General features: G+C 39.4%; 1 protein-coding gene and 1 pseudogene across 2 annotated transcripts; both read left to right on the forward strand.

Moving 5' to 3' along the window:
- Positions 1–2,652: 2,652 nt before the first annotated feature.
- Positions 2,653–111,838, forward strand: CNBD1 (cyclic nucleotide binding domain containing 1; the record flags this gene model as incomplete). Its single annotated transcript, XM_081953225.1, has 10 exons — positions 2,653–2,663; positions 4,757–4,870; positions 14,198–14,356; positions 68,496–68,641; positions 74,695–74,855; positions 79,486–79,620; positions 81,856–81,988; positions 102,049–102,158; positions 103,952–104,102; positions 111,705–111,838. The coding sequence occupies 10 exons, from the start codon at positions 2,653–2,655 to the stop codon at positions 111,836–111,838; spliced, it is 1,254 nt and encodes a 417-aa protein (XP_081809351.1).
- Positions 111,839–113,180: 1,342 nt separating this feature from the next.
- LOC309391842 lies at positions 113,181–113,685 on the forward strand (annotated as a pseudogene). Its single transcript has one exon. The product of its transcript is annotated as an uncharacterized misc_RNA (transcript).
- The last annotated feature ends 30,494 nt before the right edge of the window (positions 113,686–144,179 follow it).

Genomic DNA, 144,179 nt, shown 5'->3' on the forward strand with positions numbered 1-144,179 from the left:
CTTATGCATAATTAAGGACAATTTTCTTCAAGATAGTACATAATTAAAGAAGAAATTTTAGTCAGGGTATACTTAGATGATGATGAAATTAGTTAAATGCATCTCAAACTGCACCTGCAGGTTTTCGATATGGAAGATACAGATTTACATTTCTCTCCAATCTGGGGGAGAAAAATCAAAAATTAAAATGCTCACTATGAGAACTATTACCATGCCAAATGAACCTTAGAGCAGCCAGATAAATGAACAGCTTAAAAGTCCTCAGTCTGATAAATCACCTCTGACATATTTCTGTAATTGGTTTCTTTCTGTTTTAAAGTTATTGAATCTAAAGCAGCGGTTCTCAACCTTTTCTTCACCATGGACCCCTTTTAAATACCTTTTGTGGCTATGGATCTTGGCCATGAACCTTAAAGACTTAACTCAATATTTAAATCATTTCTTCAAGCCTTTTCACCCCCCTCGGAAGACATTGCGCTCCCCCAGGCCTCCGCGGACCACAGGTTGAGAACAATTGACTTAAATATTAACATTTAGCCTTGCTCTCAGCTATCGTATGTATGTATGTATGTATGTATGTATGTATGTATGTATGTATGTATGTATGTATGTATGTATTGTCGATCAGAAAGGTTGGCAGTTCAGTGGTTTGAATGCCTAGTTCCACATAATGGAGTGAGCTCCCATTACTTCTCCCAGCTTCTGTCAACCTAGCAATTCGAAAGCATGTAAAAATACAAATAGAAAAATAGGAACCACCTTTGATGGGAAGGTAACAGCGTTCTGTGTGCCTTCGGCATTTAGTCATGCTGACCACATGACAACAGAGACGTCTTCGGACAGAGCTGGCTCTTCGGCTTTGAAACAGAGATGAGCACCACCTCCTAGATTCGGGAATAACTGGCACATATGTGCAAGGGGAAACTTTACCTTTACCTTATGTATGTATGCATGTATTCATTCATTTTCCTTTCTCTCTTTGCATTTTCTTTCCTGCTTAACAACACTCTTCCACATCTTTTTGGGTTTTTTTTCATGCTTTTTCCTAAGATGCTTTGTGCTTAAATTGGATTATATATAACTTTACTCCATCTAACTTAGTTACTAAAATGTATTTATAGATGCTACCAGTAGCTCTGAAATTCTGCTTTGAAATATAATGGTAAAGTAGAATAGTTTGTGTTTGTGTTCTTTAACCTCTCTGGCTCTGATGCTGAAAATATAGTTGAATTGTGTGTGTGTGTGTGTGTGTGTGTGTGTGTGTGTGTGTGTGTATGCTGGTCTTGTTGTATAAGACCAGGTCTTTTCCCTTGTAAGATTGAGTTTGTCTTGGCAACGTTTCAACGAGGTCTCACTCGCCATCTTCAGGCTGGGTTCTGGGCTTAAAGCTTGGTCGGAGCTGCCGTCTTTCTATAAATCTTGGTGGGGTGTGTCACTGCGTTTATTTGGTTTGCCAGCTGTTCCTATATTTTGTGCAGAATGAACTGTCTCTTATCAGCAATGATTTACTGTGCAGGTCATTACATCACATTCCTTCTTTCTTCCTTTGTCTGCATGCAGGCAGACAAAGGAGCTCTGCCAAATTGTGATTAATTTAGTGTTAATTAATTCAGGGTGTGTGTGGAGTGCTGGCATTGTTTCAGTAAGTGGAATGATTGGTTGTGAGGTTGTATCATGATTGGTAGATTGGTGCTGATTGGTACTGGCTGTGTGTCCATTGTTGTTTCATGTTGTAACGACGTGGGTGGTGGGTGGGGCTCATTTGTTGAGTAGGGATGGTTTCCAGATGTCTCGTAGGTGGGAGGTGTCATCATGTTTATTCATGTTGTGGGGGTGTTTCAAGAGAATAATTATGAAAGCTATCAAAATAAAGAAACACCCCCACAACATGAATAAATGTGACAATACCCTCTGCCTACCAGATATCTGGAAACCAGCCCTAGTCAACAAACAAGCCCCACCCACCACCCAGGTCATTACAACACAAAACAACAATGGACACACAGCCAGCACCAATCAATACCAATCTACTAATCATGATACAACCACACAACCAATCATTCCATTTACTGAAACAACGGCAGCACTCCACCCCCCCCCCAAGATTTATAGAAAGACAGCAGCTCCGACCATACATACATACATACATACATACATACATACATATAAATGCATATATACATACATATACATACACACACACACACACACACACACACACACACCATATATATATATATATATATATATATATATATATATATATATATATATATATATATATATGCTGAAGGGAACGGTCAGAGTTGACCAAATCTGGAGAGCAAGAGTGGGATGTTACAAACTGAAAACTTTGCTTGACCTTTCTAAAACAAATGATCTCTTACTGAAATTGCTATTATAATATACCTGAAGGAAGGACATATTTTGGGAAGGATGATTATGTGCCATCAAGTCATTTTTGACTTCTAATTACATAGATAAGATTCCCCCATGATGATCTGTCCATATTTGGTCTTTTAAATCATAAATGATGCACTCATCATCACTGCAACTGACTCCAATTACCTTGTTGATGGTCTTCTTTTTCTTCTCTTTCTTTCCACTTACTCCAGTATTAGAGCCTTCCCCAAAGAGCTAGGTCTTTGCATAATGTATCCAAAGTAAGATAATTTTAGCCTTGTCATTTATGCCTTAAGTGGTCTCAATTTGCTGATGTCTAAGAAGTTAGTTTTTAGTTGTTTCATTTCATATTTCATTGTGTTGCGTTTTTCTGTATTTACACTTCTTACATTACATTTTCCTATTATAATTCTATCTTTTCAGTACTGAGTTTTCTTTTCCTGTTTCAAGGTACTTTCAAAAGAAAACACAATCTATATAAATAAAAATGTAATGTTTGTTTGTTCAAAATCTCAAATCTCTGAAAGTTCTTCACCAATTGCTTTGAAATTTTGACACAACATTGCATTTGACTACGCACATGTTTCTATATATGTATATTATATAGATGTCACACCTGTGACAGGTAAAACATGTTTTTTTGTAAAAACATGCTTTTTTGAAAACCAGCGCCATTTGCTGGACGTAAAAGCAACACACGCTATACCATAGCGTTCATTTCTTAAGTATAGTATATTTGGAACAGTTCTGCCTCTCTCCAGCTTCGTCCCGATGGTTGTGTGGCTGGGCTGCGGCTGCACCCTTTCCCCTTTCCGCCTCTCCTCCGACGAGGTTCACCATTTCCACCAAGGGGAGCTGAAGCCTTTCGGCCTCCCCCTCCCCTCTCTCTCCTCCCCTCCCACCAGGCCTTTGCTGTCTGTGGTGGGCGGCGCCTGCCCCATCCCTCGGCCACCGCCTCCCACCCTTAAGCCGGCCTTCCCCTGCCCAGCCCAGTGGAGCTCCAGAGAAGGTGGAGGCGGAGTGTCTCCTCAGCCCGGCCGGCTGCGCGCCCTCTCCACCCCCCTCACAGGGAGCCAGCTATGGCCTCACCAAGGTGGCTCTGATGGGGTGGTGGCGGTGTCAGCCTGAGGTGCAGCGGGGCTGAGGTGGCCGCTGGTTGCCCCATGGGGCGGTGACTGAAGCGGCGATGGCATCTCTGGATGGGGCTGCGACCAGTGGGGGATGCCTCGTGTCCGTGTTGACAGGGCCGGCTCCTTCTTCCTCCTGCTCCTGCTCCTCAGGGACGCCGGACGCCTCTTCTCGCCACCAAAACTGAGGGAAGCCGGGTCGGGGGCAGTGGCTGCCTCCTCCTCCTCTCTTCCTCAGCTCGGCCAGGCCGGGGCCTGTGGGAGCGTCCTCCATGGCGGCTCTTGCAGGGGCCACCATGGCTCACTTCCATGCGGGGGCTGCCTCTGCCGGGGGACTTGTGCTTTCTCTTTTCTTTCTTTTCCATTTAACCAGACTAGGCCACAGCAACTAGGCCAGGTACAGCTAGTTCAAAATAAGAACATTCTACCTCAAAATGAATTCTATAAAATAATGTACACAAATAAGGAAATAATAATTTGTGTAAAATAATGTACACAAATAAGGAAAAAAACAAAATGAAATTGTGGATGATTTTAAACACACCTACCTATAATTCAGCTGGGATACGAAAGAAGGAAATAAAATTTAAAAAATCATGGAAGTTCTAAATTCATCACAATGGTTTCTCAGAATTTATAACTTCCTGGTCAGTCCTCTTATACCACTTTTGATTACTCTGCAAAGATTTTAAAATATTTCTTTTAGGTAAAACTAAAGGTTCGCACATATGTGCTAGTCATTCCCAACTCTAGCAGGTGGTGCTCATCTCCGTTTCAAAGCCAAAGAGCCAGCACTGTCCAAAGACATCTCCGTGGTCATGTGTCCGGCATGACTAAATGGCAAGGCACTCAGAACGCTGTTAGCTTCCCAGCAAAGGTGGTTCCTATTTTTCTACTTGCATTTTTACATGCTTTCGAACTGCTAGGTTGACAGAAGTTGGGACAAGTAACGGGAGCTCAGTCTGTTACACGGCACTAGGGATTCAAACCACTGAACTGCCAATCTTTCTGATCGATAAGCTCAGCATCTTAGCCACTGAGCCACTGTGTCCTAAGTGGTCAGAACTGGCTGAGAAATCTTAAAAATTGCCGGGTCACCTCATCCTAAATTTAACAGGTTGGAGAATCCTGTCCAACTGAAACAATTCTGCAATTAGCAATAACATTTCCTAGAATATATCTGAAACACAGTCTTATTGCTTTTTTCATATTTCTTTTTTTTAAAGAGAGAATTTATGCTCCACTGAAGAAGCTCATCAAAAATTTATGAAAATTTATCCCAAGATCTTCATTAAAAAAAAGTCCATATTGCCAGGTATTCCTGAAAAAAGAACAATAGGGTAATTCATTTTTAAAAATCTGTATTTAAAGTAAACAAGGAATCAGGCAATGACATTAGGTCAGTTGTCACCAACATGTGCCTCAAAGCAGCTGTCAAATATAAAGATTAGTAGCTAGTGGTAAATTTATTTTCTGCTTGAATAGAAACATCTCTTTGTTGTTTCAAAGTATATTTTGTCCTACCTCTGAGAAAAGCGTCTAATTCATAGTCCAATTTTGAGTCCAAGTTTTACATGGTCATGTTTTTCTCCTCAAATGGAATCCATTTACATTGGAGACCATTCATGGTGCACTATCATGGTGTATAAATTAATTATATGTCACCATATTTTTTTCTTTCACTGTAGTAAAGCATAGGAGAAGAAAATGATTGCCAAAACTCCCACAACAAAACAAAACCAAAACCAAAACAATGCAAAGAGGGGGGCAATCTATAGTTTACAAGGAATAAATGCTGCAGTCCTATACTGCTGAGCAAACTAATCCTAGAGGCTTTGTAAGGTTTAGAAAGTATAAAGTGATACAATTCTGCCTTACTTATCTGTCCAAAGCCCGTGTCTTTGTTTAAACTATGTTTCCTTTGTTACCTATAACTGCAGTGAAGGTTCACAGCAATGGTAGAATCTGAAAGCTGGAGAAACACAGAGCTGGGGCAAAGTACATTCTGGTGGCAGATTAGAGGTGGGTTCCTACTGGTTTGGACCAGTTTGACTGAACTGGTAGTGGTTTGACGGCCTGAGTTTCTGTAACCGGCAGCGACCCAGACCTGCCATGCCTCCGAGCCAGTTCAGCTACAGAGCTGCCATCTTGATTTCTGTTTCTGTGCATGCGCAGAACAATTGTAATTGCACAAATTTAATTTCCCCCCCTTTTTAATGTTTTGCGCATGCACAGACCTATTTTTGTGCAAATGGGCATGCACGCTAGCAAAGTGTGTGCACACAAAAATTTTGCATGCGCCGAACTGGCAGTAATGCCGGGAGCAACCCTCCCCTGTGGCAGATATAGCAATAGCAGCAGCATTTAGATTTATATAGTGCTTCATAGTGCTTTTACATCCCTCTCTAAGTGGTTTACAGAGTCAGAATATTCCCCCCAACAATCTGGGTCCTCTTTTTACTGACCTCAGAAGGATGGAAGGTTGAGTCAACCTTGAGCCTGGTGAGATTCGATCTGCCAAATGGTGAATCAAATGAGAATCAAACTGCTGGCAGTCAGCAGAATTAACTTGCAATACTGCATTCTAACCATTGTGCCACCATTATATTTCTGTGGGGGGAAATATGAGCAGGAGGAAGCTATGGAAGGTGAATATTAGTGAGAATGGTGCTCTTTCCAGATCCAAAATGATCACAAAGCCATCCTACGCAGAGTCAAATCTCAAGCCAATAGATAGTATTCTTTGTGTCTTTGCCTCTGATCGTATTTGTAAGTGATAAACATTCCCTTCCTAAGTCCTTTTTAGTTGAGTTCCATGACTGTGTGACATTTTGAAGCTCCAGAGGACTTATTTTCTTGACTTCAGTCCCACAGGTTGGACACCCCCTTTCACCTTGAATATATTATTCTTAGTGCTCACCCGTACTAATTTTCATATGCTTTATTCACAGTTGCCTGCCTTGGGATGAATTTTAACCTATTTAACTGTACCCATGCTGTAGCGCATCCCTAATGAATGTGGCAGAACAACAGTTAAAAAACTGGATTTCTTTTATATTCTCCCATTTTGCTCTAGGTTTTTGGATAAGTGGGAGTGAAATAGCAGTAAAACAATAAACCACTTCATTAATGCTTGTATGGTAAAACATTTTAAAGTTAACTATCTCTCTAGGACAGGGGTTCCCAATCTGTGGACCATGGCCCAATACGGGGCTGTGATTTATTTATACCTGGGATGTGACAGTGATGGGCTGGAGCACATGCACACAGTCCCACTTGTTCAAATGCTGGGCACCGACACTTGCAGCCACACTTGCTTTGTTTCCACTTAGACTTAAGCAGAGGGTTACCGTGTTTCCCCGAAAATAAGAAATGCCCTGCTAATAAGCCCAATCGGGCTTTTCAGAGCATGCGCCATAATAAGCCCTCCCCCAAAGATAAGCCCACCCCAACTATTTAAGTGCATGCGCAACCAGTGCCCACCATTACCACTGTACCACCTACCGGTACAGCTTGTGGGGCAAAAAGAGGGATTGCCGCAAAACCAGCGGCAGACGAAGCAAAGTGTTTCCACCCCCCGCCCTTCCCTCCCGTGCAAAATGAGCCCACCACAAAAACAGCGGCAGGCAAAGAAAAGTGCTTCCACACACACACCTCCCCCGCAAAAAGAGCAAAAGATTTCAAGAAGTTTGATTGAACTTGCGAGAAGTTTTTTTTTTTTTTACCAGCCTCTTCCCTGAGCACAATGGCAAAGAACTCGACGGAGCTCGAAAGGTAAAAAGCACGCCTTGCTTCTCACCTGCCCCAGAAAATAATAAGCCCTCCCCTATAATAAGCCCAGGGCCATATTTCGTGGGGCAAAAGAAAATAAGGGAGGTGGAACTAACTAGATGGTTCCGTCCCAGGAGCCTGATGGACCCTGAAAGGTTCCTGATGGAGCTTGGGACTTTTCCTGAATCCCTTGCTCACAACTCGACCGAAGCCCTAGTGGAAGTCTGGGATAGGGCGGCCACTGGGGCCTTGGATCACGTTGTGCCTTTGCGGCCTCTGACCCGGTGTCGATCCCGGGTGGCTCCCTGGTTTACCGAGGAGCTCCGGGAGATGAAACGCCAGAAAAGAAGCCTAGAGAGTGGTTGGAGGGCCAGCCGGTCCGAATCTGATCGAAAACTAGTAAGAATTCATATTAAATCCTACTTAGTGGCGATAAAAGCGGCAAAACGACAACATTTTTCCACTCTTATCGCGTCCGCAGATAACTGCCCAGCCGCCCTGTTTAGGGTGACCCATTCCTTACTGGGAAAGGCCCCTTGCAGGGTAGGGCTGAAGAATTTGTTCAGTATCTGCAGGATAAAATCGCTCTGATCTTGACAGGCTTGGACTCTGACTGGGTAGATTTCGGCGAGTTGACGGGGATGAAGCTTGTGGAGACAATCTGGGATGAGTTTGACCCTGTGACCCCCGAGGGCATGGACAGGATTATGGGGAGACTCAGTGCTGCCACTTGTGTGCTGGACCCGTGTCCCTCTTGGTTAGTTTCGGCTTCCCGGGAGGTGACACGAGGCTGGCTCCAGGCAATTACCAACACTTCATTGAGAAAGGGGTTCTTTCCCACCACCTTGAAGGAGGCGGTGGTGAGGCCCCTCCTCAAGAAGCCATCCCTGGACCCAGTTTCTTTAGCCAACTATTGTCCGGTCTCCAACCTTCGCTTTGTAGCAAAGGTTGTCGAGAATGTGGTAGCACGTCAGCTTTCCCAGTACCTGGATGAAGCTATCTACCTGGATCCATTTCAGTCGGGTTTCAGGCCTGGGCACAGCATGGAGATGGCATTGGTCACGTTGGTCAATGATCTCTGGTGGGCCTGGGACAGGGGCTGCTCTTCTGTCCTGGTCCTATTAGACCTCTTGGCGGCTTTCGATACCATCGACCATGGTATCCTACTGCGATGACTTGGGGGTAGGGAGTGGGGGGCACCGTTTTATGGTGGGTCTCCTCCTACCTGTCGGATCGGTTGCAGTTTGTGTTGACTGGAGGGCAGGGATCGACCCTGAGGTGCGTCACTTGTGGGGTACCCCAGGGGTCGGTTCTCTCACTCCTGCTGTTCAACATATATATGAAACCGCTGGGTGAGATCATCCGTGGTTTTGGGGTACAGTATCATCAATATGCTGATGATACCCAACGTTTCATCTCTACCGCAAACCACCCAAACGATGCCCTCGACGTGATGTCCTGATGCCTGGAGGCTGTGCGGATTTGGATGGGGAGGAACAGGCTCAAGCTCAATCCCTCCAAGACTGGGTGGCTGTGGTTCCCGTCATCCCGATTTGTGCATCTTGTTCCATCTTTGATGATAGGGGGAGAAATTTTAGCCCCCTCAGAGAGGGCCCGCAATCTGGGAGTCCTCCTGGACACACGGCTTAGTTTCGAAGATCACCTGACGGCTGTGACCAGGGGGGGGCTTTTACCAGGTTCACCTGGTATGTCAGTTGCGCCCCTTCCTGGATTGGGATGCTCTATGCACAGTCACTCATGCCCTCATCCTTTCTCACCTGGACTACTGCAACGCTCTCTACATGGGGCTGCCCTTGAAGAGCACCCGGAGGCTTCAGCTGGTCCAGAATGCAGCCGCACGGGTTATCATGGGGGTACCTAGGTGCTCCCATGTTGCACCCTTTTTAGGCGGCCTGCACTGGTTGCCGGTTGTTTTCTGGGTGCGATTCAAGGTACTAATTATGACCTTTAAAGTGCTCCATGGCTTAGGTGCAGGGTACCTGCGAGACCACCTACTGCCACCAGTAGCCTCCCACCGTCCAGTGCGATCCCACAGAGTTGGCCTTCTCAGGGTGCCGTCGGCCAAACAGCGTTGGCTAGCGACCCCCAGGGGGAGAGCCTTCTCTGTGGGAGCGCTTTCCCTCTGGAATGAGCTGCTCCCAGAGCTTCGCATAATTCCCGACCTCTGTTCATTCTGACGTGCCTTAAAAAGTTGGCTTTTCCAGCAAGCTGGCCTGACCTGTTAATTTTATCTAATTCTTTTAAATGTTCGTGTTATATTAATTGGGTTTGTTTTTTGGATTGTTTCCAATTTCCTTTTAACTTTTGTAATATGTGTTTTTTAATGCTGTACGCCGCCCTGAGTCATTTGGGAGAAGGGCGGCATATAAATCCAATAAAACAAACAAACAAACAAACAAACAAACAATAACACCCTGTCTTATTTTGGGGGAAATACGGTAATTATATGGGGTGACTGATTTTCTCCCTTAGGTTACTAGAATATTTTTGTTTCAGTCTCTTCAACTTCCTTTGTAAGCCATTTGAGCTGAAAAATCATGTCTCCTGTTTGCCCTTGTTCTATCTTCTTCAGTGAACCATCTCCAGATCTCACTTAGCTCCGTATCAGAACCCTTGCCTCATCCTTCCTCTGAGCCAACGAGTCTTTAGCAGATCAAAGCTGCCTTTGTGTATTTAAGTATCTCTTGGCCTTTGGAAGGCTGTAAAGATCTGGCTCCACCGAACAGCACAGGGCTTTCAGAATGGCATGCAAGCAACCCATGTTTAGGGCCTTGAAGTTGGTGGTTTCACTTTTTAACTCAATAACTTAAAACAAACTACCTTTGCTTTCTTTACTTCACTCCCATTTTACTAATGTATTGTATCTTTTATATGGTTTTTATGTTTTAGCTGTAAACTACTTTTTTTTCCTACTAGTTATTTTGAGAGTGAGCCAATTCAATAAAATAAAAATAAATGCATTATCTAATTCTGCAACCGACTCAACCGTAGAGGATTCTAATACAGAATCTAATATATTTCAGATATTAAAACAATAGTAATGTTTTACTATTTAATGTTGTATCATTAAATGAATAGCAAAAGGTAAGAAATACATGGCAAATATGTATTCGCTATTGTGGCACCACAGTCGGTCCCCAAAATAAATTTTAATATTACTAAGCATATTTCTTTTTCTCCTTAATGGAAGTGTCCTTTTAAAATTTCCAGTTTCCTTCTTCCCTTATTGGCACAACGGCAGACCCCTTTCCTGTGAAAAAGTGTCTCTGAAGATTAGAGGTTGATTGATTACGGTTCGGCCCATTTCGGCCAACCCAGTAGTGGTGATTTGGCCTGGGTTGCAGAACTGGAAGTGACCCAGGCTGGCCATGCCCCTGAACTATTTCCCTGGTGTCTTCTGCCATTGCTGGCATGTTTCTAATGCATGTGCAGACCAATTAACAGTCAACTGTGCAAAGCGTGCGCGAAGCGAACCAGTACTAACCGGTACAGGAACCCACCCTGGTGAAAATGTTTCTGTTTTTAAGAAATATGCATGATGTCTTCTATTTGAACCTTCTATCAACAACAACCACAAAAGAATATCATGTATATTTGGCAGCTGACTGAGCCATGACATCTTGTCACACGTGCATAATTGTAAAAATATTGAAATGCTCATTTTGTTTTTGGCTGGCTAAATTTCCCTAGTAGATTATTTTTATGTCCAAAGGTACATGCACTGGAAAATCTACTTTAAAAACTTCCTGAGAATTTAACGCATTATTTACTGTTACTGTCATTATTTATTTATACCTTTTTAATTCCATATTTCAGTGTCATACATAGCATAAACTGAAGAGTAGTCCTTGCATACTACTGCAACCTTCTCCTATTTGGAAGCACTCCACCCCCCATTATTTTTCCAGTTGCATAATTCTGAGATATAGACGTGTTATAGGCATTAAGCAGGCCAATGCATATTACAAGAAGAAATATCCTAATTAATTTAAATGCAGTACATTATTATACTCTGAAAAGGAGACATTTTGCTAAACCATACGTGGTATCACTCTGAACATTATTCTATTCATTTTGTTACTCTGTTTTTCCACACACCCTTTCTATTCACTCAATCTGTTGGGAATCCCTTATTTTTCACTGGTTAAGGAGCAATAGCAGTAGCATTTAGACTTATACACCGCTTCTCAGTGGTCTACAGCCCTCTCTAAGTGGTTTACAGAGTCAGTATATTGCCCCCAACAATCTAATGGAGACTTAAAGTCATGTCAATTCTTCTACAAAAGCAGTTTGGTGTTGAAATTGTATTCACGTAGGCATTTAAAAATATATATATTAGAAGTCTTGTGCAGCAAAATGAATTGGACAGGAGACAGTCACAACCAGCTCACATCTAATAGTGTTCATTTCTCAGAGAGATAATTTTGATAGATTTGACAGCATAATTGTAGACTATTTTTTACACTTTTAGATGTTTGAGAAAAGCAGAGGAAGTTTATACAATTACCCCAAAGTATGCCGCTTAATATTATTTAGCAAACCTGAGATCCCTTGGAAGGAGATTATTGTGTAACAATATAAAATTTCCTTCATGAGAATGTATCATTTAAACTTTGATCTAAGCCAATGTTTATAAAGAGAAACTGTCTAGAATATTGTACACAGAAAGCCAGCCTCTGCTTTAGAAAGGCATTGAATAAAACATGGCTTTTCAAATTCTACTTTTAAATAGAAAGTAAAGCTTTTTCAGAATAATTTTGCTTACTGTAAATTGAGCGTCAGTGCAAACAGCTAATGAGAATATACACACATTAATCGTAAGCAATATGATGTAAAAGAGCAAGGCAGATGTTTACAAGAATGAGTCAACTGATAAATTCAGTAATACATTTATAACATAGTGTGGTTGATTTATTTAATTGTTACTCCTTCCTTCCTTCCTTCCACCCACCCACCCACCCACCCAGCCTCCCTATAAAAGCCAGCTTAAAATAATACTGTTCTAATTCCAACAAAGTGAATTTTTAATTCAAATTTCAATGACGTGCTCATGAAATTTTATTTGCTTCCAGTTTTAAGATTTTTTTGTTTAAAAAAAGCTCTTAGTTTTCTCCTTATTTTTCTGGGATGGGGAATATGTGTACTTTGCTGCTTCTGATCAGGGGTTCTGATCACCTTCTAGTTTACCCCTTCTTGATAGCTATCACAAGGATGGAAACTGGCAAAGGTGCTGACTGGCGGATTTGAACTAGTTCATGGAACTTTTCCTAAGTTACATTCCATCTTTTGCTATTATGCACTAAATTGAATGAATCATACATGTGTTGAAAAGCATCAAATTGAAGATGGGAGGTAGGAAGTGGTTATGGTAGTAGGAAAATGCTGGGAAGATAGATGAAGGAAGTAGAAAAAATATAAGGAAGCTGGAAAAGAAATAAACAGGAGAGTAGACATAAGCCAGACATAGGAGAATCAGCTGGTAACTTATCGTATGAATAACACCTCTAAAACCTGGAAAGAAGCATTTCAAATTATTCAAAAACAAAAAAAACAAACCCTACCCCACAATTATCTCACAATAAATGTAAATGGAAAAATTCTCTTACGGTTTTCAGAAGTTTGTTATTGAAGCTACTTTACTAAAAATGCCTAGTTCTTGTTTCCTTGGTCTTCCCCAATTATATGGGGAACAATTGCCTGATTGAAAGAACAGCAATCCAAAATGAGAGATGGATGGAGATTTTAGGATATGAAGAAAAAGAAAAGGAAAACAAACCAGTGGCTGATCTTTATGTCAGTCTCACTTCGATTTTCTGTTGTAATGTTTGCTCTGTTTTTCTGCCTTCATAGCAGTTTTTTTAATTAAAAAAAACAAGGATCTTCCTTCTCATCTCACACAGATACACACAGCATTTCTAAACCCTTACTTGATATTATTTTTACCTTATATTATGCCGCCTAATCACCTTATAGGGAGAAGGGCGCCATAAAAATTTAATAAATAAAATACAATAAATACTAATTTTCTATTCTTGAGTCCTGTAAAAAAAAATTGTTACTACCATTTTTCTTTCTACCTTTGTGGAGCTGTTTTGCAAAAGCAAAAATAATTCCAGTAGAAAATACTTTTCTTTCTTCCACTAGCAAGTCTTGAAGAAGTATGGGCTGATGCTGAGTATCAAAGTATTTCAAGTATCAAAGGCAAATATCTAATGGATTAGAACAGGCCAAAGGCCTGCTGATTCAAAACCTTCTGTTTTTAAGAGAGATTAATCATGTAAACCTAGGAAGTTAGACGTATATTTGATGCTCTCTTCCATTTCAATTTTATTTAGCAAATTATGCTATACTTTTAAAAAACCTTATGGTAACAGTCAGTTATGAAAACCGGCAGCTACCGGTTATAATTTTGTTTTAAAATATGAATGAAGTTTCTTAGTAAGCCATAATTTGATATCAGAGTTTGTGGGTTGTTTGTTTGTTAGATGTACAATAGATAGCTGCTGCCCATCTCGCAGACGTGACTCTGGGTAGCATACAATAACAGCCACAATTAAACAATTAAAACAACAGTTAAAAACAATCGGACACAATTACAAATAAAATCAGAATAAAAATAAAAATGTGGGAGAGCAATCCATTGTCCTACAAACAATATAGCCATCTTACAGGTTTCTCATTTCTCTGTGATTCCCCCAAGCCTGATGAAAAAAATTCTAAGTTTTCTATATGCCAGTAGGGTCAGGGCTAATCTCATCTTGAGGGAAATGATGTCCCAAAGATGTTTATTTTTTTGTATTAAATTTTATTCCCTGGAAGCTCAAGGATAAGTATGCTTTAATAGTAGCATTCTCTTTCTTTCTTCTGCTCTGTAGGGTACATTCCTGTAATTTCTCCACCAATGCTATACCTTCTGAAGGTTTTCACAATATACAGTTCTATTTGAATAAGATGGCAAGTCCCGATAGGTTACAGCCCAGCTTTCCAAAATCCCGAGAAAGTATGCAAAATTTAATAAAAATACTCAAGAAAATGTAAGTATCAAATTTATTCAGAGCTTTCTATGACTTATTTCAGTGGATACATAGAAACAACTATTTTTTTTTCAAAATATATCCTTTAGTTAGTATATAAATTTGCTATATAAACTTTATGAAATTTTATTGTTATGGCTATATGCTAATATCATAATTTTAAATGGTTGTCCATAACATACCTAGATAATTTATCTTTAATTATACCTTGTATCTTTGCAGTAGAGATCTTGTGTTGGTGTTAATTAGCTCATATAAATAGTATATTAGTATATTAGCTATAGTATACTATACAAATAGTAAGATTTGTAGAATTTGTAGAATTTACAACATACCACTTCATTGCAATTGGATAATTCAAGGCCAGCTAATGCAAGCCATTATTGTAATGTTATATACTTTCTATAGTAAGATTGAATATTGTGATATTAGATGCTTAAAAGTAGTTAATCTATATACTGTACAAAGCATATAAAGCCAATGTCAATTTTTGACATGTTTTTAATATGTGCTTTATGATTAACTAGCTTAAGATATTTTACAAGGATGGCACAAAGATCTGTGGCCTTTTATTGTAGAGCTTTCAGTATTGTTAATAATCTTTTAATGTATTAAAAAACAATTTTTCTCTGAGATTAATAATATAACCCATCTGTGGACCACACAAATGAACATTCTGAAATGGGATATCAGAACAGTGGGGAAGGTGTCCTCTTTCCTCAGTGAACTCCCGCCCCTTCCACCTTCAAAGCAGAGGTAGTATTCTCCAGTTTGGGCGAACTGGTAGTGGCAGCTGCGGGAGGTTCCGCCCACCCGCCCCATGTACTGCCTTCTGTACATGCATGTACACTATGCATGTACAGAAGGCAGTGCGCATTGGCATGTGCTCACATTTGTGAACCGGTAGGGAAGGTAAGTGCATCCCAATGCTGCTTCAAAGTATATAGTTGAAATTCTTTTGTGAAAAGGAGACTTATAGAGTGCTCCTAGGGGCTTGGCGGGGGGGGGGGGCAAAAATGAGCAAACAATGGCCCATTTTTGCAAAAACAACCCCGTTTTTTGTAAAAAAAAAAAAGAGAGAGAGCATGGATAGCCTTTAGGAGGCTTATAGAGTGCTCCTGCGGACTGGGGGGGGGGGCAAAAATGAGCAAAAATGGGCTGTTTTTCACTCATTTCTGCCCTCCCCAGTCCCCAGGAACATGCTTGAAGCCTCCTAAAGGCTATGCATGGCCATTTTGGTGAAGAGGGCAGGTTTTTGGGAGGCCAACAATGCTGCGTATAAGATGTATCTAGATTTTCACCTTCTTTTTTGAGAAAAAAAGATGCGTCTTATACTCTAAAAAATACGGGTAGAAAGCTGGTGTATGATCAGTGAAGTCAAGGATAGAGAAAGCATGAACAGCATTCTTCAAAATGAAAAAGGTCTTCTTCAGTCACAACATAAGCTCTACGGAGTAGAGAGTTGGTCTCTGACAGAAAAATACTTGAAGAAACTAGAAGCATTTAAAATGTGGATTTACAGATGGCTGTTACGTATAAGCTGGGTTAACAAAATCACAAATGAGGAGGTGATAAGCCGCCTGGGAAAGCAAAGGAAAATCATCAAAGCCATTAAAAATCAAAAGTTAGAATATTTTGGACACGTGATGTGACACCCTGAAAATTACAGCATCCTTCACTTAATTCTCCAGGGAAAGATTGAAGGCAAATGAGATCCAGACAGAAGAAGAACATCATGGCTTCAAAATGTAAGGGACTGATTTGGACAAAACTCAGAAGCACTTTTTGATGCGGCTGTTGACAAAAATAGGATTGCCAAGATGATCGCCAACATCTGATGACGGATATGGCAGAAGAAGAAGAAGGAGGAGGAGGAGGAGGAGGAGGAGGAGGAGGAGGAGGAGGAAGAAGAAGAAGAAAAGAAGAAGAAGAAGAAGAAGAAGAAGAAGAAGAAGAAGAAGAAGAAAGGAGGAAATCAGATGATTCTAATTAATATAAATCACATGTCACAGCTGATTGTCACGCAACTGATGATCAACATTTTTTTACTACTGGTTCAGGCAAACCGGTCACTTCACCCCTGTGCCTACTGTATGTTCTCTCTCTTTTGGTATATTGTAGCTAGTCACCTTATGATTCCTTGGGTGGTTTCAATTTACCATGGGATTCATATTCACTGTAGCATTGCTGAATAGGATTAGACTGTAGCCATTTTGGCTCTTCTTTATCATGATCACAGTTGGAAGTTGGTCCAAACTAATTTGTTTCGTTAATTTGCTTTTCTTGCTGAACACTCTGAGGAGCTTCTGGAATAGAGGACACCTAACCAAGTCTATCTAATATAGTCAGTCTATTTGAGAAAGTACAGTAATTAAGCTTAAGTGGTGAGGTACGTTTTTAACCAATTGAATAAGCAAGACTAAAATGTTGTACTGTTTTTCAAGGCTACCTTGCTTATCATGAAGTTTAGGGCTTGGCAATGAAAGAATTAGAATAAACAAATATTGGATCTGGGATCAAAGGATAAACTAGGATTGCTCATAATGTGCTTAAATTGTGGTATTAATTGGCCACAAACGTGGTCTGATGGCTATTGCAGTTCCTTATTGCATCCACCACAATTTTTTATTAGTTTGTTTTTTCTCCTCTTCGTTTTTATAAACTAGTACTGCCTTTTAATCTTATAGCTGTTCAAAGGCTGATATGTTATCTTGTATCTCTTCTTTTTATTATTCTGCATTTTTATTATAGTATCACCACCCTAGAATAATTCAAAGCGACGGGCAGATTAAAATATTTTAAAGCAAGCAAGAATGATTTAGGAATAAGAATAAAGGATAAAGTGAATTAAACTTACAGTCTTTCAGTGAGTTTCTTAATGAGAAATAATAATTTGCAACCAAATAGTTGTGTTTAACAAAGGTAATCATAGGAATCGTTTCACCTAGTTTGTTATGTTTTTGGAACATTGTAGAGAAATATATAAACATCTTCAATTAATTTTGAAAACTGAAGCTATGGAGAAATAGTTTAACATTATTTAAAGGAGGGAGGTTTGGCTTTATGTCAGTTGCTTGAAATAAATCAAAGCTGTACTTTAAACTTTTTCCCTTTTCATGTAGAGGTGAACTCATAACTAGGTGTGAAAAAATAGTTTCAGCTTTCAGCACATCAGGAATTACAAACTCCTTCCTTATCCATCTGCTAGAGAATCTGGTCCCAGGAGGTTAAAATCTGGCACACAATATTTTTAACCCCAGTCCTACCAATTAACACATTTTTCTTTAGGGATTATGGTGAAATTAAACAGCAATATATTTTTGTAGAGTAAAGATACATTTTTTTTACTAAAATGAATTCAAAAGGTGTTTCCTCCAAATACTTCATTGTGAATGAGCAACATTTTTTAAAAAATGCAGTTAGCCCATCCGGTGGGGATACTTCTGATGACATCCACTTACCACTTTCCTTTCTGAGAAGAATAACACTCTAGAATTTCCTCCTCCTGCTCCTTTTGCTTCTCCTCCTGTAGTTCTGAGTTGAGGGGGTTCTGCTTGGACTTTGAAATATATGGAAAAGCAAAAGTGAACTAAATGAACAGTCACAACTAAATGAACAGGTGTGATGTGTAAATTTGTTAACTCATCATTGTAAGCCCTATGGTAGTTGAGATGAATCATGACCATTTAATGTTTGCTTCTGTGTCAACTGAAAATTAAACCCTGCTTCTTTCTTTCTTTCTTTCTTTCTTTCTTTCTTTCTTTCTTTCTTTCTTTCTTTCTTTCTTTCTTTCTTTTTTACATGTTTCCCATTTGAGTCATAAAGTATGACTTTGCAGGATAGTACATATCTATAAATCGAACTATCCTGGTTTCTTTATTATTTCAAGAAAGCAATTCTACAGAAAAACAGCAAGCCATATTGGTCTTAGCTGGATCCATGGAAGGATTTGAATTAAAAATCTAAGCACAAGTTCAATATTATAGCATAAGAATACTATAATATTAGTTTTGAGGTGGAGATAGCCATTTCTAAATCTGGCTTACCCTCGACCTATATTTTTATTTCTTTGCTTATTTGTGATTTTTGTTGCTTTGCTTTGTAACTAATCTAATGTGTTCTTGTAGTGACTTACAAAAATATTTGATTGTGAGAAACCATAGGATTAATCACAAAGTAAAACATTAAGCATTTTAAAAACCATGATATATATATATATATATATATATATATATATATATATATATATATATATATACATATATATATATATATATATATACATATATACATATATATATATATATATATATATATATATATATATATATATATATATATATATATATATATATATATATATATATATATATATATATATATAAATAAAACATTTCTGCTCTACACTCGAGATATATGACTGCAAATTTAACTTGATGATTATGTAATTATAAAAATCCTGTAGGTCTCTTCATCCTATCTTGCAACCACGATCCCCACTATTTATTGTACAGCACCCTAGGACAGATATGAAGGCGTTTTTTCATACCTGAATGAGACATCTAAATTGATACACAGAATAGAGAGAAATATAATGTTGGAGGGTAGTTTTTCACTTAGACTTCCACATACATGGATGTTTAGCCATGGCCTTCAGTTATTTTTGAAGGATGCTGTTCCTTTACCAGTCTTGAAATTAAATGTCAACAATTGAACAAAATGTTTTCAGCTATTGTCCACCTTCCACTGGATATTTTATCTTAGGGCAACTCATTTCAAAGAGAATTGGCAGTTTATGTGGCCCTGTGTGAAGAGCATAAACAAACATTTTCATTTCAGGAACATTCCAATGAGTTTTCTTTTAATTTGTGTGCATAAAATTGATTTCAAAGAGAGCCACAAGTATTGAATGACATACCTTTAATTTAGAAGATGGGGAAAAATGTTTGTTAGGTGAAACAGTTTAAACATTTATTTTGTAATCAAAACAAGAGAGGTTTAAACTTCAGAAAGAGCCTATTGCACTTTATTCCCACAACACTAATATTTTGTAATCCATAATTCTGTAATTATTATAAGACTCTTTTGAATTGTACCCTGTTTAATTGACTGAGCTGTGAATATCTTTCTATTTATAGTGTGGGACAAGTGAGAGTTGTAACTAATCACCAAAAGCCAGAAGCAAAGGAAGACTGGTACAATTGCAATAATCACTTCCTTAAATTTTAAAAACCTTGTGGGTCGTTTGTGTGTATGTACTCTAGATTTTTATTAATATTTGGCCACATTTCAACATACATCATGTCTCCCTTATTGCTGTTAATAATTATTGGATGAGACCAAAAGTCCATCGCATATGTCATCCTAAAGAATGGCCAGATAGATGTTTGAGGAGAAAGTTTAAGTAAGAACTAGGACAACTACAAGTAATTGTGCACTTGATTTTTATTGTTTTCTGAGTCTGTGAAGTTCTCCAAATATGTTGAACATGCTGCAATAGCTTAAAAGCAGAATGTGTAAATCATGGCAATGTGGCTGGCAGTCCCTACCTAGTCTTCTTTGGACTCAGAAACTAAGCAGGGTAAGTTCTGCATAATATTTGAAAGAGAGATCTTCAGGAATGCCAAGCTATTGGTCATAAAGAAGGGAATGGCAGAAAAACTACTTATTTCCATAAAGCCATCAACCATGATATCCACTGTTCATTGTACATTCTCATTAGCCAATGGTATAGGGGATATCAGGGACACTGTGGCTCAGTGACTAAGACACTGAGTTTGTTGATCAGAAGATCGGCAGTTCAGCACTTTGAATCCCTCGCACCACGTAACAGAGTGAGATCCCATTACTTGTCACAGCTTCTGCCAACCTAGCAGTTCGAAGCACGTAAAAATGAAAGTAGAGAAATAGGAGCCACCTTTGGTGGGAAGGCAACAGCACTCCATGTGCCTTTGGCATTTAGGCATGTTGGCCACATGACCACAGAGACATCTTCGGACAGCGCTAGCTCTTTGGCTTAGAAACAGAGATGAGCACCGCCCATAAAGCTGGGAATGACTAGCACACATGTGCGGGGGGAACCTTTACATTTACCTTTTATAAGGGATGTCTGACTGTTTATCAGATATCTGTATAAATGCATAGAGTTGAGAGAAATAAGTAAATGGAATTGGAAGTTGGAACAAGAAAACAATAAATGTGATCTTTAGATATATATGTAGTATAAATGTACCTTGGAGGGTATACTGAAATCTTCTCCTCCTTAAAACACTTCTACGTCCAAGACAATGAAGAAGTTTATCCACACTGTATTGCTTTCAATAAATAATCCTATGTACCAATTTGAGGTGGAATGGATTTCCAGAAGACAGGCTCTGCTTCCCAGAGGGCAAAGAATTTGGAAAGTTTCGTAGGTAGAAAGAGGGTTAAAATGACTTTTCCATAGCTATTCTCAGAGTATGTATGTAAAGCAAATAGTTGCTTTAGGCTGGCAAGATTCTGTCTATAGGTGAAGAACAATAAAGAAAACTACAATTAAGCAATTCCATATGTTGTTGTTCTTGGGGCCATATACAATGAATCCAATTGCAAATCAACAAACCTGGAATTGCCGAATAATATTTTTTTTAAAAAAAAATTCCACATGCTGATTGATAGAATTGCCACAGAAATAAGACCCTTCCCTGAAAAATGTCAAGTGTTTCTATGCAATGACTGTTGTGGAATTTATGGTACAGTGCAGCTTCATAATTGTGAAAGGTAAACTGCACAATAGGATGATATGGTGCCGTTGCTGATTTTATTTTCATGTGCTTTCCTTCAATCTGATCATTTTTTATATTTCAAAGAAAACGGGCAGATCCTTATTGATTTCACATGTTAGTGGCATCAAATGTACAGTTTTTCTTTGAGAGCATTGATTAAAATTCAGGCAGATGATGCAAACTGGCATGCAGCAGGTTTCCCTGAGCCATATTTAGCACATGCACGATAATGTGTTGACTGAACACATTGTTATGTCCATATTATATTTGAATGTGGTCTGGATTTTAATGGCATCTGTTGGATCCAGAGTCTCAGACTAGTTAATTTATAAAAGCGTGCAGATACGCATACACAATAACATGGAAATGATCATCATCAACATATTGAGAACCAGTTTGGTCTAATGATTAAGGCACTAGGCTAAAAACGTGGAGATTGTGAATTCTAGTATCCCCTTCGGTGTGAAAGCTGGCTGGGTGACTTTGGGCCAGTCATCCTGTCTCAGACCAACTCATCTCACAGGGTTGCTGTTGTGGGGAAAATAGGAGGAGGAAAAAGTATTATGTGTATTCAGCCACCTCGACTTATAAAAATAATAAAGGTGGGATATAAACAAATAACATAAACAAATATGCTGAGCCTAAGGAGGAGATAAAAAGAGCCTACTGAATTTCCCAGTTTCTCATTAATTTAAAAAAAAAATAGATGTAAAACATGGGTTAAAAGTCATTTAGAAAGGCAATTAAATTAAAGGAACATACCTGAATACTAATGGGAGGAGGCTGCCTTATGTAATTGCAGACCAATACTGAGTACGGTTTCAATGATATCAAATGGCTTGTGTCCATGTTGCTACAGGGTATTTCACATCAGACAATGAAACACACTTTTCTCTTTGTCTCTTTTTTTTACGTTAGGCAGCAACAATAATTTTGTCAATGTGCTTGGCTCCATTATAGCTGAGATAAAGTATTCTTCCCTTTATTTCCATGTGTTTGATGTTGAATCAACCCTGGTAATCAGTGCTTCTGAGCATCCATGTCAAATCATTGGACTTTTCTTGATCTGCCGATTGACTCCCATTGAACTACTACCTATCTTTCCCACGAGTTTTTCTCTACCTTCTCCAACTGTTATAGCTTGCAGCATACAGATAGGATTTTCTTTGGCTTTAACTGGTACAGCTTCCAGCTCTACATTAAAAGAAGGCCTTTATAGTTCTCTTGATTGAAAAAAGAAATCTCTCAGTCTAGCCAGCTTCAAACTGGAAGTGCAACTCTCCCACAGTCTCATGGCTATGCTTATATCATCCAAAGCTAGGCTGTAAATTCCTGTGTTCCACCACAAAGCAACATCAGCATAAGCAGGTGGAGTTTTGTCAAAACTAGAGGGAAGGGTGGGATTGTGAGGTGCTTCCTTCCATGCTGATGTAGACCCCTTCTTTCCTCAAGATGTACAGCTACAAATCCCAGTTTATTTCAGTCAATTTCTCTCTTAAATCCTACTACTAAAGGCTAGGATTAAAGAGGCTTTCTCCAGCCTGATTCTGCAGATGTAGGGGAATTATGTGAGTTAAAAAGCAGTGGGTTGAGGAACTTTGGATTACTGTGATCAATTAAGATAAGTTACTGAAAAAAAAATTGGTGGCTCCCTACCTCCTTACTGTTTTTTCTGATACGGGGTATTAAAGCAAAAAGTGTGATGGATATCTTCAATTTCTCTTTGTTTCTCCCCCCCTGGTTCTTTCATTGGAAGTTGCTTGCAGGTGGAAGGAAACTCAGAGCAGATAAAAATGTGCTATTCCAGTTTTAAATTTCCAGCTGTAGCCAGTTGTAACCTGAAAGCTAAAGTCTGATAGAATCCTTCATATACCCTGGTTTTTAAATGGAATATTATGAAGAATTGTTCACATTGTTTAGCCATCACATCAGTGTCACAAGTCATATACAATATGACGCAATAGTAAAGACATTAATTTTTTAAAAAATACTATGAAGTTATTCTTTAAAGCATTTCCATGGTTTCCATCTATTCCTTCCTACCTGGTTTTTAATACTAGAATATATAAGAGATATAATAGCACTGCTTTTCCACGTAAACATTGTCTATTGAGTTGGTTTAGCATACAGATTCTCTAATCATAACCTTGGCAGTTACATCCAGAATCCATTTCAGTAGATCAAAGTTCTCTCTACTTCTTTCAGTGGTACATGGAGACAATGGACTAGAGAAAGTAGCAAGGAGACATGGAGACAATGGATTAGAGAAGGTAGCAAGGAGCATAACAAATGCTTGAGAAATCCAACAAAGAATGTTGTTCATTTTTTCATAACTTATTTTCTTTGTAACATTTCCCATTTCCAAGGTTGGAAGTAATCAATCAAAAGTGTCAATTTATATAGAGACTTCAATGGGAACTGTTAAGTGATGACAATACTTATGTGAATATGTAAAATAGCTACACTGATGCTAACCTAACCTAACTCTAACCCTAACTGCCGAGACTGAAGTGTGCAGATCAGGGCGGACAAGACACCACCCCACATATTTACAACACTACGTATGATCCATCTGAGAAGGAAGGGGTGTTAAATATTCACAATAGTTGATGTTTTCCCTCAGGTCCACTGTTTAAGCAGGAAAGACAGTTCATTCTGATTGGCTACCCATCTGACAGCTCCCTTATAAAAGGAGCCGAGCTGTCATTGTTAGAACTAATAAACAAGTTGCTGAAGTTTACTCTGGCCTCGTCTCCATTCATTCGCCCAGAACATAACACAAACTTTATCAAGATTTAATACAATGGAAACAATTAAGGAAGAGAAAGAAACTGAAAACAAAGAGAAGAAAAGAGTACAATAAGTTTCAGTTATGTATAGTTAAGGTTAATTGCCAGGGACAGGAAGAAAAATGTTCTTAGTATATGATGAGTTCGAAGGAAAGACTTGATGGAAATCAGTACGGTAAAAGCTGGGTGGTATTTCCAAGTAGAAGGTACAATACAGGAAAATGTTTTTGAATAGTACAGCATTCTTAGGAAAGTGAAAGAGTGTAATTAACAAGTTTGGGGTTATTCAGAGTTGCCTCCTGATACTTTATTAGGAGCATCCATGAAAACTGAGCCGAATTCCTTGTCATGTGTAAAAGCTTGTCACTTCTCAAAAGCGACAATTGTATGGAAAATCCAGTAATCTCAACTGATATCTCCCGTCTTTTCTGCTTGGTAGTATTGAAAGATTATGTTTGTGCATTGCCTTCCACCCTAGTACAGGATACTTATGGGAAGAAGGTTACATTTCACAATGCCTTTTAGTCAATCAAGATTCTCAATAGAAAGGAAGGAACCAGCTTCGCTCAAAGCCACGCTCTGAATCCTGTAATGGAAGCTAACCCAAAAAATAGGCAGGTCAACAAATAATTATGTGCAATTAGGATTAAACTTAATTTTGATTTTATTTAAACCAATGTTTCCTTAATTTAATTAATTATAATTATTTAATAGAATAATAATTACAGCATGGCAACAATGTTTGAATTCTGTAGTGGCATCCAAGACGTTCTAGGACTGCATGGAAAAATCAGGCGTTTTCCCCACTCTGCCTTCTTACACATTTCCCAAATGTCATTCATTTGGATATGTATTCCACTTATATAATCCTGTTCCAATAGTTATAGACTCCAAAAAATTTGGATTATATATATACCTATGATACTTGAAGAGCTACCTATCTCTTATGTTAGATTGGGTATTGAGAAGGCAGAGACAGGCTTGTGGTAACAACAGCTCTTTATTTACAGAGAACAGTATGTACAATCCAGCAACTGCTTGGTCCGACAGCAGCCCTTTTATAGGGAGCTGTCAGACCTCTTAGCCAATAGGATTCAATCTCTGTTCCTGCCTGAACAGAGGACCTTGTTGAAACTATAGCAGACAGAGTTAATAACTAACACCCCTCCCCTCTTAGGATGTTTCTATTGGTCACGTAATCATGTAGGTAGGCGGGTTTTTTATTAGTCCTACCAGACCTGCGCAGTTCATTTGGAACCGGTTCTTTGGGCAGGTCGGATGGGCCTGTCTGCTCTCCAGCTTCACTCAGTGGAACCTCCTGGAACTTTTCCCAGGCCACGGCTGGAACTTCTACGAAATGCTCATTTGGAGCTTGCTGTGGGCCTGCAACAAATTCAGATAAGTCCCCTGGTACCTTCAGGTTTGAGCTGGCTGTAGAGGGAGTGAGCGCTTGCTCCTTTGGGGTAGGGCCTTGGCTGATTTGTTCAGGAGTTGCATCTGGTGTTCTGAGATTGGAGTGGGAGAGACGACCACGGAGTTGGTCAATATGCCTCCTCCAATTTCTACCATCCTCTAGCTCTAACAGGTAAGAGTGAGGCCTGGTGATGCCTATCACCATGGCAGGGATCCACAGAGTTCCCCCAGTATAGTTGTCGGCATATTTTGCGGTGGTTCGGCTCCTACCTCTCCGACCGGAAGCAATGTGTGTTGACAGGGGGGCAGAGGTCGTCCCTGAGGCCACTCTCTTGTGGGGTGCCACAGGGGTCGGTCCTCTCGCCTCTCCTGTTCAACGCATATGTGAAGCCGCTGGGTGAGATCATCCGTGGTTTTGGGGTTGAGTACCACCTGTACGCTGATGACACTCAGCTGTACATTTCAACCCCAAACCACTCCAACAAGGCTGTCGAAGTGATGTCCCGGTGTTTGGAAGCCGTCGGGGTCTGGATGGGGGACAACAGACTCAAACTCAACCCCTCCAAGACCGAGTGGCTGTGGATGCCGGCACCTCGGTTCAGCCAGCTGACACCATCGCTGGCCATAGGGGGTGAACAACTGTCCCCTGTGGAACGGGCGCGCAATTTGGGCGTCCTCCTTGATGCCCGGCTGTCAATGGAGGACCATGTGGCAGCCGTGGCAAGGGGGGCGTTCCACCAGGTTCGCCTGGTGCGCCAATTGCGCCCCCTACTGGACCGGAGTGCCCTGCGCACAGTCACTCATGCGCTGGTGACGTCTCGCCTGGACTACTGCAATGCCCTCTACATGGGGCTTCCCTTGGGACGCATCCGGAGACTGCAGCTAGTTCAGAACGCAGCCGCGTGGGTTATCATGGGGAGTACACGATACTCCCACGTAACATCCCTCCTGCGCGAGCTGCACTGGCTACCTGTGGCCTTTCGGGTGCGTTTCAAGGTATTGATTACCATCTTTAAAGCGCTCCATGGCATAGGACCTAGTTATCTGCAGGATCGCATCCTACCACACACGTCCCTACGACCAATCCGCTCACACAGGGAGGGACTCCTCCTGGTGCCGTCCGCTAGGCAATGCCAGCGGGCGACACCTAGGAGTAGGTCCTTCTCTGTGATGGGCCCAACCCTCTGGAATGACCTCTCCCCCGACATCCGAACTACCACCGACCTCCGCTCCTTCCGTCAAAAATTAAAGACTCACCTGTTTCAATCAGCTGGCCTGGCACTCTCTTAGTTTTGTCTCCCGGGGATATTTCAATTGGGTTTGGGTATTTTAATTGGGGATGTTTTAGAATATTTATTTCTTGTACAGTCTTATCTCCTCCATCCAAATGTTTAGTATTTAATTGTTTTATATTATTGTATTTTATCTGCATTTTATTTGACTGTACACCGCCCCGAGTCCCTTTTTGGGAGAGGGGGCGGTTTAGAAATCCAAGAAATAAATAAATAAATAATATACTGAGTCCCTTATGCTAAAATTTCAAATTTTGCTTGTGGAGTCAAGGGGCGATGCGGCAGAGTAGTTTGGGTGTAGCCGGTCTAAGTGTGACCTCAGCCGGCGACCCATGAGAAGCTCGGAGGGCCTTCTCCCAGTAGTGGCACTTCGCGTGATGTGTTGGATTAACAAGTAGTGATCAACTTGTGTTTGCCAATCCCCTGGGCCCATCCTAGCAAGGTTCTCTTTTGCAGATCGCACCATTCTCTCCGCCTGACCATTGGAAGCCGGATGGAATGGAGTGACCAGGGCATGCTTGATTCCCTGACTTGCTAAGTAGGTCTCGAATTGAATGGCTATGAATTGGGGCCCATTGTCACAAACCAAGATGTCGGGCAGGCCGTGCATCTTGATGACCGCCTCTGCCATGGTGAAGGTAATTAGGACTACCTCTAACCACTTTGAGTATGCGTCCACAACTACAAGGAAAATTTGGCCATGAACTTGGCCAGCAAAATCTATATGCACCCTAGACCAGGGTGCTTGAGGACGCTCCCACTCCTTAGCGGGCGCCTCTGGGGGAGCTGGTCTGGACTCCTGGCACGGTGTGCAGGTAGCCACCCATTCTTCTATCTCCCTGTCCATGTTAGGCCACCAGACGTAGCTCTTAGCCAAGGACTTCATCCTTGCAATGCCAGGATATCCCACATGTAAAGCCTCCAATACTGCCTTTCGCAGTTTGTTTGGAATAACCACCACAGTAGACAGTCATTAATTACAGACAATTCATCTCGTTTTGCAGCATACAATTTACAATCAGCCCCAACAGGCCTCTTGGGCCACCCCCTCCACACCCAGTTCAAGATTTGTTTGATGCTGGGTCCTTGACTGAATGACGGGCAACGCCATTGGACAAGACAGGTCCAGTGTCCAAGCAGTCAATGAATAGGACCGGTGTCTCAGGAGTGAGGTCAGCCAGTAGTTCTGGTATGGGGCAATGGTTCAAAGCATCTGCATGTCCCAGAGTGGAGCCAGGGCGATGGATCAGTTTGTATAAGTAGGCAGCCAGGAAAACAGTCCACCTGGTCATGCAAGGGGATAGCGAAACTGGGGTAGGTCGGTCCCCAGCCAGGAGTCCCAACAACGGCTTGTGGTCGGTCACAAGTTCAAAATCCCTGCCGTAAAGGTACCAGTGGAACCTTTTGACTCCCACTACTGCAGCCAGAGCCTCGTGGTCCATCTGGCTGCAGTTTCTTTCCGCCGAAAACCAATGTTCCCTCTAATTTTTTTTCAGTGTGAGCAGAAAAGTATAGTGTTTCAGCGGCACATTTTTATGCCTCAGCAGCACCTGAATTTTTCACAGGTGTCACCTAAGACAACAACAAAATCAGTATTATTTGAACCTCAAAGTTATGTTTATTCAAGGTACCCGCTTAATTAAAAATGTTATATAGTATCACTTAACAACGCTCTTGCTTAGCAACAAAAAGGTTGGGTCAGAAACTCTGGCATTTGAAGCACGCAAGTCTTAAAGCTGTCAAATAACAAGATCCTTGCATCCCTAACCCTTTAGGAAAAATACCCCAGGGGTCTTCAAACTTGACAGCTTTAAGACTTGTGGACTTCAACTCCCAGAATTCCTCCTCCAGTCATGTTGGCTCAGGAACTCTGGCATTGAAGCATGCAAGTCTTCAAGCTGTCAAGTTGCAAGACCCTTGCACCCCTAACCCTTTAGAAAAAAAAACCAGGGTCTTCAAACCTGACAGCTTGAAGACTTGTGGACTTCAACTCCCAGAATTCCTCCTCCAGTCATGTTGCGGCGACGTCATCTGCGTGGATCTGCTCCATCTTCGGTTTTTTTCACAGGGGGCAGGGCTGCTGCTGAAGATGCCGACGAGCCCCTGCCGCCACCAGAATAGCAGCTGCCTCCTCCTCCTCCTCCTCCTCCTCCTCCTCCTCCTCCTCCAACAGCACCGCCACATTTGGAGTGAAGCCCGCCAAAGCTCCCGCTGGTGCCCCCGCCCGTGGCAGCAGCGGCGGCGCATCCCCCTCCACTCGGAGCACCTGAGCTGGGCACCACGTGACCCCTGCTGCCTTCTCCTCCACCGCCGTGCTTTTGAGAAGCCATGAGGCCTTTTTCCCCTGCTCCCGCCCCCTCCGCCGCCTTTCTACTGGCTCCCGCGGCCTCATGGCTCCTCAAAAGCACAGCAGAAGAGGAGGGGGCAGCAGGGGTAACGCGGGGCTCAGCTCAGGTGCTCTGAACAGAGGGGGAGGCGCTGCTGCCACGGGTGGGGCACTGGTGGGAGCTTTGGCGGCTTCACCTTGGCTGCAGAGTCGGGCAGCAAATGTGGTGGTGCTGTTAGAGGAGGAGGAGGCGGCAGCAGATATCGGCAGGGGCTTTGGGAATTTACTTTAGCCGCAGTGACGGGCACAAACGGCTAGGATTGGCCGCCCACAAAGGACCTCCCTGGGCTTGCTTTCCTGAATTAGCATCAGTCGCCCCACGCTCACCAAAACAAGTCCGGGGAGGTCCTTTGCAGGCAGCTAGTTCTAGCCATCTGCAAAGGACCTCCCCAGCCTCTGGCGCCTGTGACAGCAGAAAGCACTGCGCGGCAGTTGGAAACTGCCGCGCAGTGTTTTCTTGCCACCTGTGCAGCTGCGCAGCCGCGCACCTTAGACGGAACAGTGCCGAAGACAATCATGGGAGAAGGAACCTCCTATAATCTGAAAATCTGTTATTTATCTTACAACTAGCTGATAGCCCGGTGTTGTCAGGGTATTTATTTATAGGGGGGAAATGTCTGGATCAAATGTGATTTCTAATGTTGGCTTTTGCCTCTTACCAGAGGGCGCCCATTGTGGAGTACTGTGAAGCCATTACCATGGCAACTCCACTGCGCTGTACAGTAGTAGCCATCTTATGGCAGTACAATAGAAGCCATTTTAAGGCACAACAGGCTGTATCTTAACAGAACATCTCTCCCTGAGGGGTTTTAGGGTTGTCTTACCCCCACAGGGAAGCGGTGGCTCAGTGGCTAAGATGCTGAGCTTGTCGATCAGAAAGGTTAACAGTTCAGTGGTTTGAATCCCTAGTGCCGCATAAAGGAGTGAGCTCTCGTTACTTGTCCCAGCTTCTGCCAACCTAGCAGTTTGAAAGCATGTAAAAATGCAAATAGAAAAATAGGAACCACCTTTGATGGGAAGGTAACACTGTTCCTTGCTCCTACGGTGTTTAGTTATGCCAGCCACATGACCATGGAGACGTCTTTGGACAATGCTGGTTCTTCGGCTTTGAAACAGCGATGAGCACCTCCCCCTAGAGTCAGGAGTACGTAGCACGAATGTGTGAGGGGAACTTTAACCTTTACTCCCACAGTATTTGTTTCCAGAGAGTAAGTCATCTGTGTATCAAGTTTGATTCAAATTGCTTGAGGCATTATGAGTTATGCTGAAACATACACACAGAGACATTTTTATATAGAGAGAGAAGTAACTTTGTTAAATAATTTTAAATAGTTGTAGGAGAAAAGCCAATGTTATCAATATAAATAGAAAAGAATGTTATATATTTCATTTGAAATTGAATGGAACTGTCTAATTACTTTGGTTGTTACTTTACAGTTTTCATGCTTCAACAATTTTATCAGTACAAATTCCTATAACTATTTATGTATGCAAATATACACTATTAAATAAAATAAGAATTCTGGGTGAGTTGTAGTTCTAAAATCAAGTTGACCTTTAAATCACCTTTTCATAGGCTCATGCATAACAAACAGTTTTAACAACACAGCAGGTTTAAATACATAACTACTGTTCTAATTACTGAACATGTTTTTGCCAATGTGGCTCAGACTCTTAGGTACTTCAGAAAAAAAAAACACAAGTATATCTGATCAGAGTCCTTTTTCATTTGCTTTTTTGACTACATTATAGTCTTTCGTAAGTTTTCAGGACAATCATCACTGCGTAATGTTTATATTGCAATGATGGTGTTAGTTTCTGTCTGAGGATTGTTATAATTATTATTTTAATGAACCACTGCCTTTGATTGATATATTAGAACAAGTGTTTGTATGTTTTTGTTTGTGTGTGTGTGTGTGTGCGTGCGCACACATGTGTCCATAAACATTGATAAGGTATTTTTCCATTAAAGAATGGGAGAGAGAGACAATATTTGAACTGTTTCCCATTTGCTTTTCCATATAAAATTTATCAACCAGTTTCCAAGGAATCTTGCCAGTTAAATAACATCCCCAACTAGCCTCAGTAGCATACAAATGTACCGTACTCAAATATATAGATTTGACTGCTGCCTTCTTCCTGCCTCTTGAATTTGAAGTTCAGGTGATTAATAACTGATTCTTTAAGTACAGACTGAGAACCACCCAAAGTTTAAAAGGTAAGGTAAAGGTTCCCCTTGCACATATGTGCTAGTCATTCCCGACTCTAGGGGGTGGTACTCATCTCCGTTTCAAAGCCGAAGAGCCAGCGCTGTCTGAAGACACCTCCATGATCATGTGGCCGGCATGACTAAATGCCGAAGGCACACAGAACACTGTTACCTTCCCACCAAAAGTGGTTCCTATTTTTCTACTTGCATTTTACATGCTATCAAACTGCTAGGTTGGCAGAAGCTGGGACAAGTACCGGGAGCTCACTCAGTTATGTGGTGCTAGGGATTCGAACTGCCAAACTGCCGACTATTCTGATCGACAAGTTCAGAGTCTTAGCCACTAAGCCACCACATCCCTTCCACCCAAAGTCTAGTGAATTACATTAAGACTGAAGAGTCCTTGACAGGTCAAAAATAAGTTGTTCATGGTGTGGAAGGTTTGTGTTAAGTGTTCAGGTTTTTCTCCAGTTATAGATCCATCACTTTTGTTTTAAAGAGAAGAACTTGATTTCCTGATCCTTTCAATTTTCAGACTTTGCATTCATATCCACCTTGGTAATGTATAGTTGCTCAGTTGCATTCAGTTACAATTCGTTTCTTTCAACTCATAACAGAAAATTAAGTAGTCTGATTCTTAATTCTTCTCAGTTTTATGATTTCCACATCTGAACCTTTGTCATGATTTCAACATTTCAACATTTGCAAGGAAATGCAGATAGGTCTGATATTTATTAATTCACAAACAATAAAACAAAACATATATAATGTGGTGTGAAAGCTGCAGGGTTCTAAGAAATACACATTAACATCTGCTGATCAATCTTTTTGCTTCATTAAACAGACTTAGATTTGCTCTGGGCCACTTGCAGTTTAACTGTCTAGCTTTTTTTCATCTGGATGGAAGTGCCTGACTGTTTTATCAATTTCAGTTCTTACGCAAGCAAGAATAATAATCTCTCTCTCTCTCTTCTATCTATTTTATCTAATCTAATCTATTTATCTGTTTTCTATCTACTCATCCATTTATCCATCCTTCACAGTTCATCATAGACAGCATGTAGATCAGGGGCATCGAACTAGTGGCCCTTGGGATGGAGGCCTCATGCATTGGCCAAGCCAATCCCCGGTTTAACGAAGGGGAAAAAAGTCTCAATATGTCATGTGATGACAACATGATGCCATGAGTTTGACACCACTGATGTAGGTCATCAAGATATGGATTGCTTCTTAAGATTCATTTTAGGAATATTATTAAGTTTACTGAAACATAGTCTCTCTCTCTCTCTCTCTCTCTCTCTCTCTCTCTCTCTCTCTCTCTCTCTCTCTCTCTCTCTCTCTCTCTGTGTGTGCATTTCCTTTTTAGACTTGGGTCCTTTTTAATCTTTGGATGTAGCCTCAGAAGTCATCAGCCTTTAGAAAAATGTATGAAGGAGGGCAGCAGAATGAAACATGCCTAGTAGAGAACAAAATGGCTCTGATGTATTATTACAGGAGTACACTTTTTACAGGTTAAGGGCTCTATTTAGTCTATATATAGTAGGATAGGACTCCAAATTGACAGCTAAGTGAGAAATTCTGGGGAGGTTTCGACAGCTGCACTCAAGGTTTTAGGATCTGCACCTGGCCTCAAGAGCTCCTGTGATACCTAATTTAGCTTTTATTTTGAATTATCCGCAACTGTTTTGTCTTGCCACTAAAATTATCTTAGAAATTAGATGAATACAAACGAGGGCTATCACATCTAGGCTTAACAATCTATATGGGCACTGGATTTCAGCAAAGACATACATAAAAATAATTCTAGTTGTCCTCTAGTAGTTTTGCAGTCCATGTAGGGTAACCTTAATTTGAATCCCAAACAAAGATCTTTTTTCTTTTTCAACATCAATTCTTAAACGTGATTTCAGAACAAAAGCCATAGATTTTCAAAACAATAAATATAGGATTGAAACGAAAATTCTTGATAGATTATTCTGAGTTATTTTATTTTTCATATAGGTATGAGCAATATTCTTAGAAACAGATCTCTGATTTTGATTATTGTAACCCTGTGCCATGTATTTGCTCAAGTCTTCACTAGATGGCAGTAGAGCACACAGAAGTGAGCTGATGCATACTAATATAGCAGTACATATTGGAGTGCTACTTTCTGACTAGACCCGTTCAAGATAAAGAGGCTGCCATATTTAACACAGTCTTAGTGAGAAAAAAAATTCCTCTGTGAAGAATTGCTAATATAATAATGCCCTCACATCAATCTATATAGCAAGACACTTTTGAAATTCTGTATATAGTTCTAATCGCTATATTAAAAAGATATATTGCAGGATTGGAAAAGTTTTTGTTTTGTTTTTTGTTTTAAAAAGGCAACCCCCAGTATTACATACTGACAGCCAGTATGGTAGGTTCCACCAAGGTCCCCCGATCCGGCGGGAAAATACTCAATGGTGATTAGCCGAGCCGTTTGACAGCTCCCTATAAAATGGCTGCTGTCAAACAGAGCGGGGCTGGATTGTATATAGTTGAAAGCAACAAAGAGCTGTTGTTATTTGCTAAGCCTGAGTCTGCTTCATCCATTCACCCGATCTAACATCCAACATTAGGTTAATTAGAGGGAGTAAACTCCCTATGAGGAATGACTGCTGCAATTGCCACTCTTTAGCTTGGACCAAAAGTGAATAATATAACCAAGTATAGTATAGAAACTAGGGTACAGAGAAAACTTTTTCCAGTCTCCTTCCTATGTTAGAACTGTGGCTCTGCATATAAATGTGGGTGTTATTCAATCCAAATAAAAATGACTTCTTTATATAAGGCATATAAAATTTTCTTCCCTCATATGTATAAATTAAAGGGCTTTAAAAGAAATGCTATTTATCGAATGTGTACGTCTTTGCGTCTTTTTTACGAGCAAGTCAGAAGCATGTTGTTTGCTGATGTGGGCTTATACCCAAATTAAAATGCTATTCATCTATTCATAAATCAGCATGATATAAAACTTGCTGCTACCATACAGTTCCTTACCCATCTCCGGGCATAATGCTGGAAAATCTTGCTTCCCTTATTTATTGTAGAGAAGGTACACTAAGAAGAGCTTAGCTCTGACACTCATTGAAAGAAATGTTTGGGATTGCACCAGGACAAAGTTGCTACACTCATATATTTTCTTTTTGGCAGTTACAGGCTGCTTAAAAGAGAATACATTAGTTTTATACCAGTTAAACTAAAGATAACTTTAAGATGCATTACATATGGGTTGGAGCAAGGTCAGGAGGACATGGCAATAAAAAGAGGTTGATGGACAGGTTCATGCCATGGTTAGGTGACAGTGGAGAAAGGTTCTGCAATAAACAAATTGTTGAACTACATTGACCATTGGTTTGATCCTATAGGGCTATTTTTACATTTTTGTAAAAATGTAAATCAGACACAAATGTTCAGTTGTGTCTGATTCTCAGAAATTGCCTGGACAAGTCTGTGAAGTTTTCTTGGCAGGGCAAGTTTTTTCAAAAATGGTTTGCCATTGCCTTCTTTTCTAGGTAGAGCTGAGAGAAAGTTACTAGCTCAAGGTCCCCCAGTGGCTTTGTGCACAAGGCAAGATTAGAAGAACTCACAGTATCCCACTTTCTACCCTGCTACCTTAACCACAACACCAAACTGGTTGCCCCAATATAAAAAAAAATGTGGAGACTCTAGAAAGAGTGCAGAGAAGAGCAACAAAGATGATTAGGGGACTGGAGGCTAAAACATATGAAGAATGGTTGCAGGAACTGAGTCAGGGGTGAAATTCAGCAGGTTCTTAAGAACCGGTAGTGGAAATTTTGAGTAGTTCGGAGAAGCAGCAAATACCACCTCTGGCTGGTCCCAGAGTGGGGTGGGAATGGAGATTTTGCAATATCCTTTCCATGGAGTGGGATGGGAATGGGGATTTTGCAATATTCTTCCCCCCAGGTGGGAATGGAGATTTTACTGTATCCTTCCGCTGGAGTGGGGTGGGAATGGAGATTTTGCAGTATCCTTCCCCTGCCATGCCCACCAAGCCACACCCACAGAACGGGTAGTTAAAAAAAATCCCCACTGAACTGGATATGTCTAGTTTAATGAAAAGAAGGACTGGGGGTATATGATAGCAGTGTAATTATGGGCTCAATTATGGTCATAAGTTGAGGACTATCTGTATGCACTATGCATTATTATTTTTTCTCTCAAAATGCACGAGTAAAATATTCCATACAGGGCGAAGGTTAAAGCAGCATTCACTGTCTCCATCTTGAGTGATCAATTTGTCTGATAGGCAACAGGGGAAAAATTATCATACTATATGTCCAATGCAGACAAAGGCAGACTCTTTTTGAGCCTTAATTGGTATTAGTTTCTTGTTTTCCATACCAAAACTTAGAAACCTAACCCGGTTGAAAGAAATATAAGCCCTCTTTAACTGTCTTACTAGTATGCCATCAATAAGTAGAGAGATTCTTATTTTTTTAACAAAAGCAAACAAACAATGTCTTATATAATATTTCTATTTTTCCATGCAAGGATAGACATTATAATAGACAAGACAAAGATATTTTGTAGACATAAGATATAGAAGATGGTGCAAATATAGCAGAGAGCTTTACCAAAAACGTTAGAAAGACTGATACATATGAAGATTTAATCACTGAAGTAGAATCAGATGTTGTAAGTATGGTACTCTAGAAAATCATACTAGAAAAGGCTCTAGAGCATGGGTGTCAAACTCGTGGCCTGCAGGCTGGATGCATCCTGTGCTGGCCATGCCCACTCCCTGTTTAGTAAAGAGGAAAAAAGTCCCAATACATCATTTGATGAGAACGTGACGACATGAGTTTGACATCCCTGCTCCAGAGAATGCTACTAAAAACAAAGCCACATGAACAAGTGATCCAAAGTATTTGAACAATTATGTGGCTAATGTACTTATTTTTATGGAAAGCACAGCATTGACCAAAGGTCTAGCAAAAGCCAATTTTTATTTCGATACTACGAGAAAATAGTTCTAAAGAACCTTTCACTATCAATCAATTGCACTTAGCTGTTGAAAAGGTATCAGAAATTATTTATATTTATATTGGAAATTTTCGTTCACCACTTGTTTATAGTTGGATTCATTTGGATACAAACCATCTACCAAGGGAATTTAATTCCATTTATCATTAAAGCTAACTTGATCAGACAACCTCTCTGCACCACTGAAGCCTTCTTAATTTTTCTCTGTAAAACCTTTCAGTAGAGTAATATACTTGGTTAATGAACTGTCTACACTCTTAATTTTCTTTCTAAAACTTTTCTTCATTACACCATAAACTTTCCAGGCTTTAAAATCAGGGATTTAATTTCTATATGGGTTGGGATACACATGTGCCCAGCCATTTGAATGGAAACAAAGCTTACATTATAAACTTTTGTAGGAAAGGGAAATCAGAGAAAAACTTGTTCTTTTTGGAGTTAATTCAGTATACTTGACTTTTTCATGCTCTTTCCTTAAATTGAACTCTTACTGGCTTTTTATTAAGATTTTGAAGTTTTGGGAATGTTTTCTAAATATTGAATCATCTTAAATGATCTACTTTTTCAAAATATAAAGTCTGTTCAAATATATTGTCCACATCAACTTTTTGACTTTGGGATAGGTACAGTCGCACATTCCATCACAAACTGATTTAAATCAATACAGTTTAATTAGTTATTTAAATTAGAATCTTAAACATGAAGAAAAAATTGATTCACTAAGAAAAATTATTGATTCAAATTATATTAGGCTTTTTTAGAAACATGTATAACTTTTCTAAAGTCTCTTCAGCATGCAAAGAGAACTCAGTGCAATTATTTTTTTATTTAAGCTTTATTGTCAAGAATTGAAGGTGCCAATCTTTCCTTTTTTTCTATTATGCGTCCTTATTATAATTTTTGTATGAACAGAATGTTGTTTAATAAACTGTTCAGTCTTCACTCTTTCTGTCATTGTTTATCTGTAATTCCTTAGACACTAAATACTTGTTTGTATCGTGTGGTGTTGATTTTTTTATTACTTTTGTAATGGACATATTATTCTTCCAGTATGATTATTTCAAATTGTCACTGAAAGCTTAGTGCTTAAAAAGATCTCTATATTTTCTGTTCTCTGGGAAGGATTTTGGCAGCTACTGGCATTTTTAAAAAATGGGAAAATTATTAGGTAGGGATAATTAATCTTTGCACAATTTATTATTTCCCAAGTTGTTTCCCACTGTGTTGGATTAGTAAAAAAAATGGAAGGGAAATGAAAACAATTTAAAATACAAATGAAAATGAAAAACAATAACATCCCTAAGCTGTCAAATGATCTTTAGTTAATAGAACATGACTGTTGCAATTTCCAAATTAATGGCATTCTTCTCAATTGAATTATGTTTCAAGAAATCGAATAGGAAAGTGGGTGCTACTATAGTGCTACTATGATTACATTAAATGGCCCATTTTACATGTCATGCTGCTTGTTTGCCAGATTCTAAATTTTCCATTAGGTGTGTTCTGTGGGTATATGTGGTCTTTCTTTCTTCCTCTTTTACTCATCAATTTTTCTCATTAACACACGGTTTATTCTGTTGCCTGATTTGCTGAAATGGATTCATCCAGAGTCGATAAATTCATTTTATCTCCCACCAAGGATTCCTCCAAGCTAAAATTAATCTACTTCATCTCATAGCTTATGATAAGTTTTTAGGGAAATTTGTAGCACCAGGCACAGCGTGTTCATTTCTATTTTCACTATTAAAGAGGATTCATTCATGAGATGGAAGAAAAGGAAACACATTCTTACGGGTGGATGGAAAGATATCTAAATATTTCTGCTAAGACATTTTGTGGGTTTTGATTTTTATGGCTTATTCAACACACATCACATGAAATCTCTTCTTTTTTCTCCTGTTTATTAACAGAAGTAGCAAAGTTCTTTCAATATAAAATGTTATTCAGTTTTCTAGCCAATCTAGATAAACAAGCATTGTGACAAATCCCTCTCCTTGTTTCTCTTATAGAAAAAACAATGCACATTTTATTTAAAAAAAAATCTTGCTTGGAAAAGCTTACCTACCTCTTAAACTTTTAAATGTAAGATTTAAGCAAGGACATTAATCAGGCCTACATTCTTAGGCTGGCAGCACCTGTTCTTCTTTATTTAGCCTCCCCCAAATGGCAACTAGACTTGCCAAGAAAAATGCCTCTCATTGTCTTTTTCCCTCCTATAGTCTTATTTGGATAGTATGCTTTCCAGAGGAATCTTGGTCTGGGTTTCCATAGAAGAAATAAACCAACACTAACTAGAATCCATTTGCCCTGTTGTGAATCTCTCAGCTACAGTCAGCTTCCTCCATTTTCCCCTGTCATCCCATCAATTTCCCACCCCACCCTCCACTTTTTCTGTGAGAAATTTTCTGTTGTGTTAAAAAAGAAGGATTTGCTTATGAGGGATTTCTGTGACAGGATGGCAAATACTGCACAGAGTAATTTATTTTTTACTGATTGAGTTATTTGCCCAGAATCTTGATGTTGTTTCCATAGGGCATCTTAATTCCTTCAGTTTTCACTATTTTTCCTCTATTGATGGTGAGAATGGCACATTTGTCCAGTCCAAACTCCTCTGCAATCTCTTGGCTGTGTATACAGAAGGTGTTGGTCAGCTATTCTATTTTAGATGGTGTTTTCCAATGCAGTTTCAGATTGACAATGTAAGGAGGTAGGATAGCCTGGCTGATGTTTTGAAGGTTTAATAGCGATGGCCTGACTTGTTTAATATTGTTGTCATGGTAATCAATACAATCACAAACAGTAGCAATAATGATGTTCTAATTCATGTTTTTATTTTACACGTAGCAAAATTTTTATCGGGGCCACAGTTATAGGATACATTCTTGTATTTTCACCCATGTAATCAAGAAAACAAAAAGAAAAGCCTACTTCAGGTGTGTACAGCTTAAGCACCCAGATCTTATTTTGGAATATGTATAAAGCATTAGTGTCTGAAGTCAAGGGGGCAATCTATTTTACAAATTATTTCCTTTTTTTTCTACAGAAAATATTTGTAATAAGATAATGATATATATAGCAATACCACTTAGAATTATATACCGCTTCATAGTGCTTTTACAACCCTCTCTAAGCGGTTTACAGAGTCAGCATATTGCCCCCCAAAATCTGGGTCCTCATTTTACCCACCTCGGAAGGATGGAAGGCTGAGTCAATCTTGAGCCTGGTGAGATTTGAACTGCCGAACTGCAGCTAGCAGTCAGCTGAAGTAGCCTGCGGTACTGCACTCTAACCACTGCACCACCTCAGCTTCTATAGATATAACATTTGGATTGAACAAGAAAGAATGATGTCTCTTCCTCTGATTCAGAGCTACTATGGAGTCCTGATGTCGAAGAGTCCTCATAGCTCTCCCTGTCTTATATGATAACTAAGTCAGAGGTGGTATTTAGCCGGTTCAGACCGGTAGCAGAAATCACGGGTAGGCCTGCCTACCCCGCGCACGCTCCAGCTTTATGCCATCCTATTTAGGCATGTTTATGAGGCTGGGTGCATATGTGGAAGGTGTGCGTACGAGCAAAGCGCATGCACAGAAGACCGGGTGCATGCGTGGAAGGGGCATGTATGCCTGCAAATCCAGTGAGCATGTGTGAAGCCGGCTGGCATGCACGAAATGGGCGGTTGCGCATGGGGTAAACCTGTGGTAACAAATTGTGAAACCCACTGCTGAACTAATTCCTAATTAAGACCAGTTGAGTAGGAAAAATATATCATTATTTAGATACACCTCTCCCCAAATAATTTAAGCCATATTATTTCCAGTTAATCTTGTTTCCATGTGAAATTTATTTTATAGTTCTTAGGGCTCTTTTCCAGACTTCTAAGACTTGAACCACTAATTTTATGAATGAAAATGTAATTATTTGATATGTCAACATTTGATTCAAGTAGAGCTTTAACCTTATGAAAGCTTAGCAAACACTTTTAACAATTAGAGATAGATGGCATCTCAAGGTGCTGTTTAATCTTCAGTTGTATATTTATGGAAGGAAAATTATTATATTTTCAATTAATATCTATGAGAATGTTTCTAGAGCAGCTGCTTTGAAAAGTTCAGCATTTTTCAATGTTGTCTTTTCCAAATGTTTTAGATTACAGTTCCAGATCCCTTAACTAACATTTAGGGGCGGTGGCAATTATAAGACAGGACATCATGTTGAGAACACTGTTGTAGATCAACAGAATATAAAGCTGATTTTTGCAAATAGCACTAAAATATACAGTTTGGATTGAGACATATTGAGATTACAATATATGTCCCTTAGCAGATGCAAACCAATTAAAGTGCTTGGATTCACTTGTTTTAGATTTTAATCATAATGTTTGCTGCTAAGTATCAAGTGGCATTAGTCTGTTGTGGCTTTTCACAACTCCTTTAGATACTTTTTATTGCTTGATCAGTTTTGATTTATTATATATTTCTGTATTCTGTGTTCTGCTATAGCCAGTGAGGAAAACAACATTCATATGCTATGTTCTTATAGGGGGAAGCAGTAGCTGCTGGCAGCTATTTATGCTCTACCATTCTGTCTTGATGATGATCCCAGTCAACTTTAATTTATATAAAGAATCAGGCAGTATGATATGTGAAAAGCCCTTGGCCAAAGAGTTTGAGTGTTGCTTAACCTAACCGTAATCAATTAGAGTACCAATATGAGGCTCACACAGCCTTCCTACAGCTGGAAGTGAAAATCTCTCAGAACCATGAGTGCTGCAATGGCAAAGCATACGGGAATTAAATATTTGTCCATTTATTGTAAGATTATCTAATTAACTGTAATGTTGTTTCTTATCACATGTCCAGTTCTCTTAACTGGATTGAACCTGGGGGATCTGGAACATGCAAAACATGGATATTATGTTTTTTCTTCCTTCCCTATGGATCAGTACTTTGCAATTATGGGCATCTCTAATTATTGAACCTGTGTCTACACATTGGCAGCTGGTATATGTCATGCCAGGATTTAAGCTTGAAACTAATTCAGTCTACATTCATTGTACACATGATAATGCAATATGCACATAATTTAGTTAATGCTACTTGTCTTCTACTAATAATCTGCCATTTTTTCTAGTGTTTTGTTCCTTCCTCTTACTTTTCCTGTTTTCTTAGGTTACCATAGCACAAGATAATTCACATGTATTTCTCTTTTTACAGTTCAATCCCTTTATGTCTTAATAGATAGATCGATGACTATACAGTGAATATAGTGAATACTAAAGTGCCTGTAGAATTTTACACAAACAATGGAAAACTGGCTTTAGTTTCTCATCAAACCCATGGAAGGATAATGATCAGAGATCATCACACAAAAGTCATTCCCTGCAAAATAGTTCTCATGCTGGGTTAAACATGTACATTTTTTTAAAAAAAATAGAATATTGTAAAAGCAACAGTCATCCACACACATTATGAAATGCAGATGTATTATAGTCGGCCCAAAAGTTTCATTGCAAATTATATCCGAATTCTTTTCTTTATATATATATAACGTTTCGGCGAGATCTCACCGAAACATTGCCAAGACAATCTCAAGCTTACACAGGAAAAGACCCGAATACAACAAGACCAGTATACATATTCATATTCATATACATATACATCATATACATACATACATACATACATACATACATACATGTGTATGTGTGTAATTCAGTTTTCAGGTGGTCTTTGTTGTCTAGGCATTTGGTTCTGGAGATGAGGATCTTGGCTACAGAGTTGCCAAGACAATCTCAAAATTACACGGGAAAAGACACGAATACAACAAGAGCAGCATACCTACACCCGTGAAAATCTATGAAAACACACACACACACACACACACACACACACACGTATTTGTGTTACAACCCCTGGTATGCCCAAATATGGGAGGGATATATATATATATATATATATATGTATGTATGTATGTATGTATGTATGTATATACATACATACATACATACATACATACATACATACATACATATATATATATATATATATATATATATATATAAAACATATATATATATATATAACATATATATATATATAGATATATAGATATATAGATATAGATATAGATATAGATATAGATATAGATATAGATATAGATATAGATATAGATATAGATATAGATATAGATATAGATATAGATATAGATATAGATATAGATATAGATATAGATATAGATATAGATATAGATATAGATATAGATATAGATATAGATATAGATATATATATATATATATATATATATATATATATATATAATGTTTTTCCATGTATTTCCCTGGTCATGCTACTTTGGGATGAGGCAAATTGGTGCATCAGATTTCCTGTTTAATATACTCTCAGAATAGTCGAATGACTACTAAAAGCAAAGAAATTCTGTGGATGTCCTATGTCAGTGATGGTGAACCTTTTCAGCACCAAATACCCAAACCAGATTGCACATGCATGTGTGCGTTGGCCAGCTGGTCTTTGGGTTTCCAGCATGCGCGTCAGTCAGCTCATCTTCCGGAGCACCAGAAATCTAAAGACTAGCTGTCCGGCACACACATGCCTGTTTTGGGGGGCATTTTAGGCTGTTTTTTGGACTGTTTTCAGGCCATTTTTGGCAGACCCTGTTTTTTGGACTATTTTTTCAGGGCATTTTCAGGTGCTCTGACACCCATGAGGACCGGAAACCAGAAGAGCAGCTGGCGACAGCACACATGCCCACAGAAAGGGCTCTGCATGCCACCTCTGGCACATGTGCCAGAGGTTTGCCATCACGGTCCTATGTCTTGATCTCAGACAAGGTGTCAGGATGACAAGGCAGAGAAATGTGGATTAGCTAATACTACCATCCGGTGGATTTGCAGCTAGTTAAACAAACATACCCAGAGGGTATCTCAAAGGTGTCTCAAAGGTGCTTTTTCAAAGGGCAACTGGATTTTCTGTTTTTTCTTTGAAGATATTTTGCTTCTTATCCAAGAAGCTTCTTCAGCTCTACTGGATGGTGGAGAATGGAAGGATTTATTTTCCTTGCAGACAGCTGATCATTTTCAGCCTTTTTGAGGGTCATTGAAGCACTTGGAGGTTTATCTTTGTCCTCAGGGTCACCTGAGTAGTGCCAATGGTTCCTGTAGTCTGCAGTTTTTCTGGAAATCCACTTATACTCCCACACCATTTGAAAGGTGTTCATCTTAAATTGCATAGCTAAAAGTCTGTAGAGATTCTCAGTCGTCAGGTCATGGTTATCCCAAAGGTGCTTTTTCAAGAGGCAATTGGACTTTCTGGTTTTTCTTTGAAGACATTTCACTTCTCATCCAAGAAGATTCTTCAGCTCTGTCTTCAAAGAAAGAACCAGAAAGTCCTGTCGCCTCTTGAAAAAGCATCTTTGGGACAGCCATGACCTGGATGTCTGAGAATCTCCATACCCAAAGGGTATTTTTGTAAGTGTTTCTGAGTTGTGTTGGAGGGAAATATGGAATAGGATTCAAGCTGAATGTTTGGAGGAATTTCTTGATTGTTAAGAACCATTAAGCAGTGGAACAGTCAGTCTAGAGCAGTGTTTCTCAAACTTGATGACTTTAAGTCCTGTGGACTTCAACTCCCAGAATTCCCCAGCCAGCTATGCTGGCTAGGGAATTCTGGGAGTTGAAGTCCACAGGACTTAAAGTCGCCAAGTTTGAGAAACACTGGTCTAGAGTAATGTAAATTTCTTTGCACTGTAACTTTTCAAGTGAGGCTTCCTATTGATAATGTTAGTGGATCCTTAAAGAAATCACTCATTAATTCAAATTAATAGGTTCTCTGCTTCTGAAGATGTAACATGAAATATTTTTAAGCGATATAAGATCCAGAATTGCTTTACGTTGTAAAAGAGAGTAACACAAAGAATGGGCTAGAGCAGTGATGGTGAACTTTTTTGTCACCAAGTGCTGAAAAGGGAGGGCACACGCGCTCATCTGGACCCCAACCAGGAAGAGGAGCTGCCCAGGGGGCATGTGTGTGCCTGAAAAGGAACTTCCAGCAAGTCTTCCGGTTACTGCTGCGCATGTGCATATGCCGTTCAACTGGCTGGCGCACATGCTTATGGCAGAAAATGGAAGACCAGCTCTTCCGGTTTCTGGCACTGCCGCATGCACAAAGGCCAGCTGATCATCGCATGTACATGCATGCCAGAAATCCAGAAGAGGAACTAGTGACGCCATGCATGCCGGCGACATGGCTCCACCCGCTACTTTGGGTACACGTGCCATAGGTTCTCCATCACGGGGCTAGAGTCTATATGAAAAATATGTTCCAGGATGCTTGGACGAGTAGCAAAGGTTGGATCTCAGGTTAAAGCACATAGATGGATTTAGTTCAATGTGGTTTTTTTCAATACTTTCAGATGTGACAAAATAGTATAGCAGTTTTTGCAAATGAATAGATCTGCTGCAAACAGAATTTGATGGCTTATCAACACTGTGTGAGTTTGAAGGTAAAATGTGGATACTTTGAAACTTTTTAAATGGTTGGGCAGAGTTTTATGGAAGAGAAGTGATTTCACATTTAATCAAATCAGCTATGAAGTTCTTTCTGCAGGCTTGATTTTTATGTAGAAATACTTTTCTTATTATACTTGATAGTACTATAGATAAATTTAGAACTAGATGTGGCTTAGATAGATTAGACAGAAATAGGTAGATGTGCAAGCCATTTAGATACAGGTGCACTCTGGAGTGATTTATTGGAGAAGGATTATACCATGCAACTAGGCATGTATTTAAAGGGATTTAAGACATGATTGATACCAGAAGATTCTTGCAACTGGTATAAGATGAAGAAAGCAGAGCTGAAATAGGTAGCATATACTGTAGAATGGAGAATAGCAAACACAGCTAGTAGATGCCTATATCCAGTAAAAGTTTCATTGGAAAATTACAGTTATAGTGAATTTAGCAGATTTCATACAAGAAGAGGACCCAGCTAGTTTAAAACAGATGAATAGACCCAAATAATGTGGGTTTGTGTTTATCTGTCTATGTATCTGTGCATGTATGTGCATGTCGATGTTCCCATTTAATATTCTTAACGTTAGATAATTGCTTTATTGCCAATTTGAGGAAACCATACATACAAAGGAGTACTGTATGTACTAGCACAGAAAATCTGTCCTCTATATATGACAATCTCAAGACTGCAAGCTTGGATCTTGTTCCATCCTTTCTGAGCCTACAAAACTTTCGGATGGCCTTTTTTCTCTCTTAAAAATGTCTGCCATCTATCCCTTGTTTATCACACAGCTCTGGCAGGAGAATCTGGAGAATTCACTAGCAGCCACCCTTACATCAAACTTCTATTGGACTAGAATAGGTTAAAGGTCCCAACACTTCTTTTGAATGTTTAGGGATACTATAGTAATGACCATTAAGCCCTCTGAAATTGCTTGAGCCAGGTTTTAATCTCAGAGAAGCCCAAGAATGCTTTCTGAAACTTCTAAATTAAGTCTCTATTATGGAATTAATTCTAATTAAGATAGAGTTCAAATCACACTGTTGGAACTCTTGATACATTTTACCCAGCATATTTGAAGTCTGAAGCTCCATTTATTTTTAATACGTGACACAAAAGTCCAATAACATACCATTGGGGTACAGTTTTTAAAAATCAGAGAGCAACAATGCGTAATCATCTGCAACTGACTCGTGGCAAGTTTGGCTGGAGATTCCTTCTCCACTTCACTTGAATGATTTAGAGTTTTCTGGACTGAATAGTTCCACGTTTCATCTAATTAGATTTACTGGCAAGATTGCCAATAATGTCCACGTCTACTAAATCCTCCTCCATACATAAGTAAATAAGGAAGCCTTAGCTCTTCTTCAGGAATACAAAGGATAAACAACATCACACATTTCCCCCAAATGGATTCAGAAAAAAGAAGAAAGAAAAATAATGATGCAAAACGTCTCCCAGTGTTGCTGTTCCAGTTCAGACAGAAATGCAAGTCTTTCTAGATGTTACTGAACAAGCATCCTGGAACATGTCTTTCATACAGACTCTAGCCCTTTCTAGTGTGTTTTAGGGCAACAAATTCTATAACACTAGTGGTTTAGTAGAGAGATCCAGGAGTTGATTGTTTAAAAGAAATAATCGGAACATCTAATTACTCATATTTCTCAAACAAGCTGTTGTAACATATTCTCATCTTCCAGCCTTTTGTTCATTCTTTTTTTAAAAATTCAGAATCCCTTGGGAAAACAAATACAAGATGGCAGCAAACAAATGCAGAAAACACCCAACATTTTTCTATCATATCCTGCCCTTTGGATTTTTTTTTACAATCCTCTGCCTTGTGGGAGAGGAGGGAGAAGCAGAGCAGAGGACAAAAGATGAGTCAGCCAGGGATGGAAGTAGATAGAGGGCAAACTTTAAAACATTTGGAGTGTTTGGATGTTTGTCCATTCTAATCTGAATTATACCACTCCAATGCATACAAACTACACACATTTTCACATCTCCTAGACTCAGATTTGTAAAGGGGTTACTATTGTTTTACTTGGGAGCCAGGATATTAAGTTTTTCATGGCAGTCAAGAGGTGCTTCCTTTGCCAGTAGTAATATGCCAATTTGCTCTTTCCTGGCTGAGTTACATGTTGTTCCAACTATTGTAAAACACTCTTTAAAAATATTTGAAAACTTGAGCTGCTCCAGATTGTTACGGCCAGGCTATTGTCACAAGAAAATTCCAATAGGACAACAAAGGCAACAACACAAGCAATAATTCTTACTTTAAGATCAGAGGTTTATTGTTTCTAATAAATTGGAACATTAGAAATGAATAGATATAAAAGATATAATAGCAGCAATACACTGCATTAACATATTAATGCAGAGGGCCAATGAGATACAGCAAGTCCTACAAGGACTGCTATAAATCAAAGAGCCCCGAGCCAATCTTGAACCCTATTCTTCATAGTGTTCCTTTAACCACATACATGATTCACAACTTCACTAACTGTCACTATCCGTGAACACCTGTGTACATTACTTTCAATTCCTCATTTCCAACAGTTTCATTCTTCATGTTTTAAACAAATCCATACAAGTGCATATTTTGCAAAAAACATATTTCACAGTTAGCAACGGTTCAGCAGGATTACAAATATTTCTGGTAAATTTTGAAATCATCCTAGTTGAAAACTATGGTTCATATCTCTTTCTTCTGGGGCTTCTATTATCCATAGGACTTATTGAATCTAATAGATCAATAGGCCATATTTCTTGATTCTCACACTATTAATAGCCAGGTATGTAAATTTAATAATAATAACAATAACAACAATTGACTGGTTTTATGGAGCATGGGGCTTCCCTTTAAACAGGATGAATGATTACTATTCTGTAGAGAGCCATTTTTGTTAGTAGTTAATTCCTCAGTCTAGAAACTATGAGTTCTAGTCCTAAAGCCAAATAGGTAACCTTGGGCCAATCACTCTCAGTTCTAGAAAGTAGGTCAACTACTTCTGAAAAACCTTCCAAGGAAAAGTGCAGGGATTTGTCCAGGCAGTCATCAGCAGACAAAAACTGCCTCAAAAGCAGTGGTGGGTATCAAATAATTTAACAACTGGTTCTCTGCCCTAATGATTTCTTCGAATAAGCAGTTCACAAAACTGCTCAGAAAGTTAACAACCGGTTCTCCCAAAGTGGTGCAAACTGGCTGAATCCCACCACTGTTCAAAAGTACATAGACAATCTCATAAACCTGGGCTCAGCACATGGCAACACTAACTGAACTTGACCAGGAAGCTAAGTTTCAGTTTGATTTCCGGAGAATACCAGGGAATTTAATGCGTAGATTGGAAAGTAAAAACAAATAATCAACCCGCTCTGGAAAGAAACTGTGACAACTTATTTCTGTACTGATGTTAAGAAAATTACAGGGACATCTCATTGAAACTACCAGGTATGCTTAGAGACTTTATTTTTACAGTTACGCATACTTCAAGGTATGTAAAGTATTGAAGTATATTCCAATCTAAAGTTCATCTATTGTGAATCATATGTGTTATAGGACCAGCTTATCTGAAAGACCATATGCTCACTTCTGAGATTGTTCAAGCAATAAAGTCTCTGTGAGAACCATCCTTCTCTATTTCCCAGGGAAGCTCTCCCTATTAAGTGCCTCACTCTGAGAAATCCTCAGAACAAGGTATGAAGAGCTGCATTGCTGGAAGAACAATGTATTCTCTGGGGTACACGATATTCCCAAATGAGTTTTTTTTTAAACGGAGTGGGAGGAGGAACTCTTAATAGTGAGACATTCTCTGCACGGGGACTGTGGTAGACATAAAGTATATGCCATGAGAAGCCAATTAACTGATGTCCCAGATAGTATACAAAGTCTCACCTTAAGATCAACTTCAAAAGAAGACTACACATTGGTCCTTTTGGAGAGTGATGTATAAGTGAGTAGCAAAGATGATAGAAACTTCTTCATTTGCAGCAACCTGTCTTCTCAAGGTTCCCCTTACAAATAGATACAAACATCACAACATATTTGACATTGTTATTTCTTTGCTAAGAGAAATTCCATTTTAAAAAAATAGGCTGTTGTTAAAAGTTTAAGAAAGGAAGCAAAAACAAATAATAATCTTTCATGGTTTTTAAGCGATGAACTGTATCATTTTGAAGTTTTTAAAAAGTCAGCATGAATTGCGCCTCAAAATACAGACAATTTCTCTTCTCTTGGTACAGACAATGTCTTCATTTTACAACACATACTTGTCATTACTGAATTTCTGGGAGTGAAGAAGTTGCTTATGCATTTATTTTCTCTTCTTGGCAACCACATTCAGCGTTTCAATAATGTGTGTTGTTTTTTTTAAATGCAACATCTTCTACTTAAAATCACCCTTAATGATGATTGAGAAAATAAACCCTAGACTTAATCTCTTCATTTCCTTTCTTTAATATCGTGTTGCGGAAGAATTGTTTAATTGTATTTTTCTTTCTTCTCTGGCCTAAGACTTTTACCTGAAGAAAGAGCAGTTAACAAGAGCAGTTCATTATTTTCACTACATTTTAGTAATATAAATGAGGTTTAGTCTTCTATCATGTTTTCTGCCGCTGCAGGCTGAATGTGGTAAATTAGACGGTTTAGGAATTGAGCAGGTGAAGAGTGAAATATCTATCTTTTTTCAGGGTTCAAATGACACATTAAGACATAATTTTGGGGTTGTGGTTTAGCATAACCCGTCAAGCTACAAATAATGATTTATGCCTTAGAATGATCTCAGATACTTATATTTGACCTGCATTTGTTTCAAACTTTAAAGAAGTGGGATAGGAAGAGTATCGATGCCTTTGAACTTTGGTATTGGAGAAGACTCCTGAGAGTACTGTAGTCAGCCAAGAAAACAAACCAATGGGTCGTTGAAGAAATCAAGACAGAGTTTTCATCAAGGAACAAATGACCAGATTGAAATTATCCTACTTCGGACACATTATGTGAAAACCCAGCTGGGAAAGGTTGAAGGAAAGAAAAAAAACAGGACAACAAAGAGCAAAATGGATGGACTGAGTCATAGTGATAATAAATATCCTACTGAGAGACTTAAAGGAACAGCTTAGGGATAAGTAGTAATGGAGAAAATGTATATACGTGGTCACTAGGAGTCAAATATGACTTGATGGTATATAATCAATTAATATTTCAAAAAGAGTCTTACATACTCTTACATTTTCATTAAAGATGTGCATTCATTTAAAAAAGAAAGTCCAGATCCTTATTTATTAAGGATGTCATGTATTCTGTAGGATATATATGGAAGGAGAATGGAATAATCGGAATTTTTCCTTTTGCTATGAAGATATCTGCTTAAAATATTGGTCAAAGTGAAGAATCATTGAATGGAACCTTGTGTCCTTAATTCTGCTTTGATTCAGTTGTATAGTCATTGAGAGCATTGGACCAGATTTACTTTAGGAGAATGAATCTGGCTTCTAAGAATTTCTGTAAGGGATCTTGTAAAACCAGATAGTCTTAAGGTTAAAATGGCCTGGGTTCATTGCTCAGACAATTTACAGCGTGCTAAATTCTCTTCTTGGAGACACATTGGCTCAATGGCTAAGCCGCTGTGCTTGTTGATCAGAAAGATCAGCAGTTCAGGGGTTCGAATCCCTAGTGCCGCATAACAGAATGAGCTCCTGTTACTTGTCCCAGCTTCTGCCAACCTAGCAGTTCAAAAGCATGTAAAAATGCAAGTAGAAAAATAGGAACCACCTTTGGTGTGAAGGTAACAGCGTTCTGAATGCCTTTGCCATTTAGTCATGCCGGACACATGACCATGGAGACGCCTTCAGACAGTGCTGGCTCTTTGGCTTTGAAACAGAGATGAGCACCAATCCCTAAAGTTGGGAACAACTAGCACATATGTGTGAGGGGAACCTTTACCTTTATTAAATTCTCTTCTTACTACCCTCAATGTAAAGCTCACTGAACGGAATATAACTGGTCCAGTGGTGGGTTTCAAATTTTTTTATAACCTATTCTGTAGATGTGGCTTGTTTTGTGGGAGTGGCTTGGTCGTCATGTGACCGGGTGGGAGAAGCTTGGCAGTCATGTGACTGAGTGGAAGTGGCATGGCAGTTATGTGACCGCGTGGGAGTAGCTTGGCAGTCATATGACTGGGTGGGAGTGGCCAAGTCGATGTCTCTGAATTCTTTGACCCAAAGAATGACCTACAAAAAGAAGATATTAAAAAAGGAAATTTATTATTTTGTGCACTTACTACTTAAATAAGAATAAAATAAGTTGACCACCTTACACACACACACTTCCAGCCCCCCCTGCCTCTTCCCTCTTCCTGGATTCATTCGAAGTTTTAAAAAACTCACAGCCTGTGCACAGCACATACTCTTCCAGCCCCTCTGCCTCTTCCCTCTTCCTGGATTCACTCAGACATTTTTAAAACCCACAGCCTGTGCACAGCACACACACTTCCAGCCCCTCTGCCTCTTCCCTGTTCCTGGATTTTGCTAGTTCTAATATATGCCCTATGTTCATTCTAACTTAACATAAATGCATCATTCTTCTGTTTAAAATGTGATGGCATTGTTGCTGTTTTTTCTTTTGAGTTTACTACTGTACTTTGTAACTGTCAAAGGATGGCCTTCAAGAGAATGAATCACAGCAAGACTCAGAATGTTGCTGACAGTAACTCTCTATCTTAATTCTAAAACTGTTCTGGAAAATACAGTTTGATATTATCTTTTGAAATTTGTGAGATTGATTTACAAGGTGGAGAGGTCATAGCCATGCCATAACAATTCTGAAACAATGGCTTAATCTTACAGAGGTTTTATGGACCATGTAAAGTAGGATTAAAAATCCAATTTTGGACTATTAAAACAAGGAATTACATAGTAATTAAAATACCACAACCAAATAGGAATGCAAAAGACATATAATATGTGGGGTTCTTTTGTCTGCCAAAGGAATCACATATTTATACATCTATTTCAAATAATGTACAGCATTTAGAATAATATTCAAGTAGCACATGTTGTTCTTACATGTTTAAAATTAAGTTATATGTTTATGAATAGGTTCTATTGATATGGAATTGTGTGCTTTATACGGCAAGCATTATTATACTATGTTTATAGCATGTGATCTGGAAGCCTAGGGAAGAATTTGGTCAGCAAGTAAACAAATTCCAAGGTTTGTAAACGCTTAAATGCATCCAAATCAGGGATAACATTTGGTGAATTACATTAAATACGTAACAAACACTTATCAACTTCCTGATGGTCTAAACATAAAACATATGATAATCTAAAGAAGACACACCTAATATATAATGTATTATGTGGGACAATGGTTAATTACTAATTTGCATCAGTTATTAACTGTCTGCATGGACAGGAGGACCTACTCTTCTGAAGATCTTTGGGAATAGAAAGTTCTAATGAAAAGGAGCGTGATAATCTAGCTATTTATATTACCACCTTTATGGGCAAGGTGGGCAATTATTAACATAGGAAAATCCAGAAAGGCATAGAAAGGCATAGCTGGATCAATAATACACAATTAGTCCCTCAAATGGAGAAAACACATGCTTTTACATTGCATTTTAGACTTTAAATGCATTTTAGAACATTCTGAATGCTATTAATATCAAGATGCCAAATTTTGGTAGCAATCATATTTCTGATTTGGAATACACAGCCACATAGTAATGAAAATATTTGAAGGTCCCCCAAAATGATCTTAAGGCCTCACACTCACACTTCTTGTTCACCCATAAGGTAAAGATAAATGTAAAGGTTCCCCTTGCACATATATGCTAGTCATCCCCGACTCTAGGGGGCAGTGCTCATCTCCATTTCAAGGCCAAAGAGCCAGCGCTGTCTGAAGACATCTGCATGGTCATATGGCCAGCATGACTAAACACAGAAGGTGCATGGAACACTGTTACCTTCCCACCAAAGCGGTCACTTGCATCTTTTTTACGTGTGTTCAAACTGCTAGGTTGGCAGAAGTTGGTTTCAAGTAATGGGAGCTCACTTCGTTATGCGACACTAAGGATTTGAATAGTTGAACTGCCAACCTTTCTGATTGACAAGTTCAGTGTCTTAGCTACTGAGCCACTGTGTTCTTGTTCACCCATACTAAACACCAAATATGACTGACATATAGCACAACATAGGAAAATTACCTAACCATTTAAAAGTAAAAAAAAATAACATTAAGGAACAGGAGCTATATAGTACAGAGTATAGGGAGTCATAGCAATCATCCTACATACTTCTTTATTAAAAGACAGATATTGAGATACAAGCTTGTATAACATCGAAAATCCCAAGTGAGATCTTAGGGTTTATGGTCAATCCTGAACAGTTGTCAGAATGTCTTGCAGATTGCAAGAGGCAGACAAAAGGAAAATATAGCAAAGGGCAAGTGCAAACTCTTGAATAAGTAGAGCACAGATACAAAAAAATATCATAACAGAAGAATTTGTCCTTAGTGTGGTACAGAAAAGAAGCATTCTGATTTTTTTTCTGCCACCGAATCCTAAATTTTAGGATTAGCCTTCTTGTTATGAGGCTGCGAAATGTAATATAATGACATTTCTTTTCCTTCATACTCTCCCACGCTTGCCTTCTGAAGAAAACATCTTAAGGTTGAACTGTACATCATCTAAGGCCATAGGGCCACAATGCTGCTTGAAATGCCTTAAATACAACTCCTAATGTCTATAAATCTTTTATTTAAAATGACATTGGGGGGAAAAAAACACAACCAAAAAGGGATCCATCATATGAACTGTATTTAGAGAAATGTTTTTCAATCAATTCTACTTTATTCCATTTCCATCTGTGTGAGCAACACTCCTTAAAATCCCCAATTTAGTTACTACAGCACTTACTAACTGTGCATTCATTAGTGTTACAGGGATAGAACGAGGGATAGGTCTGTTTTTACATGCTTGCCTGCAGAAGAGAAAAGATAAAATTACAGTGCAATATGGTAGCTTTTTAATTTCATCCAAATCCTGAACATTAGAACAGTGATACTGAAATAATTACTGCATGGTATTCAGACACCTGCACACACGTATACTTTTGCACAATCACTAAGCACCCAAATATGTCTGATTCTTTCTCTCCATATGCAAAGAAACGTACACAGATGGAAAAGTAGTTTTACCATAGTAAGTTCTGCAAATACAGTTATAGAATTCATAGTTGCATATCACATTTCAGTGTTTAACTTCAGCTGTAATGAAAAATCTATTAGCAATGGAAACACTCATCTTTCCTAAATAGGGAAACATGCTGCACCACATCTCAACTGGATCCTGTAAATCACGAGCAGTTTTTGTTAATGGTTAAGGACAACTTTCTTGGATTGAATATCAACCTAATTCAGCTTCATTAAAATTTTCTGATGCCAAATGCACATGAATATAGTGCAATAATGGAATAATAATATGTTCTCTTAAACTGCTCCAAGAATCCAGCAGCCAAAGATTTATGAGTGTGTATGAGAAATATTCTGGCTTGGTCATGATATTAATCAGGTGAGATGATCTTATTTTGACCTCTTTGATCATAGACTGGGGAAGTCTGAAACGTATCAGGAAGCATATTTTGGAAAAAATAATAATGAAGCTTAAGTTTTATTGATTACATGTTATATGGTGTCTTCTACTACAAAAAAATTGGCTATCTAAAAGTTCCTAAAAATTCCCTCCTTTCCCAACATCATCTAATCTTCTCCAAAGATAACTATGGTTTTAATTTAAATTCTCTTGTTTTGGCTTATTTCCTCTCTCCTATGAAAAGCCAAATGATGTAATTCATATACTTTCTAGAAGTCTAGTTGGCATATTATAACATAGTACCACTTTATTTTTTTAAAAAAAACCTTATTTTCACATTGCTCCTATTAAATGATATACATGTATAATTCAAATTGCAGTTTCTTTCCAGAATCAGGCACAAGCATATTTCAATAAACTATTCTCATGTTCCAGACTCTGGGTGATTTAAAACCCCAATGCATTGACAGTTTACCTGAATAAAGACATCTGTTTCATAATGTAGTGTGCTATTATGTATTGCACACCATATCCAGGTTTCTTCATTTATCAAATTATATTATGTGATATAGATTTCTAGACTGTTCTGTCCCAGTCTGAGCTGTTGATACTTATTGGATGGGCAAAATGCAGGGGTGAAATGGTACCAGTTTGGACCAGTTCTCCCGAACTGGTAGTAAAAATGCTACCGGTTTGTATGAACGGTTCGGGCGAACTGGTTTTTTTGATGATTAGCTGTGACGTGTGATTTATATTAGCTCGAAAGCAGGATTTCCTGCTTTCTAGCTAATCTAAATCGCGTGGTACAGCGGATTCCCCCCCTGAGAGCAACTCTAGGAAGCATGCAATAATACATAAAAGGGGGAAAAATGAAAACAACAAACACAAATATAAAAAAAAACCATAGCAATATATAGTCTAAAAACCCAAAGTACAACCGTAACTGGAAAAAATGCCCACCTTAACAATGTAGCCATCCAGACAAGCTCTATCTGATATTGTGCTTCTTCCTGACCAGGAAGAATCAGAAAGGTAGAATTAAGTAAGTAAGAAACTAAGCTTCCCCAGTTGTTGCCCCCCCCCTCCGTCTTGCTGTTGTGTGTCAACATGCTCTGGGTCCCATCAATTAAATAATGCCATCTGGTGAGGCCCAAGAAACTTAAATGTTCCATTAAAACCTAACTGTATCCCCAGGCTCTGGGTTAATATAGATACATGGCCTCCTTGTATAGCCTTCTGGTTTTAAATTATTGCATTCCCCCCCTTCCAAGAATTCCATGATTTCTGCATTTTATAGTATTTTTAAAAGTTGCTCAGAGTTGTCTTGCTGGCCTATATATTTCATAGGAGGGACGTGGTGACTCAGTGGCTAAGATGCTGAGCTTGTCAATCAGAAAGGTCGGTAGTTCGACGGTTAAAATCCCTAGCACTGCATAACGGAGTAAGCGCCCGTTACTTGTCCCAGCTTCTGCCAGCCTAGCAGTTTGAAAGCACGTAAAAATGAAAGTAGAAAAAATAGGAACCACCTTGGGTGAGAAGGTAACAGTGTTCCATGCACCTTCTATGTTTAGTCATGCCAGCCACATGACCATGGAGACATCTTTGAACAGCGCTGGTTCTTTTGCTTTGAAATGGAGATGAGCAGCGCCCACTAGAGTCAGGAACGACTAGCACATATATGTGAGGGGAACCTTTACCTTTACGTTATATATGTCATAAAGAAAAAATAAATAAAGAAAAGGGATAATGTATCAGGGTAAGAAAACCACAACAAAGTTACATTCACATACTGTAATATTATAAGCCTCTGATCTAAGTTGGTAAACCAAAAGTCTTCACATAGTATGCCCCAAACAAATCAGACAAATGATGGATAAATTATGGCCTGAGTCATACATAGTAAAATATGAGCTTAGCAAAAGAACAAACAAACAAAATAAACTATGCAATTACTGTTGAACCTGGTCTAGAGTCTTCATTACACCCAGCGGCTGAATGTTTTCACAGCAGCATCCAGTAATAGAAATATTCCTGATAAAGAGTCTCTCTTTTAAATTAGGAATAGTGCATGGAAGGGTCAAAAGAAACGGCTTCCTGGAAGAAGATTACAGTGGTGAGAATATGTAGGCATTTATTTAACAAAACGTTCCTTTAGTGTCAGATAGCCTGGTTATGCATGTACTACAGTGCTGTCTTCATAACCTAGTCATTATAGGCCAGTGCTCGCCCTCTTCCTCCTCTGAATTCTCTCATTTGTCATGTATTTTTAGAAATGTGGCTTGGAAATGAAGGTTGCCTTCAGGGCACTACTATGCTGAAGTTTATTATTCATAGTAAGCATTTCATTCTTGAGCCGTTGTGTGGTCTTTGCTGAGGTTCCTTTGGAACAGACTGGCCTAGTTTCCCTACCAATTCACATTTAAATGTGTTCGGGGAGCATGACCTAGTTGTCTCCCAGCTGTCCCAGAAGGCTAGAAGGACAGGAAGAAGCCACCTACAATCCTATATTTTGTTTGCAAGAGAGAGCAAAACTCAGGGGAGGCAGGAATGGAAGACAAATGCTTGCAAGAAACACAATACAGAACAATAAATATCCAAAACAAAACAAGAGCTATTAAGCAAGCTACTGTGCATAAGAAAAGTAGCTAGGAAAAAAACAACCCACATTCATAATTCCTTCTTAGTTGTTTGGTATATTTGCAAATGTGCACCCTTTAGATTTAGCATACACACCTACCTATGGCAGAATGCAGTATTTTGCTATAATATGCTGTTGTCTTTACTGCCTAACATGTGATGATCGCAAATACTGTATTCCTCTGAACTCTGTCAAAGAAGTCCCTTGCATACTTAATTTTGCTCCTAGAGAACATGGCCACACATCATCAAAAATAGCAGCTGCTATTTTTAGAGAACATTTTCAAGTGGTTAGTTCTGGTGCTGTTTCAGGGAAGTGAAAGAAAATAATAAATCCTTGTGGCATGTTCTGATTCCTCCACAGAAGGGAACATCCCCCACCTCCCATCATTTCTGCAAACCTGTAGCTTTAAAGGGGACACAGTGGCTCAGTGGCTAAGACGCTGAGCTTGTTGATCAGAAAGGTCTGCAGTTCAGCAGTTCAAATCTCTAGCGCCGCATAATGGAGTGACCTCCCCTTACTTGTCCCAGCTTCTGCCAACTTAGCAGTTCGAAAGCATGTAAAAATGCAAGTAGAAAAAATAGGAACCACCTTTGGTGGGAAGGTAACAGTGTTCCATGAACCTTTGGCATGCCAGCCACATGGCCATGGAATTGTCATCAGACAGCGTTGGCTCTTTGGCTTAGAAATGAAGATGAGCACTGCCCCCTAGAGTCGGGAACGACTAGCACATATGTGCGAGGAGAGCCTTTACCTTTATAGCTTTAAAATAAACTGTACATCTTCATTATGTTTTCATGATTTCAAGGAAAAGATCAGGTAGGCATCCAGGATTGCAACCTGGATTTAAGAAAGAAGCTGTCCAAGATGAAGGAAGGTTGAAGGTTGACTTAGTTCCTGGATTCCACGGAAGTACAAGATTATCCCTGAACAACAGACACTCCTTTTGTATTGGAAGTAGCAGGTATATGGAGAGTGTTTGTGTGCCTCTTTGAATCTGTGTTGACTCTGGCAAGTTTCTGAATACATCCCTGCAGTTTTCTTGGCAAGATTGTGGTTTGCCATTCCTCTATAAGAGGTGTAGATTTATATATTTGTTAACAGATAGATTAACATGTCTGTTCTTCAATGTCTCAGCTAGGTTTCCCAGTTCCTCTTTTACTTCCTTGAGTTTTTGTCCTAGACATTTCGTGGCTTGTTTTCTTATGTACCTTCCCCCGCTCCTTTCCCTTTCCCAGCTTACTTTCCCTTGATTTTCTCCTTTTATTCTTTGTCTCCTTCGCCCTGGACTACATTAGTAGGCCAGATATCAGGAAGCATTGTACAACTACCCAATTAAGCAAAAGCACCAGCATTTTGTGGAAATTGTATATTCAGAGGATTGATGCTGTGAAGTTGTACGAGAGTAGCAGCAGCGCCAATATTTTTATTACACATTTCTGGGCTATAGATCAGAAGCATTCTGGGGCTGAGGGATTTTTTTGGTGGGAAATTTTCCCCAACCTATTTGCAGAATTACTTTCTTTTGAAGGCTTTTGGGTCTTATGTTATGCAAATACTTTGATTTTTTCAGGCATTTAAAGATTTTTATGCACTTTTGAATGTCAGAGACATCCTATTATCTTTTTTTGTCACGAAGAGACATGCTGAGAGGACTAATAGTACAATAACACCATACTGGTGAGAGTGGGATGGAGTTTAAAGTGTATGCTTTGCTTTTATGTAGGTTAAACCACATTTTCACTTTGTTTATGTTGTTAATTGCTGAAGTAGAAATAAATTCTGGCTAATTTCCCATCAAATGTCATGATGTGATTACAGGGAGTTTTGAAAGGGATATAAAAATTGCTAAAGCCACTTGTTGCTGATAGTCTATTGATCACCAGACAAAAGCAAGGGACCGCATTGCTTTTAATATTTTGGAAGATGGATTTTAAACTCAGCTTTTGTTTTGATGTGACTACCTTGTCTTTTCCCTCATGAACTTGTTTTCAGTCTATATATTCTTAGACAAGTCTTACTTTTGGGGATATGCTTATTACCTATAAAAGACATGATATTAACTATTACACATAAATAAATGCATTCTTAAAGCAGACAATCAAGACCCAGGGAAGTTGCCCACTGCCTGAAGTTCTTCATGGATTTCTAACTACAGTGAAGCAAAATGCATTCATTCTAGAAGAAATTTTGAATTGAGCAGCTGTACAAAATAGTATCGAATTAGCTGATTTTATAAGACATTCAGAGGTGGGTTCCTACCGGCTTGGACTGGTTCGGTCGAGTAGCTAATAACTCGGCTGCCCATACCCTCGAACCGGTTCTATCGGCAGCACCGTAGGCATCACCATCTTGTTTTTTTTTTTTTGCTTCTGCACATGCGCAGAAGCAATTTTTACAGTACTGTGCATGCACACATAGCATGCATCAAGCGCCCATGCGCCCGCAGCGCATCCCTGAGCAAACTGGCAGTAGCGGCAGCCGGAACTCACTCACTCCTGAAGACATCCTTTTGAGTGGAATCTGTTCAGACTTCCTTGCTTGCTGGTTCAAAAATGCAGCAATTTACTTGGCTGCCTATCTGTCATCAAAGCAGTGGTGGGATCCTGATGGTTTAACAAATGGTTCGGTGATTGCATACTTTGTATAGGCATGCAATCCACTCTGTCGCGCAAGTCAGCTGAGAAGATATAGGTCAGTAAAAATCAAACTGTAATGCTGCCAGGGAAGAAACCGTGATAAAGTTTTGCAAGATTATTTTGCAACATATACAGGAATCAATGCCACCTTGTTCTATATTTAAATAACATGTATGCAAGAAGGAATGAACCAGCCTAGTTTATAGGCCTATAGGCTTTGCCAGTTTTATGAAGACATTCTCCAAGTGATAGATAAGGTTGATGTCAAAAATATAGGAGAAGTCAGAAGGTTACAAAGTTTGAAAAGAGATATTTCTTTTATAACCTACCGGAGTCAGTGACGTGTGGTGAGGTTTATGGCTGGTGAGGCAGCAATTTTTTTAGGCTTGTGGACTTCAACTCACAGAATTCCACAGCCAGGCATGCTCAGTTCCGATTTAAAGCGACATCATTTGTTTTTCTCCTTTGCAAAATAAGTTTACTTCTTTCTTTTTCTTTTTCTTCTCCCTTCCCCTCCTTCCTCCCTCTCTCCCTCCCTCCCCCCTCTCTCAAACACACATACACACACACAGAAGTTGGATTGGACTATCTCTCCTACCCCATTCCCTCTCTCACACTCACTCTCTCTCAAACAAACACACACACACACACACACACACAAAGTGTGTGAGGGGGAGCCAGGAAGCCAGTCAGAGCCATACTGGAGCACACACACTTTCCCCCAGCCCCGGAAGGATCCAGCCCAGCTTCACTGATTACAGGTTTGAAAAGGCAATGTGGCAGGGAGAGCACAAGCGAGCCAGAGTCCTTCCCTCCAGCCTTTGCCCAAAGTCCCGCACCAGGAGGATGAAGTTTGAATTTCTCCCCCTCCCTCTGACCCACACATACCTTTTCCAGCTGTTTCAGAGAGGATTTCAACTCTGCTCTTGCCTCGGGTCCTCTGAAGAAGCCCCGCCCAAACGAGCGCCCTCTACTATGAGGCAGGAGAACTGCGTGCCTCCCCTACATCAGGAATTTTTAGGCTTTTAACCCTTGTTTAACTTAAGGGTTAAAAGCCTAAAAATTCCTGACGTAGGAGCGGCACGGACTTCTCCTGCCTCATAGTAGAGGGCACTTTTTAGAGGCTTTTTTAAACAGTTAAGCAGTCATCCATGGTGAGGCAAGCTCAGGCAGCAACTAGCTCAGTCTGACCTCAGCTCTCGCCTTTTTCCCTTTACATTTTTTTTCATGATGACAGTGGTGAGGCTGTGCCTCCCCTGCCTCCCCTGACTGCAAGTCATTGCCCCAAGGCATCTGAGAATCTCCTATACATAAGGCAAAATAGAAGTCTAATCACAGTTGTCACCAAACAATAGGAACCTCACTCCAGCACCTTTCTAAATTAATCCTAGTGTCAGTTTACACTGATAATAATTATTCTTTGCTGCTTCTAACTAATGTGAATTCTTCAGAACTGTTTCATAATAGAGAGGTTATTTTAAATCTTTATAATGACACACAGTAGTAATAATTTAGATCATAAAATTACAGAATAAGAGAGTGATTTTCACCTAATTAGAATTTTCTGATTAGAATTCTTTCATTACAATCTTTTTAAAAACAGAATAAACATATAATTATAGGATAGGTGAAAAAAATGATTTGCCTGGTTCATGCATTATTAAATGCTTCTTAAGTGAATGGCATATGTGCATCTATTTCATAAATGAGTACCGGCTCAGTGAATTTTGATGTCCCCAGGAAGCTATGACCTGCCACATCTATAAGAAGGAATGCAGAGGTTGATAGCTATAGGATGAATATCTTTACATAGACCGAATGCTTTGGACTAGTGACAGCAAGCAGCTGTATAGGTTTTGACCTCAGATAGGCTCAAACAAGAGTTCCGTTCAGACATTCAGTTGGAAAATAATAATAATAATAATAATATTTAATGCTTCTAGACCGCCCCCTCTCCCGAAAGGGACTCGGGGCGGTGTACAGTTCATACAAAATACAAAATATACCAAGATACAATAAAATTAAATATGTACAGTTGACAATTGACATGGAGGAGGTTAAAATGCTGTTAAAAGAACTGTACAAAGCAGATATAAAATAAATTCAAAACCCCTAAAAACAAATACAGTAAATTAAAAAAACCCTAAAATAACCAGATATACATTTGCCAGGAGGGACAGTTGAATTATGCCAGGCCTGCTAATCGGAACAGGTGGGTCTTCAGTTTTTGCCGGAAGGAGCGGAGGTCAGAAGTGGTTCTAATGTCGTCAAAACATTGGAGTTCAAAAATGTGAAAGGATTAATGGCATTCATGGATTGATTGATTGATTGATTATGTATCATCCATTTGTTGTTGACAGTTTGGGACAACATAGGTAGATTTTTCCCATGACAATCTATCCCTAACCTTGCCTTTTAGGCAGTGGTGGAATCCTGTCAGTTTAACAACTGGTTTGGTGATCGCGTGCATCAGCAGTTTTAACACAACTTACCTTCCACATTACTTCTAGCAAGTAACACAGCTGAGGCATGACAACCCACTCTGCCGCGTGAATCAGCTGAGATGATATAGGTAAGTAAAGTGCAGGAGCGGGTGGGCAGGCCAATCTGATAGTCGGAGCTAACCAATTCGCTCCCCAGCTGATCATTGGAGCTACCGATTCACCCAAACCAGTCCGAACCGGCTGAATTCCACCCCTGTTTTTAGGACTTTCAATGGTATACTCATCACTTCTATAACTGAGTCTATCACATTGTGGTTCTCTTCTTCTCCTACCTTCCATTTTTCCCCTCATTAGAGTCTTCCCCCAGATAAACATTCCCAGTCTCTTCATGACTGGTGTTACCACTCCATTCTTGTCCATGATATGTTTCACCTTGAAGTGCAGTTCTTTGAATGGGTTTTGAATTTCCTTGTACTCAGAATGATTATAACAGACTGCAATAGAATTTATTATCAGACCTTTGTATAAAATGGAAGGACTCATCTTACAATTATTCTCTGAAAAATCTATAGGTAGATGCTCAGGTCATTTGAAGGTTTTCTGATATGCTGTGACTCTTTTCTATATTTAAACTCTAGCAATGTAATAAAATGTTTTTGAATATACAGTATATGCTTGAGGAGGGAAAAGCTGAAATTTACCTAGATAAAATTGTAGGTTGGGCAGTATCTTAGTTTGCATGACCTCCTAGTCCTAATGAAGTAGGTATGCAGCTCAAGAATGTTCTTAAAGTCAACACCATCTATATTGGTAACACGTTCTATGATTTCAAGCTTCTAAGCTCATTAGGAGCCCTTTTAAAAATGGGATTAGAACCTTTTGCTTCTCGCTACCTTGCAAAAAATTCAGATAGTGCAAAATTTAGTCATCTTGATTATCGTTAGGTTCAAAAATTCTAAACATGACACATGGCATTCTTTTAGGTTAATTGAACTGCCTCTGTGCATGTCTAGCCAAGTTCTACTGGTAAAGTTTAACATAATAAATTATTCTATCCTGCAATAGTTTAATAATCTATTTTACTCTTGTGATCATATTTAATATCTAAGATCTGTATCAGAGATCATGGGTTCTCTCAAAAGCATTGTTCAGCCATGATTCCAAAATTCCACTGTTGGATTTGAGACTGCTTCTCAATTCTTTCTGACCAGCCAAAAAGTTTCAAAGTGGTTGGTATCATTTAAATAATGCCACTTTGTGGGAATAAAGTGATGTGACTTCTGTGTTGCTGCATCTGCCCCAATGGGCTATTGTTCAAGAGCTTTGATGGCGCAGTGGTTAGAGTGCAGTACTTCAGGCTAATTCTGCTTGACTGACGACTGCTAGCAGTTCGGCAATTCAAGTCTTACCAGCTCAAGGTTGACTCAGCCTTCCATCCTTCTGAGTTTAGTAAAAAGAGGACCCAGATTATTGGGACAATATGCTGGCTTTGTAAACCACTCAGAGAAGGTTGGAAAGCATTGTGAAGTGATATAGAAGTACTATTGCTTTTGCTACCTCCTGTAAGGTTTGTATGACTTTCCCTATAGTTCCCTAAGAAAGCATTCAAAAGTCTCTGAGCTAGAATGATGTGGGCTCCCACTAACTGCCAACAATAGAGCAGAATTATTGTGCCCCTCTCAAATTGGTTTCTTTTTTTTTCTTTTTGACTCTGCAACACTTTGTAAAGCATTCAGCACCACTGATTTGTGAATGACCTTGAATACTGATTGAATATAGACAGATAAATATTTCTTGTGATCTGAAACATGCCTCTTTTGCATACATCTCCTGTATCTTAGAATATCACCCTACAGTATGATTCCTTTTGTGTATGTTGTTTTCATAAGGTTTCATCTTAAGAAGTGGCTTTTAAATTCCTGTATACTTTTAATCTTGTAAATAAAAATGCCCATGTTTGTATTATGATTGCACAAAGGTGTGAATACTTATTTGGAAGCAAGCCCATTCAATTTATAATGCAGGCTGAGCTGCAGGAATCTCTTCCCACAGCCAGGGAAAATCTAAAATGTCATTACTGCATACTTATGAGTCAAGCCTAATACAATTCAAACCACCACTAATGTGTGAATAATAGTTGACAGTTTCCAAAGTATACTAGTCAAACACAATTTAGATCAGATGTTTAACATGGTTTTATGGCTCACCACATATTCTATTGCTGCAAAGCTAGAGATTTTTAATACCTCACCAACCATTTAAAGTCAAATATAATTGCATAATATTGCAATAAAAATGTATGCTGGCATTTTAAACTGTATTCATGAATATTTATTCTATATTTCAATAAAAGCAAGGAGTTTAGTAGATTTTTATATCTTATAGATGTGTAGTTTGAATTAGTTTATAGTTCATTTTAATTTTCCAAAATGTTTCCTTTGTTTTCACTTTAAATTATCTCCACCTAGTTAATCGTATACGTATCTTATAAATGCCTTTATCTCATGGATACACATTTCACTTGGCATTTCTTTCTACTAAAATATTACATATGCTGTAGAATGTCACTATCTTTTCATATACAAAATAAAGTGTTAAAAATAAATACCAATAATCAATGAGATTATTGTTCACAATATATAGTTACCCATCTCACGAATGTATCTCTGGGTAATATAGAGTCTACCAGTGCAGGACAAATGCAACTGGTGCACAACTTATGCCAAGGTTTTCTAGGCCACGATTGCCATCTGCTGTTTGAGCAGGACTTGTGAGTCACAATCTGGCACCCCAGATTATGCCCAAGGTCTATTTGGGACAGTGGAACCCCTATCCAGCAGCAAAGATGATAAATTCCCAGATCTGGAAGCCACAAAACCCAAGATCATTCAATTTTGCCAAAGTTCATCTGAAGCCTGTTCTTAACTGAAACCCCCATAGCTTCCAAATATTAAGACAGAACTTCCATAGCATCATTAATTGGGCAGATTCCTTGTTTAGATGCTATTTTGTTTATGACTTCTTTGTTGTTCCACACTTTTGTTGACAGCTCAGTAACTAACAACATCCTGCTGTTTATCTGAAGATAAAATGCTAGAAGATTAAATTTTTGCCATCTAATTGCTATATTTGACACAGCTATATCTGTACAGATTGCTATACTTCAAGGAGGAGAAAATTAGGGCATTTGAGCAATTCGGCTGCCCTTTCTGAGATTAACTCTTTAATGGCTTTTCTGAAGGCGTTAAAATCTTTCTTGATAATTTTGGTTTTGGCTGAATTATCTCTGAAAAACTGGGTCACCTGGAATCAGTCTGGAGCAATATATGACACTCAAGCCTACTCTAAAGCAGGGGTGTCAAACTCACTTTGTCATGGCAATATCACATGACATATCAGGACTTTTCCCCCCCTTCATTAAACCGGGCAGGGTGTGACCAGCACGTGATGTATCTGGCCCGTGGGCCAGGAGTTTGACAGCCCTGCTCTAAAGCCGTGTTTTTCAAGCTCAGCAAATATAAGCGGTATGGACTTCAATTCCCACAATTCCTCAGCCTAGAATTTTGGGAATTGAAGGCCACCCATCTTAAAGTTGCTGAGCTTGAGAAAAACTGCTCTAGGTACCAAATCCCTTAGTGCTCCAGAATTATCAATCCCCAAAATACACCTTCCATGTCTGTGTTGACACAATCCCCTAGTTGAATAAACAATTAAATCAAACAGCAGTTGATCTGGAGCGTCTTTCCTCCATAAGCCTGTTCACAGTTTAACTATTAAAGTTACAGAACCAAGTTCAATTTTTGTTTTCAATATAATACAACCAGGTGGTGGCTGGCTGGTGTGGCTGGTTACTCCGTCTCTTACAGCTTGCCTTGGAAAGTTGTGGGTGCTTCATCACTTGAGACTTTCAAGAAGAGTTTGGATTGCAATTTGTCAGAAATGGTAGAGGGTCTCCTGCTTGAGCAGGGGGTTGGACTAGATGACTTTTAAAGTCCCTTACAACTCTGTTAATTTATTATATCTTATATGTTATCTTAGCATTTATAATTTCCCTTTCAGCCTACTGGATGCAGGAAAAGAAAGATATCTTTTAGATGTCAGTAAATAACAATAACAAAACTTAAAAAAAAACAAGTTCAATATTATCAATATTAGTATTTCTCAAGATTAGCAACTTGGTGATGATGGCTAGGGAATTATGGGAGTTGGAGTCCACAGATCTTCAACCATCCAAGGTTGAGAAACACTGACCTATGCCTTCAGAAATACCAATTGCATATTCTCCATTCTGATAGAGACACGTAATTATACCCCACTTCGCTTAGGGAGTGATTTGAGTGAACTGAATCCTCTGGAACTATTGTTGAATTGCAAAAAGACTCTATAGTTGAAATTCTATTATTGTCACCAATATTTCCCACCACTTTAGTTGTTGCATCTGTAAATATGAATGCCAGCTTAACCTCTGGCATTCAGAACCTCAGGTGATGTGGAGACCATGTTCGGGTGGCATATCCTATAATTGCAAAGCATTGTGGCATTTCAAGAGCTTATAATTAAGAGTGGCAAAAGCTGCTTTTTTTGGCAACCGTGGACTGTACAAACTGTTCCTTTGAATTCCTGGAGAAATGTCCAGTTTAAAGCCCTAAATACTATAATTTGGAACACTAAATTGCTATGCTATACCTTGTTTCTCATTTTGATATTATTCTGTTTGAAACAAGGCTTTTTCGATGAAATGGAAGATTTTTACAAGCAACCTGAATCTTTGCTCTTCTGATCTCTCTTCAACTAGATATGTATGCCCATAACATAAGCATGTGAAAAGGCTGAGCACTGATGGCGGCTGGCATCCATATTGATTATTGAATGATATTGTTTCCAACGAGGCTCAATTTGTTGTATCTTTAAGCATACATACAGTAAATTATCATTTCCATTGTTCCTTTGGTGCAATTTCTCTCTTTGTCAAAGAGAGGTGCCACATACTGGTGTGCACCAAACAGCTTTTTGTCATTTAAGAAAAGAGTGAAAGGCGATTTTGGTTTACGATAAGGGTGGATTGGACAGAAATGGTGTGTGATTTTGACCATCTATTTCCCTACTCACGATCACCCAGTGGTATTCAAGGTTGGTATTCAGCCACATAAAATCACACTTGGAAATCCAATGGTGGAGGTAGCTTGAGTTGGAGGATAAATATATTCATTTCTAGCCTGCTTTTCAATAGCAGCTGAAAGCATCTGCAATGCTTTAAATTGTACTTATTAAAATTACTTAAAGGGGGGGGGGATTGCAAACCTGAATGACAGGGTTAGACCTAAATTACTTGCCATGGTATAATAAAAGGGTAGAATAGGGGAATTGCAATTTTTTAAAGGAAAAAAGTCCCCACTTAATCTCTCATCTCCTTCTCTGCCTGACATAATAGATTATTATTGTAATTACTGTAACATTTAGCAAAAAATGGTATATTTTATACGTTACTGTTACTAGGACGACTACAACTGCCATTACTGATATTTCTCTAAAGCAGGCTACAGTTTGAGTCCAGTGAAAGTCTTGGATTAAAATACTAAAGTCCTGTGATAGGGGAAATAAGGCATAAGATAAGGTTTTAGTAGAACTTTGTCTCAGACATAACAGCAATGTATTTCTTAGATGTCAGAACAGTTAGCCTCTTCAAAACCCATTGCAGAAAGATGTAAATAATTTTTTTAAAAAATCTAGATAAGACTTAATTTTCCCATTACACCAGGGGTGGGTTGCTGTTGGTTTGGCCAAACCAGTAGTGGCAGCAGTGGGAGGCTCCGCCCACCTGCCCAAATACTTCTGTGCATGCGCAGAAGTGTTGTACGTGCACATGAGCGCAAACCAACCGGTAGTAAACCAGTTAGCAACCCACCACTGCATCACACCAGTCTGTTCAATTAAAATGTCCCCAACTGAACATTGGGCCCCATTCAAATCAAGTTGTGAAATTCAGTTCTCATAATAAACAAACAGATATTTGTATTCCTTACTAACCTCTAGAACAGTGTTTTTCAACCTTGGCAACTTGAAGATGTCTGGTCTTCAACTCCCAGAATTCCCCAGCCAGCATTCGCTGGCTGGGGAATTCTGGGAGTTGAAGTCCAGACATCTTCAAGTTGCCAAGGTTGAAAAACACTGCTCTAGAAAACAAGATGAGAAATATCCAGTTCTCCTTATGTTGCTGAATTTTTATTTTTAGTATCCCTCACTCTAGCTGGTACAGCTAAGGATTGTGGGTTTAGTAAGTGGCACAAGTTCTTGATTACCTGGTTTAAATTAGTTGGGGAAATTAGACCCCGGGCAAATTAGTTGATCTATGGAACTATAGAAGAAGAAGGGTGCTATTATTTTCTATGGATGCTTTTCCTGCAGACCTATTCTAAGAACTGAAGAAGAACATGAGACTGTCTATAAAGTACTGAAAGTCATTCCTGATATTAATGAGCAATTATCTGAAGAACAGATAAAAGAAATCAGCAAAGTAGTTGTAAGAGAATACTGGATGAAGGAAAGTACAGGTAGGTAAACAAAGTTATTTTTTAAAAAATGTGGTTACTTCTTGAAGGGCCAGATGTACCAGCTAATGTAAGCCAAAATAAAATGGTGGAACTTGTAGTCCAGTTTTATTATGGAACCAATGCAACACCAAGCACTGGACCATCTTATTTTATTATGTTAGGTATGTAATTCCTCCCCCCCCCCCATGGCAGGCAATTTTAGCAAATAACTTTCTATTACAAGATTACATTTGAATTTTTAAAAAATAATAATTCATTTTGGGGGTATCTTTTATTTTTCTCTTGCTCCATTGACATTGACTTTCATCTCTATTCTAATGCTCAAGTTTATTTCCTTCCTCCTGTTCTATAATGGAGAGTAAAATGTCATTATTCTGCTAGAAAGATAGATGTGAAGAGTCTTTTAATGAGAAATGCAGATATGGTGATGTTTTTACCATTAGATTATGCATTTTTCTTTCAAATACTAAAAGTGGAATCTTTTGTTATTAAATCATCTGGTTTAACATTGTAACATTTGTCCTTCCTCCACATCCCTTATCCAAATCCTTTTTCTTTTTGAATTTTGATTCTTCCTTTCATGTCATTCTCAAATATATTGGAGGCGTACCTAATATTGATTCTATATGAAATGAAATGATAATACACTTAGAATATATGTTAACCACCCACGGGGGCTTTATATAAAGTAGAGTTAAAGTTAAAAAGCTCTAGAGACAAAATAATGGTCACCAGTATAGGGTCAAACATTTAATTTACAACTGCAATCCTGGAATATACTGGGGTTGATAGTGTCACAAACTGCCAAGAGCACAGGTGTCAAACAGGTGCCAACAACTGCCAAGAGCACAGGTGTCAAATATGATGTCGGTCCACCCTTTGCAGCTATAACAGCTTCAACTCTTCTGGGAAGGCTGTCCACAAGGTTTCGGAGTGGGTTTATGGGAATTTTTGACCATTCTTCCAGAAGCGCATTTGTGAGGTCACACACTGATGTTGGACGGGTTTACGTGGCCTACCACTTTATGGCTGAGTTGCTGTTATTCCCAAATACTTTATACATTCTTATAATACAGCTGACAGTTGACTGTTGAATATTTAGGAGTGAGGAAATTTCACGACTGGATTTGTTGCACAGGTGGCATCCTATCACAGTTCCATGCTGGAATTCACTGAGCTCCTGAGAGCGACCCATTCTTTCACACATGTTTGCAAAAACAGTCTGCATGCCTAGGTACTTGATTTTATACACCTGTGGCCATGGAAGTGATTGGAACACCTGATTCTGATTATTTGGATGGGTGAGCAAATACTTTTGGAAATATAGTGTATGTTCCTCTTGGCTTCTAGGTGCTCGCTAAGAAATGATTTTTTGAAATGACCATCAGATCATTAGTATTTCTTATATAGTTATTAACACACTCTGATGCTAAGGAGTTAGACGTTGTACTCCCCCTCTCCATCTGAAAAGATTTCTGTTTCTGGGGAGAAGAGAGGCCGATCGTAACTACTCATTAATTTTCAAGCTATAAGTGTTGATTTATCAAGCTCGATCACATAGTTTCCTAGGGGAGCATGGGTATCCAGCTAGTAAGTAACATACAGACAAGGGGAATTTCACCTAACCTGCTTCCAGGCTGAATTCAACATCGATGTAGAAAAATAAAGTGAACTTATTGTAAGGTTTTTATTTTTTATTTATTATGAAAATTCATCTCAATGCTATTTGTTTCAATTCACCAAAATACTGTTAAGAAATATTCTATTTTTGATAACACATAGAGTTCCAACTAGAATTTTATATTATCTTTTTTTTAAATCAGTCTTGTCTGACTTAGCAAAAACTGAGAAACCAAGATTCAAATAATAATATTATTTGAATCAATCAAATATGTTCATTGGTAAGAGTTAACTATTGTGCTGATCCCTTGAAATACAAATATAAGCCAACTAAGAAGAATATAGTAACCGAAGGACATGTTATTAATAGACAGACTAAGCTGTAATCTTAGCAGACAGGAATTATATTAGCATAAATTAAGACAATGAAAAGGACAAGTTTAAGGTCAAAATTTGTGATTGGGATGATTGGGGTGAAAGCCAGCATCTTATTTGGAAAACAAAACAACTTTATCTAAATCTTGTTTACTATCTTGGCCACAAGGACAGTTGTGTTGGATTAGATGCTCTGTTGATTTAATATATTCAGTAAAACCTGCAATATGGTGGCACAGAATGGGATCTAAAATTGTTGAGCATCAATGTGCAAACGAGATAAAAGATAATCTTAATGATTCAGACTGCCACATTATGCTTTTAAAGAAAAAGCAGCTCTGCATCAATGTGCAATCTTTTCCAGTTCTTTGAACCTGGTAAAGCAATATTTCAATCTCATCTGATTTGGCAGGCTAAAAATAAACACAAGATTGACTTTTTCCTAAGTGAAACTGACTTTACAAAAATAATGCATGCCTGATGAGACTTTAATCTCCCAAGATCATTTTATACAAGAAAGTCAGGGGGACTAGGAATATGAAAAGTAGTGAGATTGCTTTTATTAATGGTTACTTCCTCATATAACTCCACAATAACACCTTCATTTAAAAAAGGTATTGCAAAGACTTCATATACATTAAATCAAATGTACCCTCATATCAAACATCCACATGGTTGACAGGTCTAATGTCATGAGAAAAATTGCAATAAGACATACATGACACATACTCAGGGATGTCACAAACCAACAAATCAGCTTTTAGGTACTTGCAAACCAACATCTGGGGGAGATATTTAACTCACAGTATTTGTCAAAATGCACTTACCTAACTTGCCTTTTCCTCCCCTATGCCCCCTGGAAGACATCAATAATGTCATCATCATCTTCTTTTAAAGACCTTATAATCCCTTGAAGGGGGGAGTCTAGGCAACTGAATTGAGCTGAGTGTTTACTCGCCAGATGCCCTTCCTGTCACCAATGTGGAGATTTTTTTTCAGCAGATATATTCTCAGTGTGCCCAGAGAGAGAAATATCTTCCTCTACCTAGGATCTAACTCACAGCCTCCTGATTGTGAGTTGAGAACTCCACGTCTAGACCACCACACCACTCACATCCATAATGTCATGACTGAATCTAAGTGTGTGGTGTGTGTGTGTGTGTGTGTGTGTGTGTGTGTGTTCCTTCGAGTCAATCTTGACTCCTAGCAACTGCCTGGACAAGATTCTGAGTTTTCTTGGCAAGTTTTTTTCAGAACTGATTGCCCATAGCCTTATTCCTAGGACTGAGAAAAAGATTGACTGGCCCAAGATCACCTCTGGTTTTAGCCTAAGGCAAGACTAGTATTCATAGTCTCCTGACTTGGTAGCCTGACACTTTAACCACATCAAACTGACTTTCTAAAATTCTCCCACATGGATGAAATAAGGAATACTTTTTTAAACATTGTTGCTTTTACTACTGACATTGCCTTGTTACCCTTAAGATTTCCACTGCTTAACAATAACAACAGTGAATATAAGCAAGTCTTTGTTTGTCCTGTTATGAAGAGTTCAAGATGAACCTTTCACATCTGTGAAAGGACAAACTACCCTGAATACAGATGAATGTAATACTAGCATGGAGCCTGTGCCACTGTTCTGCTTGGGTGTGTTTAAAGTAACCACTGATATTTTACCAGAAAAATGAAAAATCAGCATCAAGAGAAAGGAAAGGAGACAGTTAGAGTTATCTAACATTTTCTGGTGCTAATTGATATGTGTAGAGAAAAAGTATGCATAATTATAATAATTTCAGTAAAAACTGAATTTAAACAATATAATTTGCCACGTTGGAGAAGGTTTTGTGCCTAGTCAGTCTGTAACGCTGGTGGTCATTTGTATGTAAAACAGATGGTCAAGTGTATAGTTTGTAAAACAGACTATACACTTCTTTAAAGTAAAATAATGACCACTTGATTTGTATGCTTTGAAATTCCTGTACATTAAAGATGTGAAGGTCCTTCTGAGACCTATTCATCTGGCACACTAAAGAAAGTGAGGCACATAAAAATAATAGACTGAACTTGAAATGCTGTCATCTGGACTTTTTTGGCCACCCAGCAGTCACCCAATCTCCAAGAATGTACTTCCTTGGGAATTGCCCTCATCTCCCACTTTTCCTGCTTATAGAAAGACCTTCCTGTTCAACAATTTATTTTTAGTCTGAATTTTGCTTAATGGTGGTTTTGACAATTGTGTGAAATTGTAAGCACCAATTGTTCTTAGTTTGATGCTTTCTGAATCTCTCTGAAAACAGATGGAAAATACCTGCAAGACATTGCTCCATAATTGACAGTGGTTTTAAATTGCATTGCAAATATGCCTAAAAAGCCTATTTATTAATTCACTCACCCCACTCCAAAGGTTTATGGAAATTTGAAGGACAGAAAAAGGTTCTATACAGGGGGTTGGACTTTAAGATTTTCAAGATCATTTCCTTACATTCTATTTTTTTAAATTGGACATTATATGTGCTCAACTATGAAGAGTCTGTCTTGTTCTGCTTTGTGGCTTGGTCATTTTGTGGTTGGGCCTGGTCAAAATTAAATGAAAGGGTAGAAGGATTTTGAGAAAATTTAGGATGGACTTGGATAAAGGTAGTCCTTGATTTACGATCAAAATTAGGACTGAAGCATCTGTCTTTAAGCATTGAGTTGTTAAGTGAGTCACATCTGATTTTATTGCTGCAGTTATTTAACAAATAATGCAGTTGATAAGCAAGTCTGGCTGTTCCTATTGATTTTGCCTATCCAAAGCCTTCTGGGAAGGTCTCCAAAAATGATTACCAGTGAGACCCTAGAACACTGTAATTGTCACAGATACATCCCAGTTGCCAAGCACCTGACATGACTGTGGGGATGCTGTGACAGTTGTAAATATAATACCTAATTGTAAGTCAGTGTTTTCAATGCCATCATAACTTTGAACAGTTGTTAAACGAATGGATATAAGTCAAGAACTACCTATAGAGAGGTTCTACAGTTCTGCTACATGCAAAATGCTTCTGGGAAGGAGAAATGGTGTAAAAAAATGCGAGGGAGGGAGAGGTTGTTGAGAATCATTAGTTGGCTCCTATTCCTTGAAACCATTTATCCTTGTTACAGTAAAGCAAGAGTTTTCACCATGAACACGCATGGGAAAAGTGTTCTAGAACTTTGGGAACTAGTTGGAACCTTGGGAATACATTTTGGGTGCAGTTGGAATGTGGAGAATATATTTTGTGCTCATTTGCAAAGTCTCTCATTACAAAATAGCTGCTATAGAATAGCAAAGCATGACCTTCATTCCCTCTTCCCTTCTTTCTCTTTGGGTGGGGGCCAGTCCACAAATTGCTAGCTGCATCCTCCCAATAAGTCTGTTTCCTTAAAAACAAGAAAACAAAGCTTTAGGGGCTGCTGTGCAGGTTAAGAAGTTTGCTGGAAATAAAATAGATGCTAGAAAGCAGCACTTTGCCAGTTTCCACATTTTGTTTCAAATGAAAAGGTTTTATTTTAAGAAGTAAAATGTCATTTTAGGCTGGGAACGTAGATGATACCAGGAGGACTGCTGGGGCATAATGGTGTCTTCATAGAGACTTTTATTCTACACATGTGCACACTTCACACTAGTTGCAAATATCCAAGCTGAAAATCAATTAACAGACATATATACTCAGACTACATGTGTTTCATTATTTTATTGCTATTATAAAAAGAGGATTTCAGGGTGAATTTTTTTTGTGAGGCTATAACTTTTGTCAGATAAACTACATGCATTTTGGCAGTCAGTGGTATTGTGTCATCTCCGAGTTAGGAGCATGTATGTTTAATTTAGATATGGGTATCAGCAATCAATCATACATTTTTCTTTTGAAACCAAGAGAGGAAAATGGAGCATTTCCAATATGTTTCATGAAAATACGTTGGCTAGATTACACCTGTAGGCTTGTTACATTTCAGAATGCTATAAACATATTAGTTCATTTTCTGTAATTTGGATGTGAAATTATGATTTGTTTCTGTTTTAATTTGAATTACAGTGGATGCAAGCCAAGGATTCTATATTATACTTAGAGGCTCTGTTAAGCCACTGACAAAGTATTACAAAAGACTTATTGGAGGACATTTTATTTCAGTGCCTCCTCAGGCGACTTCTGTTACAAATGAATCAAACCCAGCCCAGGTTGCATCATCTGATACGGTAAGTTTAACAGAAACCTACCATTAAGCAAATATTAATAGAAATATTTAAGAAGGTCAAATTAGGCCCCTTACATTTTCCAGGATGGCCCCGCAGCCCAGATCTGACCACATTCGGCCTGCGTGCTTTGCATTTGATACCACCGCTGCAAAATGCCTTTATTAAAATTGGTTGCATGCAAGCCTAAATTTGTTAGTATATTCTCTCACAAATTGTATGCATTTTCCTATTTCAATGAGCCTTTTGGAAGCAGATTTTATGTTGTTTTGTGTTACATTTTCTTTATAGCTCTGTTGGGAGTGAGTGTGTATGCTCATTGCAATGTTGCCTCATACGCATGTTCTGATTTTGTTATTTCTCTAGTTCACACAGCTGACATAAGATTTTTTTTAAAAATATAATTGTACTGAAAGTTTAAAACTTTAGTTTAGTTTGATTAATACAAACTAAATAAGTAAAGAAAGAAGGTAAGAAAAAATTAGAAAAAATAGTAAAGAAAGCAAAAAGAAATGAAGGTGATTTCTGATCATCTTTACAGCAGTTATAAATACAATTGTAGTTATATTTACCGCTTTTTCTAAAGTTATATCATAACCCTATTCTTTCTGTAATCTAACCTATCTAATCATCAAAGCCATAGCTCCTAAATTGTGTTTTACAAACACAAAAAAATTATAATTGCTTTCCAAGAAGCAATAAATATAAATATTGTTTTCTCTGTAATCAAACAGATAAATTTTGCCATCTCAGCAAATTCTATCAACTTCATCAACCATTTCTCTGTTGTACTTAATGCCAGATCTTTCCATCTTAATACCACAATAATATTGCTGTGGTTATCATATATAAAAACAAAGTTCTATGATTTTTTTTACAACTGTTTATCTACCAGCCCCAAGAAGAAAAGTTCTGGTTTCAGATATACACGAACATTTTAAGTCTTCTGGGTCAATTTGAACTCATTTTGCACCAAATGACCTACACTAAAAGTCAATTAAAAATAAAGAGGAGAGGAGACAACAAACATTTTTGTCCCTTTTTGTATTCCACAGGGTTATGTTAGATTGCCATTGACAATTATTTGCCCTTTTGATCATACTCATCTAGTAGCATTCTCTCCAAAATTATTATTTTCCAAAACTTTGAAAGGAAAGACCAAGTTCAAATTGTCAAACGCCTTCTCTGCCTCTAAGAAAATCAGTGTGACTTAGTTTTCGTTAAATTGTTCCAAATATTCCAAAATGGCTAACTCACTTATAATATTATTTCTCAACTGTCTTTTAGGTAAAAACTCCCATTGCTATCTCATAGATAAATTCTTGCAAAATTATTTTGAAACTTTCAGCCTTTCAGCCACAATCATTGTAAAGAATGTATAATTATTATTCATTAATAATATCAGTCGATAGTTTCTTGTTGAAGTCAAATCTTGCCCATCTTTATGTATTAATATTATATTAGCCTCTTTCCCCCTTTCTGACATCTTTCCTTCTGTAAAATGGAATTCATTATATTTTGTAAAGGTTGTAAAAGTTAATCCACAAAGTATTCATAGTAAGAAGCCAATAATCCATCTGGTATAGGCAATATGAACTAGAAATTTTTCCCTGTTTTAGCCTTTTTTATAGCTTTACAAACTTTCCTTATTGTTATGGGTCTATTCGTAATCTGTTTCTGTTTCTCTATAATCTTCAATAAATTTTGTTTCTTTAAATATTCATCCATTTTCTCCATGGAAATTTCTTCTCCTTTGTATAAATTGGGATAAAATTGATGAAATGCTTTTTGCATGCACATATTGTCTGTTATCAGAGTATCTCCCTCCTACAGTTTCCATAATATCTTCATAATTTGTATGCCAAATTGTGAACATTGGTTTATTTGCAAACTCAAATCTTTTGCTTTGGTAATACTTTTCTCTTAGTGTTAAAATTGATAACTGTCCCACGAGCTTAATTTGTTGAAAAACATTTGCCTTCTTTTATTCTTCTTTTCCCTCAATCAAAATAGCTTTAATGTTTTTTACCTGTCCTTTTTGAGTTCACTATTATGTTGTATAAAGTAACGCCTCATGAAAGTTTTGCTTGTATTCCAAATTATTCTTACATTTGTATCTTAATAGTATTTCCATAAAAACTATTTACATTTATTTTTATAATCCTCCAATATTGCTTCTTTTTGTAACATCATTTCATTCAAACTCTATCTGAAATAACTGGGTTTTCTTTAAAGACTAAACTAATTGCATTACTATCTGAAAAGATGTCTTCTTAATTAATTAAGCAAATTTATGTGGTCAGAGAAGTATTCATGCCATTTTATATATCCATGCATCAACAGGCTTGAAATTGTCCATCAAATTAAAAAAAAAACTTGTGTAAATCTTGTGCAATTAATATTTTTCTTAGAAGTTCTGTCTACTTGTGGAGAGATCACTCCATTCTAATCTTTCATCAAACACCATTTTTCATAAGAAAACCCTTTGGTCTGTCCATATGTCCTTTGTAGAACATTGCTTTATTTTCATTTGGAGCATAACTTCGATAAATATCAGAATCTTAACCCAATGCAAATCAACTTCCACCCCAACATATTGATTATGCTCAATATAACTGATTGTAGTTGAAGGATTTTATATAAAATAATTTCATTAGTCAGCTTTATAATCTTGATCATGCAAATTTCAAAGTCAACTGTTATGTCCACTGACGGAACTTTCCTGTTTCTTATTAGCAATGGTTTTGGACTCCTTGTTAGTTCATTTAAGTATAAGTGGTTCAATTATACATCTTTAGATCTCCGAGACAGATTGTTCATGATACATTGCTACAACCTATCATCCACACACATGCGTCCACCTTATGCAAAGAGCTTTTTCTTGTATTTGTTAAAGAAATTAATCATATGGACATAAAGGCAAATAGTCAAAGTATTTGAAGTAAATATAATTTATTTTAGTTAAAGGGCAGGGTCTGCATCTTTTTAAAGATAATATAGCTGAATGAGAAGAATGGAGGAAATAAGCACTATAAACCAGTTAAACACAGGAAAAAGATTAAAAATCTGAAAATTAATTCAGTATTGGAAAAGAGCATACTTTATACAAAAAAATAGAGATATGATTCAGCCATAAGTGAATTTGACATTCTAAGCAACAGCAACATTTGAATTTTTGTTTCTTCTTGTTTTGAAAGTGTACTGATTTGACTGTAGAGAATATGGCTATAAAACCATGTCCGCAATCTTCTGTGATAAAGGTCACTATTCAAGAATACATTTCTAATTGGGGATGGACAATAAAAACCAGTCTGATTTGTTCTGTGGATTTAGTTTCTTTCTTCTGGTAAGGATATGTTTACAATTGAGATGGACAAAAGCAAGAAAGCAATTTTCTACTCCATTCTTCAAATGGTGTTTTTAGTTGCATCCATCTGAAATTAGCTTCAGGGAGATGAAAACATTAACTTTTGGCCTAATGGTAATCAACTTCCTTAATATTTACTTATTTTACAGCATTTATATACTTCTCCACTTAAGGACAATGTAAATTGTGCTATACACAGTTTTCATGGTTTTCTAAAATGTCAAAAAGAAGGAAACAAGTATTGTATGCATTTGGGAACAGTGTGTTCTGCAATTTGGGAGTAGCTATAGGACATGGTTGCCTTCATTGCTCATTTCTTTATCAGACTTCTAAAGGTAACCTTAAATAGGTTACCTTTAGAAGTCCAGATAGGATAGATAGGATCATCTTTCATTAGGCAGTCCCAGGGATACGTTCCCGGCAGGCACTACTGCCGGTTCGCTCATGAGCATGTCGTGCGCGCTTGATGCGCATGCGTAGAAGCAAAAAACAAGATGGTGGTGCCCAAGGCACTGCCTGAAGAACCAGTTCAGGGGCGTGGCAGGCCTGGTTCTCTGCCAGGTTCAGTGACCCAGGCCATCAAACCACTACCGGTTCAGCCAAACCAGTACAAACCAGTAGGACCCCACCACTGGGCAGTCCCTGACAAAATGGGACAATTCACCACAGCTACCTGTCACAACTATCTCTCCATGGCCAACTCACTACAGCCAACTCACTGCAGGACAATTTTCCATGGATAATTCTAGTGGGATAACTCAATGCGATAAATGTTATCCGCCATTGTTTCATCAATGGAAATGAAGTCAAAGAAACAGTGGTGGATAATATTTATTGGGCCTAATTATCCCATGTGGAATTATCCATGGCAAGTTGTCCCATAGTGAGTTGGTCGCAGTGAGATCGCTGTGATGGGTTGCCCATAGCATGTTGTCTTGGATCCATCCCTGATGTGATCTATTGTTTTCAGGAGGGAAATTCCAGTGGCAGCAATGACTAAACCCCACTTCCCACAAAGTGCTACCTTGATTTCCTTCAACCCATTCATCACTATTGTGGAACATTTCAGTGATTTTACACAACTATTAAAAATTTCAGCTGTCATCACGAGTATAAACATCCAGGGTATATGTTATTGTTTTGCCTACAACAAGTTGCAGAAGTGATAAAATGCAGTATATAAAACTGATGTATATAATAATTGTGTAAAACATAAAGGAATATTGAACATTAATTTCTATTATTTCTTTTTAATTATTTTGGAAGTTTGGTGTAGGGTGCTGTTTTGGGACTTTGGTACCACTGCCTTCAAAGATGAAACATGATGTACTTTGTATTCTTACAGAGGAAAACAGTGATTTTCTCAAAATTCCATCCATCAATTACTTAAGGGTAAAAGAGGTAAACATTTTGCATAAGAATGAAGAACCTGTGACTCTCCCATTCTTGTTGATCTTCTGTTCCCAGTGTTTTCAGCACAGGGTTTATAGCATTTTGCCAATGTCCAGAATGCTATGGCTTCTTAGAGTTACTTATTTGTTTAAACTTGTTTTGCATTTTTATCTTTGAATAAAATCCTGAGTGTAACCCATGAAACAAAGCACAATGCAACAGTTGGACACTCAATTTTCTCCCTCCCCGCTCCCAGCCACAGACAAGGAGAGAGAGTCAGAAAAAGAAAAAGCAATAAAAAACCCACTAAGCTGCTATAAGCTCCTTAAATTTAAGACGCATCCTCATATGCTTAAAATATTGTATTCAGTTTTTTATTATTATTTTATAAAGTACTTAAACACCCCAAGAGAGACATGAGCAGATCCTGGACAATTGATGCTACATTCCTATTTTTGGTAGTCAGAAATTGGATTCTAAGTATTGTATGAAGCAGCCCCCTAATGAACATGTTTGAATGACTGATAAGGTGGTGAAAATTAAAACATTCTTTTTATCATACTTTCCAGGCTTCCGTCCACTAGAAAAAAAATGCTGGATAAAGAGTCAATTACTTTCACCTAAAGAATCCTGATTAAACTGGTAAAGGGCAAGCTTTCCTGAGCCTCATTTTAAAAATGCACAGCATAAATGAGCTCATTCATTTTCAGTTCCAAGAGAGGCTTCATTAATTTAAAGAAACCAATTCAATTAGTGTCTTCTCCCCTTACTATCAACCTGTATTCCAAGGCTTTATCACTAACATATCTGCCTTTCCCAAACATATCTGATGAGGGAATCTGAACATTACAATTACAGTCAATCCTTCAGCAATGACGCTGAGGACATGCTCTGATATCTCCATACTTTCCAACATTCATCATGGCCCTAATTAATTAATAAAGGCCAGATTTTTCCAACTTGGTAACTCCAGATATGTAGGTAGCATTTTAGACTCACTTGTATTGAGGTCTTCTAGTCTCTCTTCCAGATCCCAATAGGTAATTTTGGCTTGGAGTTGGTTGAAAGAGTTTGGAGGGTGCAATGGATACTAAGTTAAGGCCCTTATGAATGGGTTTTGCCTCTGAAGGAACCAGCAATGGCTTCCAATAATATTGCTAAAAATCATTGCTTCAAGAGATACTATTGTCCTATCTAGACTTCAATAATCAGAGACTGATTTTTTTTTAATTTACACTATTATTTACATTTCTATTGCCTTATTAACATACCTCTTCAAGTACATTTGTATTAAATTGGAGCAATTGCCTTTTGACTAACATTGCAGAACTTTCCACGGAAGTGGACCTTGAAAAATCAAACCAGTTATAATTTATTTCTCTCCTGATGGAAGCATTTCCCTCCACATCTATGTGAAACCAACATTCCAGAGGTGGTATGCAAGTGATGACCAGTTCTGGAGAACCGGTAGCAGAAATTTTGAGTAGTTTGGAGCACTGGTAAATGCCACCTCTGACTGGCTCAACTCCAACCTATTCTCTGCCAGTCCCAGCTGATCGGGAGGGAATGCGGATTTTGCAGTAACCTTCCCCGGAATGGGGAGGGAATTGAGATTTTGCAGTATCCTTTCCCTGCCATGCCCACCAAGCCACATCCCCCAAGCCACGCCCCACCAAGCCACGCCCACAGAACTGGCAGTAAAAACATTTGAATCCCACCACTGCAACATTCATATCATTGAGTGAAACCATCATTCATATTATACACCATTGCATCATTCTGAGTCCACGTACTACATAAATAATATGACCATTAAAATGCTGCTCAATAACTATTCACATGTGAACTTCAATTTCCAGAATTCCTAAGTAGTTGGATAGGGATTTGAAGGAAGGCAGGATTTTATCTGTCTATATGTTTCAATCAATCATGGGAGAGACTGGCTTAAGTTATCCAATAATCAATAGACATATCTAAATACAGTGTCACACAGCTACTTTTCTAATTCAACTCAATCTAAATAATTTCATTCTAATCAATATATTAATATATTAAAATGAAATTATTTCATAAAAATATTAAATTATAATGTCATAAAAATTATGCTGACTAGAATTCTTATTAAATGTGAATCCTGTACTTGATTCCTTCTGGGAATCCTTCCTCTCTGTACTTCCCATTGGTTCTCTTTTTCTTACCCTATTAATGCTTTTACTGCTATCTAAAACTGAAGCTTTCTTTCAGGAAATAGCAAAACATGAGCAGCAGGCAAAAGAAGAAGTAGTCCGTGGCTCTCCACATTATCAAAACTGGCCGATGATATTTATATTTAAGTTAACTGCTCAGTTAAAATGGAGGAAGTTTCCAAAAGACTATGGTGAGTATAGTTTAATATGCATATGAGCATCCAGTTTGATATCCATATCAAGACCATGACATAAACAAGAACCTTTAAAATAATGTACAAGGGCTATACCTTAAAAAAGTGAAAAGGATACACTTCCATTATATGAAAGAGGTCATGCAAAAAAAATTAATTTCTATTTCAGATTAATGTATTCAATTTTCCATGAATCAAATATTTCTCCCACATGACACCCTTGGGATTAATTAATTTCCAGAATCTCTATAGAAATTCTCAGTCATCCAGGTCATGGTTGTCCCAAAGGTGCTTGCTCAAGAGGCAACTGGATTTTCTGGTTTTTCTTTGAAGATGTTTTGCTTCTTTTCCAAAAAGCTTCTTCAGCTCTGCCAGATGAGAAGCAAAACGTCTTCGAAGAAAAACCAGAAAGTCCAGTTGCCTCTTGAGCAAGCACCTTTGGGATAATTTCCAAAATGTAGAAAACTGGACAAATAAGCCTGTCCCAGGTCATATTTAAACAATTGCACATGCCTATAACTGTTGGTTTGCAACAAATATGTAATCCAGAATCCAATTCATGCTCCTTCTGATTGTTATAATAAGTTACATAAAATAAATTGAGTATGTATTTTTTTTCACATGCAATCAATAATGAGTTGGGAATGGAAAATGTGGAGTGAAATAACACCCTTTTATGCTTTCTTGAATTGATTATGGGGAAATGGAAGGAATTAGATAAAAATTGTCCTTTTAATAGTAATTTTCTTTTGGCATCATCTGTAGCTTTAGCAATCTCTCTGTATTTGTGTATGTAAGTAGAAATAAAATATGGCATTTTCATATGACTGAACAAGGATTCTAAGTATCTACTCTGTAATCTAGAATGAAAGATAAAAGTGAAAAATATCTTTAATTAATTATTTCAAAATGCTTATAATCCATTTTTTTTTGGCCATGACTGTTATTCAGCTTGATTATCTAATTGTCTCACAGTGTGTTTACCAATACTTAACAGTGTTAGCTGATAAAAGGGATTTTTAAATGCTAAATTCCATACAATACTTTTGTTGTTCAAAAATTTATATAATTACTCTTTTGCCTGATCTTATTAAAATCGTAATTTTCAATTGTTTCCATTAACTTCTAGAGCATATAAATTTGTTAAGGATAAACAAGTCCTTGTTCAAATAAGTATTAGAAATTAATGTTTGATGAATATCATAAAATTTTACAATGACATCCTTTTTTCTAGTTCTTTGTACATGTATAATGTTTAAATGCTAAATTTTTAAATTTTCTGTTTTATATTGTGTTTGTATGTTGTTGTATGCTACATACAACATATACATTTAATAGTTATATCAAATAAAATGGATCTTCTGAACTCACATTACCGAACACTGAAATGTTGCATTCCCGTCATGCAAAAAACTTTTGAGAGACCAAAGCATAAACATGCAAGTAAGAACGTGGAAATCTCTCACTAAAATACAACTAGTCTGAAGCAGCAGAATACAAGTAGTCCTCAACTTATGACCACAATTGAGCCCAACATTTACGTTGATAAGCAAGACAGTTATTAACTGAGATATATTCCATTTTATAACATTTCTGGTCAGAGTTGTTAAATGAATCCCTGCAGTTGTTAAGTCAGTAATACGGTTGTTAAGTGAATCAGGTTTCCCCATTAACTTTGCTTGTCAGAAGGTAACAAAAGGTGATCACATGACTCTGGGACACTGCAGGCGTCATAAATATGAGACATGTTGCCAAGCACTGAATTTTGATCACATGACTTTGGGGATGCTGCAACGGTCATATGTGTGAAAAATGATCATACGTCACTTTTTTCATGTGCTGTTGTAACTTCAAACAGTCACTAAATAAACTGTTGTAACTTGAGGATTACATGTACCATATTTTGGTCATCTGAAGACCTGCCCTGGGAAAAGAGGCTCAAATGATACCCTTCTTAAAACAAGCTTTCTTGCACATCAGACTGAATCTCAATACCTTTAAAAAGGGAGCAAAAAACCCCCAAACCACAGAAAGACTGATAGCATCAATGCTAAGGGAAATTGAGTTTCAAAAGGGCTAAAAAATAAAATAAAAGTAAAGATGGTATCATTACATTTTATTTTTCTTTACTGTTGAGATTTTATCTCTCCATTTGCCTTTCTGAATGTAATTGTCCCCAGCCAGCAATTTCATTGCTAATCAAATAATATATATTTGCTCAAAAAAACATTTAAGTTAGTTTTCAAAGTATATTTCCAGAACACAGACACTTGCTGTTAGGGTCCTTTCTCTCAGATTTAATGAGAGACTTCTATAGTCTTACTGCATGTTTTTGCCTTGATCTCTCAAACGTTTTTTTGTACAACATTCAATGGGGAAAACAACATTTCTTTTGAATCTGGAAAAGGATTAGCACATATAGTTGGTTTAATCACATCTGGTCTTTATCTGGACTTAGAATAGAATAACAGAGTTGGAAGGGTCCTTTTAAGTCATCTAGTCCAGCCCACTGCTCAAGCAGGAAACCCTATACAATTTCTGACAAATGGCAGTCCAGTCTCTTCTTGAAAGCTTCCAGTGACAAAGCTCTTGAAGGCAAGCTGTTCTATTGGTTGATTGTTTTCACTGTCAGAAAATTTTTCCTTATTTCTAGGTTGAATCTCTCCTTGATCAGTTTCCATCCATTATTCCTTTTCTGGCCTTCAGGAGCCTTGGCAAATACCGTATTTTTTGGACTATAAGATGCACTGGAGTATAAGATGCACCAAGATTTTGAAGACACAAATTAAAAAAAAGTTTTGGCACTCTGCAGAATTCCCAAAATGGCCCGTTTTTCATGAAAATGGGTGGTGTTTTTTTTTTTTTTAAAAAAAGGCATGAATAGCCTTTAGGAGGCTTGTAGAGTGCTCCTCCCCAAAATGAGCAAACCCAGCCCTTTTTGTCAAAAAAAGGGCATGCATAGCCTTTAGGAGACTCATAGAGTGCTCCTAGGGGCTGGGGGGGGGGCAAAATTGAGCAAAAAACGGCCTGATTTTTGCTCATTTCTTCCCTTCCCAGCCCCCAGGAGCACTCTGAAAGCCTCCTAAAGGCTATGCATGGGTATTTTGGTGAAGGGGGAGGGGTTTCAGGAGGCAAAAAAATGCTGTATTCATTGTATAAGATGCACATAAGAGGTTTTCAGCCTCTTTTTTGAGGGAAAAAGGTGCGTCTTATACTCTGAAAAATATGGTAGGTTGACCCCCCCTCCTCTCTGTGACAGCCCCCCAAATATTGGAACATTGCTATTATGACACCCTTGGTTCTTCTCTTCACTAGACTAGCCATGCCCAGTTCCTGCAACCATTCTTCATATGTATCTTCACATGTCAACCTTATTTCTAATTTTCTAGTAGGAATCTACTACCTTTCCTGGTATTATGAATTGGATTTTGTTATTCTAAAACAACTTACAGAGAACATATATGAACATGTTTTGCACAGCTATGGATTTGCTAGTGTGATGAGAGTTACAAGATGGAAATAATTCATCCATGAAAATTAATAGTATGCTTAGTGAATAGTTCAATATTGAACAGGGTATAAAACTGGGATGCCTGCTATTATCCCCTTGATAGATTTTGAGATAAATTTTGGGTAAGTTAAAGGTGTTCTTGGAAATGGGACATTAGAGTTTATGTACAGTATTTTTGCAGATCATGCTGCTTTATTGACTGAAAACCTAAATGATTTGCAGGAAATGTTAGACTGATTAAAGCAACAAGAACAATAGATCTGAAAATAATACCTCATAAACCAATGTAACTGCACTTGAGATGGAGCACTGCGAGTTATATTCCATTTTTTAAAAAAACTTTTACTATTAGTTCTGAATCCGCGAACAGATTTCCTTTTTTCTTACAACTAGAACTGCAAATATTATTTAATCATTGTTTTCAGACTGCTTTGGAAGCTGTAGGTAGGTAGGTAAATCATTACCTTAATTGAAATATAACAATAAATTCTGGCTTATGCTAAAGCCAAAATAGATGCAACAAAAATGATATAAACCTGTTTTTGGTCCTTTGAACATGGCATAGAGAGTCATTACTGTCAATACCAGATATTAGGGATTATGAAATAAGTAGACCAAGAATATTTGAGAAATCAATGTTGGAAAAGATGACTTAAAGAATCTTGAACAGAGATGTCAAACTCAATTTTATTGAGGGTCACATCAGGACTGTGGTTGACCTTGGGGGGGGGGCATGGCTGACTGGATGGACATGGCCAGCTTGACACTACTCCCCAAACTCCTCTTTGCATTGGGTACACTGGGCCGAAGCCATAATGGCCGGATATTTCCTCTTTACATTGGGTAGACTGGGCTGAAGTGATGCGGGTAGACCAGGCCAAAGCCACACTGGTCCGATGTTTCCTCTTTGCTTTGGCTAGATTGGCCCGAAGGGGCATAGGTAAACTGGCCTGAAGTGATGTGGGCCAGCCCCTTACATTTTCTAGGATGTTCCCATGGGCTGGATCTGGCCCACAGGCCTTGAGTTTGACGCCCCTGATCTAGAACATAGTATGTGTTCTAAAGATAACTACTGGCCCAACAATGAAGTTTTGAAATATATTCAGCCCAGGTATTTTGTATTTATATTAGAAGTTTTGGGGAAAAATAAGAAAAAAAATCTAATAGCTTATTAAATATTTTTTCTACTAAGTTCATATAGCACAGAATTTCATGATCTCACTTAGAAATTTGCCAATTCATTTTGTGAAATTTAGGAACAGGTATCCTCCGCTCCTTCCGCACGAAACTCAAGACCCACCTGTTCCAACTAGCCAGCCTGGCTTAACTAGAACCTTCTAACCTCCCTGGCAATTTTAATATTTTAATATTTTAAATGTAATTTTGGGGTTTTTAAATTGTTTTAACTGTTTTAATTTATTGCTATTTATTTTAACCCAGTGGCTTTCACTTGTATTTGATTGTTAAATATTGATGTCACCTCCTCCATGCCACACTTGTATTTTTGATTTAATTGTACGTCGCCCCGAGTCCCTTTGCGGAGAGGGGGCAACTGATAAATCGAAACAAATAAATAAATAAATAAATAAATAAATAAATGATATATTGCTATGGTTTAATCCCCATCCCTTTTTTTCGCTTTTGTATGAAAACACTTCCACAAATGCATTGATAATTATGTATCTTTAATTTGCAGAAATGTTTTGGGATGAAAGGTGCTGCATGACTGTAAAATATGACTTAACTTCACTCTGCTTAATTGGGAGAGCTGCTTTATTGTCAATCTCCCAGGAATCAGGTTTAGCCTAATGAAAGTTAGCTGTTTGGAGCTAATTCTTAAAAGACCTCATGTCATATAGAGTGTAACTATACAGCCTGATTTATTGCATGGCTAAAAGATGAATGGTGCTAAGTGATTATCAAAAGAGAATCTTGAAAACTCTTATCATCCTTCCATCATCCATCCATCCCTCCATCCATCCCTCCATCCATCCATCCTATTTGTATTCCATCCAATCACCAAAGTCTCTAGGTTCTCTCCATCCAATAAAATAATACATTAATAAAAAGAAAATAAAAACAAGAAATTCAAAATTTATTCATTTTAAAAAAATGAAATCATTGATATAATTTTGTGGTTGCAATTCTACTTCCTTTGGAGCACCCCCTCCTCCTTCTGTTCAATGAAAGAAGTGAGTCTTTCCTAAAGCCCAGGAGGAGTCAAACTGATCAAATCTCCATAGGATAGGAATTCCAAACTGTGGGGATCACACAAAACCTACCCACAAAGCCCTCTATGTAATGTATGTGAAAATGACCTTGAAAGACAATGGGAAGACATGCTATCTAGTACACAATCAGATAAGAGAAGGGAAAGCCTCCAGTAGCCTAACAGTTAGAAAAAGAAATATAGAAAGGACCAACCATAATGGATCAGGATGTTAAAACTGATAGTGGGAGATTTGCACCTTCAGACTTGCACACGTCCATTAATGTAGCCTTATAATAAAGTAGAACTAGCTCATCTAGTCATGTTTCTTCTAGTTTACCTAGGAAGATTGACACTATGAGATGGCAATTATATTAGCATGGCACTTGAAGGGAATTGACTCTATTCATTCTGGTTGCAAAGAATGCAAAAAATAGTGGGCCCGCGGTAAATAAAGCCTCTCGCCATATAGGGCCGTGCTGGCGAAACTGCGAGGCACGCAGCACCCTCTCTGTGGGCACACGAGCTGGAACCCTAGTTCAGCTCTACTACACATGTGTACTCACCTCCTGCTGACCAGCTGGTTGCCTGGTCTCCGCCATGCATGCGCATGCAGGGCACATGCAGGTGTGTGCGTGCGCACGCGCATGGGTGAGGTGCATACAGGGGGCCACACACACATGTGGGGTGTGTGTGCATGAGCTGCACATGCATGCATGCGGGGTGGGGCACATGCGGGGGGTGCCCGCATGCACAGGGGGCAGGGGACATGCATGTGGCCCGAGCATGCATTGCATTTTGGAGGTTCGGGTGTACTTTGGGCATTCGTTCTGGAAAAGGTTAGCCATCACTGATATAGGGCTTTGATGGTGATAACTTTTGCCAGGACAAGTTGGCATGAAATCAGTAAATTAGGAAGAAAACCCAACCCACAATGACTGATGTAGCATCTCAAATCACAGTGGGTTGATTTGCTGTGCCAATTTTATTCTTGTAAATAAATAGGCATGTGAGTTTTCCCCACACAAAATCAGCCAGCTTATTTAAAATTGAGGCAAATAACACACGCTGATCACTGTTGTTACCGTGAATTATTTTGAAAAGTTCTCAAAAATCTCTAGTGAGTTACCTTCATGTGTTGGGGGTGGGGGATTAGAGTGAGGATTGCATTTTATTTCAGTAGATTATGGTATCTTAGAATGCAGTATGATGTTTTGGTTAGAAATATTAGCTATTATTTTTGTAAATATTAATACTTGCCTTCTTTCTATTGCTGTGGATTTTCTTTTCATTCATGACTTTTTAAAAATATTCTATAATGCCATTGTATTTCATTAATGATTGCAATGTATAATTTTCTACACACAGTGAAGAGAATATATAGTGATAAAGAACACAGAAACAATATTTACAATGTATTTCATAAAGAAAATGAATATTTTTGTTTGGAAATAGTTTTCATGTGGTTCTTCCCAAAATATAATATTTTCATTAAAACAAGGCTCAGTGATTTTTATTTGTTTTATTTATTGGCTATTAACTGCCTTAAAAGAAATAATATTTACAATAACATGGCATATACAGAGGACTAAATGCAAAACTGTTTTAAAATAAAAACATAGTGAGGAATTTATTAAAATTTTGCATTGATGCGAAATTTAAGATGTATATAAAGACAATTGAAATAACACCAAGACAAGCTTCTGAAAAAATGTAATTGATTAAACTGATTGTTGAATATCTGACTCATCAAGTCTAAATTGTAAAAACTCAGCTTTGAATATCTGCAAACTGCTATAACAAACAAACAAAACTTACTACTCATTAATGCATTGATGCATTAATGCTTTTTGTGCATTATATGGTTTTTTTTTGCTACACAATTGAATGTGGTACTTGGTTCCCCTCTTCCCCGTTCTTCACTTTGAAGATCTTCAGTATTGTCATTATCATGTAAGACTGCTTTTGGGAACAGAACAGATTGTCATGCAAATAATTTATGTTTGCTAAGAGTTGACAATGATGGCTCAAAGTCAGTCAGTCAGGTTGTGTGGCGCCATGAAACTGAAGCTAAGATTTAAGAAATATGACAAAGCAAATAACATGAGATCTTGCAAAGTAGGTATGTTGCAGGTACTAACAGTTAGGGACTTTCGTTTGGTGGGTCCTAGGAGATGTATCTTTCCTGCCATGGCGCCTGCTTTATGGAATATCCTTCCTCCCAAAATTAGATTGGCTCCATACTTTTTGTTAATTAAAAAACCCTTGGGACTTGCCTATATTCTCAGGCTCCCTGGGCCTCTTAGGCAAACAGAGCCTGCACTGATGAGATGGTCATTTTTATCCTCTCTTGCCTAGAATTTGCATTTCTAGCTTTTGTGATGTTTCTTAATATGGATTATACATTTTATATTTTTGTTTTTATTCATTGTGTTTACCTGATTGTTGTTTACCTGCCAGAAATAGGTAGTTGCATAATTTGCTTAGTAAATCAACAAACACATGACTTATGAGCCCAGTCCCTGTGAGAATCTTCTATATTATCAAAATTCCTATTCAATACAATACAATGGTAGAGTTGGAAGGGACCTTGGAGGTCTTCTAGTCCAACCCCCTGCCTAGGCAGGAAACCCTATACCGTTCCAGACAAATGGCTATCCAACATCTTCTTAAAGATTTCCAGTGTTGGGGCATTCACAACTTCTGGAGGCAAGCTGTTCCACTGATTAATTGTTCTAACTGTCAGGAAGTTTCTCCTCAGTTCTAAGTTGCTTCTCTCCTTGATTAGTTTCCACCCATTGCTTCTTGTTCTGTCCACAGGTGCCTTGGAGAATAGCTTGACTCCCTCTTCTTTGTGGCAACCCCTGAGATATTGGAACACTGCTATCATGTCTCCCCTAGTCCTTCTTTCTCTTAAGCTAGACATACCTAGTTCCTGCAACCGTTCTTCATATGTTTTAGTCTCCAGTCCCCTAATCATATTTGTTGCTCTTCTCTGCACTCTTTCTAGAGTCTCCACATCTTTTTTACATCGAGGCGACCAGAACTGAATGCAGTATTCCGAGTGTGGCCTTACCAAGGCATTATAAAGTGGTATTAACACTTCACGTGATCTTGATTCTATCCCTCTGTTGATGCAGCCTAGAACTGTGTTGGCTTTTTTGGCAGCTGCTGCACACTGCTGGCTCATATTTAAATGGTTGTCCACTAGAACTCCAGGATCCCTCTCACAGTTACTACTACTGAGCACGGTACCACCTATACTGTACCTGTGCATTCCGTTTTTGTTGCCTAAATGTAGAACCTTACTCTTTTCACCATTGAATTTCATTTTATTAGATAGTGCCCAATGCTCAAGTTTGTCAAGATCCTTCTGTATCTTAAGCCTATCTACTGGAGTGTTGGCTATTCCTGCCAGCTTGGTGTCATCTGCAAATTTGATGAGTTCCCCATTTATTCCCTCATCCAAATCATTGATGAAGATGTTGAAGAGTACTGGGCCTAAAACAGAGCCTTGGGGTACTCCACTGCATACTTCCCTCCATGTAGATGCAGTTCCATTGAGGACTACACGTTGAGTGCGGTTGGACAGCCAGTTACGAATCCATCTGGTGGTGATGCTGTCTAACCCACATTCTTCTACTTTATCTAGTAGTAGGTTATGGTCTACCTTATCAAAAGCCTTACTGAAGTCCAAGTAAACTATATCAACGGCATTCTTCTGGTCCACTAATTTTGTCACATTATCAAAGAATGCAATAAGATTAGTCTGGCATGATCTGTTTTTGACAAATCCATGTTGACTTTTGGCTATTACTTTGTTTGCTTCTGGGTGTTCGCAAATTCGTTGCTTGATTATTTTTTCCAGAATCTTTCCTGGTATTGAGGTCAAGCTGATAGGTCTGTAGTTTCCTGGATCTATTTTTTTCCCTTTTTTGAAGATGGGAACCACATCCGCTCTTTTCCAGTCCTCTGGTAGTTCCCCGGTGTTCCAGGATCTCTGAAAGATATAATTCAGTGGTTCTGAGATCTCGTCTGCTAGTTCCTTCAGAACCCTGGGGTGTAATCCATCCGGTCCTGGTGATTTGAACTCATCTAGGGTAGACAAGTGCTCACTTACCATTTTCTTCCCTATTTCAATTTGTGTTCCTAATCTGATTTTTGTGGTGCTGCTTTTGACAGGTTGGACTGTTTTATCCCTTTGTGTAAAGACAGATGCAAAACATGAGTTAAATAGTTCTGCTTTCTCCCTGTTGCTTGTCACCTTCTTGCCACTTTCTCCTAGCAATGGACCAATTGTTTCCTTAACTTTTTTCTTGTTTTTAACATGTTGGAAGAAGCTTTTTTTGTTAATTTTTACTTTTGTGGCAAGCCTTTCTTCATTGTGAGCCTTAGCTTTCCTCACTTCATCTTTACAGGCTCGGGCTATTTGCTGATATTCTGCCTTAGTTATGTCCCCCTCCTTCCACTTTTTATACTTACCTTTTTTGTCTTTCAGTTTGTCAGATAGTTCTTTATGCAGCCATGCTGGTTTCTTTTGGGAGCTGATATTTTTCTTCTTCATTGGTATTGTGCTAGACTTGGCTTTTGTAATCTCATTTTTCAAAATTTCCCAAGCTTCTTGAGTTGTTTTCCCCTTGAGGATTCTCATCCATGGAATTTTTCCCAAGCTCTCTAAGTTTATTGAAATTAGCTTTCTTAAAGTCCAAGACTCTAGTTTGGCTTTGTTCTACTACTTGTGTTTGGATAATGTTGAATTCCAATATTGCATGGTCACTTGCCCCCAGGGTTCCTATGGCTTCAACACCTTCTATTATTTCCTCTCTGTTAGTGAGGATTAAGTCCAATATGGCTGATCCCCTTGTTCCCTTCTCTACTTTTTGGAAAACAAAGTTGTCTGCTAGGTTTCTTAAGAACCTGTTGGCTCTTCCACTTGGTGCAGAGTTTGTTTCCCAGTTGATGTCAGGGTAGTTAAAATCTCCCATTACTATTGTGGTGTGCTTCCTACATACCTTAGTTAGCTGACTAGCAAAAAGTTCATCTACTTCCTCTGCTTGGTTGGGTGGCCTGTAGTATGGACCTATGGCAGTGTCGTTTCCCCCACAACCTTTAATATTGACCCAAATGCTTTCAAGATAGTTCTCATCATTGTTGTGTTCTATTTCTGTAGAGATGTAGTTATTTCTTATATATAGTGCAACTCCACCTCCTCTTTTATTTGGTCTATTTCTTTTAAATAATTTAAATCCTTCTAGCTGTATGTTCCATTTGTCGGTTTCATCCCACCAAGTTTCTGTAATGGCAATAATGTCGTATCTGCCCTCTTTTACTTGAATTTCTAATTCGCCCTGTTTATTCCTCATACTCTGTGCATTGGTGTATAGACATTTGAGTCCATTTTGATTGACCCTGTGTTTACTGTCTACATAACCTGTGTTATGACTGACTGCCCCTATTTTCTTGCCACTTGTGTGATTCATGCACATGGTATGGCAATCACTATTAAATGCTTGGTTTTGCTTGACAGCAGGAGTGATAATCTTACCCACACACACATCTATGTTACATGCACTTATAACCCTATGAATTTTAGTTTGCTGGGGACAGAAATGTTCTGTATCTATTAATTCTCTGTCCCCGCTGTTCAGTTTAAATGTTTATCAAGAAAATCTGTGAATTTAATGCCAAGTAACGCAGTCCCTTTCTTGGATGGGTGCAACCCATCTCTTTTGTACAGTTTTTCATTGGACCAGCTACAGGCATCATGACTAATAAAACCAAAGCCTTCCCTTTTACACCACTCCTTTAGCCAAACATTAAACTCTGCTACACGCTGGCCCTTCCCTTTTTGTTCCTTATATACAGGTAAAACCTCTACAAAGATAAGCCTACAACCTATACTATTAAGTTCATATCCCAAGTTCTGGAAATCATTCTGCACAGAAAGTACATCTTTTTGGGACAGATCATTTGTGCCAAGATGTATAATAGCATCAACGTCACTGTCCTTACTTGCATTCTTGACTATCTTAAGAATACGCCTCTTGTCTCTGCTGGCAGTAGCACCTGGCAGACACCTGACCTCTTTTAAAACCTCCATATCCTCTCCTAAATTTACATCCCTTACAATTGAATCACCAACCAGAAGGTGGCTTCTCTTTTTGCTTACCTTGCTCTTCTTCTGTGACTGATGTGTGATACCTGGTTCCCCATTTCGCATTTCCGAAGAAGGTACTTCGTTTTGGACCATGATCCCCTGCTTATTTGAGTCATCATTATCACACCTACCTTGACCTATCTCTTTAGTGTCCCCATTAAGGTCAGCAAGGGCACTATATCTGTTTTGCTGGGTCACAGCAAAAGTTTTGTGTTTATGGTTCACAGCTCTCAACCTGCCAGATCTCACGGTTGTCCAGACTGCTCTTCTCCTGCAAGATCTTTGTGGCAGAGGGGGCTGATAGCATGGCATCTCCATAGAGTAGAATGGCTGAAGTAGACATCTAGTTTCTGCTTGGAGAGCACAGATTACAGATTCTAGATAGGTAATCTGTCTATGTAGACTAGTAATTTGTTTACAAAGGGGACAGTATCCAAATTTGAAAAGAGTACTGCGAAAGACAGGTGCAAGACAGCTATTACATTGAACTAAGCCGGTCATTTTGAAATAAAATAAAATCACAATCTCAAGCACACTAATCCAGAATGTGTTATTGCTATTTTGGTTTATATTCTACAGATACTCCTGAGCTACATAAATAATCTGATAATCACAAAGGCACCCTTGTATTATCTCTGAGTTAGCTCCCATGAGCTTATTGAAGGCCAATAGCCAAAGTCAGTTTTGATCATGTTGCCTCTTAGTGGCCACCAAATAAATTAGGTCATCTAGAGATTCTTATATTCAAAGACATCAACAGAGATCATCCATTATCATCATCATCATCATCTATGTCCCCAGCACACCTTGGCACTGGGAGAAGGCAATAGTAGGGGCACTCCCTTGGTTCTTAGGCTTAACTATATTACAGTACCCCTCAGTTGTGTTTTCATCATAGGAACTTTATAATATACAATTTTCAAAGTATATGCTTCAAAGGTGAAACACTAAATTTAAATGCAGCCAAACTACTCTTCCCCCCCCCTTTTTTTGGCTACAACTAAAATCTTTTTTATATTTATATAATAAAAAGAAAGTGAATCTTGGTGACAAGGACATTACCCTTGATATTTTCATGCATGCGGACTGATTGCATATTCCCTCAGTTGATAGCTAAATGTCACAACCCTCATATTTGCTCCCTGTTGGCTTTTACATGTAAAAAGCCATTTAAACAATTTTACTCCTGTCTCTTATTTTCATGATAAGCTATAATAACCACGAATTCTCCACTTTGAAGCAGCTGGAATTCTTAATTCTATGAAATGCAAATCCTTTTTTTTATTATTCAGAAAGGGTATTCATCTACCTGTTGACTTCTTTGATGCTTCTCATATATATGTATGAATCTGTGGTTTGAAGGTACTGAAACCCGTTCTTGTGCACAGGGTCAGTAGAAAGCTTAGTCATCACTTAAGTAAAATTAAGTGATTCACAAAATCCCATATCCTGGTCCAGTGCTTTTGAAGCCATACACATTACAAACCATTTTTTCGGAATATAACTTGGTATCACTGAAACCTCATATCTTCAGGGTATAGAAAAGTTAGAACATTCAAGTATATACAGTATCTAAAATTGGTGGATAGTTCCAATCTAAATGATCATATATAATTCTGCTGGACACAGTATATAGTAAAATAATATTTTAGAAACAAACCACCGGGGGGGGGGAATGAAGGGAAACATGAGGAAATGTATTGAGGAGTATTTTCTGGAAATTATTTCATCTCACTTGCACGGTAGATGGAACTAGTAAACTGCTAATTTGCTAGCAACCAGCAAACTGCCACAATGCTGCCATTGTTGAAAATATAATTTTCAAGCTTGATTGTTTGCTTGCAGGCATTTTGTTACTAAACTTGGTAACAGAATCACTGCATATTTGCTGATGAATTCACAGTGATGATGTTACTTAATTTGGTAATGAAGCATCTGCAAAAGAATAGAAAAAACAAGCTTAGCACCAATAACTCTGCAGGTTAGTCCTGTGCTACAGATATTCTATTGAATTTTTTTTTTAGATAGACATGACTCTGTATGCAATCAATGCTTCTCAATCTCCATTCATGTTGTGGTTTAAACATAGGTCTTCACACAAGTGGCAACATTCACCATGCCAATAAAATTCATTGCTAATTTTTCCAGCAGGCAGTCCTTTGTTCAAAAATAAATAAAGAGAAGACTTATCACTGAGCTTTGGCTCCAGAAGAAAAACATGTCCTCCAAATATCTGGAATGTACCTTGGTTTATATGCAGCTACCTCCATTGGCTCTGAGTTAATTTTATCTGAAAGCAACCTTGATAGAGGAGCTGAACAAAGAGATATGAGCTGTGCTTGCATATTGCATTGAATTTAAAGCTTGGTTAATAAAGGCATGTGAACTTCCTCCATATCTCCCTATGTTGCAAGCACCCCTTTTACAGACTTTATGTCTGTGTCCTCCAAATAAGAAAGACCTGTGATTTGGGGTAGCTGAAACCAGGACATAAAACCAAGATTTATGGCAGAGTTTGCTTACAAAGACTGATGTTGTAGTAAAGGACTAAAACCATATAAGTAATATTTTTTGTTCCCTTTTTACAGTCACTACAAATTGTAAAGATGCAACAGTTGCATTTAGAAATTACTGTACCAAGTATAAAGCTACATTTGATGTTAGTTCAGCAACACCGGTCTGAAACTACTTAAAAATAATATTTTCCCAGAATTGGACTGCAACTGTAGAGGGCATTTCTGGGAAAAATACAGAGGCCTTCTCCACCTGAAATTTTAATTTGCTGATTTTGCATCATCAAGTTGGGGTTGAGTCTTAGTGTACATAGATTGACCTCAGAGGTAGGTTGCTCCAGGTTTGGCCTGGATCAGGCAAACCAGTAGTAGTGGCGGCGGGAGGCTCTGTGCATGCGTGCCCGAAACGGCAGTAAAAAAATTGGCAACCCACTACTGATTGACCTTAACCAGGATGATCTGTCCTACATTTCCAAAGGAGTCTGCTTGCAGGGAAATAAACCCTCATTTGTTAAATGGGGCGTAGTCCTTAATACATTGTAAATTGTTTAGTAATTATTTCACTTTATAAAGGCTATAGTGTCTTCAAGCCAATATATGCAGTGCCTCGGATCTACAGTGAGTGAAGACATGTATGAGTCACTCAGAGTTTATTAAGTAAACTATAATTGTCTGGCTGACTTCAATGAAATGTTAAGGCATAAATTATTGTTTGCAAATCACAATGGTTCTTCTAATACTTCCCCAGCGAGGCCTCTTCCTTCTGTTCATATACATTCTACAATTCAGTCCTGTGAAGCTAATTTGGCTACTTCTCCAAATTTTTGTATTATATGATATGGAAAACACATCAACTGACATATTATACTTTTGTTACCTTTGAGTTTCTTTTTTAAATTTTTTTTCACAATTCAATTTCTTGCCAAAATAAATAGAAAAATAAATGATATTTTAATTATTGTTAAATGTGTTCTGCTTATGTGCACATTAAGTAACAATATAATGGAGATTTTACTATTAAGTAATTAGTTCAATATCACTATGCTGAAAAAAAGAAAGAAAGAAAGAAAGAGAAAGAAAGAAAGAAAGAAAGAAAAGAAAGAAAGAAAGAAAGAAAGAAAGAAAGAAAGAAAGAAAGAAAGAAAGAAAGAAAGAAAGAAAGAGGATTTAGTCACTTAAATGTTGCATTAGACCTGATAGGTATGGACATCTTTATAATAATAAGTAACTTTTCCAAAGAGAAGACTACTTGATCTCTTCCAACTTATTTTCTCCTATTTTTTTAAACCCTGCCAAACATAGTTGTTTTTTTAGTCCATCACCTGAAGACATCATATGTCCCAAGTTTTTGGTTGCTAATCATTCCTTAAGGAAGCAGTCAATCTATATTTAGTTCAGTATTGGTTGACAATTGGTCTACAATACTCTAGAAATTGTTTCCAAATGCATAATTTGGATGCATATATTCCCCTCTCCCAATGGTTCATTTCACAACCATACAGTACATTATTTTTGAAGGAAAATGGTTTATGATGACATCTGTTATCATATACATACTGTATATTATATTATTATATGTTATAATAATAAAAATTATATATATAATGGGGACATTAGGACAGGGACAATAGGCACACTGGTGCACTTATGCACACCCCTACTGTCCTCTTAGGAATGGGATGAGGTCAACAGTAGACAGTTTAAGGTTAAAGGTATGGGGGTTTGAGGATGTAACAACAGAGTCAGGTAGTGCATTCCAGGCATTGACTACTCTGTTGCTGAAGTTGTATTTTCTGCAATCGAGTTTGGTGTGGTTTGCCTTGAGTTTGTATCTATTGTGTGCTTGTATATTATTGCAGTTGAAGCTGAAGTAGTCGTTGACAAGTAGGGCATTGTACCAGATAATTTTGTGTACTACACTTAGATCAGACTGTAGGCAGTTTAGTTTTAGGTTGTCCAAGCCCAAAAGTTCAAGTCTGGTGGCATAAGGTATTCTGTTGTGAGTAGAGGAGTGGTGTACTCTTCTCGTGAAATACCTTTGGACACGCTCAATTGTGTTAATGTCCAATATACAGTGCAGATTCCAGACAGATGAGCTGTATTCGAGGATTGGTCTAACAAAGGTTTTGTATGCCTTAGTTTGCAGTTCAATATTACCGGAGAAAAAGCTTCACAAGATTAAGTTAACAACCTAAGCAAGAACCACCTCAAAATCTCCTGGCTTGAGTGAGTTTCCCCTAGATTGAACTAGACTGTTAGTTTCACCTAAGTGAATTGGAATTTGGATAAGGCAATTTGATAAAATGCTGGACTGTTAATTGTTGAAGATGTTCTCTTTGCAAAGTCTCTTTAATCATAGATTCACAAGTGCTGGTTTTGTTTAATGTGTATCATTCCTAAAGAACACTCAGAATAAGGAAAAACAAGGCCTCAAAGAAACAGTGTATCCATATATCCCTCAATGAAAGCCTAGAAAGCATGGATATTTGTATAGTGACTTCAGGGGGATATTAGTAGACCGAAGGACATGTCCTGCTGGACTGTATTAGGTCTATGACACCAATGTTCCTTATCTTCTGTTTTATGGCCTATCTGAACAAAGAGGCAGTTTTTCAAATACTGTAGTACTTAGATGGTAGCAACTAGTTTGAATATTTTCTCAAAGTAATGATGAAGAATATGTGAATAACTCAACTTCATTTTTACATGTTTCTGGATTTTTATTGTTATTAAGATAAAGTTCCTGATATATGTACAGCATTTTGGAACTAGAGACATCCTAAGAGCTCTTTCATTGTGAAATGAAATTTAATTTAAGAGATATCTTTCCTAATCCCCATTCCACTTTCCAATTCTGGTTCAACATAAAAGAGAATATATAATATCTGAAAAGCTATGATTTTGGTCTAACTGAATAACACATAGCAAATATACTGTTCTTTATATAATTATCAGATAGGAAGAATGTGTTCCTCAAAATATTTATTACTAAAGATTATCATCAACATTTGGCTGTGTTCTACTATTATATGAAAGTCATGGTATTAGTTCAATGTAGAGTCCCCAATGAAGTTATTTCTTACCCCCCCCCAAAAAAAAAAGTACTTGAGCCTCAATGTCACCTTAGGATTTACAGTACTGTCAGTGTTTTATTATCAGTTGCCAATAAATCCGGGTTAAATAATGAGTTCCTAACATTTTGCATCAATGAACAGTCACAAAGGAACATATAAAGGCAACATTACATTTGGAAAGCATCTGCATTTATTATTGCTATTTTTTTCCAGCCATGGAAAAATGTTAGGTGCCAACTCAAGCTGAGCAATCCAGCTGGTGTAGAAAAATCAGATTCGTAGCTTCTCTGACTTCAATAGAGCTTTGCTCTTATATTTGTGCATCAAATAAAAGTCTGCAATGACTACACAACTCCTGTTCCATGGATCCTGTGTTCTTCACAGCTGTGCAGTCTGCCTAATGTTCTACGGCAGTGTTTCTCAAACTTGGCGACTTTAAGTCCTGTGGACTTCAACTCCCAGAATTCCCCAGCCAGCTATGCTTAAAGGACTTAAAGGACTTAAGGACTTAAAGTCGCCAAGTTTGAGAAACACTGTTCTACGGCTTCTTCCCCTTGGTTTCCATGTAGACTTCTGTAATGAACAGTATAGTGCTTGTCTCCCTGTTTTCATTATAGCAAATGTGTGATTTATTTCATGTAGTAATTTCACTAAGCCATTTTTGTGTCAAAAAGCAACCCTTTCTTACTACTTGATTTAGTTAAGGTTGATGCAAACAGCAATGGACAAAGCAGAGTGTTATGATATTTTGATTTTGGCTTGGCCCTGAAACCAGAAACCACTTTTTCTTCCAGAAGATTTATTCTGGAGAATTTAAGGACTACTCTTGGTACTACCAAATCATCTTGGTTCAGAGGAGAAAATAATATTTCAGTCTTCCCCAAATGTTCTGCCTCTAGAATGGAACAGTTATTATATATAATCAAACAGTAAGAAACACATTTAATTGGCGAAAACAGAATAAAAGGCAATAGCAGGGAGAGAGATACATGAGCAACAGGCAACAATTTATATTACCTATATCACATTAACTATATATTGCGACTATATACAGGTGAAACTCGAAAAATTAGGATAGCATGCAAAAGTTCATTTATTTCAGTAATGCAACTTAAAAGGTGAAACTAATATATGAGATATCATTACACGCAAAGCAAGATAGTTCAAGCCATGATTTGTCATAATTGTGATGATTATGATTATTATTATAATCTCATCTCATTTGGAAACCAAGGACCCAGAGTATGGAGGACGAATGGAGAAGCCCATCAAGCATAGTAATCCCACGGTCATTGAACCAGTTTTTGGTGCTTTTGGCAACAGTTGTTCTCATCAGAAAAGAGGACTTTGGACCACTGAGCAACAGGACTTTTGACCACTGTGCTTCATTAAGACCAGGGTCAACGCAGCCGTCTAACAGGAGATTTTGGAGCATTTCATGCTTCCTTCCACAGACAAGATTATGGGCATGCTGACTTCATTTTCCAGCTGCCCACACTGCCAAAAGCACCAAAAACTGGTTCAATGACTGTGGGATTGCTGTACTTGATTGGCCAGAAAACTAGTCTGACCTGAACCCCATAGAGAATCTATGGGGCATTGCCATGAGAAAGATGAGAGACATGAGACCGAACAACGCAGAAGAGCTGAAGGCCGCTATTGAAGCATCCTGGTCTTCCATAACAGCTCAGCAGCGCCACAGGCTGATAGCTTCCATGCCACGCCACATTGAGGCAGTAATTGCTGCAAAAGGGGCCCAAACCAAGTAATGAGTACATATGCATGCTTATACTTTTCAGAGGTTCGGTATTGTTCTATGTACAATCCTTGTTTTATTGATTGCATGTAATATTCTAATTTTCTGAAATGGTGGATTTGGAGTTTTCATGAGCTGTAAGCCATAATCATCACAATTATGACAAATCACAGGTTGAACTATCTTGCTTTGCATGTAATGAGTCTTATCTCATATATTAGTTTCACCTTTTAAGTTGCATTACTGAAATAAATGAACGTTTGCACGATATTCTAATTTTTCGAGTTTCACCTGTATATCTGTATGAAAAGGCTTAGGATTTTCTAGAGCCACTGGAAACAAAACTCTGGCTATTTAACATGGACAACCCTGGGTGATTCTCTCCTTTGTTCTGCACCACCACAGCAGCAATTTCATAAATGGGATAGATATATCCAACACTGACTAGCAAACGTGTATTCTAAGTAACTGTATAGAGAATGCATTCCAGACATATTGAAGAATTTGCAGTATGTTTCTATCAGTAGTACAGAAATGGGGGAAATAACAGCAGTCTTGGACTAGGGACAATTTTATATACTTCACTCTTATTTCATTTTGGTAGTATTCATATCATTTCATATGTACATGTTCTCACAAGCTTGCAAACATAGTACACTATATCTGTTCCACTCACTTGTTTAAAATTATGGTGGGAAACCTCTTCACACACACATACACACACAGAGACACACAGACACACACAGACACACACACACACACAGAGAGAGAGAGAGAGAGAGAGAGAGAGAGAGAGAGAGAGAGAGAAATAATTTATTGTTATTGTTATTGTTGCAGTGTTTATGGAAGAAGGAGAAATAAGCAAATATGTAGGATTCATTAAATCGGGATACAGCGATGCTTACCGAATAATTCCAGCTCTTGTAAAGCGACCTTTGGGGAAAATGGTAAGGAACATGATTTTCCTCTAGGAAATTATTCTTTTGACCACATTGGAATAGGGATTTATGAATAAGCTTTTCAATAGGGAGATTTTTCATGAATAAAAAATGTGGTGGTATTGTGAAATTACGGATTGAATATTATAGGTGTTACATATTTAAAAATGAAAATCTTAAAGAAGAAATAAATAACACCTTATTGAAGTACTAATTTGTATGAACCAAGTTCATTATAGCTCTGTTATACAGATTTCTCACACATGGACATTTAGCATTGTGGAAAAAAATGTTTTTAGAATACTACTTAAAACTAAATTTCATTGCCTCTGACAAAAAATATTCAGGAACAAGGTGTTAATGCAGTTGTGACGTTACTTCTCACAAAATAAAGCCCAGATATATAATAATATTATTCTGATAAGAGAATAGAAATTGACCTACCAGTTATGATAGATATATTAATATGTTCTCTGAGCTTTATCTCTCTAAAAGATTTTGGGACCACCATTTGGTGATTATGTGAATATTAGACTGTGCTAAACATATAGAACTCAAGCTTTATCTTACTAAGCACAATACAATCAGCTTGGTTTATCATTATCTGTAAAATAAATTGTTTGTCTCTCAAAAAACTATTCAACCCAGACCTTGCCTTCTGGTATTTCAGAATTAGGATGCTTAATCAAGGACAGAGAGAAGGGAGGTGTGTACAGTTTCCCAATTCTCAGCAACAATTTAGTTCAATATCTGGTATACTTATATATGCCAAGGAGAAAAGGCTTCAATTCTTCAATATGAGGAGAGTACTGGATGGACTGTCACTGTATGGACAATAATGAGCAAGATAGTAGTCTTTAATTCTCCTTGCTCATCTTTCCATTCTCATATCATTTTAAATTTTGGCAGCTGCCAAAAAAGCCAATGCAGTCCTAGGCTGCATTAACCGAAGGACAGAGTCAAGATCACATCATGTGTTAGTACCTTTATAATATATAGTTTATAATCCCTTGGTAAGACCACACTTTGACTATTGCATCCAGTTTGGTCACCACAACTATAAAATATGTCAAGACTCTAGAAAGAGTGCAGAGAAGAGCATAAAGATGATGAGGGGACTGAAAGCTAAAACATATGAAGAATGGTTACAATGTTTAATGAGAAGAAGGACTAGGGGTGGCATTATAGGGTATTATTATATCTAAGGGGCTGCCACAAAGAAGAGGGAGGTCAATCTATTCTATAAAGCACCTGGAGAAGGACAAGAAGCATTGGATGGAATCTAGTCAAGGAGGGAACCAACCTAGAACCAAGCATAAATTTCCTGACAGTGAACACAATTAATCAGTGGAACAATGTGCCTTGAGAAGTTGTTGGTGCTCCAACATTGGTGGTTTTTAAGAAGAGATTGAATGACCATTTGTCTAAAATGGTATAGGGTTTCCTGCTTGAGTAGGGGGTTTGACTAGAAGATCTCTAAGATTCCTTCCAACTCTATTATTCTATTATTCTCCTGATTTTTAACCTTACACGGGAATCAAAATTGGATGTCTACACATAAGCATATATCTATGGCAATGAACCTATGCTCCTAATCACTTTCATGCTCTGAATGAAACTTGGATTTATAACATTTGTATTTTATTTACACGTGAAATAGCAGTAACCTGAACATTGTAATGATTGATTGTGTCTGCAGTTTACATGCATATTTTGTCAATTATTCCTATCTGTCTTCCAAATCTTTTCCATTTTTAGACATGAACCAACAAAAAATTACTTGGATTTATATTTTTAAACAGATTAAGCAAATGAGGCAAGTTTTCATTGGCCAGTTACATCGATACCAATCCTTTGGAGAAACGAGTGTTCTTCTTCAGACACCATCTACATATACACTGAAAGCAGCAACTCCTGTTGAACTGGGAGTTATTAATGCTACAGATGTGCTTGGTAAATATCATCACTCCACTCCCTTCTCTCCCCTCCCCTCCCTCCTTCCCTTCCTTTCCCTCCCCTCCCCATTTTGGTGAATATTTCATGTGTAAAACTGTCTTTTCTAATTGAAAATCAGACAACACCATATTACAACATAGAACAGAGATATACCCTTCAATTGATTTCAATATTACTTCAAAATGGTCTAATGCTGAAATTCTTGTTAAGACTAATTGTAAGTCATGGAAAAAACCATATGAGAGGCACTTATCACTCTGTTCCCACCACCTACTATGCTGGATAATTTTCTAGCAAAAGAATATCATAACATGGGTTTTGGGAGAACTTCAGAAATTGTTTTTGCAACATAAAGTGGATATGCTTGCTCACACATGCAGAAATATTTCAGAGCAGTTTCCAAGGCAGCTCCATATGTCCAGAAAAAGGTGATTTGAAGTGAAGCTTTTTGTGTGTGTTTCTCTGTCTGTTAGGTATCTGGTTTGAATCATTTACTCAAGCCTAATAATGTGTCATTTCCCAATACATATATTTTTCATTTGCATCAACCACTATGTTTGTAGAAAACATTTCTTTTTCTCTTGGACTCATTTAATTTTTTTACATTATGATAATATGTACATTATTGTATATTTTATTTTATACCCGAACCCGATATTTCACCAATATAGCCTCAATAGTGAAGACAGAAATAGAGTCATTGCTGGAGTACATATTGTTCAGGTGGAAGATCCAAGACTGAATTAGGATTAATTGACCCTTGGAGTCATCCCTAGAGTTACATCAAAGTAAAGTAGTATTCCATCCAACATGCTGCCAATGGTATCATCGTTTATCACAAATGATGATGCCATTGCAGATGTACAATTTTACATCCTTTTCCATGTTGCAGGAACTATTCTCCTACCATCTTTACTGATCTGAGCTCAATATTATTTGACCTTTCTCCATTATAATGGACTAGGCGCAGCATTATTCAGTGTCTGGTATCACTGGGTAAGGGTGGAAAATGCTTATAGTAAGTATGTACAATGCACACTTTACTACTAAGCAATGGTATATGCATTGCTTATTAGTAGAGCAATGGTGGAATATGTCTTTTTAATTGTGAACAGTGAACAGTGATTTTTGAACTGTCACTTATATCAGTTCTCCAGGGCATAACCAAAAGATTAGAAAGCCTGCCTTGACTATGCATTCTAAATCCATGTATCTTCTCCATTCAAAAATACAACTCATAAGGCCATTAAAGCTAGAAATGAAGTAATGTTAGTTGGTTTCATACTCTCAAGTAGTTGTTTCATAATGCTTGTAATCAGCAGTGCTTTGAGCCTTGCAATAATAACATTTTATATCATTTGAGTTGCTTGTTAATCTTTGGGGTCTTGGCTAAAATTGAGTGCAGATGATTACATTCTCGTCTTAGTTCCATTTACTGATTGAATTGGAAGCAGTTTTCTTCCGTTATTTTCTTAAACTTATTGTTGTAAGCTGATTTAGTTCCAAGGCTGCTCTTTAGGTATAGCTGTGTTGATAAATCTCTGAACTCTCTTATGAGGGCAACTAAAATGAGTTTCTCAACCATGGGGGAATATATGAAGGCTCAAGTTCAAAGCAACACAAAACCAAGTCGAGCCAACTCTTCTTTGAACGTAAATAGCAATTGTTAACTTTGTCTCCCTTTCTTGTTTCAAGAATACTGAAATGTTCAATCCTTCAAATTTCCAGAAAAAATGTTGGAAACACTTGTGCAGAAGCCCAACTACATATTGACTACTAACATTTTAAAACCATGCCATTATTATTAAGGATATATCTGCATGTATCATTGCTTGAAATCTAATGTGGTTGCCTTACTTATACATCTATGGGAGAATCCAGAAAGGAGAAATCAATAAAATTAGTCCGACTTTTATGACATTTTTAAAAATATGTAGAATTCAAAGTAAATATTGTCAATTATCCTTAGGAAGGAAGAAAAGAGCATATTCCTCTTAAATTGGAATTTTCTCTGCATCATTTCACTTAGATGGCACAATTCTTTTTATTTTCCTGCATGGAAATTCAATTTCAATTTCTTATCCAACAAATGGTGGAAAAATAATAATGTAAAAGGCTTTTGTGGAAACATCCAAACTCCACTGGACTCAGATGGAGAATCACTTGAGAAACACATGCATGATTAGATGATGCCAGGAAATAGCTTTAGAGTTCCTTAGTAATGTGTTTCTCAGTGCAATTTCTCCTGGAAATGGTCTATTTCCCCATTTCTGCCATAATGGTGTACTATATTTTTTTAGGAATGTCCATTTGAAAGGTCTGTAAAAGGAGCAGTAAATTGGCCCACCAGCATCTCAAATATGATTTTTCCAAGACGTGTTCCTCTTATTCTCTTTTCTTTAGCCTTGATTTCACACAGATGTATTTTTAAAACATGGCAGATAGCTTGACTGATAAGAAAAAATAAATAAGAATGGCTAAGATGCGGCTAGTAAGATTCAAATCAGTTTGAACTCAACAAGGGTTTTCATGGAATTCTCTTTCTTAAATCACCATACATAAGAATTTGACTGGGGCTGAGTGACAGTGATTGGCCCAAGACCCCTTGAAGGAATATATTTCATGTTACAGTGATGCTATTTTTTCTAGTTATCAAGTACATATTTTGCTGCTGACCTACAGTTGTTCTCTGCACATTGACTCCTTACAAAATGAAACCTTTAAAACTATTTTAGCAACCGAGAAGTTGAATAACTGCTATAGAAAATAAAATTAAATGAAGAGGGGAAAATCAGGAAAACTTATTTTAAAAGTTGACTATATAAATGGATGTGACATAACTTGTATGATAGATGAACCTGGCAGATAAGGTTTTAAAGAACAACTGTGTACTCAGATGGCTTTTTCACAATAACATTTCACAATGTTTTATTTTGTTTTTTAGATAGTAGAAATGATTGTAGAAAAATACGAAACTCCTAAATAGCTATTCCCTAGGAAATAAAATGTTCTTATTGTGGAAAAAAAATTACCAAGCTGTCTAGCACAAAACCGTGTTTGATAGTTTCTAGAATATATACTGTATATATTTTCCATTTAACTGTACATATTACAGTTAGCACAGTTTTTCTTCATATTTTATTCACAAGATGTCCCATGTAAATGTTCAGTGTATGTTGTAATAGAGCAATTTATAGCATTATTAAGTTAATCACAATATTATGAACATGAAACATGATTCTACATTTTTATTCCAAATCCTAATATTTTTAATTCCTTTTGTAAAGAAAAAATGCCTTGAAAACTGCTATGATATGAAAGATTGCACCTTCAGTTTGTTTTATTATGGGTTGTTTTCAGTTTCCATCAAATTCAAAAAATATTTATAGAAACTCTATTTGTTAGACCTGACCTAACCTAACCACACCACAAACAGCTGGTTTTTATCAGCAGTTAACAAAAATATAGCAAAAATCTCACACATTTATAGGAGATGAATCTGGAGAGAGAGAAAAAAGGTTTTAAGCAATTGCTCATTTAAGAGGTAATTTTGCTTTCAATGCAGTTGCCATAGCTTCAGTACATTGATTTGTAGTTGCTGCTAGTGCAGCAAACTGAGGTTGATGAAGGAAGTCAAATTGTGAAGAAAAGGGTGAACAATGAAATATCAAAGTTTTTCATCAACAGGCATCGCAGTTTATTTAGATGTCCTGTTTCCATATTGCATAGATGCAAACACTTAATAAGATGAGAATAATAAATAGATAAGGCAAACTATCAAAACTCTTAGCTCTTTGTCTTTTTCCTTTTCCAGCTTGCAGGCACTGATTTTGGGGGTCAGTTTCTAGCAAAGAGATATTTCTATCTAGCACGGTTGTCAATGGTCAGTAAAGACTTATTTAGTTTATTAAATACCTCCTGAAAACAGGACTTTGAGAGAAGGAGTTTTGCCTGGAATTGAGGGGGGGGGGGAAGAGATATGGCAGAATATTGATCTGTGGGCCCTATGCTGCAAGGAAATATTTTGTATTCTTTCCTTCTCTTTTTCCTTCTCTTTTGAATTCTCTTCCTCAAAGTTGGTAGTTTTTCTAAGAGCAAGGTGGATTTGCTAGCAATTTGCTAGCCAAGGTGGTGCAGTGGTTAGAATGCAGTACTACAGGCTACTTCAGCTGACTGCTAGCTGCAGTTCGGCAGTTCAAATTTCACTGGCTCAAGGTTGACTCAGCCTTCCATCCTTCTGAGGTTGGTAAATAAGGACCCAGATTGTTGGAGGCAATATGCTACTTCTGTAAAGTAGAGAGGGCTGTAAAAGCACCATGAAGCGGCATATAAGTCTAAGTGCTAATGCTATTGCTATAATGGACATCATTTAACAAATGCAAGGAACACAACATAATGACGGCAGCCTGTAGTGTCAGAATCTGGCAGTGCTATTGATAGGCAAGGAAAAATACATCATACATGCAAGAGAAAAAAAAAACAGGATTTAGGCATCTAGCTGAGCAAGTTAATCCCAGTAATGATTGGAATAATTGTACAGCAACTACAAAGAAGGGAAGCAGCCAAAAATCTTTGGAGCATTTGATTGCTTTTTGCCCAAGAGTTCTATGTGAGAGAACAGACAATTCCAGAACCTATTAGATTTTACTCAGAATTTATGGGACAAACTCTCTGGTATACCCCAGTTTGAAGCATTACATTTTTGCATCGGTCCACTTGATGCAAATTCTAGAAATTAGATGGTAGGTTGTAAATCACAACATTATGCTGAAGAATAAAGCTGTGTATCATGCAAGTGCAGTTACACTGTCCTGTAACCTACTTGATGGCTCCGAATAAAATATAAGATTGTTTCTTGGTCAATGTTGAACAAATGTCCAACCACAGCTATTTGGAATGGAAAGGCGATTCAGACAGTCTTGGGCGAATACTGGTGTACATATACTCAACAGGGCAACACACACACACACACACACACACACACACACACACACAAACGTTGTATTTGTGCTGATAAATAAATAAAGGGAGACTAGTATGGATCCATTTCAAGCTATTTAGCTCTCATCAGCTAGCCATACCCTTACTGGGATTCGAACCAGTATAGGATAGGATAGACTTGTTCCATTACAATAGAGCTAGAAGCAAGTCTTCTAGTCCAACCCTCTGCTCAAGCAGGAGACCCTATAACAATTTCAGACAAGTGATTGTTTAGTCTCTTCTTAAAGATTTCCAGTGATGAAACACTGACAACGTTTGATGGCAAGCTGTTCCACTGGTTAATTTTCCTTACTATTAGGAAGTTTCTCCTTAATTCCAGGTTGCTTCTCTCCTTGAGCAGTTTCCATCCGTTGTTTCTTGTCCTGCCCTTGTGTGAAATCCCAATGCATGTTTTATCATTTAGTTTGTATTTTGACTGCATCATTTCTGTGTTGGAATCAGAAAGAAAAGAACATAAATGCTATAAATAGCATTCATGGAAAAGGAAAGAAATACTATTTGTCTTTCAAATGCAGCACTATTACAATATTTGTGTCAGAATGATATAAGCTGTGAAAGTATACATTTCAGGTCATTAGTCTGAAAGAAAGTAGAGAATAACAACACATGATAATAATAAAGCAAAAATGTGTTTTCAATATATCCAAAATGCTACATATTTACCTATTTTGTATGTACATTTGTATGGGTCCCTCAGTTCTTGGAGGTGCTTATGGGGGATTTATGGGCTGTCATTAAGGTGTGGAGCTATGTGGGTTGTCATGATAAAAAATGTTGCATTTATGATTCATCAATATGTGAAATAACTTTGGCTGATCTTCAGCATTTTTGTTTTAGAAACCTAAGTAGATAAGAGTGATTCAGAACAGTACCAATAAATAATATAGATAACAACAAAGGATAAAAGAAAAATCAGATTAGAAGAAATTGGAAGAAATTTCAATCTCTAGAGAAGTAAGAGACAGAATAATCTTCCAAAGCCGATAGAGCATCACAGAATCACATTATAGTTTTAGCCTAAATAGGTTTAGAGACAGAATATATAAACTTTGCAATCATGGTTAAGGCATCATAATGGAAACCAAGATTCCAGTTTTGCCTTAGGCTTGAAGCTATTTTGGGCCAGACACTCTCTCAGTCCTACGAAGCAGGCAATGGCAAACCATTACCAAAAACCTTGCCAAAAGACTGCAGGGACTTGCCTAGGCAGTCACCAAGAGTCAACATTCGCTCATTTGCACACATGCACACAGGCAAACAAACAGAGTGAAATCTAATAATGCTGATTCCTTGCATATATTAACCTGGTAATTAGGGCTGGCAGATCTGGGCTACAGTGATCGAGACTTTTGCAGATAAAATGTAGTCACCACACTTGGGATTTAAAAAAGAAGCTTAAGAGGTGATCCAGACCCTAGCAATGGGGTCTTTTGATTTTATTAACATTGGACTTCATTCAAAAGCCATATATGGTTGTATTTTATTTTATCTCTCTCAAGAAGCTTTTTAAAGTAGGACAGGGCTTTATTATAAAATATGAGAATTAAACAAAGAGCTGTATATAAATAGGGAACAAACCTCAATCTCATTGGTGCCAATGATTTTACCTAGTCTGGTAATGAAATATCTGCAAACAACCAAGCTTTGATACCACCAAGGACTCCACAGTTCAACCCTGATCTACATATAGCAGCGATGGCGAACCTTTTTTGGCTCGTGTGCCATAAGTGGGGGGAGCACAGGGGTGGTCGTGTGCAGGCGTGCCGCACCCATAATGCAATGTGTGACACCCCCCAGTGCGCATTACAGGCGCGACCCCCCCATTTTGCATGCTTTTTTCACCCTCCCCAGGCTCCATAGGAGCATAGGGAGGGTGAAAACAGCCTCCCCGCCCCCCGGAAGCCCTCCGAAGGCTTCGGGGACCTTCAGGTGGCTTCCCTGAAGCCTCGGGAGCAGTCAAAACGACCCTCTGAGCAAACCGGAAGTCCGTTCCTGAACTTCCGGTTTGCCTGTAGGGCTGGTTTTTTGAGCTCCGGAGGCTTCAGGGAAGCTCCTGAAGCTTCTGGAGGGCCTCAGGGAAGGGGGGAAGGCTCTTTTGGCCCTCCCCAGGCTCCTATAAAGCCTCTGGAGCCTGGGGAGGGCGAAAAATGGCTTTAAAAAAGGGTGAACTCAGCTGGCTAGCGCGCATAAGCGCACTGGCCAGCTAACAGGGCAGCGCCTCACGTGCCCTGACAAATGGCTCCGCGTGCCACCTGTGGCATGCGTGTCATAGGTTCGCCATCACTGACATATAGTCTCTTCTATTGGAAACATTTGGTTAGCTGTTTAATTTTTTTTTCAATATAGAATCTAATGTAAACTTAAAGAAATGTTTTCAACATAAAATTGAGAAACTTCCTGTTTATGGTGCATAGGGCAAAATATAAACAGAACCAAAAAAAAAGTGAATTTTCATCCAAAACAATTCTAATGGTATTCCTGCTGTCAACATTTATTTTACTTCAGCCATATTATTTTGACAATACTCAGCGCTGTTTGTCCCTCCAGGTTTATTACAAAATAAAATTGGATATTTCTTTTTCTTTCTTTGCATTGCAGCTTTAGATCCAGTGATACAGTTGCTCCTTCTACAAATAATACAACCATCATTTGAAAATATCACTTTTGTAAGTAAGATACATTTGAAATTTAACAAGAAAGCTAAACAATGCCACACTCCAGAAAATATGTAGATAAATGTTACAGTGTCCAAACTTATTTTTTTTATTTTATTTCATTTAAACATGATTAAGACCACCCAATTCTACAATGGGTACAGTCATAAAATGCAATTTAAATACAAGTTCAACCATGAAAGAATGATCAAATATACAGGAAGGGCCAAGCACTATAATGCAGTGTTTCAATTAAACTCCAAATATATTAAAAGGTTACCAGTTTCCGTTTGCCAAAGATGCTTTTGGGCACTCATGTAATTGATATAGTAATAGTGAAATGATTCTCCAAATGCCAATCCTTAAGTAAGTTATGTAGCCAAAACAGCACATGTAGAAAAAAGAAATTTTTGATGGATTTCAGTACGGTTTCCAGATCTGAGCTGCAATACTTCAGAATATGATAAGAAAGCAGCAATATTTCTGAGTTGTTTACGTTTATGCTGCTATATCATGGACATCTGGAGTTTTGGATCTCAAATGTGGTAGTCCTGATTCCAAGGTTTAAAGAAGTACATAGAAACTTTAGGATGAAAATATGTGGAAGCGAATCCAGCTAGAACATGAGAACATTAATTTAATTTGAAAAAGAGAGGCAAAGAAGAAAAGGGATAAGGAGTAAAATTACATGTCAAACTGGAAGTTCATAAAAAGAAAAAAGAAGGCATGGTGGAGGGAACCTGGAATATTTCCGCAAAGTGCCAATGGAATAACATAGCAGACTAGCCAAGGAAGGAAGGAAGACCAATGAACATATGCAAGAACAAAAATATACAACAAATCAATTAAAAAATATATAACAATGTTTGGGGATATATGATTAAGAAAAGGCCAAGAAAGTGGGGATTATTGTGCTGATTTATACATAAAACTAAACTTGTTTGAGAAAATTGATAGATTTAGTGTTTCCCAATTGACACTATTAAGTGACAGAGTAATAATAATAATAATAATAATAATATATATATATATATATATATATATATATATATATATATATATATATATATATATATATATATATATATATATATATATATATATATATATATATATATTTTCTGAGGTTTTCGCGGGGGTTTGGTAGGGGGTTTGGCTGTGCAAATCAAGGAGTATATGAAATCCCATGCACCACCTGCCCACCACATACATCGGACAAACCAACAGAAGAATAAAGGCACGCATTGAAGAACACAAAAACTCAGTCAGAAAGGAGGAACCAACTTCTTCCCTGGTCCAACACCTCAAAGCCACAGGACATGATATAGACTTTAAAAAGACCAGAACTATTGCCAAAATTGAACACTTTAACAACAGAATAATCAGAGAAGCTATTGAGATAGAAAAACAACCACACAGCATGAATAAACGAGATGATACCTCCCGCCTACCAGCCATTTGGAAACCCGCCCTCACTGACAAACGAGTCCCTAACACTAAGAATGATACCAGACCCACACTCACGAAAACCACACAGGATGTCACCATCACACATCCACGCAAAAAGCAAGCCCAAACCCACACCGATAATGACCACAAACCAGAAGCCCGACCACAAACCAGAAGCCAGACCACAGCTGCATTATTAGCCACTTTAAACCCCTCCAACCCATACATGAAGCAAACTGATGCCCACCACGGAGATGTGGCACGACCACAAACGCGAAGCCAAACAACAGTAACGCAGCTCACCAGCTCAAATCCCTCTGCAACTCAGACTAACACAAGCACAACCAGACCCCCACCCAAACAGAACACGCCCCCATCCAATCAGAGCACAGCCAAACCCCCTACCAATCAGAATACACCTCCACCCAATCAGAATGCAGCCAAGCTCCCACCCAATCAGCACAAACCCCCACTAGCAGTTAAAAAGAGGAACCGGCTGAGATCTCACATTGCTCCTGGAAGCACCAAGCCGGAAGCACCAAGCCGGAAGCAGCAGCCTGAAGATGATGAATGAGACTTCATCGAAACGTCGTGAATATACTTCCAATTCTACGCGGGAGAAAACCCGAACAACCAAATATATACATATATACATATACATATGCATATACATATACATATACATATACATATACATATACATATACATATACATATACATATACATATACATATACATATACATATACATATACATATACATATACATACATACATACATACATACATACATACATACATACATACATACATACATACATATATATATATATATATATATATATATATATATATATAATAAGGAGCATCAAATTAACCTGAATAGTGAATGTTTGATATCAAGTAAGAGATATTACTGCCCTGCCCATCACATACTATAGAAAACACTCAACTGGGGGAAAAATGCATATTTTATCAGCGATTAGGTTCCTTACCCTGATATGAAGGATTTTAAAGGGGAAGTGAAATGAATGAATACATCATGAAACAATCAAAACAGCTTGTCATGACAACTTTATTCTGCTTTTAAGAACAAAAATACATTGCCTCTGGATATCAATTGAATGCTTAAATCAGCTGAAGCAGCAAACAGGATTTCTCTGGGTTTTTGAAAAAGCCATTGTGGAAATATACTGAAATAAACTGAACAGCAGGGGCAAATAATTAATTGATACAGAACATTTCTGTCCCCAGCAATCTAAAACTCATAGGGTTATCAGTGCATGTAACATAGATATTTGTGCGGGTAAGATTATCACTCCTGCTGTCAAGCAAAGCCAAGCATTTAATAGTGAGTGCCATACTATGTGCATGAATCATACAAGTGGCAAGAAAATAGGGACAGTCAGGCATAACACAGGTTATGTAGTCAGTAAACACAGGGTCAATCAAAATGGACTCAAATGTCTATACACCAATGCACAGAGTATGAGGAATAAACAGGGTGAATTAGAAATTCAAGTAAATGAGGGCAGATACGATATTGTTGCCATTACAGAAACTTGGTGGGATGAAACCCACAAATGGAACATACAGCTAGAAGGATTTAAATTATTTAAAAGAAATGGACCAAATAAAAGAGGAGGCGGAGTTGCACTATATATAAGAAATAACTACACATCTACATAAATAGAGCACAACAATGATGAGAACTATCTTGAATGCATTTGGGTCAATATTAAAGGTTGGGGGGGGGGGAGGGAATGGCATTGTCATAGGTCTATACTATAGGCCAGTCAACCAAGCAGAGGAAGTAGATGAACTTTTTGCTAGTCAGCTAACTAAGGTATGTAAGAAGCACACCACAATGGGAGATTTTAACTACCTTGACATCAACTGGGAAGCAAACTCTGCACCAAGTGGAAGATCCAACAGGTTCCTAACGAACCTAGCAGACAACTTTGTTTTCCAAAAAGTAGAGAAGGGAACAAGGGGTCAGTCATATTGGACTTAATTCTCACTAACAGGGAGGAAATGATAGAAGGTGTTGAAGCCATAGGAACCCTGGGGCAAGTGACCATGCAATATTGGAATTCAACATTATGCAAACACAAGTAATAGAACAAAGTCAAACTAGAGTCTTGGACTTTAAGAGAGCTAATTTCAATAAACTTAGAGAGATCTTGGGAAGAATTCTATGGATGAGAATCCTCAAAGGGAAAACAACTCAAGAAGCTTGGGAAATTTTAAAAAATGAGATTACAAAAGCCCAGTCTAGCACAAAAGCAATGAAGAAGAAAAATAACATCTCCCAAAAGAAACCAGCATGGCTGCATAAAGAACTCTCTGATAAATTAAAATACAAAAAAGATAAGTATAAAAAGTGGAAAGAAGGGGACATAACTAAGCCAGAATATCAGCAAATAGCCCAAGTCTGTAAAGATGAAGTAAGGAAAGCTAAGGCTCACAATGAAGAAAAGCTTGCAACAAATGTAAAAAATAACAAAAAAAGCTTCTTCCAACATGTTAAAAACAAGAAAAAAGTTAAGGAAACAATTAGTCCATTGCTGGGAGAAAGTGGCATGAAGGTGACAAGCAACAGGGAGATCAGAACTATTTAACTGTCTTTACACAAAGGGATAAAACAATCTAACCTATCAAAAACAATACCACAAAAATCAGATTAGGAACACAAATTGAAATAGGGAAGAAAACGGCAAGTGAGCACCTGTCTACCCTAGATGAGTTCAAATCACCAGGACCAGATGGATTATACCCCAGGGTTCTGAAGGAACTGGCAGACGAGATCTCAGAACCACTGAACTATATCTTTTAGAGATCCTGGTGCACTGGGGACCTGCCAGAGGACTGGAAAAGAGCTGATGTGGTTCCCATCTTCAAAAATGGGGGGAAAATAGATCCAGGAAAATATAGACCCATCGGCCTGACCTCAATACCAGGAAAGATTATGGAAAAGATAATCAAGCAACGAATTAGTGAACACCTAGAAGTAAACAAAGTAATAGCCAAAAGCCAACATGGGTTTGTCAAAAACAGATCATGCCAGACTAATCTTATTGCATTCTTTGACAAAGTGACAAAATTAGTGGACCAGAGGAATGCCGTCAATATAGTTTACCTGGACTTCAGTAAGGCATTTGAAAAGGTAGTCTATAACCTACTACTAGATAAAGTAGAAGAATGTGGGTTAGACATCATCACCACCAGATGGATTCGTAACTGGCTGACCAACCACACCCAATGTGTAGTCCTCAATGGAACTGCATCTACATGGAGGGAAGTATGCAATGGAGTACCACAAGGCTCTGTTTTAGGCCCAGTACTCTTCAACATCTTCATCAATGATTTGGATGAGAGAATAAATGGGGAACTCATCAAATTTGTAGATGACCCCAAGCTGGCAGGAATAGCCAACACTCCAGAAGATAGGCTTAAGATATAGAAGGATGTTGAAAAACTTGAACATTGGGCACTATCTAATAAAATGAAATTCAATGGTGAAAAGAATAAGGTTCTACATTTAGGCAAGAAAAACGAAATGCACAGGTACAGTATAGGTGGTACCTTGCTCAATAGTAGTAACTGTGAGAGGGATCTTGGAGTCCTAGTGGACAATCATTTAAATATGAGCCAACAGTGTGCAGCAGCTGCCAAAGTAGCCAACACAGTTCTAGGCTACATAAACAGAGGGACAGAATCAAGATCACGTGAAGTGTTAATACCACTTTATAATGCCTTGGTAAGGCCACACTTGGAATACTGCATTCAGTTTTGGTCGCCACGATGTAGAAAAGATGTGGAGACTTTAGAAAGAGTGCAGAGGAGAGCAACAAAGATGATTAGGGGACTGGAGACTAAAACATATGAAGAATGGTTGCAAAAATTGGGCATGTCTAGTTTAATGAAAAGAAGGACTAGGAGAGGCATGATAGCAGTGTTCAAATATCTCAGGGGCTGCCACAAAGGAGAGGGATTCTCCAAAGAACTTGAGGGTAGAACAAGAAGCAATGGGTAGAAACTAATCAAGGAGAGAAGCAACTTAGAACTGAGGAGAACTTTCCTGACAGTTAGAACAATTAATCAGTGGAACAGCTTGCCTCCAGAGGTTGTGAATGCCCCAATACTGGAAGTCTTTAAGAAGATGTTGGATAGCCATTTGTCTGAAATGGTATAGGGTTTCCTGCCTAGGCAGGGGGTTGGACTAGAAGACCTCCAAGGTCCCTTCCAACTCTGCTATTGTATTGTATTGTAAATATAAAATTGTTCTAGATAGACTGTAAATCATTAAAGCAGAGGTTCTGTTCTTAAATAAAAAGCTTTTGTTCTGGAAAAAAAGAAATTGAAACCCTAAACCCATGATGGTGAACTTATGGCACGTGTGCAGAGGTGTCAGGCAGAGGCCTCTCTGTGGGCACGCACGGTGTTTCCAGGTGTTCTTCTGGGTTCCATTGTGCGCATGCGCACCAGACAGCTACTCTGTTCTGGGTTCCAGAACACACATGCGCACTGGCCAGCTGGTCTTCGCATGAAGACCAGCTGGCCAATGTGCATTTGTACGATGGAACCTGGAAGAGCAGGTGGCTGCCAAGCACATGCACACTGCCCAACTCCTTTCTTCCAGGTTCCAGCACTCCAGCACATGTGCACGCTCCAGTTTCGGCACTCAGTGTCGAAAAGGTTAACCATCACTGCCTTAAACAAATATAAAATAAAGTCAACATAATTTTGCTTCAGAACTAAAATCCCCCCCCCTGCCCAAGTTCCATGCCATCAAATATTCATATTCTACTTAAATGCAGTATAATTCAATGTGGTATAATAAAATGTAACACTTTTGTAATTAAGCAAGCAATTATTTTTTTATCATAGTATTTATCATTCCAAACAAGCTTGTAGTTGTAGCCTATATATTGTGCTCTGCATTCTGGTATTTGGAATGCCTAAAGAAGTCTTATCAAGAATACTCTGGAATTGAAATTGATAAACCCATTTTTCAACATACTGAAGAGCTGTGATGAATTCAAGACATTCAGCTGCTGTGTGTAGGATGTGTTTTGGACTTGTCAACTTATGAAGCAGGGTGGAGGATATTTTATTTGGCTTTATGTGAATCTTGACATATCCCAGACTGTAAGAGCGATATATTCTTAAAATTATATACACATTTAAAATTGTCGAGGAAAATAAACACAATGACTCCATTTATTAGTGAACTGAGATCATCAAGTATCTGTTAGTTTTTAGAGGATACAAAATGGAACATTTTATTGTACGGTAGCAGTTTTCATGTACTCAAAGATTCTGTGGAAATGTAGAAAAATATCAACTTTTGAGTTAAAAGAAAAATAAAATAAAATAATCTTTTAAAGCAACTTTATAGGGGTTCTTCATTTTGAAGGAACAGAAATAATATGTATTATTTCAGGGCCAGGTATCGTGATCCTCCCTAGACACCTTGAACTATAACTGCCCATGAGGCTAGCCGGTTGGTCAATGGCCACAGTTTGGAAAATAGTAACCCAAAACATCTGGAGGAGATAAAGGTATCTTTCCCCTGCAGTAGCTGTTCTCAAGGTTTCAAGAAAGAACTTTTGGATTCATACTGAATAGCGTTTTCTGGTCTTTCTAAGCAGTCAAAATGAGAATCAACCCAGGGCAAACTTCATTTTTTTCTCTTCAGATTCTACACTTAAATAGCCTTCTAAAGATATTTGATGATTGTAAATATTGGCTATTTGGCACATGTAACACCGGAGTGGGTTCTAGCTGGTGTTACTGCTGGTTCGCTTGTATGCACGCTTTGCATTTGTGCTGGATGTGTGCTGTGTGCTCATGCACACTTTAATAGAAATTGTTCTGTGCATGTGCACAACTCCCCCAAAAGATGGTGGTGACGGCAACTGGGGAACTGGTTTGGGGCCATGGCCAGCCTGGGTTGTTGCCGGTTCTGTGACCCAGGCCAGCATACCACTACCAGTTATACAGTGCCCATCTCTGCAGCACTCTATGCATTGCATTGGTTGCCAAGGTGCTTCCAGATGCAATTCAGGGTGTTGCTTGACATTTTGAAAGTTCTTCCTGGCGTTGAATGAGGTACCATCTCTCATCAATTGTTTCTAGCCACCTGATCTGGTCATGCAGGATGCGCATGTTTCACAACTTGTCAGCTAAGGAATGCCAATTGGTAGGGCCATTCTTCTCTGCCATTGTGACCTGCTGTAGAGTATTCTCCCTCTGGAGATCAGGATAGCCTCGACCATGCTTGCCATTTGTAAAGACTAAGTTCTATCAGGCTTTAGGGATCCAAATGTATTAAGGACACATTTCATAGTTATATTGGCAATTATGTAATATATTTTCTCAGCTCCTATGGGGTTTTTTTTTAGTTTGTATTATTGCAATTGTATTTCTTTTAATGTTGTTTACCACCCAGAATCTCTTGTTGAGATTGGCGGCCACAGCATTGAATAAATAAATAAATTTCAGTCTGTATACTGTTGTACAAACTGGGTTTGTATATCCTTGAGTAAAGTACTGTTTCAAAATAAACATCTTTGCACTTCTCCAAATTTCTCAGCTCTAAAAATGTAATAAAAGCTGTTTACATTTTCTCCCAAGATGCACATATTTGATTAGCTATGGATACTTTGAAAAATATAGATATTTTAATTATCCCCGAGCTATAAATAACTGAATGTATGTATGCTGTATGAAACATTATAAAGACAGACACTCATTCATAGAAGAAGAAGTTCTTCTCTTTTGCCTTCTTTCCACACCCTAAAATCAGTTTTTGATTTCGGGATGTAGATTATACTGGAAAAAGGAATGATTGATCCTCAGAAGAATACAACTAGTTATATTACATTATGTTGTAAAAATAAAGGTATGCAAGCAACTACTTATAAATGCATATTTTATGAAAAACAATACAATAATAGATATTTAAAATCTTATCTCACTTTAAATTTTTGCTATTTTCAAAAATTCATCAATTTGCAGGGAAATAAAAGAAGATGGATATATGGTTTAGGTTTAGGTTTTAGGTTTTATTAAATTTATAGACCGCCCCCTCTCCCCATAGGGACTCGGGGCGGTGTACAGACCGTTCGTGTATAAAACAACAAAACATAACATAAAACATCAGACAAAACAGCGCACACATACCGTCTATATATACAACCCAAACTAATTAAATAATTAAGAACAATTCTAAAACCAGTTAAAACCCCAAAATTTAAAATTTAGAAAGCCATCCAGGAAAGTCAGTAGTGGGTGTTCGCTGTAAGTACGATTACAATTACAATTAGGCCAGGCCGGCTAGTCGGAACAGGTGGGTCTTGAGTTTCTTGCGGAAGGAGCGGAGATCCAAAGTGGTTCTAATATCGGGGGGGAGGTCGTTCCAGAGGGTTGGGCCCATCACAGAGAAGGCCCTATTCCTAGGCACCGCCCGCCCGCACTGCTTAACGGAAGGTACCCGGAGGAGTCCCTCTCTTTGAGAGCGGATTGGTCGCAGGGATGTGTGGGGTAGAATGCGATCCCGCAGGTAACTAGGTCCCGAGCCATGGAGCGCTTTGAAGATGACAGTCAGCACCTTGAAACGCACCCGAAAAGCCACAGGCAGCCAGTGCAGCTCACGCAGGAAAAGTGTTACATGGGAGTACCTAGTACTCCCCATAATAACCCGCGCGGCTGCATTCTGAACCAGCTGGAGCCTTCGGGTGCATCTCAAGGGGAGCCCCATGTAGAGAGCATTGCAGTAATCAAGACGGGAAGTCACCAGGGCATGAGTGACTGTGCGAAGGGCGTCCCGCTCTAGTAGGGGGCGCAATTGGTGCACCAGGCGAACCTGGTGGAATGCCCCCCTAGCCACGGCTGTCACATGATCATCTAGCGACAGCCGGGAATCTAGGAGGACGCCCAAATTGCGTGCCCTATCCGCCGGGGGCAGTTGTTCCCCCCCGATGGCCAGAGATGGAACACATTGGCTAAAGCGGGGCGCCGGTAGCCACAGCCACTCCGTCTTGGAAGGGTTGAGATTGAGTCTGTTGTCAGCCATCCAGACCCGCACGGCTTGCAGACACCGGGACATCACCTCAACGGCTTCGTTGGGGTGGTTCGGGGTAGAGATGTATAGCTGAGTGTCATCTGCATACAGATGGCACTCAACCTCGAATCCTCGATTGATCTCGCCCAGCGGTTTCATGTATGTGTTGAACAGGAGAGGTGAGAGGACCGACCCCTGTGGCACTCCGCACGTGAGCGGCCTCAGGGTCGACCTCTGCTCCCCCGCCAACACACATTGCGTCTGACCGGAGAGGAAGGAGGAGAACCACCGCAAAACGGTGCCCCTCACCCTCATCCCCTCCAGCCGACGCAATAGGATACCATGGTCGATGGTATCGAAGGCCGCTGAGAGATCTAACAGGACTAGGATGGAGGAACAACCCCCATCCTTCGCCCTCCAGAGATCATCCACCAATGCGACCAAAGCCATCTCAGTGCTGTGGCCGGGTCGAAAACTGGACTGGCGCGGGTCTAGATAAGTAGTTTCCTCCAGGTGTCGAGGGAACTGTTGCGCCACCACACTCTCAATAACCTTCGCTAAAAAGGGAAGGTTGGAGACAGGACGATAATTGGCTAACTCTACTGGGTCCAGGGAAGGCCTCTTAAGTAGGGGCCTCACCACCGCCTCTTTCAAGGCGGCTGGTAGGAACCCCTCCCTCAGCGAGGCGTTCACCAGCCCCAGGAGCCAGTCTCGTGTAGCCTCCCAGGCTGCCAGTACAAGCCAGGAGGGACACGGGTCCAATAAACATGTGGTGGCCCGCAGTCGTCCGTGTAGCCTGTCCATATCCTCGGCGGCAACAGAGTCAAACTCCTCCCAGAGTGGTACCTCAAGACTCGCCTCCGGTGTCTCCCCAAGATCACTGAGGGGGACCCATTCACTCCGGATCTGAGCGATTTTGTCCTGCAGATATTCCCCAAATTCCTCTGCCCTACCCTGCAAAGGGGCTTCCCGCGGCCTCTGTGAAAGGAGGGAGCAGGTCACCCGAAACAGGGCGGCAGGGCGGTTTTCTGCGGACGCAATAAGGGTGGTGTAATATTGACGTTTAGCCACCCTTAGTGCCACAAGGTAGGTCTGTAAATGGGCTCTTACCTGTGTTCGGTCAGATTCGGCGCGAAAGGATCTCCATCTGCTTTCTAGGCGTCTCTTGTGGCGCTTCATCACCCTCAGCTCCTCGGTGAACCAAGGGGCCAGGGTGGTTCGCTGCCACCGGAGAGGCCGCAAGGGCGCCACCCGGTCCAAGGCCCCGGCCGCCGCACTGTTCCATGCGGCCACCAGGTCCTCCGTCCGGGAGCGGGTCAGGGCTACAGGAAGTGGCCCAAGCTCCGTCTGGAACCTATTTGGTTCCATCAGTCGCCTGATCAAAGGCATGAGAAACTAACAAGTTTTAGAACCAGTGAGTTCAGTGATTTCTCGGATGTTAAGCTAGATCACATCTAGGGTTCAATAAATCTTCAAGTTTCAATTTCTTGATCTTTAAAATCTTCAGCGATTTCAAATTCAAATTTTTCTTGTTCATTTTTCTCTCTTTCTGGTCTAATTTTTTTTACTGTACAGTATAAATTCGATTTACATTCTCTCTGAAAAATGAAATATTTTGCTAGTTTAATCTCTGATTAATTTACAAATTTCTGTATGTGCTTTGACATAAAGATATATTGGCTTGGGTAGGAAACTATATCACAAAATTTAGAAAGTGTTAGCATCAATACATAAATTCTGCTTTGCAGATTGATTTTAGAAATATGAATCAGGTAATTAAGTATTATATTAAACTCTAATTAAGGCTCTTAGTTGGGGGACATGGTAGCTCAGTGGCTAAGACGCTGAGCTTGTCGATCAGAAAGGTCTGCAGTTTGGTGGTTCAAATCCCTAGCACCACATAACGGAGTGAGCTCCTGTTACTTGCCCCAGCTTCTGCCCACCTAGCAGTTCGAAGGCATGTAAAAGTGAAAGTAGAAAAATAGGAAACACATTTGGTGGGAAGGTAACAGCGCTCTGTGGGCCTTCGGCATTTAGTCTTGCTGGCCATATGACCATGGAGATGTCTAAGAAAGAGTAACAGGCCTAAAGTCACCCAGTTGGCTTTCATGCCTAAAGTGGGACTAGAATTTAGTCTCCTGATTCTAGGCTAGCACCTTAACCACTACAACATACTGGCTCTCACTCTTGCAGTCTTTTATTATATCTTCTTATCTGAACTATCTTCTCATATTTCTTCTACTAGGGTAAACTAAAACTAGACATACAGCATTCTTTCTACATCTTGGATACAGATCAGTTTTCTAACCTAGAATTTTCCATATGTTTTATGATAGAGTAGAATGTATGTGATGTAAGATAACTCTGGGGATATAATATTGTATCTTGTACTAGAAACAAGATTATAATTCCTTGATCTTATTGTGTATGTCCTAAGGCCAGCATAAGACAATGTACTTTTCCCTTAAATCATATATTTTCCTCTGTCCTTTGTCTGGTTGCTCTGGAAATATTATTTTAATTGCTAAACTTTTAAATGGTAGATTACATGACTGATTATGAGGCAATGGTCCTTTTTCATGCTCAAGAAGTTTTAAATATAGACTAAATCTATTCTAAGGGAACCCACTAAATATAGCAATAGTATATATGAATATTTATAAGTTCGCCATGATACACTTTGCAACTAATCAGCAAAACTGTTGAATTGGAATTCATTTTCCACCATAATGAGAACTTTTACAGTATTATTCAAAGTGGAAAACCAGAGAAAGTTTGACTTTAATTAAGGTCAAATTAAATGTATTTGCAAATCTCAAAAAGTCTTCCTTATAATTAGCAAATTCTTAAGCACTCTTAAAAGATTGTGGCATAATATGGGCTGAAGTCTTTTACCCACTTACTTAGAGAAGTAAACCTTATTTAATTGAATGAAAATACATTGAATAAAGTGAATTTATTTCAGGAGCAGCTTACTTTAGGAAGCAGCTTGGAAGTTCATGGCTACCATGGCATGATTACTCAGGGCCCAATTTGGAATAGTGGTCACACATTGTCACAGCAGTAATAATGTGCTCCAAGGAGGGAACCTGCCCGGTCTCATGTGGTCAGATCATGTTCTTGATATTTCCCTATGTTTTCCCCTTCTGCAGGGAGGCAGAACCTATTTGATTGGTCTACTCCTGTAACTTTTGGACCTGTTGAGGTTCAAAAGGGAGTTGGGGCAGGGGGGGGTATTCCTGAGGTTCTGCTGCATGGCCCTGCTGAGGCCCTGGCTTCTACCTGGAATAGGGAGATAGTGAAAGCCTTGGACAAGGTCTTGCTCATCCCATCATGCTCATCGCTTCTCATGTTTACAGAGGAGTTGAGGGATTTGAAACGGGTCAAGAAACATCTAGAGTGCCATGGAGGAAGCTGAGGGATAAATCTGATTGATCATGAGTTACAGCCACTATTAAGACCTATCGTGTTGTGGCAGAAGCGGTGAAATATCAATATTTCTATGTTCTTATTGTGTCTGCAGAGCTCTGTCTGACAGCTATGTTTAGGGTCACCTGTTCCCTTTTCAGTAAAGAGAACTCTAAGGTTCATTGTCAGGACCATACTGAGAAATTTTCAATACCATCTTTGATCTGATGGGGCTGCACTGCTCCAGATAGAAAGATGATCAGTTGTAAGTCAAGGACCACCTGTAATGAATAAAGACCCCTTAAATCTGGAGTCCTCCTGTCACCTGCTCCTCAAGTATATTCCTTGTAATCAGTATAGAATAATGATAGATGATAGATAGATAGATAGATAGATAGATAGATAGATAGATAGATAGATACCAACACAGATGACACTGCTTATGCAAATCCAAATAAAAACAAAACAGATGTCTGCCAATACTAATAGTTTTATAACTTGCTTTCTATGCTAATGCTAATCCTTTTTGAAGTAAAGATAACAGGTTTTGGAACTTCAGCGTTTTAAAGATCCCCCCCTCCCCCAGCAAGTTGAATATATTATTGGTGCCAGTACGTTTTTGGAATGAGATTGGGTAGGGTTTTCTTATACAGATAGTCCTTGATTTGCAACCACAAGCCCCAAATTTCTACTTGAAATGTAGTGGGGAAAGACGAGGCTTGACATGCTGAGGAACGTCCAACTCTATTTTATTTAACAGAAGGCATTAACAAGTACAGGAGAGAATCAGGGCGTTCCTCTGCTTGACAGCTATTTATACGAAGAGCTGTCAAGCAGAGAAACCAATCAGAATGGCAGAACAGCCCGCCTTCAGCCAAGCCGCGCCTGATTGGCTAAGGCGCGGCATGGCTGTTGCTAGCTGTCAACAGAGGGAATCCCCGGTCGTAAGTTGGGGAGGAAAGGAATATAACACTCCTTCCCCCCCAGCGAGGACGCATGCACGACTGTGGAGCATGCGTAGTCGCGTAGGTACGCAGGGCGGCATCGGACCCGCCCAGAACGCCTCAGAACGGGGCAGACCATCGGAGGAGGAGGTGGTGCCTGTGGAAGCTCCTCCCGGGAGGGAGTGGAGCTCCGGGCGCCATCTTGGAGGCCTATACCAGGAGGAGGCGGAGACTCCGGAGCAGGTAGGCAGGGCCGGGGTGGCGCGGCCACAGGCGGTTTTGAGTCAGGGAATTCTGAACTAATGGTAGAAGAGGGCTGGCCTGATTGTGGGACGGCCAAAGCGGGTAACAACGCTGGAACTGGTTGCCCAATGGGGGCTGGACCGCTGGAAGGCTGTGGCCAGCGGGTGGCGCCAGGCACTGTCTCGGCCGTCAGGTCTTGTGGAGAGTATGCGTCCACCACGACCAGGAAGACCTGGCCTTAAGAAAGGCCCAGCGAAGTCCAGGTGGAGGCGTGACCATGGGCCGCGAGGAATCTCCCACTCCCACGGCGGGGCCGCCGGAGGCGCTGGATGGGAGTGTTGGCAGGTGGAGCACCTGGCAACCCAGGTAGCGATCTCGTCGTCCAGATGGGGCCACCAAACATAGCTGCGCGTGAGCGCCTTCATGCGCGCTATGCCTGGGTGGCCCTCATGGAGGCGAGACAGCACCTGCTCACGCAGGTTGGGTGGGATGATCACCCTGTCTCCCCACAGGAGGCACCCACTGTGGAGAGACAGCTCCAGCTGCCTGGCCTTGTAGGGGCGGTAGTCGTCGGACACCGGCCCCCCAGGCCATCCCCGCAGAACCCAAGCCATCACCTGGGAGAGGGTGGGGTCGGCCCGGGACGCTGCAGCCACATCGCTCGCGGAGAGCGGCAAGGCCAGGTCCGCGATGGCCAAAACAGACAGGCAAGGCACAGTCTGTGGCTTGGAGATAGGCAAGGGGCAGCGGCTGAGGGCATCAGCATGCCCCAACTGCTTGCCAGGGTGGTAGACCAGGGCATACGAGTATGCCGCTAGGAACTCCACCCAACGGGTCATGTGGGGAGACAGAATGGGAGGGGTCGGACGGTCACTGGCCAGAAGCCCAAGGAGTGGCTTGTGGTCAGTGAAAAGCGTGAAGTGCCGTCCGTACAGGTACTCGTGGAACTTTTTAACCCTGGACACAGCAGCCAGAGCCTCCTTGTCGATCTGGCTGTAGTTCCTCTCCGCCAGAGAGAGTGTCCGGGAATAAAAAGCTATGGGGGCTTCCGAGCCGTTAGGGAGGACATGGCTCAGGACAGCCCCCAACCCCACGGGGGAGGTGTCACAAGTTAGCGTCAGGGGCATCCTGTCACTGTATTGGACTAGGACTGCCTCTGATGTCAGCATGTCTTTGACAGCTGCGAACGCATGCGCTTCGCAGCTGCCCCAGCGCCAGGCCGCTGATCGGTCGAGCAACCGATGCAGCGGCTCGGCTAGTGATGCCTTGTGCGACAAAAATGGCGCGTAAAACTTTAAAAGCCCTAAGAACGACTGCAGCTCCGCCTTAGAGGCGGGGGTGGGGGCGTTCTTAATGGCTGCAACCTTGGCAGGGGTGGGGTGGATTCCGTGGGCATCTATGGAGAAACCCAGGAAGTCCACTTTAGGCACAGCAAATGAACATTTGCTGCGTTTTAATTTGAGACCCGCGCCCCTAAAACGGTCGAGGACCTTCCCCAACATTTCGAGGACTCCTGAGCGGCTGGAAGCAGCGATCAGGACATCGTCGAAATAGGGTACCACGCCAGGGAGCCCATGGAGCAATCGCTCCATGAGGCTCTGGAAGATCCCCGGGGCCACGGAAACACCGAATTGGAGGCGGCGGCAACGGAAAGCCCCTCGGTGGGTGACGATAGTCCGCGCAGCCACCGCTTCATCATCCACCGGGAGCTGCTGGTAGGCCTGCGCCATATCCAGTTTCGCGAAAATACAGCCCTGCCCCAGGGAGTGGAGCAGGTGCTGTACAACAGGGACTGGATAGGGGTTTGCCTGAAGGGCCAAATTGATGGTGGATTTAAAGTCGGCGCAGAGACGTATGGAGCCGTCGGCCTTCACGGGGACCACTATTGGGGTCTCCCACCGTGAGTAGTCAACAGGCTCCAACACGCCCTGCGCCAGCAAACGGTCAATCTCCGCATCAACTTTGGCCCTCAAGGCAAAAGGCACCCTGCGGGCTTTCAGCCTAATGGGGGCAACCTGGGGATCTAGGTTGAGAGAGATGGGGGTGCCCTTGTACAGCCCAAGCTGTCCGTCAAACACGTCCGCATAGGCGGCGATGACGGCAGCAACGTCAGGGGGCGTGTCAGAGAGTGAATGCACCCCCTGCACGGAGAGGCCCAGGGCAGGGAACCAGTCCAGCCCCAGCAATGCGGGCAGGGGCTTTTCAACCACCAATACAGGCAGGCACCCCGAAAACCCCCCGTATTCCACTCTGACGGTTTAGCTACCCAGGGTTGGGATAAGTGACCCCTGGTAGTCCCTGAGGGCCACGGAGCTGGCATTCAATTGGCGTTTTAGAATGCCAGGGCAGAGTACAGTAAAGTCAGCCCAAGATAGTATGGAGCGGGATGAGCCGGAGTCCACCTCCATTACACACGGGGCGCCCTCAATGAGGACTGACGCCTTGATTCTGTCAGCACCTGCGGAGGCTTGGTAGATGGCCTCAGCAGGGGCGGCTGCTGGTCCCGGCTCCACGGCGTAGCAGCTGGCTCTCGTGCGAGGCTGGCGGCAGGGCTGCTGCGGTCCTGCAGTCATCTGTTGGCTGGAGGCTCCTTGGAGAGGTGGCGGAGGCAGCACAGCCCGGCAGACCTGGGCCAGGTGGCCCTTTTTTGGAGCACCGGCGGCAGATGGATGCCCGGAACGGGCATGCTGACCGGTCGTGGCTGCCCCTGCAAAATGAAACAGCGTTATTCCTTCTCTTGATGTGAACTACAGGGTTCCTAAAATAAACAGTGCATGTGAGCATCGTACGCAACCAAAAATGAATGGACTCTTGGCCTTAGCTTCCTTTTGGCAGAAAACATGTTCCTTCCTATTTTAATATAATCACACATGTCACTTGAGTGACAACCCATCACTTTAATTTTAAACAAACTGGCCATAATCCAACCATCTGGCAGAGTGTTGGCTGTTGACATTAATGAGTTTAAGTGTGCTTAACTATGTGTTGGATTGTAGTATCTGTTTCAGTGGAACTAACTCCCAAATAAATATTTTAGTACCGGAACTCAACAGGCAGTCCACTACAGTTTGGAAATTCAAATATTAGACTATTTAGTTGAAAGCTGTGAAGGGGGGAGGGGAGAAAGCAACAAGAATTAGGAGGAAAAACTGAAGCAAACCACTTTTTCATCCTCTGATGTTGCCATGGTGACAGAAAAGAAAGTTAATAGTCCAGTATTCTAGCCATGGGATAAAATGACCCTTTTTGCTTCTCTTCCTGTTACCAAGATAGAAGGTACATTTAGCATAAGATGGGAGTACAAGTACACACACTTAACTTTCTTACGCAGGTAAGATCTTTTAGTATTTCTTGAACAGAAGATAAACTAGCATTCCTTATTTAAAAAAAAAACAAAGGAAGCATTGATCTTCTGCTTCAGCAACTTCAATATGCATTACTGGATGCTGTACTAGCATCAGAGATAATTGTGACTACCTATTTGATTTGATTCAAATTTAGAACAACATTGAAAACTAATATTTGCCACAAAATGATAATAATTCTGTTCTATAATGAATAGAAATTGATAGTTAAGATGTATGCAAAAATACATTATTTTTGGCTTAACTGTGATGAAATAGTAATTATTTTTGCCTTGTCTCTCTTCTAAGTTCAAGGTACTGTACTGCTTCTGTATTACCACCTTACCCAGTAACATCCTTAGGTTCAAAGCTACTGATTGGATTTAAGTAAAGATAAAGGTTCCCTTCGCACATATGTGTTAGTCATTCCCGACTCTAGGGGCCGATGCTCATCTTTGTTTCAAAGCCAAAGAGCCAGCGCTGTCTGAAGATGTCTCCATGGTCATGTGGCCAGCATGACTAAATGCTGAAGGTGCATGGAGGGCTGTTACCTTCCCATCAAAGGTGGTTCCTATTTTTCTACTTGCATTTTTACATGCTTTCGAAATGCTTCTTTTCTTTTCTTTATTCATATTTATAGACCGCCCCCTCTCCCGAAAGGGACTCGGGGCGGTGTACAGTCACTAAAATACGTTATAAAATACATGCAAAACAGTTAAATAATTAAATAAGTAGGTAGGTGGAGGAGGTTGCAAGACTGTACATGGAATAATAAATATTAAATATAATATATAGTATAATAAAAACTTTTAAAACCCCAAACCCAATTAAAATGAATAAATCCCCGGGAGGTAAAACTAAGAAAGTGCCAGGCCAGCTGATTGAAATAGGTGAGTCTTTAACTTTTGCCGGAAGGAACGGAGGTCGGTGGTAGTTCGAATGTCAGGGGGGAGGTCATTCCAGAGGGTTGGGCCCATCACAGAGAAGGATCTACTCCTAGGTGTCGCCCGCTGGCATTGACCAGCAGACGGCACCAGGAGGAGCCCCTCTCTGTGTGAGCGGATAGGCCGCAGGGACGTGTGTGGTAGGATGCGATCCTGCAGGTAACTAGGCCCACTGCCATGGAGCGCTTTAAAGATGGTGATCAATACCTTGAAACGCACCCGAAAGGCCACAGGTAGCCAGTGCAGCTCGCGCAGGAGAGGTGTTACGTGGGAGTAACGTGTACTTCCCATAATAACCCGCGCGGCTGCGTTCTGAACTAGCTGCAGTCTCCGGATGCGTCCCAAGGGAAGCTCCATGTAGAGAGCATTGCAGTAGTCCAGGCGAGACGTCACCAGCGCATGAGTGACCGTGCGCAGGGCACTCCGGTCCAGTAGGGGGCGCAATTGGCGCACCAGGCGAACCTGGTGGAACGCCCCCCTCGCCACGGCTGCCACATGGTCCTCCATTGACAGCCGGGCATCAAGGAGGACGCCCAAATTGCGCGCCCGCTCCACAGGGGACAATTGTTCGCCCCCTATGGCCAGCGATGGGGTCAGCTGGCTGAACCGAGGCGCCGGTAACCACAGCCACTCGGTCTTGGAGGGGTTGAGTTTAAGTCTGTTGTCCCCCATCCAGACCCCGACGGCTTCCAAACACCGGGACATCACTTCGACAGCCTCGTTGGGGTGGTTTGGGGTTGAAATATACAGCTGAGTATCATCAGCGTAAAGATGGTACTCAACCCCAAAACCACGGATGATCTCACCCAGCGGCTTCACATATGCGTTGAACAGGAGAGGCGAGAGGACCGACCCCTGTGGCACCCCACAAGTGAGTGGCCTCAGGGACGATCTCTGCCCCCCTGTCAACACACATTGCTTCCGGTCGGAGAGGTAGGAGCCGAACCACCGCAAAATGGTGCCTCCGACTCCCATCCCCTCCAACCGGCGCAATAGGATACCATGGTCGATGGTATCAAAAGCCGCCGAGAGGTCTAATAGGACCAGGATAGAGGAGCAACCCCTATCTCTGGCCCTCCAGAGATCATCGACCAACGCGACCAAGGCTGTCTCAGTGCTGTGCCCGGGTCGGAAGCCGGACTGGCGTGGGTCTAGATAGTCGGATTCGTCTAGGTGTCGCGGGAGCTGCTGCGCCACCACATTCTCGACAACCTTCGCCAGAAAGGGAAGGTTGGAGACTGGACGATAGTTAGCTAGCTCCGTTGGGTCGAGCGCAGGCTTCTTGAGCAAGGGTCTCACCACCGCCTCTTTCAAGGCGGTTGGTAAGTATCCCTCACTCAGTGAGGCGCTCACCAGGCCCAGGAGCCAGCCTCGTGTCACCTCCCAGGCTGCCAGTACCAGCCAGGAGGGGCACGGGTCCGTTAAACAAGTGGTGGGTCGCAGCCGTCCACGCAGCCTGTCCAAATCCTCGGGGGCAACAGAGTCAAACTCCTCCCAGAATGGTCTCTCAAGACTCGCTGTTGGCGGCTCGTCTGGTCCACTGACGGAGGTCCACCCGCTCCGGATCTGATTGATTTTGTCCTGAAGATATTCCCCAAACTCCTCTGCTCTACCCTGTAAGGGTGCCTCCCGCGCCCCCTGCGATAAGAGGGAGCGAGTCACCCTAAACAGGGCGGCAGGGCGGTTATCCGCGGACGCAATAAGAGCAGCACAATGTCTACGTTTGGCCGCTCTCATTGCCACAAGGTAAGTCCGCAAATAGGCTCTTACCTGTGTTCGGTCAGATTCGGAGCGCGAGGATCTCCACCTGCTCTCTAGACGTCTCCTGTGGCGCTTCATCACCCTGAGCTCCTCAGTGAACCAAGGAGCCCGGGTGGGTCGATGCCGCAGGAGAGGTCGCAACGGCGCAACCCGGTCCAAGGCCCCAGTCGTCGCCCTATTCCAGGCAGTCACTAGGTCCTCGGAACGGGAGCGGGACAAGGCTACAGGTATTGGCCCAAGCTCCGTCAGGAATCTATCAGATTCCATCAGGTGCCTGGGGCGGTACCAGTTTATAGAGTCTGGTTCCGCCTCCTCGCGGTGGGGGATAGCGCCAGGGAAGTCCAGCCGGAGGGATGAGTGGTCTGACCATGACAGGGGCGTGATAACTAAATCCCCTATTCCCAGATCACTCGTCCACTGTTCAGATACAAAAATGAGGTCCAGTGTGTGGCCCCCTTCGTGAGTGGGGCCCTGAACTAATTGGGTCAGGTCCATGGCCGTCATGGAAGCCATGAACTCCCGAGCCACCTCGGAAGCCGCTCCCGTTGACGGCAAGTTGAAGTCCCCCATGACCAGAAGTCTGGGAGTCTCAACTGCCGTCGCTGAGATTAGCTCGAGGAGCTCGGGCAGGGCTGCTGATGCATAGCGAGGAGCCAAGTATACAATCAGCAAGCCCCACTGCCTCCCTGGGCCCCAACTCACACCAAGGGACTCACACCCGGGTATCTGAGGAACAGTGAACTCCCTCGGCTCTAAACATTCCCGCATAACCACCGCCACCCCACCACCCTTACCCAGGGCCCGAGGCTGATGGAATGCTCGAAAACCCGGTGGGCACATTTCCACGAGGGGTAAACCACCCTCGTGGCCCAACCAGGTCTCCGTTATCCCTGCAAGGTCTAGCTCCCCCTCTGAGATCAACTCATTAATGAGGGGGGCCTTGTTGATGACAGACCTTGCGTTGCAAAGCATCAGCCGCAGGCCCTGGCTCTGTAGCACCTGTCCACCTAGGCTGCAGGGGTTGGTACAAGCGACCGGGCGTAACCAGCAGCCACGGTCTCCCAACCGACCTTGGGATCTTATCCTGTCCTCGCATCCCCTCCTCCCCGCGACCGTTGTAATAGGACAACCCTCTGCTATCGTGACCTTTATATTCCCCCCCTCCACCGCATCCCCGTCCTTCCTAGACTCACCCGTCTGTTCGGCTCTGGCCGTCCTCCCGGTCTGATTAACCCTCCCCCCCACCCTGGGACCCCCTAAAAACAGTATAAAACATTTTACTAAAAAGCCCCTCAGCTTCCTCTTCTTCCACCTCTCGGGGTTCACGAACCCGTCATCAAGGCTGGCCCTTGAAAGAGCCAAGGGCCATACCTGCGAGAGAGGGGCCTCCCGCAGGCGAAACAGGTCTGTCCTCGAGTAAATTGGTATGTTGTTGACCATCCCGATAAGGTAGGGGTGCAGATGATATAAAAGTTAATAGTTGAAAACCAGTGGGCTAGAGTCTCAATGGAGGGCAGAAGATTTTTTTCAATGTCCAGGTGGTACTCAGAACTTGGAGAGAAAAGGGGGGGGAGAGCAAGCCATGATTAGATGTCCCAAATGGTAGGGGGAAAGGCGAAGATGGTAAATGGTAAATGGTGGTAAAGGATAGATGATAGTTCCATTCATCTGTTCCATGGTGGATGTGGCCCCCCCGATGGAAGGGGGGGGGATTCTTGGCCCAGCTGCTTGGCTCTCAATGTTAGTCTGCTCGAGCCAGCAGGGGCCCGGGAGGGGGGGGAGAGGGAGTAGCCAGAGACAAACAACCAGGAATAACAAGATGACAAAATATCCCAGGGGGTTCTCTGGCTGCAACTTCCTCCATTCAGCCATCGTCGCAGCCATCTCCCCTTGTCTCTTCCAGCAGTCTCCGTCCACCTCCCAGTCCTTCTCACCTATCAGATGTTTCCTGTTTCTCTCCCTTAAGTTCTTCGATGTTTCAAGGATCTCTCCGGTACCTCCAATACATCCCATGCCTCCGGAGCCTCTCACCCACTTCCTCTCACTCTCCTTCAGATTTTCCGGCTCTTTCCAGCTCTTTTGAGGTTTTTCGATGTTTCTCCTCTATTCCCTCTATTCCTGGTATTTCTCAGCGTTTCTCGGCGCCAGCGCAGCCGCATCACGCCGTCACGCCGTCGCCATTGCTTTTTTCCTTGCCGGTGACCGTTTGCAGCCGTTTACAGCCCTCCAGTCCTCTCCTCCCTCCGGTCTTCACCGACCACCCTGGCGGGCCAAAACAAGCCCAAAACATGCCTGGGTGGTCGGGCTATCAAACTCTCGGCTCCCTCAGATGATACGGGAACCGGCAGCAACCCTTAACCGGGCGGGAGCTCCATGATGTTCTCGGAGCTCAAGGGACGCCCGCCATCATCATTGGAAGCTCCTCCTCCATCGACATGCAAGGATTCATTTTCTAGAAATGCTAGGGTGGCAGAAGCTGGGGCAATAATGGGAGCTCACTCCGTTACATGGCACTAGGTGATTCGAACTGCCAAATTGCCGACCTTTCTGATTGACAAGCTCAGCGTCTTATCCACTCTACTCTGATTGGACTTAGAAGTAGGTTCTTTAAAAAGTTACATTATTGCATTTTAATCGCTCTCAATAGATTGTAACAATTTAGTTTAAATTATTTTTTAAATTTAATTTAATTTAACATTTTAATTTTTCAACATTTTAATTGCTCTCGGTATATTTGTCTATGGAGATTTGCAGTCCTGCAAGGAGTATAAATCTTTCCATTCCCCAGCCTTCAGTCAGAGCTGAAGGAGCTTCTTGGATGAGAAGTGAAATGTTTTTAAAGAAAAACCAAGAAAGTCCATTTATCTCTTGAAAAAGCACCTTTGGCTCTCAATACATTTCTAACTCTGAAAATTACTTGATAGTTTAGTTCAATGTTTCTCAACCTTGGCAGCTTTTAGATGTGTGGACTTCAGCTGCCAAAATTTCCCAGTCAGCAATGTTCACAAATTTTGTGAGAGTTAGCTGTGGATTGAAGTGCTAACTACCCATCCAGGACTCAGTGGAAAACTGCACTGGCATAAAAGTCATATCCATCTCTGCTAATCCTTATTCACTTTCGATTTCCCATTTCAAGACACTGGAATCACCTGTCTTCCCTTCAAAGTAAGGGGTAAACAGATTTTAACTACAAGTTGTCCTCAAATGACGACCACAATTACAACCAGAATTTCCATTGCTAAGCAAGAAGGTTGTTAAGTGAGTCAAATCAATATTTTTATGAACTTTTTTCCATGGATGTTAAGTTAAATTGCTGCTGTTGTTAAGTGAACTACAGTCCTTAAGTGAATCCAACTTCCCCCATTGAGGATACTTGTTGGGAACCAGATGCAGAGGTCGCAAATGGTGATCACATGAGCCCAGAATGCTGCAATGGTTTCCAAATAGCCCAATTTTTATCACATGACTGTGGGCATGCTGGGACAGACATCAGTGTGAAAACCGATCATTAGTTATTTTCTCAGCAACTGTTGCAACTTCAAATAGTCACTCAATAAATGGCTGTACATTAATGACTATTGTGTAGCTGTCTATGGCAATGTTGCAATGAAGTAGAAATGCTATTTTAATGGCCTGTTTCTCACCTTTGTATATGTATCTATGCTTTCTGGATTAAAGGAAAAGAGCAGTTCCCTTATGTACTCTTTTCAGAAGGTTAAAGCAGGATTTGATTAAAAATAAAACATAAGACATTCAATGTGGTCTCCTTAGTAAGCCTTCAGATATTATCCTTGGAGAAGGTTCTTTTCCTTTAATATTACCACTGACTCTGACTTCTCAGTCTGTTCACACTTTTCCAAATATGTTTTCTGATCTCCCACACCTAGTTTTACTTCTTAACAAGTGCTTTCTTTGATATAAAAAGCCTGTGTATTAATAATTCTTCTTACCATTTCTAACCTCTGGATCAGTGATGCAATGTCTAGTAGCAGTCCCAACTTCAAGTTGGTATTTCTTATCAATACTCCTTCCTTGCTCTAATGGCATACACTAAATAAATAAATACTTGGTCTAAAATCCATTAAAACATATTTCCAAAATGTGCAACAAGTTTTATTTATGATAAGAATATATTTGCTGCAATTAAGTCTAGCTACCCAGCAAATTAAGGGACGCGGTGACTCAGTGGCTAAGACATTTCGTGTGCCTTTGGCATTTAGACATGCTGGCCACATGACCACTGAGCCATCTTTGGACATGAGCACTGCCCCCTAGAGTCGGGAACGATTAGCACATATGTGCGAGAGGAACCTTTACCTTTTACCCAGCAAATTTAAGCTTGTTCTGCTTAAACAAAGCAAAAAAAAAAAGGAATTAAGGATACTTAAAATATATACTTTAATAAATCCTTTTCAAACAATGAAAAATGTTTCAAGAAGATAGCTGGAAATCTTTATACCCCACTTTATTTTGAAATTAAGCCAATCTGCAGATTATGTCTTGTTATATATCAGAAAAGAAGGTGGGACAGTAAAATTCCAGTTTTCTTGAACCTTTTCTTATTTGGGCAGACTTATTTTGGAATAATCTAAAGCAAATTAAATTATTTCTGTAGCACTAGGTACAGTTTTCAGTAATGATTACAAGTCTCTTTAAATTCCTAATTATTTGCAAAAAGAAAAGTATACATATATATGTATATATATATGCTGGTCTTGTTTTACGGAATCTACAAAATCTACAAACACAAGTATATATGTATGTATAAACGTATATACATACATACATACATACATACATACATACATACATATATACATACATACATGCATACTGTACATACAAACCCTGTATTTTTGGAGTATAAGACGCACCTTTCCCCCCTAAAAAAAGAGGCTGAAAATCTGGGTGCATCTTATACACTGAATACACATGTTTTGCCTCCCGAAACCCTGCCCCTTCAACAAAATGGCCGTGCATAGCCTTATGGATGCTTTCAGAGAGCTCCTGGGGGCTCCTAGAGGGCAGAAATGAGCAAAAATGGTCCATTTTTGCTCAATTTTGCGCCAGCCCACAAGAGCACTCTATAATCCTCCTAAAGGCTATCCATGCCCCTTTTTTTTTTGACAAAAAATGGGCCCATTTTCGTGAACAACGGGCTTTTTGGGGGAGGTTTGTAGAGTGCAAAAACCTTTTTTTAAAATTTGCCTCTTCAAAACCATTTTATACAGAGTATAAAATGGCAAAGCATTTTATACTCTGAAAAATATGGTGTGTGTGTGTGTGTGTGTGTGTGTGTGTGTGTGTGTGGTGTGGCTTCCATGGTGTGAACTGTAGTATTTTTGAAGCTGCTATAAATCAATATTTGCTTTTGACTTCTATGTCTTTCTGGTTTCTCTGTACAGTCTCTTTGTTTCTCTTTGTTTCGGTATTCTTACCTTAATCTGACTTTACTCGCTGTTGCAAACCTTACAAGAGAAAAATTGGCTATGCAGCACACTTTCTCTCCGTGTCTATATGCATATGTATATACTATATTGCATGCAACTAGACAAATGCACAGAAAATGAAGGAATTGACTATAGGAGTGGAGAGGAAATGGAAAATCAAGCAATAGACGTCCAGTTTGTGTGGACTGAGAGTCACAGAATTTTAGTTTTTCCAGAACATGGGTCAGTTGGAGTAATTATTTTCACTTTATTGTGAAGTTAAAGCTAGTAGGAGATTGTTTGAGGGATCATCAAACAATTGACACAATGATGACGTTGATCAGGGCTGGGTTCTGGCCAGCAATGGAAATTGAGTTCTGCGCATGCACAGAACTCAAAAACAAGATGGCAGCAGTGACGGTGCTGACCAGGGAACCGGTTTAGGGACATATCCAGCCTGGGTCGCTGCCAGTTCTGCGGCCCAGGCTGGCATACCACTACCGGTTTGGCCAAACAAGGCCGAACCGGTAGGAATCCACGCCTGATGTGGATGTTTCTGAACAGTGGATAATGCTTGGATATGGAAAAATACAAGTTTTTTTTTTTTTCATTTAAGTGGTCTTGAATGGAGGTATTTTACAAGTAAGCCATTTCTTTGGGGGGCTACAACTTTACAATTAAACAATTCTGCTATATATCAAATGCTAATTTAAAATGAACGAGGAAGAAATTGATTGTCGGCAATATGTCAATAAACTGATCTCATAAAATAATATAGGATTGGCTTGAGTTATGTCAAATTATATTTATCTGAGCTGAATGGATCACACACTCAGTATGTGAAAAATAATGGCATTTTATTAAAACACTTAAGGAATGCTATATCTCTCTCTCTCTCCCCCCTCTCTCTCCATATTACAAACTTCAAATTTGTGCCAAATATATACTGCTTTTTTTTTACATTGTAACAGGGATGGAAGTGGGGGATGGGTGGAGAGAGAAAAATCTGTGATAGATTTACTAACAAATCCAAAGTCTTCTGGTTTCCAGCAGTCAGTAAAAAATCTGTGGTGACTTTTTAAAAATATATTTGAGATTACATGCTATTATTAAAGTATATTGATAACAGTCCTCACATTGTTCACTCCTGTAAGTTGTACTGACACATATTATCAAGATAAAGCATGGTTCGAATCCTGTTTATGGATAAAGGTTTTCTAACTTTGCCCGAATTTCAGCTCTTCCTAAAACTGCTTTTTAGAACTTCCTCAAAATTATATTTCAAGATATTTCAAAAGCTGCCACTGTATGGATCCAGCAAGAATGAGTAGAAATCCAAGTTCCTTGTTGGCACAACTTGAGGTATTATCTGTTCCTACCACTCTTCTCCATTTGGTAGGTGTTCTGCTGGATTCAAATAGCAGCTATGCCAGCACAAGCTGGCATTTCTCAGGGTCATGAGCAATTAGAAGTTGGCTGATAAGCTGCTACCATGGCAACCATTATGCTGTTGTGCTGTGCAAAAATCCTTGACCCATATGAAACTCTGCAAAGAAATGTCAAACTCTGGATCTTGAGAAGACTTTCATTCATCACAGAGCATATTAAATGAAAAATATGGTGTATGCAAAAATAAATTTGGTTTTTTAAATTGCTTGGATTGAAAGGGCCATTGCCTTCTGTCATAGGGATGTTTAGGAGGAGTTAGAGGATGAATTTCTCAGCAGGGATTTTGAAATTAAATAAATATCTATAACAAACAGGAAGAAACATTTGCAAATTGTTCAGGATTGTAGCCATTGTCTCTGAATGCATCAAGTCACGTTCACTATTTAAGCCATTTCACCCTTTAAAATGAAATTGTAAATTCTTATCTAGTGGATGTTTGTATTATAATTATTGTAATTGCTTATGTATTGTCGTCTTTCATATCTGTTGGACAACTGAAATATAGTTGTATTGCTTTGAGTGATTAATGGTGATTTTGTGGCTATTAGGAATTGTCTTGAAGCCTACAAATGGCTGTGGTGGGAAATTATTTAACATGCTGGTAGCATTTTAATTTTACCATTGGGATTTATACATTTTATAATTTCATTAAGATTTTAATGTGGAATTAATGCATGTACATATTAAAAGCTAAAAATTAATATTCCCCTCCTTTCCTTCAATATTTTGTATTAGTTTTATGAATGCAATAGGGAAAAAATGTGATTACTAATTTTTGATGTGTACGTGTGTGGAAGTTCAGGAGTAATTTAGGATAAGATAGACTATATTCAGAATCATCCACAGTGATCCTGCATTATTAATTTACTAAGAAGACAGGGAAGTATCAGACATACTAACTTTTATTGAAAATATTTTGATTACTTTAGTTAGGGCTGCAAAATTATGGCCACTAGAGAGTAAAACTTGAGTTTTCTTTATTTGAAACTCCTTTTTTCTTTGTTCCCATGTGTGTATTTTTTGTTCTTTTTGCTTTGTGCTTTTTACTTGTTTTTAAAATATTTTTAACAATCTGTACACTGCCCAGAATTGTTGGAAGTTGGGTAGCATTTTAATTTGTCTTACCATTATTATTTCATTGTGCTGTTTAGCGGATTTGGGTAATTCACATCTGATTGTCCTAACCATTGTTCTTGTTTGCTTGCTTTCCTTCTTAGGAGTTCTAGGAAGTAGATATAACATTAGCTCAGCAGTGGACAAATAATTTCCCAAAGGGCGATATGAGAAATTTAGGCTGCTGTCCAGGGCCAAACCAATAAGTTGAATTCTGCTAATATTAATCTTATCATTTCATAAAAAGCAGTAAATTTTATGGTTTTGACTAGTTGTTACTGGTAAGAATACATGTTGTGTCTTGTTTAAATTTGATTTCTAATTTCCGATTAACCTCACACAGGCTGAACAGAGACAGCCAAAGGGACAGATGTGACTCAGAGGCTGTAAAAATACCCAGGTCTGCAGTCTTCTTCTTCTTGCGCCATATCCATCATCGAACATTGGGGATCATGTTGGCAATCCTATTTTTGTCAACAGCCACATAAAAAAGTGCTGCTGAGTTTTGTCCAAACCAGTCTCTTAGGTTTTAAAGCCATGATGTTCTTCTTCTGCCTGGACCTTGTCTGCAGTAACCCCTCCTATTTTTCTCTGCAACAACTATGCATGATAGCTGGAGCTGAAAGACTGAGAGAGACTAACCACTAGTCATCTGTGAGTTTCCATGGTTAAAGCTAAGCTAGAGTCTTGTTCTCACCAGTCTTATCCATTATTGTAACCATTACCTTACACCAGAGTCCCCAACCCTGGACTGCAGATGACTACTAGGCCATGGTCCATTCAGAACTGGTCCACAGAAGTGGTGGGCAAGCGTGCGCGCAAAGTTTCATTTGTGTGAGCAATGGGCACATGTGCCTGCTGCTTGTGCAAATGGAACAGTACACACATGCACACTCAGCCACCGTTCACGTAAAACCATCCACTCCCCCAGGCAGTCCACAAAGTCAGAAAGGTTGGAGACCGTTGCCTTACAATATCTAGCCAAATCACTAAATATGTATCTTTTATAAAGCTATGAAAAGGCTAGGTAGAGAAAACAAGGGAAGGTGATAATCATTCCCAGAATTCCAAATAAAATCAATATAGTTACTTTAGTTAAACAAGTTACTTATAAAAACCTTCAATGAATGTTTGGATTTCATGTATTTTGCTTGCTAACTAAGATTGTATGCCAACGTAACAACATGCTGTAAGTTTGAATGCCAATTTACAAATTACCTTTCCCTGCTATTCCTTTTCCACCACATTGCCTGGATATCTATCTTCTCCAGCACTTGAGTTAATCCAATTTATATGTTAACCTATATATAATTAATTTGGCTGTGTAATCTTCCTAGTTTTATTTAAGACATGGCAATGCTGACAGAAAAAAAAATGTGATTAGTAATTTGTCTGTTGCAAAGAATGAATGTTTATCCAAAGAAGTAAATATGATCATGTATAAAAGTTTCTTCTGCTTACCTTGTTAGATAGAAATAAGTGTTGGGTATATCAGGGGACCATAAGAACATAAGCAGTGCCTTCCTGGATTGGACTCCTGGCCTATGCATTCCAACAGGCTTATCTCACAGGGGGAACCAACTGTACAGGGAAGCCATCTAGATCAGGTGTGTCAAACTCAAGGCCGGGGACTATATCCAGCCCATGGGATGCTTAGATCTGGCCCAAAGGGTCGCCCTGGAAACAGCGAAGAACTGGCCCACGGTGCCCCTGCCAGTGAAAATGGAGCTCTATTTTTGCTAGCAGAGGGTTGCAGGAGACCATCGCAGCTGAAGATGGAGCTCATGAAGGCCGCAGGTAGCTCTCCCAAGCTCCATTTTCACTGGCAGAGTGCTGAGGCCACCACAGGCATTCCTGACATGAGTGACGTTGAGCTGGTCACACCCACCCTGGCCATGCCCACTCTGTTCCCCCCAAGGTCCAACACAATCCTGATGCGGCCGGCAATGAAATCGTGTTTGACCCCTGATCTAGATAATCAGAGACTTAGACTTAGAATAACTTTATTGTCACTTTGAATGTACACTAATCTGCATACATTAAAATGAAATTTCATCGCATACAGCTCTCAAAGCATTTCGATCTCCAATATTCACCACATAAACATGTCTAAATAAATAAATAAATACAAAATTATGCATACACCCGCATATATTACATGACATGGAAAAACAACACACCCTAGTTCATATGTACATATGTATATGGTGAGAAAAACAAATCTTGCAAGTTTACCCGATGGAGGGCATAAAACTATTACAGAATCTGGTAGTCATGCTATAAGCAGCCACATTGTCATTGGGGCTAGAAGCCTTGGGTTCCATGTCTTTCATACCTATTGTTCCTCATGACAAGGGTGAAAACTATTTAAAAAGCATGTTGTGCTATTGACAAGAAAGCATAGTGTCAGAAGTTATGTGTATTTTAAAAAGTGGATTGAATACTAAAGTGAGCCACCAGAATGAAAGTTTTATTAATTTATTACATTTATACATCTGTCTAAATTATGTAATGTTGTAATATAGAAAAATAAATAAATCAATAAAGGAAAGGAAAGTTTGTTGCTTCATAAGAGAAAATGAATTAGGATCAAGTCCCACAATAAATACATGAAGTATGAATGGATAAGAGGAAAGGGGAAGATTAAGAAAATCATGTCTGATCTTGAACCTAACAACAGCAGCAAGATTGTTGGTGGTGCAATACTGGAAGAAGGAAGAGTTGCCCACTATCCAAGAATGGATGTTAAAAGTAGTAAACTTAGCTGAGATGCCCAAAATTTCAGCGTATCTGAAGGATCACTCAGATGAGAAGTACAAGCTGGACTGGAGAAGATGGATTGACTAAATTCAAAACAAATACCGGACTAAAAAATTTCAGTTAGCTTATGAATGAAGGCATAAAGAATGTTACAATTTATTCAAAGTTAGTTTAATAAAGGGGGAGTTAAAGCACAAGAATAGTAACATGTTAAAATTAGTTAGCTTATGTTAGCGTATGGTTGTTAAATGTTTATACCCTGTATTTTGCTCTGGGAGGTCTGGGGGAGGTCGGGTGGGAAGAGGGAAGGGTAAGGGTAAGGGGGGTGATAATTGTAAAATTTAATTTAAAAATTTAATTTTAAAAAAGAAAGAAAATCATGGTTAGAATGGCTTAATGTAAGCCCTCTCCCAAAAGGAAAGGTGTAAAATTTAAAGAATAAAGGGGAAGAGGTATGTAGATTTTTGAAAGCAATGATGTTTTACAAAAATAGAAAGCTATGGAGAGCTATGGTGAATGGAATGAATACAAACTGTTTAGCTATATTCCCTTTGTTTCCCTTCATCTGTTTAATTTTGCTCTTACTGTTTCGTATTCATTTCTGTGCTTTGCATAATGTTGCTTACTGTGAAAAAGAATAGCATGTTGGGTATGGGTGTGTGTAGGTGGCAGGATTAGTAATTATATTTGCATGGGAGGGGGAGGTAGCAATGATAAAATTACAGTCTATGAACAGGATTTGTCTTCAAAAGCATTGCACAAATGTCCTTATTTACCGGACTGGGCTCGGAGTTAATTCAGTCTGAAATTCTAGATGTTCCCGTTTCCATTTAAATGTCCTATGAGTGGCATTAGTTGAGCCTAAAGTGGCTGACCTTGTAAGTTTCTGCTTTTCCCAGCTTCTTTTCTTTTCCCATTTATCACTTTCTAATTCCCAGCTGCTTCTAGTTCCTTAGCAACACGGATCACCCTTTCCACTGTGTGACAGTTTGCAAGTTGTGTGTGCTGCTCTCCAGCCAGGGATGAGATGTGTGCATCCAAGAACTGAATATGAGAAGAACAGCACTACTACATAGGTTTCACACTGTAACATTGGAAATATAAATGATTAAAAACCTGATTATGTTTGCCACCTAGAAGCTATAGACTTAGAATTTGAATGGACAAGTATAATGAAATATGGGTCATTTTATGCAAAATACAATAGGTGGAAAAGAATGTTAGTTACATAAGTGAATTAGAAATAAATATGTATGCACTCGAGTAGTATTTACATTGGATAAATATATACATAGAATTCAGTGGTGGGATTCAAATAATTTAACAACCAGTTCTCTGCCCTAAAGACCATCTGGGTAGGTGGGGTTCGATGGTCATGTGACTGGGTGGGCGTGGCCAACTCAAGGTCACTCACGTTGATGGGCACTTCTTCTTAGCTGTTACAATGTAATAAGGGTTAACCGGAGAGGCAGTTTCTGTAAGCAGGTCAATAAAGATCAGGCTAGAA

Source organism: Natrix helvetica (genome assembly GCF_964273705.1).
Source record: "Natrix helvetica genome assembly, chromosome: 4".
NCBI classification, from domain to species: Eukaryota; Metazoa; Chordata; class Lepidosauria; order Squamata; family Natricidae; genus Natrix; species Natrix helvetica.